Here is a 138,654-nt window from a genome sequence, read left to right as displayed (position 1 = left end):
AATTAGAGGCAATCTTTTGTTTAAGTGAATGCTATCTGCCTGCTTCGGTAAGAAATTAAGACTGATAATGACTCAATTAATTTGATACTTTTAATAGTTGCAATGGCATATTGCTATCAAGTATAAGAAGAGACATGGAAGTAAGATAATTCAATGCAGCATATTCAAACAGTCCAAGTGCATTTCATTAGATGATTATTATAAACTTATTATGTTGGCTAGCTTTGGCAACAAGATTTGTCATGCTGTTTATTCAGTAACATCTCCTTTGGAAAATACACTTCTAATCCTGCTCTTTTACTCCTCTTGGGGAAAAACAAGAGATAAATGTAAGTGGATCTGTAATTAATTTAAAGCTTTTTAATTCTACTAGTAACAAGCTAGATGTAACTCCTAACAAAGAAATTTCAATTTCAATACGGTATAATCTTTACTGCAAAGTACTTCACACTTAAAATGTATTTCTATGCAACTGATGAAACAGCTTCAGTAATAGTGTAACGAGTTTCAGCCTTGATAGGTATTAATAAGCTAGTTTCAATTATATATGAATGGCAGAGAGGGTTTTTGGTCTGAGTCTGAGCTATTTCCCTGCCAATGTGTAACTTTTCATTTAGAGGACACTTTGCCTGCATATTCTCAAAAGTTTCAAGTATCTTAACTCTCCCCTACAGAAGTGAAAATATCTCACATATGTTCACTAATAAGTTGTCCTGAGCATGGGTAACATGGCTGGTTCAAAACTACTGGAGTGCTTCAGTTATCAAAACAATGAGACACTAAAACAACATGATACAATTAACAAAGTTTTCTGTGTTTAACTAGAACTGCCAAACCACTGATTTGTTTGGATTGAAATAAAAACCAGAAAGACACTGATCCTAAATTCTAGGTCATCCATCCATTTATAGTGCATAGCATGCAGCAAGACTCTCCCGACCTCAACCCTTCCCCAACTGCCTCTTCAAAACAATGGATTTGCAGCATTGCCTGCATGTGATCAAATTCTTCTTGCTGTGAAACAGCCCCTGTGAATTCTAAAGTCACAGACTGCTCCATGTCAGGGAGGAGTCCCCCCCCCCCCCCCTTAGCAATTCCCTGATCTTGAAGGTGTCAGTGCTGTTACTATGCTCATACATGGCACAGAGAGGGAGCGGTCTTTCAGGTAAGCAGGTTCCAAGACATTTAAGGAACTTTTAAGAACAATTTTTTTAAAAATAAAACCCACTTATTTTTTCAGATGAAATGAACAGCTCTACACTATAATGCTAACTCTCCTCTTTGATAAGTGTCAAACATCTAGTGAAACATATCTCCTACTTTTAATTTATAACCCCGTACAAGATCATATGACAGCTTCAATCCCAAATAACTTAAGGTGTTAGTCTAGATGTTGCTTGTGTTTTAACTTCAGATGACAGAGCATAATAAGTGGGTGTATAGGGATTTGGTTTGGTCAGAAAAGCGTGTGAAGTAGCTAGCTCACATAATACAAATTTATTTACATGCATAAGATCTAATGTAAGCATTAAATGAGCCCTGGTTTCTACAAATGGATGCACTCTTTCCTGATGTGGATGAGACACGGTGTTTTTTTAAAACAAATCTGTCTGTTGAAACAACATAATATAGACTGGCATCTTGGGATCGGTGTAGGTATTTGATAGCTCCTGTTTCCATCAAAATTTCTTATTTTAAGGGAACCTGCACTCTTTACCTTAGTCTTATAAAATTTTTGCTGCTAGAAAAACTGATCATTGTAGAAAGACATCACAGCAGTACAATTTATGTGATAATGGTTGTAAAATACGTTTTGGTTTGTTTTTAGCAGAAATAATCTACAGTTCCTATTCTAAAAGTTACACTATTGGTACAGATGCCTCTATAAACCAACATGACATTTTTTTCAACGACCAAGCTATACTTCAGTTTTAACCACAGCTCAGACTAGGTTAAAGATGGACCATGGGCAATTTGGATATATAATCCAGTAAAAAGGGGCAATACATGTATTTTTTAAAAAATACATAACTTAAGCATCCCCCAATACATGTACATCTCTACCAAGCAGGAAATTATCTGAGGGCTTGTCTCTACACACATGCACCAATTTAGCTGAACTGTTTTCCAAAAACCTATTTTGGTGCAAGCTTGGGAGGACACTATTTTGGAATAAAAGTGACTCCTATTCCAAAGCAAGTGTCCATTCACAGGCTAACACTGAAATAGTCATTTTTAAATTCACACTTTGGTGCAAGTTTGTGGAGAGTAGCCATTGCTAAGCAGTTTCACTCTTCTGATATACAAGGAATTAGCCTAAACTAAATTTAAGTAAATTCAATAGCATCATAAAGAAAACTCTTAAACCCACCCAGTGCAAGATCCTCCTTTAGTAATAATGAGGTGGTTAATGTTGAAAAAGATGGGGAGCAGACTTAAAGTCCACTTTTTCATTGTAAGTAAGTCAGACATGAAAACCCAGCACAATCTGACTCATGTGATATCAGGGCTTTATTCTGCCATTGAGGTTGTACTGGTAAACTGTTTAAAATGCTCTTTTGTTACTACAGAAGCCAGGTTGCTCTATAAACGGAGTCGATTTAAAAAAAAGCCTCAACTTCTCACTGCACTTAAAATTAAATGTTTGCTTTTGTTATTAACGTAAGTTGCACAGAGATATCACCTTTGTAGAAACTAAGCACTGTAGCCTACAATTCTGTGCCATTTTAAATAAGGAAGGAGGTAGATCTAGACTGCAAGTTAAAAGTACAAAAATGACCAGCACTAGCTGTACTAACAGAATTTTTTTTACAATATTCACATAGTGAGATGGAAAAACACTCGCTACTGCGCATACTTTTTTAAACAAAATTTTAATCAGTTCCAAACCATTACAGTTGGAATAGTGTACACTGCTGCTCTTAAATGACATAGCAGAAAACAGCTCTTCTCTGGTAGTGAAATCTCTCCCTTTTCACGTCTATCTTATCACACAAGATGTTATCGTATTCTATCACAAATTTTCACACTGTATTTTCAAATAAAAAGACAACATAGGGTCAGTTTTATTTTATGCATGCAAGAGTCAGAATTTAGAGCAGTTAACTGTCCTTTTTTGAAAAAAATAAATATCAACCATTTAATAAATGGGAGAATAAAGATCATGTGTTACCAATTATTTGAATAGAGGTGTATTACATTAGTTATCCAATTAAGTTTCAACCACTACTGAATATCCACTCTATTCAACTTTTTAACCTCATTCTGCAGAGACAACTCACCAGTGTTGACAGTGACCAACTTGATAGTTTCTTTGAGGAACTGGTTAAGTCAAACTGGATGCTATGTATAATTTCATCCAGCAGACTACTTGATTAGATGTCCTCTCTAAGAACTGCCTCTCTCCCACAAATTGGTTCACCGGGTGTTTTATTCTGCAGACTCCAACAATAGGTTTCACCAGCTATAGTCTGGTAGTCATAGAATCAGTCAGGTATTGAATAGCCCCCCAACTACAAGATATCTTGTTTCTAAAACAACTATTGTGATATTGAAATAGTGGACATTCTTTCAGCTCTCACAGGGCCTGGCTGTTTGCAACTTAAGATGCTTTTATTGCCCTCCAAGACCTCTCATTGTAGCAGCAACTTACAGAGTGGCAAGTGGTGATAGCATAAGCTTACATGCTGAGTGGGAAAAAGGAAAGTTCATGCTAAGGAAGTGGGGGGGGGGGGGGAAATCCATACCACACAGGCCTCTTTGTAAGACTACAAAAAGTTAAGCATAAAAATTCCTTCTCAAATTTTATTTTACAGAATATGAGTTCATTTATTTATTGATCTTTATCAGAAAATGTATGCAGAAAGCAAATACATGTAAATGTTTTGTCAGAACTTTCATTTTGCCTACACAGTATGTTTTCTTTGCCTTTTTCCAGGCAGTTTGGCAGACAATCTTACAGTAGCATTTAATCCTCCTCCTCCTCTTCATCAGAATCCAGTACTTTTCTTCTGTTGAACTGGAAACAAACATTTATAAAGAACACAGTAAATTCAATGTACAGCAACTCCTTCCAACTTCAAAGTTAATCATTAAAGGCAGAATTCTCAATGCTTGTCCAAGTTAGTAGTCCACATGGGTGCCATGGGGATGGAATCTAGAATCCTCCCTCCATGGCAATATGGAGAAAAGGCAGTGAGCAGCCAGTCTATAATAACTTATACAATGTAGCCGCTACACCCAATGCTCCCTGTAAAAAAATTTGTGACCAGTGGACCTACGTGGTTCGCAGGTCCTACAATCCCTGCCCGCAGACTTTACACCTGAAACACAGCTCCAAGACTGAGGGCTGCAGTCCCCAATACAATATTGATAGGGCCTGAATTTCCTATGCTATAGAATTATTATAGTTCTGCTGGGTTTCAGCCTTGCTACACATTCAGAGGAGGAAAAAGATTAAGGTGTTTAAATAACCTGTTGCAACTTTCCAGAACCTCTTATTACTGCAGAAGTAATGCAAATCACAAAGGGGGTAGACAATAGGAAAAACAGCTAGCACTAATATATTTTCCACTTTCTGTGGCCAAAAGCTACTTTCATAGTTGAGTATTCTGTTGGTTAATTTAGTACTACTCAGCGTGGATAAAAATCTGATATAAATCAAAATTAGACTTTTAATTTAATATCCTAAAAAAATCCTAGTAAAATCAAATTTGAAATGAACCTACATTAAGGGCGAAACTTACTATAACGTATTAATAATTACAAATATAATTCAAGCCAGTATGTTTGCTGCCAAAGATTTAAAGAAAGTCAGTCATCTGAACTGGTGAATGGCACTAGCTAAGCACATGGAACCAGAATTGAAATACAGAACCAGCTTTTAACAGCAGTAGCCTCTTCTGCAGGTGTAGAGAGAATATTTTCTTTCAGTTTATTCCACCAGTTCAATTCAATATCTAGCTAATTCAAAGCTGAGAAACCGATCGGGAGATGAAAATGGAGGAAAGCTGTTTTTTCTCTTCCACTCTATGAAGTCTGAGGAGGAGATCTACTAATTCTAAAATCTTGAAGGCATGGTGACCAGCTACAAACTACAAACAAACTTCTTTGTTTAAAGAATTAGTTTTATATGCAAAACATGTTTTAATCAACTTACATAATGCTGTGCATTTAAGGTAGTTTTATTTAACTAAATATAAATCTGAAAATGCTTTTTGTGCAATTAATTGAATTACAATTGTAATCCAAATGCAACCTGACAAATCATGAATAAAAAAATGAAATAGTAAATAAATTCTTGCACCATTTTTTTAACAAAAATGTAAAATTAAGACTCTAAAATGTATTTAAGAGTTACATAGCTTAAAACAGTGTATCCTTCTGAAATAGTATTAAATGTGTGCAACAACTATTGTCTGCTCTAGATTTCTACTTTTCTGTATTGTCTGAAAACAGGTTTAGTTTACACTGCCTTTGGAAAAAAAAAAAAAAAAAAAAAAAAACTTACCTTCACTGTTGTTTTCTTTTCTGTTTGCTGGCTCACTTTTTCAAGTATTTCTATCAACCCTTGTTCTGATACCTAGAAAGGCAGAATAAAAGCCACACACAACTCATTTGGAGAAGTGGCTTAGGCTCAAGTAATTGAATCTAGTAAAGTTGTTCTCTTGCTTTCCCCCTTCCCAGCTTGTGTGCTTGCAAAGATGTTCAATTGGCTATTTGGACTGTACCAAACTGTTTAGTGGCTCACATGCCAAAGAGACTGATTATCAATGATGATAGTATTGCTGCTAGAAGATATTCCTGTAACAAGTTACAATATAATTAACAGAAAATTGCAGCATTTCCATACCAATGACATTTTTAAGAGTTACTTATCCACAGTAACTTGTTCTCAGAACGTATTGTCTCAAAAAGGTCTTCTTAGGAGTCATGGGCTGGACAGTTACAGATTAAGTGCAATTCCCTCAAGCCCTGTGTTTCATAAACAAGGGGGGTAAATGTCTGGTGTCCTCTTAGTTCCCATCCACCCCCAGAAGCCTCAATTAAAGCTGGTTTCTGGAGTGGGGAGAGGCCTCTCTCAGCAGTATCTCCCAAAAATCAGCATTTGGTCTTGCTGCGCTATTGAAACAACAGCAGTTTGTGAATGCGTGAACTGAATTCCAAGCAACAACCGTAAACGTTTTAGATAAGAACACGCTGTAGATGCATGAGTCTGCCATCCCCCAAAAAGAGTGAACCCTGATGGTGAGACACAAGAATGTCTCCTAGTTCATAATATGACTAGTTGCATGATTTTATTCACTTAGACTTACAGCCAAGCTGGCTTGAATTTTAGATTTGTATTACTTATAGTACTTAACCAATAGCTATTAACATCCAGGGTATATAAACTCCCCTTCCCCGGGATGCTTATGGGGAACTTTGGGAAACCACCCAGATAGCAAAACTGATTAAGATGAAAATCAATACAATTTTATCAAATTCAGGGTGAAGCCTAAGGTAGCCTGTGTCTTTGTGGATGCTGGTATAAAGTGGGTTAGCTGTCAGTACCTGCAACTCTGGAACCCCCTGGCTGAGCTAGTGGCCTCTGTAGAGGCAATGTCACAAAGAAGAACAAACACTTTCTATTACAAGATTGACAGTCTTCCTATGCACTAAACTGTAATTCCCCACTTCAGAAAAGCACTAGTTTAAGACAGCTAAAACATAAATATATTTAAAATAAGCATGGACACAGTATTTACACATAAATGTGTACACACACACACATCCACCCCCCTTAAGGGTTTGAGAATCATTCATATACATGCTGTAGCTCACCTTAACATGTAACACAAAATTTTGTACACTTCAGTATTAAATTTCTCAGTTTGTTTCATTAGGAACACTTGGTTTGAAAGTGATCAGGCAAACAAGCGCTAAAGGAACATAAGAAATTTAACTTACCTTCCCACCTAGCTGTCCAAATCTTGCCATCTGTATAAGATAATTCTCTACAGCTTTTGCCTTTTCTGGCTTCACAAGTGCTAAATTACTTACTGCAACAAAAACAGGTACTGTTCATTTTTATATTTTACCACCTTCATCTGCACTACAACAGAAGTGAATGAAGTACTGTACAATTTAGTCCTAAATTCATGCTAGGGTATGAAAGAACCATGAATTGAAGGGAATAGTTTTAATGTATAAAAAACTGTAAGACTCTACAAATCTACTCCTTCTAAGGATTTGTTAGGGGTTCAAATCTCTTATTACCTACAACAAGACAACTCTATACACATGCTGGTGTTTCTCCTTGCTAATACATTGAATGCTGCAGATCACTAGCAAGACCACATTCATCTACCCACCACCACCACCTCCATTTTTAATACATACAAATAAAAAGCTCAAAATCAGATTATGGGAAATTGGCAATGGACAAGGATGCCTTTCACCCCTACGTTTTACTAGTTCAAATCTAAATTAGATCAGGTGTGACCAATTTGTTACCACTCTATACAGATGGTCTCTGGCATACAAATAAGTTGGTTGTCACAGTCAGTTTTCTAATGAACAAACATTTGTATCACAAAAACTCATCATGACAACTCTCATCCTTGCATGCAGTCTTGGCAGAGGCCCTGATTTATTCTTTCACTCCTAGAGCTGAGCCCCTCTAAGTAACGATTAAGATGACCTAATGGGGCAGCGTAGGGATGTTACCACTGCTGCTTACTATGCTTGTCAGATGTTCTCCCCATAAACAGAGAAATTCAGTCTAAGGCTATCAATTTCACAAGCACCAAATTCACTAATTTCTGCTCTTACTAAAATAAACCACAACCTCTGAGAATTTGCTTTTCGGCATACATGTATCCATGATCAGTTTTTAAAAATTATTACTGATTTCAAATCTACAGCATTAGTCTTATTATTTTTCCATCATCACATCAGAGATAAATGCATTCTTTTATTTCATCTCCTATGCATTCTATTTAAGGTCTTGATTTAGGGAGACAATACGCTGCAAATAAGATTTTTTTATGTAATGGAAGAATACATGGATGCTTACATCTGGCACGGGCTGCTTGATCCAGAACTTGTGCTAAAATGCTATTTCTCATCTCTGCCTCCCTGTAATGAAAATTAAATTACACAATAGAACTAAAGTTTCAAGCATCAGACAAGGCATTTTGCAAGATAATACAAAGTATTCAGCAGACTTGGTTATCAGAACAAAACCCAAATATTTTTAAGGACTAAAAGTCATTTCATTCAAGTAGGTACCGATGTTAAGTATGACAGATTAACATACACACACAAATGAAGAAAATGTAATGTTTATCTGATGTGTAAGAATACAGATAGGATCCAGCCACCTCATACAGGCTTGAATTAACATCAAATCTTGATGATATCAAGTATCCAGAACCAGCATTTAATTTGATTTGCTAATCCCATGCAGACTTATTTTTAAATTCCAGAATTTTGATAATGTAAAACATGCAGCCAACAACATTTCTTTAGCAGCACTGTTTTCTCCATGAAGTAACTTTCCTTTAATATACTTGGAATTATGAAGATGACAGTATCACCACGCAAGAAAGAAACCAAAATGGAATGTACTATTTATATAGTATTCTAGTAAGATGTAACAATAGCTTTAAAGGCATGAACATATGCCAGGAGAACTATTTAGAATGGTAAGCAGGTAGCCTTTAAAACTAGTCATTCAATTTAGAAATTTTGCAATCAGATCCATAGAGACAAGAGAGCCTTGTTCCTGCGCTAAGCATTACTTAAGGCAATAGGGCTCGGTGCAGGCATGAGGATTTGTCCATGCAGATCGGTCTGCAGAACTGGGGCCACAGTTCTTAATGTATGTGCTTAACTTGTCAATGAGTCTAGTCATATGCCTAAAGTTAAGCATGCATATAAGTGTTTGCAAGACTGGAACCCTAGTTTATATATTTCAGCTGATACCAGTATACTCTGTAATCATTCAAACATTGCATGGAAGCCCTTACCTTACAAGGGCTTGGCTTTGTTTTAATAGGTTAGCATTTATTGTCTCCATATAAAACACTTAATACATTTGTGTTAAAACAAAATAATGCTTTTAGAAATTGTAAAAAACAAACACCACCCCGCCCCATGACACCCTACAAAGTCAAACTAAAGTTTTGATCCACTAACAGGTTCAGGTTCTAAATAATTTAGGGTCCAATTCCGATCATCTCAGGCAAAACTCCCAAGTTTTGCTTGAGTGAGAAGCCAAAGATAAAACCCTTTGATTTATTAGCAGTCAATTTAGTGGCTGTTCTATAACAAAAGAATACCCCCAATTTAGTGTTTCAAGAAACTGTAATTAATGTTTAAAAATATAAACCGATAGAAATTCAAAACCATTAGACTATGAATGCACTGCTAAAATCAACAGCTCACATTCATACCTCTGTTTGGCTTCCTGTTGTGTTGGATCACCAGAAGGGTCCTGAAAGACAAGAATTACATACAATGCTTTAGCAATCCCTTTAGAAAACACTCAGTGCAAGATGTCAGATCTTATTATTTCACTGAATTTTAAAATGAGATGGCTATAGTCAAATTACATGCCTGACTATGGTTGAGAAGGGGTATGGTGGGAGAGGGAAAATCTTTTACTGGACCTGCTTGTTGATGAGAGACAAACTTTTGAGCTATACAGAGCTCTTTCCCAGGCCTTGTCTAACATCCTGGGACCCACACACCTACAACAACGCTGCATGACCATAGTTTAGATATTGAGAACATAAAGTAGCTGCCTTAACAAATGAGTGATCCATGGTTGTTTGCCCTGGAAATCTGTAACAGATTCTACCACGGTGGAGCAAATTAGTGCTCTGATCCTGCAACTGGGTTTGCCCAGGTTAAGGCAGTTGCAGGTTTGAGGCATAAGGCTGGCTCTGTGACTTTGAAGGCAGAAGGGTGAACTTTTCAACAACCTGTCCTAGATCATAGCCAAAGACATCAGACCACCTAAATTAAGCTTGAAAGTAAAGTTGAAAACTTCCAACCTAAGAGCTACATGGTGGAGTGGCTACAAACAGTAGCAACAGTGGTAACCAGTCTAAAAGGGCTTTGAAAGTGTTGCTTTCCAAACAATTTGTAAAAGTGCATCTTCTCTCCTATTTAACAATTTTGTTTGTAATTTAAAAACAAAACTATGTACACAATACAGGAACCCTGTTCTATTTTAACTTACTGTTTTATTCAAGGAAAGTGATTTCACAGGTTACATCTCTTCAAATTCTATTCCCACCCTTGTTAATTTCTTAGAAGAAAAGTATTAAACTGTTTAATGGGGGGTAAGAAGAGTCCCATCCCTAATCAGTTCATATCAGATGTGTGATTAATGTACAAAGCAGATGTCAGATTTATTATACTGTACATTAATCCCATCCCATTACCCCATCTGGTATTTATATTTCCTTGCCAAGTATTTCAAAGACAACAATATACAATTTATTATGTAAAGCAACAGTTTCTTAATGCTATAGGAAAATCCTTCTAGCCATTCAGGTTTGCTTCCCTTTATTCCTTTAATTCATCAGTTCTGAAAAACAATCACTGGCTTTCAGAAAACTAAGGGAACCCCACAGTATGTCTGTTGGCGGTGAGAAAGGAGACAGGTGCTTCTTGGGCACTGGGTGGAGGACCAAGGGGACAGGGGTTGAGATAGGGTGGGGAAACTACCCATAGGAGGAGCTCCTCAGACCCTGAAGAGGGGAATGAGGGTTGCTGGTGTTTGTTGGAGGTGATGAGAGCTGCATGGGCCCTGAAGGGCACAGGGGGAATGGGGGAGGCTGGCAAAGAGCCATCTGGGGGGGACAAGAACTGGGCACGGGGTGTCTGAAGAAGCTGTCTGGTCCCTGGGGAGGCAGGTAAGGTGCAAAGGAAGGGAGTGGTCTAGGACCAGGATGTATGGGAGGGTGCTGTTTAAGTTGTGGTGGAAATCTATGAGGAAGTTTAAGTCATTTGTCCAGAGGATGAAAATATTCTCAATGTATCTCAAGTATATTGTACTATTTGTAACCTGGGAACTGTGCCCACCCACTGCTAAAGGCCCCTCCCCCAGCCTAAGAGGAGGAGTCACTGAGCACAGGATACAACTGATTACAGGGGACAATTAATGAAAAAAAACCAGGAAAGGGCGTGGGGGGGTCACAGGTTTAAACAAAGGGAACCAGAAAGGGACACTGAGCAGAGAACCCCGGCCAGTGCCCACTGCCCCTGGAAAGTGTCAGGGGAGCCAGCGGATGCTGCCCAGAGGAACTCTGCCCAGGTGTGTGAGTGCACGAGGGAACAGAAGTAGACCCCACAGTGGCAGAGCACCCCCCCCCGCCCCCCCAAACCAACCTCTTCTCCCTGGTCTTGTAGCTGGCCATTTTGGCCAGGGTGAGGAGGAGGTTGACGAGGAGGTCCCGCGACTTTGTGGGGCCACGGATGGGAGGTGCTGCCTGGACTAAAGGGACCGCCTTTGGTGGATGAAGCTAAGGGACACAGGCTTTATTTTAAGGGAGGTTTCAGGGAAACGCCCTTTCCCTTGGCCTGTCAGGGATTTTTCCTCCCTCATGTACATTTCTACTGCCCTCGTCTACACGACGAAATCATCATAAGCCTCAATTCAACGTTTCAAATGGTCAAGGGCCCTCCCCCCAAATAAGGAGGTCAGCCTAGTCTGGGCCCTGAGCAGAGGGGCCGAGGGGTGCATGGGGCACAGCGGAGGAGTGGGGGGCTGTCGGGGCCCGGAAGGGTGCCCACGGGGATGGGGAGGCTGTCGGGGGAGCTGTCAGGGCCCGGGGTGCAGGAAGGGCTGAAGGCGCTGTCGGGTCCGGGGGAGGCGGGGCCTGGCCGGGGGCGGCGGGAAGCTGCCGGGGTGGGATGGGCACGAGCGATGTCAGCCCCTTACCCCATGCTTCGCCTGCAGCTCAGCCAGGCGCTGCTTGCGGAGCGCCTCCAGCTTCTCGTCCTCCATGGTCGGGGGTGGGGTGGGGGAGGGGAAGGAGACAGCGCGCGAGATAACCGGCAGGGCCGCGCGCCTGCGCCCCTCTCCCTCCTCCGACATCGCCAATCCATCGCCGAGACAGAGCCCGGCCAGGCTGCCCCGCCGAGAGCCGATGAGGGGCGGGGATGATTGGGGCGTTGGGCGTGGAATAGGCGCTGACTGACGGCGGGAGGGTGATGGGGCGAGATGCCCCGGCGTGAGCGGGCGGAGCCAGCGTCCCACATCTTGAGCCTCGGGCCGGGGACCCGCTGCCTGGGGAATTTCTCACCCCTCGGTGCGCTCGAGCGTTACCGTTACCGGGCCTGGCCGCTCGCGGGCAAAGAGCTGGTCAGCATGCCCCCCCCGCCAAACTGCTCCCCACCACGCCTCGGAAGCCCCGCACGGCTCGGCCCCTCGCCCTGGCGCCTCCTAGGGCAGTGGTGCCTAACCTTTTTGGCTAAAGGGCCACGGGTACCATTTTTATGACCCTGCAGGGCCACTAGTCTCCACCAGCAGCCCCTCTCCCTGCAGCCAGACGGAAGGAGTTGAGCCAGGCTGATCTGTCCCCCTGGCTGCGGCAGGGAAACTGCATGGGTCCTGTAATCCCCTGTGCTCCACCTGGGTCCCTAGGCAGTGGCTCCCTTCTGCAGCCAGGGGATGGGAGGTCAGTGCTTCCCTCCCTCTGGCTCCAGCAGGGATCCCAGCACCTAGGGACCCCCGGGGAGCACTTTGCCATGCTCCCTGCTACAGCCAGGGTTTGGCGAGCGCTAATCTCCCATGCCGTTGGCTGCAGCAAGCATCCTGCAAGGGTCTTGTAGCCCCAGGGCAACGCACTCTGCCTGGGTTCTTAGGCAGTGGTTCCCTTCCGCAGCCAGCGGGTGGGGAGTGGCAGGCCACTTTGAAAGCCCCCATGGTCCACGGTGTAAGGGTTTCCTGGCCATGCTCAAACTCTCTCCGCCATGCTGGCTGGGCTTTGGGCTGGCTGGGGACACCTGCTGCACTGCGCCATCCTCCCAGGGCCGGAAGAGTGGGTGGTGTTGATAGATTTCACCCAGGGCCCAAGGCATAGTGACCAGGCCATACCAGAGGAACCAGCCCTCTCAATGTCATATTGGTTCAGACGGCACTAGCTGGTTACTTAAATCCATTTTTCTGACCAATATACACTGAATTTGGTATGTCTACACTAGGTAAATCATCCCGACTGAAATGCACCTGGTATCCACTTGCAAAAGTGCTTTTGTGGATTGATAGGGAGATCCCAAATGATTGAAGTTACTCCTATAATTTGTAGGAGTAAAGCCTCAAAGTCACAATCAATCTCCATCCTAAGAACTGTCATCTGTGACTGCTGACAGCTCACTCAGCTGATAAACTTCCTTATTTTGCTGACTGAGTCACCCCTCCCTTCCCACCAGGCCATGGTCCCTGCAGCATTGGCCACCTTAGTTTCCCACACCAGTTCAGAAATGCCCTCCAGTCTCACTTTCCCAACTGTGGATCACTGTCTGAGACTGCAATCTCTGTCTCCAATGCCATTTACACCCCTGTCCCGACATACTCCTCTCCAGCTCTGCTTTACACAGGACATGATCCACCTCACATACACACACACACCCCGTTATGCCCACTCTGGCCATGCCACTCCACATCCATCTTTGGACTGCTGTGGATACTACATCTCATCACCCAGTGGAAGGTAGGAAGAACTGAATTGGAGGTGTCCTTCCCTCCAGATCAAATGGGGCATGGAAAGCTGATAAATATACCAGCCCTCACCTGAAATGGTGTAAGGTTAGTGCTTATACCAATACAGAGTGGCTATTATGGACACTCTCACCTGGTAGTGCTTTAATTAGTGTTATACAAGTGATGCATGACTCTCCAATTTGGCAAGGGCACAGAAACTAATTGAGTAGTTATCACAGGCCAAATACAGGCTGCATTTGGCCATAGATGTTATCCCATCTGAGATACCAGTTATCAAAGAGGCAGCTCTTCTGGGACAGAAAGTGACACAAGTTTTAAAGATTAATATTTCTATAGAAATTCAGGGGGTAATAACAAAAATCAGTGATAAAAGGCATGAAATTGCTTGCTTTTTGGTGCTTTGAACTAAAAATTCCTGCAGTGGGTGGAGACTAATGGAGAATTTTTTGGGTTTTTTTGTTCCATTTCTTTGTAACTGTTACAGCAGCAGGGGCAATTCAGTAGCTCATTATGACTAGCTGCAAAGGAGGAGAGAGGAAAAGGGAGAAAAAGCTTTTATTTTCCTTTCGTGGCGCTGGAGTCACTCATTTTCACATTCCTAACTTGCACAAGACCTGAAGTCCTGTGTCCATCCTCAAAGTCACCTCAGTATGTACTGCTGAGCTCCTATTGGGTCTGCTGTCACTTCTCTGAATATAAAACAAAAGTGTTATCAGGAGTGCACGTTTCTGCTGATGATTCTGAGGAAGCTTTATTATCATCATATTAACAGCAGAGGGAGCCCTAGCTCTACCAAAGCTTCTTTGTTGATCATTACAATACAAAGCAACAAACACAATAATTGTTGTTTTTTGCTGTGCAGTATGTCCTCGCAGATGAAGCTTTAATCTATATCGTATATCTCAGTTGCTGTAAATTCATGCTCCATTATACCACCATATGCTTTGATTCACTCAGAGGAAGCTGCGGCAGTCCTATCATTTTGTTTTGGCTTCATAGCTGTTTATACTGCATGTTTGATTGCATATTGTTTTCTCACACACTTAAAGGTTATGTCTTAATAAGTTGTTTTAAATGAGTTTATTAGCTATGAGCCTGCATTTGATGAGTTTTTATGTCATGAGAAGGTATTACTGACAATTACACTATGAGTTTCAAGAGACAGGAGAGTTTAGCCCATTAAAAGAAATATGGAGGCATGAAGCACAATGTTTTGTTTTTTATCTTGTTGTCTAGTCAGCTGTCTATTTGCTTTTTTCATGTATTTGTAGGTAATAGGTATTGATGCTTCTTTGATGCAATCTGGACTATTTCATAGCTAAAAATGTAAAGGTACAGAAATAGGTTTTACGGAATGATTCACAGACTGGTTGTTTGAACATCTCCATGATATCTGAATATTTTAATGGGGGATTTAAAGTATTATTAAGTAAAATTCATTCTTGAATCTTTTTACACACAGTAATAGGTCCACAGGGTCTTAAGTACCATTTTTGTGGATGAACAAAGGTGCAGTATTCCTGCTAAAGAAAAATACTTTTTTTTTTTTTTCAAATTGCTCAAAGGTCTGATTCTAAATCTTTCAGTCTATTTTTTGATTAACTATGTTTCTTATCAAATAGTCTCTAATATAAATAGACTAAAGTTTCAAAAGTGGCTAATGATTATGAGTGCCTCAGTTTTTGTGTGTTCAACCTGAGGGATCTTAAAAAGCCTAGTTTTCAGAGGCTGGCTGCTCAGCACTTTCTGGAAACCAGGCCCTCTAAAACTGAGTGAATTTCAAACATTTAAACCTACTTGCCTGGGAACAGGGATCAATAGAAAGAATAATGAATGCGTCATAGTTGTTAGAGATATGAAACATTTTATGGATGTTGTTGCATGCTAAACTAAACATAAAGTCAGATTTCACACTCAGGTATATGCGTGCAACTGTCAGTGAAGTCAGTGAGAGTTGCACCTGTGTAACTCTGGATGTAATTTGGGTCACAAAGCGCATACATGCGTAATGCTTACAGACCCCAATCGTCATCCATTAGGATCAAACCTTTGATCTCTGGAGCTTAGTGCATGAACTTTTACAGGATGAACTAAAAGGCAGATGTCTCTTAGCCAAGGCAGCAGCAGATTCTTCAATCTCTAGCTGGTCTTGATGCCACTGGAGGCAGACGGAGAGTGCCACACCAAGAAGGCATGGGTTATATACTTCCCTTAGCTGAAGAAGTGCATCCCAAGCTTCAGAGACTTTCCAGTTGATATCCCGGACGAGCCCCCACTTGTAATGCCAACAGATCCTGGTCATTGGTGTCACACCTGGGATCTTTGGAGCGTAATACATGAGCCTCTATTGCATGAGCTAAAAGACTCATCTCTTTTAGCCAAGGCTGTAGCAGACTCATCAGTCTCTAGATTAGTGGTTCCCAACCTGTGCTCCGGGGACCAAAAGTGGCCAGCAGGGTCATTCAAAGTGGTCTGCCACTCCCCTCCCACTGGCTGCAGAAGGGAGCCGCTGCCTAAGGACTCAGGCAAAGCGCGTTGCCGCAGGGCTACAAAACCAGTGCAGCCTCCTTGCTGCAGCCAAGGGGACGGAAGATCAGTGCTCCCCTCCCACTGGCTGTTGCAGGGAGCACAGCAAAGCGCTCCTCCTAGGTCCATAGGCGCTGGGGTCCTTGCTGAGCCAGAGGGAGGGGAGCACTGATCTCTCATCCCCCTGGCTGCAGAAGAGAGCCACTGCTGAGGGACCCAGTTGGAGCGCATGGGGCTACATGAAGCATGCAGTTTCCCTGCTGCAGCCAGGGGGACAGGAGATCAACAAGGAGGCAGCCTCCTCGCTGATCTCCTTCCATCTGGCTGGGGGAGAGGGGTGCTGCTGGTGGAGCAGCCAAGACATACCATGCCTGAGGAGGGGCAGGAGTCTAAAAATCAGTGCTTTATGGTTTGGCCTTCACTTAGCAGACCACCCACCATGACTTAGCTGCCAGGCCAAGTGCTTCAGTGTGTAGTGACAGTCACTCGTCTATACTAGTGCTTGATCTATGAGTGTGTGACATACTGTGAGTAACTTGTAGGTGTAAAATAATAAATGTAAAAATGAGAGCAGTAGCATCAAAATGTTTATTTTAAATATGTAGTGATTTGTAGTCCTTAATGGTGTGTACATGAATACATTTTTTAGAAGTTGAGAGACTAGTGGCCCTTCAGGGTTGTAAAAATGATATTTGTGGCCCTTGAGTCAAAAAGGTTGGGAACCACTGCTCTAGATGGTCTAGGTGCCACTAGCGGTGGACACAGTGCCATAACATTTGTGACTATTTGACTCAGAAACAAATCTAATTTGGTAACTACATACAGTATTTTTGTATCATCCTTAAGATTTCTAAGCACCTTCAACATTTAAGAGTCTTAGGTGTTTACAAACTTTATATGTAACATCTTAAACATATTGGGCCTGATTCACCAGTGCTTTATCCCAGTTTCATATCAGTATTTCCATCAGTGGTTACGCTGATGTAAAACTGGAGTAACAGATTGGTGAATTGAGCCCAATATCACTTACACTATGCCTCATTCAATAACATGGGCCTGATTGTGATCTCATGGTTTTAGATTGGTGTAACTAAATTAACTTAAATGGAATTATTCCTGTAAGATCAGACCGCATTTGTCTAACTGTGGTCTTCATATGTCAAGTATCTTTCACTATATACCAAATAGCTTTTGCATTAGCGCCCATTGTTTGAACTTGGTGCAAAGACTGCTGGAGTTTATAAGCAAGTAAATATTCTAGGAATGTGATGAACTCGCAAGGGATGGAGAGTGGAGGAGCCAAGCACTAGAGAGAAAACAGTGAATGTGGTGTCTTGAATGGCGTGGGATCCTTTGGTCAGACTAGGTCTAAAACAGCAGTGATATTCTCCCCTTTTATCCCACAAGTGCATCCCTGCCATTGTTTGACCCTAGCTATTATCAGTTATTTACACCAGGACACTGACAAATATTTCATATTGCTGATGTTTAGATATTATTTAGGCATAATCTATTTGAAAGTTTCCAGGTACTTTTGAACATGTTAGGACTCTGTGATGTTCTAAAAAACTAGGCCGTTGCCTAAGAGAATTCTGAAATTCCTGCATATAGGCTGTTTGTCATTGTTACTTTTTTTTAAATCAGTAGCTCTGTATTGTTCCTGAAATGCTGATTCACCCAATAATTAATCCCTAAAGTCTTCTAAGGAAATCTAATTACTTAATTAATAATGAAAGATGGTTGCTACTGTTACTAAAATAATAACATGTTGTTAAATGAGCATTTTGAAATATCTGTGAAACATTTGAGAAAAATCACCAAGTTGGAATAGTGTACTCTTTAAAATTGTGGTTGTTTAGCTTAGAAAGATGATCAACATCAATAGGATTGGCTATGCACTGAAGATATATTATCATTCCAGTATAGTGACAGAAGAAGAGGACTTAACTGTGTATTTTCAAGACTCGTCTAACTACAGGAAATAACTTTTGCTAATCAAAAAACTTAATTTCCAAGCACTGCGAGGTTTAATTTCAAACAGTAGATGGCTCACAAAGTTTTTTTCCCTTCTTTTCCTGAGCTATTAAGTATCACTAGAAATACAGTCCCTCTTACACAAGCATTCTCATTACCCTTAGCCAGAAAACTGCAGTAGCTCAACTGCAGGCTCCCGGGTTATGGCCCGTTTATGGCTGCATCCTATAGTACTTTACTGATGGGGCATATAGAAGAATTCCTTGTTTCTTAATGAGACACTGCCAGTCATATATGACCCAAAATAATGATTTTCGAAAAACAATATTTTACAGAATTTAAAATAAATAGAAATAAATTCATCGTTTTCTCCTAAATTCCAATAGAAACATTTTTTAAAACAAATAAACATCCCTTGCTGTGTTTTCAATCCAAACATTGCGGAATTTTGCCATTTCATGAAAACCTACATATGAAATGCTCTAGAAACCAATTATAAACAAAAGTAAAATTAGCAGGTGCATTAAGCATTCAGAGAGAAATTAAATTTCATAAGTCACATAAACAATGAAAAGTAAATTAGATTGTTAAAATTCCTCCAGTTTTAATAATATATGGGGATATTTGCAACATAGGTAAGGAAATGAGTATTATTTAAAAAAAATTATTAACCTGTCAAACTTTGGTTGCAGTTACTCATATCAGGCCTGATCCAAAGCCCATTGAAGTAAATGGAAAAACTCCCATTTTACTACATTTACTGGAAATTCCATTGAAGTCAATGGGATTATTTGCAAAGTAAGGTTCTACTCAACCTGAATAAGGGCATCAGAATTGGACCTTTAATGAACATAATCTGGAAACATTAAAAATTAAATGGATTTGATATGTAATCAATTCAATTTTTAATAACAAATGCAAAAGAAGGTATTAGAAACATTAAAAAATACTTTATTTTAAAAATATTAAGGAACAAACTGCTTGAGGGTGTAAGGGATGAAATGCAAGGGGGATGCAAGAGGGGAGTGATTTTCCAAGCTGGAGTAGAGAGGAGTGAGAAATGGAAAATCTTTCTAAACCTAATTCTTTGTACCACCCTGAAAAAATAATGAAAATTCTCAGATGCTTAACCTATATGATACCATCAGATCAGCACAGCATGTTTCAACACTTCTGTACTAGTTATACATTTAAGGCCTGACACAGGTCCCCTTGAAGTCAATGAAAAGGTCCTATTGATTTCCGTGAAGCCTGGATCAGGACCTTAGGCCTCAAGTCAGCAAAGCACTGAATGAATAAATATAAATAATTTTCAGCACATGAAAAATCCCATTAAAATCACCATTAAAATTTCCTACTGTTGTACTATCACTTGTAAAACTCCACCATTATGGGCAAGATGCCAATAGTTGCCAGTATTTTTACCATGGTATCATCTAAAATTCCCTTGAACAGTATTTTAGATAAGAGACTGGTATCATTTCATCTCTCCATCCTTTGACTGGTACCTGATTTTCTGATAAATATCTGCAATAAAACTGCTTATCTTGTGCACAGTTAAACAAAATTACAGTTTTAGAGCACCCACTACTCTTTACTGTGGCTCATTCTCTGTCTGTATAGCTTGGTCCTGTATTTGTGCTCATCAAGAGCAGCTGTGGTTAATGAGCTGGCACACAACAGGGTCAATAAACATATGTAGTGTGCATTGTTAGCACATGTATAAAAGTGATTAGAACCTATAGATTATAACAGAAATGGCTTCTTTTTAATTTTTGGATTTTAATGCTATCTATAGTAACTCATCAGTCTTCTATAATAATATTGATCACAGACTTCTGTAATAATATTGAGTATATCTGTAAAATTTCTACAAGCTGGATTTCAGTCATTCATTGTGTTAATAAATTTAAAATATAGAATGAATTATCTTGTGTTCCTTTTCTATGAACTTTTATTCTTATTTTTTTTTCAGATTCAAACTGGAATTTAATTTGAACAGAACATTATAACTATGTTAACACAGTCAATTATCATCATTTTTAGACCAGCTGAACAGGTTAAGCTGCTCTGTGATAATAGAGGTGAGGGTTACCCTTGTTCATTATCCCTGTTTGCAGCTGAACATTACATGTTCTGTTCTCAAGAACAGACATTCCTAAACTCCCATGTAAATCACTGAACCATTCATAATATGGGGTAGAGAAGCTAGGAATTTCTTACTGAGCCAAAGCAAAGCAAAAGAGAAATTTGTAGTCACTAGAAGTGTTTTTTAAGTAATAAAATTAGATTTTCTCATTTACACTAAAGCTGTTAATTTAAGGGTTTCAGCTCTTCTTCTCATTGAGATACAGTAGTTTATTTTTGATTTCCACACAACCGAATTGCTGATTTAAAAAAAAAAACTTAGATTCTACTTCTTTGGAATTTGACAAGAGAGATGTTGAAGTGTGTATCTACTAAAATATGATCTGTAAAAATGGAACATTCTTACTCAACCGATCTCCCTATACTGAATCATATCTGCCTAGGTTAGTGACAAAAATAAGTTATTTATTCTTTTACTCCTCTTCAGAACTATCAGTTATGGGAGAGTGAACTAGATTCTATACCTTCTTTTGCCTCTTTAACTGACTTATAAGATTTACATACTTATTGGAACTGCATTGGGTCTCGTTCTCCTTTCACTTAGACCTGTTCACACTCAGATAAAAGCTGCATTTAAAAAAAGTGTTACCTAACATATTTTAACTATGTGACGTTCCCCTCTGTAATCTGGGCTGGTGTATCACTGTGTCACCCCAAACCCCCCCACTCCTGGACCCCATCTTGCACTTGCCCTGCTGTGTGAACCCCTACTCCTGGGTCAGTTCACTCACAGTCTCTTGCAGATAAACGGCTCCTATTTTAATGAGTGAGCGCTTCTGGCCGGTCACTCATGGCATTATGCAATGGTGTGACCCCCAATTAACATCCCCAGTCCCAGATGCAACCCTAGGAACTGCCGTCTTACAGAGCTCAATGCTGCCCACTGGGCTCTGCAAGCTCATGATAGGCATCAGCTCTGTCACTCTAAATGAAGTCTCTACACACACCCAAACCACATGCACTGCTTTAGATAAAACAAACAAATACGTTTATTAAGTACAGGAAGATTTTAAGTAATCATAAGCCAGAATAATATGAATCAGATTGATCAGGAAGAAATAAAACAAATCACATACTAAACTAAACACTTTAGTAGCCTTACGGTCTTTGATGGTTAATCTTACCACACAGGCTGGCTGACTCCCACTGCCAGACACTACCTCCAACCCTCCCACCCTCCCCAGTGGGCAGTCTGTTAGTTAATTGTTGTTCGTAGATGGATTCCAAGGGAGAGCTCAAGAGACAAAAATGCCTCTGCCTTTAACATGTTTCCTCATCATCCCCTGGGGTCGGGTGATTGGCCATGTCTGGCAATGGGCATGATTTCCTCCACTTGAGTCAAATGAGCGTTGCCTTATCAAGTGCTCAGGCCAGTCCATTGTTCCTGTATGCATGCCTCAGCAAGGAGTGAACCCTCACTTTGCTTTGTGTTTGCCTTGATCTATTCAAGCCACGTGAGACACACATTTGGGAATATTACATAACAGAGTTTCACATCTATACATATGTGACATTGCAGGAAACCTACTACTATAACAATAATGTTCAGTATGTCATGAGCATTCCAAAAACACCTTACATGACATACTTTGCATTAGACAATACACAGTTACACTATAATTGTGAACATGAATGATACACAAATCACACCAAACGGGTGTACATGGGGTACAGGGTGTCACAAACTAACGTGTTTAAAACCCTTGCATAGAAAGTGCAACTTTTATTGTAACATGCTAGGTGGTGTAAGTGAACCCCAACCTTCAACTCAGCCAGCTAGTATATGCTAAAATGCAACTTGTCTACATTAGGATTTTAGAATTTAGAATTTTAGCTGGAACACAATAGAGATGAGGAATTCAGTTTTATTAGAAAAGAGGACATAATGTGTGTAACGAGGAATGGAATATTCAGACCCAATCTGTAGCAACCAGCGCTCATCTGCTGCACGTCTGCTGCTATGGCATATGGACAGAAGTAGTGAACATAAGATGCTATTCCCCACCACCATACACATGTTTGTAGGTCAAGAGATCTACAATTTGTGGACCTACCAGCCACATCCTGCCCCACCGTGCTTTTTCATGATATATAAAGGTCTGCAGAATCTTCTTTGCTGCACCACTGCTTCTTGTTCTTCCTGCCAGTGCAGCAGAACCACAATAATTCTATTGGGTTAGGGGCTTTTTCTGTAATCCCTCCGGCCCCAGGATTTCAGCCATAGAATTCAGTTCCTAAATTACTGGAGATTATTATAAAGGCTTCCACTAAATAATTATATATAGTAATTTGAGTTCTTTTGGCATTTCCATTCCAATTACATGAATCCAGCTTTTATATTTCAGCTGAATAACTTGCTTCAAAATGAAATTTAGCATATAATTTTTGATCTCAAGAACAAAGAGTTGCTGAATATGTAGGTACTCTATATGGGTAACTTCATGCATTCCTCACTCAAGCAAAACTTCCATTGAAGTCAATGGAAATTTTGACTAAGACTACAGTATTTGGCCCAGTGTGTGTGTGTGTGTGTGTGTGTATATATATGTGTGTTCAAAATGTTTGAGGATTTTTAACTTCTAAGAGCTTTAAAAATGATAGTTAGCTAAGTTAAGATATGAATATATGTTTGTATTATTCAAAAGCTGCTTTGATTTAAAACATGCAAATGAGCTAATTACTGTAAACCTGACATTTTCTGGCTGTGTATATGGGATTTTATTCTTTTTTATTCACTAAACTTGGATATTTGCAATGATAATTGTTGTGTCATTCAGTATGACACACATGCTAATTCAGATATACAGTACAAAGCACCTTCCCAAAAAAGCACACACACCAATGTTCAGTACTGTCACATTCTTCAGAGTTATTTAAACAACCATTAAGTTCAAGAGAGAGTTGAAATAAATCTGTACTAATTACTGTTTTGTTTCCTTCTCTGAAAATTCAGGAAAACTAATGCTTTACAGCTGTTTGGAGGAAATATTGAGCAGAACTTTTTCTCATGGAATCATGCAGGACAGGGTGTCTCAACCTTTTGACCTGTTCAGCACAAATGTTCTCCTGCAGAACCCTACGTGGTCACACCAAGCATTTTTTTCCCATTTTGAATTTCAATCTAGGACACTGCTTGAGTTGTGTTAGTAATTATATTCCATTAACCATCAGCATGGAAGCTTAAAAGGAGAGCCCTATTAAACTTGGAATAATTCATCATGCATGTGACGCTCACACATAGTGTACATTTTTACCCATCTGTTAGAATGTCTACAGATGAGGTAGTTGCCAGTTTTGAAAGGACAGAGTTTCCAAGCATCATTGGGCAGTCTGTGTAAAAGCTCCATTTTCCATTTTTTTTTCTGCTGGGTAGCCCTTACCACTTGCTATGTCACAGTATTGTCACATGCTTCCATAGGCTTCATTTCAAACAACTGTATATGAACACATTAAACAAAGACTATTTCTTGGCTTCCTCCTTTCATTCTGTATCACTGGTGAGCTATCTGCCTGTGGCAGTGGGAAGGTATAGGCACCTTTTTAGCCAAAAAGAGTCACAACAATCTATTGATAGTGTTGGTTGTTGAGAAACTACCTTATTGTAACTGAAATTTTATGAAGTTTGATCTGTTTCACATGTGCGCCTTTTTCATGCTAAGAATAAATCAAGTTTTTCTGGACAGAGAAGTCATGCATTAAGATTTTGAGAGTGTTTTTCTTAATTTAAAATATTAGGGGAAGTCCTCTCTTAGAGCCTCTGAATTGGCTATATTCTCATCACATTTGTAATCTCTTGTGAGAGTTTTTTGCAGGGGAAAGTGACAAGTTACCCTCCCAAATGGAGTTCCTCAGCAGAGAATTTTTACAGAGATCAAGGATGCTGTATGCTGAAACTTAGATCTCTAGATACTAGAGTGATGGGAACAATACAAATGGCATAGATAACTTTGACAGAAATTTTGGTTAAGTTACTTGTCTATACTAACCCACTTTGTATTTTCTAAACACAGTTGCAGAGATAGAGGAAGTCTGCAATGGAATCTTTGCAACTTCTGGTGGTCCCAGAGTGCTAGGAGCAGTAGATTAGGCACATAATCATCATGAAGATGAGGAAATGTATAAGAATTACAAAGTATGCCACAACAGATGATCTGCTGTCATAGGCATATCATCGCATATGGCTGCCACATACAGTATACTGCATTCTGTGACTATACACACATTATGCATAAGAGCCAATTGTTTTCTTTCTGAGCAGCTACCAGCAGTTACCAAGTTATGCTTTGAGTACTTGTAGTGACCCATCAGGCATGAATAGGAAGGGGAGAGTGAGATCTGTGAAAGGTTTATTTGTTGCTGCAAGTTTCACAATATTGTAGTCAAGAAATCACTTTCTCTTGGGAAGGAAATTAATAAGCAGACTTGGTTTGGAGCCTGCATTGACTATGCTTCTCTAAAAGGTGGATATCAGAGGAGATTGCAAAGCATAGTGAGTGACTTCTAAAATAAAGGACACTATTCTGTTATAGTAATCCCTCACCAACTTCTTTCCCTCTATCTTTCAAAAGTATTAATGGGATGGGTTGCATCTATGACTATGAAAATCACCAAGTTAGTAAAGTACTTCTCTCTATATAATGTGCCAGTCAATGAATATCTAAGTATAGGTGCCACTAAATGATCAAACAATACAGCCACAAAAACTGGTTGCCTGTAACCTTTGCCCAGAAATCTTGCCCAATAAACCTGATAAATAAAAGCCAGATTTAACAGTTGTGTCCTGCACATCATTCTAAATATTTTCAGTATTTTTATTTATAAGCACTAGTTATGTCTCCAATGACCAGTACCTGGAAGCAGGTGCTAGTTTGCTCAAGTTAGCTCATCTGTGAAAGTGGATTCAGAGGACTATCCATGGTTGGGTTATTTATTGTTTAACACTTTTTCATGATAAAGTAACTCTACTGACCCTGGCTCTTATCACTGCCCCTTAGAAATTTGATTTTGATCTGGACCAAAACAACACATGACCACCTAAGAAAAGAGACCTGCTATGACATTCCTGGACATAGACTACTGAGGGTTTGGGGGTGGGACGGCTTTAGGGATTGTAATAATAAATAAAAGAAACACTATATTTGGAATAGAAACTTGTTTATTAAAAGTGGACACATTTAGTTATGGTACAAAACTACTCATTACAGTGATATTCAACAACTATTATTTTATTATTTTTTTAACTTTCACTCCCACAAATAAAAACATTTGCCTATGTTGCTTCAATAGGAACTTTTGTGATAGATCTGATCGATCAGTGTCTTTTACAACTCCCTTAGGTCACTTTTGTTGTCTTTCTTATGTTCATAGGTTTTAAGGCCACAAGGGACCACTATGATCAGCTGTCCGACTTCCTGTATAACAGAGGACATAGAATTTTACTCATTCTCTTCTGCAATGGAGGAAATTATTCTTACCCACTATGTAAACTATCAAGACGAGTAATTAGTAATTGAACTAAAACTAATAACTACAGGATAGCGAATAGGTCTGTGTTCTTAGTCCTCTCTTGCTGCATTTCCAGCTTCTGTTGATTTCTCTGCTGCTAGTGCCCTCACAGGCTATAGTGAAAAGACAGAAATTCTCTTTCCATATTCTTTTTCTGAGTTCTCTGCTTTAAGTACAGCTAGTTCTTTAGGTCACTGCTGGGGCTGTGGCTTTATCATCCTCATAAGAGTGAGAAGAGGCTAAATACTGATCTTCATTATCTTCCCTGTTGGATTGAGTCAATCTATAGATCAGTGTTTCTCAACCTGGGGGTTGTGACAGTTTTAGAGGGGTCGCAAGTGCAGAGCTGGTATTGGGGGGGCAAGAAAGGCAATTGCCTGGAGCCACAGGGGCGCCATGAAACTAAGTTACATGCCTCAGCCCCGTGGGGGTGGGACTCAGGCTTCAGGGGTACAGTAGTTTGGAAAGGTTAAGAACCACTGCTATAGATCATTCGACTACCTTCTGAACTGAACCCAAAGAGGTCATGCCCATTTCTCATTAGTCCCCTGACTGCCCAGCTCCTACTTTTGCTTTATATGTTATGTTCCAGGACAAAACGTATTGTGATTCTCTTCATATCCTTAGGATTCCAGGCAATACATTACGAACCAAATTCTGCTGTCGTTACTTGTGCAAGTCTTCTGTTGAAGTCACCAGGGCCCAGATTCTCAAAGATATTTAAGAGCCTACCTTCCATTGAAATCACCTAAATAATGCTAAGTATCTAGGCGTAGGAGTCTTGCTTGAGCAATGTGTGCAGAATTTAGCTGTTTTCTCAGAAGATTCCTAAATTATTTACTCTCATTTTGGCCTTTATCTTCTTCTTTTTAGATATGTCACAACATGACCTTAATGCACCAATGAAGGGAAATTCATGGCCTGCCTAAGCATTAATGCACTGGTTTCTAAATGTACAAAATATTACATAATGGAGTTGTCTTGATTTCATTTCAGAGAACACAGATGCATCTCAATTTAAATCCATTAGTCTCATTTCATTCCTATTTAGAACTTTTGTTCTTTTTCCTCTTTGGTCTCCATTAGCCCTGTTAATCTCATCATCCCTGCTTCTTCTCAATAAACATTTTTCAGTAGAATCAGACATTGCTCATTGCACTAAAAGAAATACTAATGGGATTTTATCATGTTTGTCAAGGTTGGTACAGGAATTACAGTGAAATAGTTTTTTCAAAAGACAAAGGAGAAACACTTTTTAAAAGACTAGTGCCCCATAGTTCAAAACAATATATGCAGTGTTGAGTCAAACAAAATGAGGCTGACTTTGCAAGTAATTTTGTCCATTTGCTGTGCCCGAGGTAGGACATATTGTTCTGAATTAAGTGGTGAGTCTTGGGCTAGCTTTCTGTGCAGGGCTGAATTTCATCCATTAGTAAATTAATCCTCACAATATCCTGGTGAGTTAGGTCCATATTATTATCCCCATTTTTCAGATGGGGAAATTGATGCACAGGCAGCTTAAATGACTTGTCCAAACTCACACAGCAAGTTGGTGACAGAATAAACTAGGAATAAACCTCAGATCTTCTGCCTCTGAGTCTTTTGCTTTAAACGCTGGACCAGGCTCTCTCCCTATAAATATTTTATTGTTTCCTGTAACTTTACTCCCTGACTTGCTTTTGGGGAGCTCATGCAATGTCTCTACTAGAATATCAGCTTGGTCCATGCATCCTGTCTCAGGAGAAAAGACTAGCACTTCTTGACATGGTTGACTTGACATATAGTGCATATTCTGATGTTTTCCTCTGTCCTCCAGGGTCCTCATAATTAAAGAGAGTCAAGCAGCCCATCAGCCAAAAAATATAAGATTGTCCGAAACATACATCTGCTGCTATAGCAACAGATGCTTTTGTGATTTGCCTTCTTGTGACTGTGAATCATATTATGACTAGCGAACCAGCAGGTGACACCTGGGAACAAATTACAAACAATGGAAATGTGGGCTGCATCAAACAAGGAAAAGCTGAAGTGCAATTTAAAAAGCCAGGAAATCAAATGGGCAGAGATAGATAGCAACTTTAGCACGGGGTTAACAGTTGTTAGATGTAGGGAGTGAAATCCTAGGTCTGTTGAAGTGAATGGCAAAAATCCCATTGATTTTGGGGTCAGGATTTTATCCCATAAGCAGGTCACAAAGAAAACAATCAACTGTTGGCAGAGACATATTTTTTCATATTTCTGTTAAAAGTGTATTGTCAGTCAGTTCTTAGAACCCTCTCCAATCTTTCAGTATCACCACCTGCTCAGTGAATTCTCAGTTCCCTCAATAGCCTCATTGATAAGCAATCTCTTTCATGAAGAGTTTGTCTTCATGTTCTGCAAAAGAAGGCCAGAGTTAAGTGTAATATGGGTGAGCCAGAATTTTGGGATAAACATTAATTTACAACTCTAATAGTATTTCTACTTTTCTATTAAACCTTTTCTATTAAAGTCCTGGTGAGTAGTCAGACCAAGGCAGTTTGTGGGTGAGATGGAGAGCTGGGTAGAGAAAGATAATTCCATTTCATGAAGGATTTTGAAATTTGGTTTCATTCGGATTAGGAACAAAAACCGAAAAAATAGAAAATCTCCACCAAAAGGAATGAAGCCACAGCTCTGAGGCAGTCCACCTGCCAGGCTGCCCTGGAGCCTGAAAGGTTGGCATCCCAGCAGCCCACTACATGGGCTGCTGAGGAGTTGGGTGGATGAGCTGGCAGGGAACTAGGTATACCTATTTTGCTGGAATTTTTCTGACCAGCTCCAGTGAGATGGAGAGAATTTAGGATCCTCAATCATGCTTAAGTTCCAGAGAAGCTTCATGGGCAAAACAACAAGTATCAGAACTCTTGGAGTTTTATGCTTATAAATAAGAACAGTACTAAGGAGGCATTCCATCTTATCGGATTTTGGCATGTGTATGAACAACTGAATAGCACCACATTAATGAGGTATTCTGACAGACTTATGATTCATTATATTTTGGGTACTGAATACAGAACAGGCAGCCTAACTCTCACAAAACATTTGTTAAGGCAGTTACAGGAATGGAACATATTTTCCAATAAATCAGATTTTTAGAGGGTAATAGGAAGTTGTCTGTTGAAATCTTTATTTTGAGAGAAGTTAAATTAAATCTTGTTCCCATCAGTCACATATAAGCCAAAATTCTTATTGATATAAAACACTGAACAGTAAGAAACCTTTTTTGATTTAAAACCTTTTATTGAAAAATCTTCAAACTATCCATTGAGAATAATTAATGTTATAATGGAAAGGTGATGCACTATTACAATGAATCCAATAAATAACAATGTACTAGCCATATAGAGGAAATAGAACACACCATTAACATATTATTCAAAGAGTATTCATTACTAATGTCTCCTCTAAATACAATACACCTGATTCTGATCTCACACCATTTTTATACCTATGTAACTCCACTGTCCCAGTGGCATTACTCCTGATTAACACTGATGTAAGAACAAGATCAATGAGAAGTATATTCATTTATCCAGACTATTTTGCATCTAATATTTGTTCTTCTTGCTACCTTCTCAGACTTGCATACAAAGCAGATGAAATTATGCCATGTTCCCATATTTAAAAGCAGAAAAATCTTTCTAGTCACTTATAATGAACTTGAGTATAATTTTTACAAAGAGTCTTAAAGCTTTTTAAATTCTTTCAATTCCTTAACTTGAGAAGAAGTGTTCAATTCCTAGCAAAGGTTTGGCAGAAGATTTTTTTTAAACTATTTTCACCACTAGATTCCAAGAAAAAATTGTAAAATGTACCAAGAAAGCTGCATAAAGAGATGGCAAGGATTAGACAACAGCAGCTGTACTTCTGAATAATTAAAGTTCAGTTTGCAAAATTATACAGGCAAAGATTATCACTTGTACTTGCATTTGAGCACATGGAGGTACAAGCATTATAAAAAAATGACAATGTACTAAATATCTAAAATAGCACAGGGAATATATTGTCACTTCGAACAAGATTTTGCCATGCAAAGTGCCAGTTTGTTTGTGCGGTATGGAGTGAGAAAGAGGATATATCACTGCATGCAGCAGGGCAGAACTTCTCCCTACAGTTTAACATAGCGCTAACTGTAATATCTGGATGGTGCACCAGATTGTGAACCACCATCTCAAGGGGGCATGCTGTGCTGGCTACAGCACGTCATAGGCAAAGGTCCTCTAGGAGATTGTCCAGGCTCTCCCACTCCACCCTGCTGCAGCCAGCTAGTGCATATGCTGTAATATGTAATACACTAGCTGTAGGCACTTGCTCCTCCTGATCAAAGAAGAAGCAAACTGTCTGGTAATGCATTGTGTCTGTTTGTCTTAAGCCATCCTGCTCTTCAACTGCAGAGTGTGTGTTGTGGAGGATGTGTGATTGACATCCTTCCCCTTTCCTGTTCCAGTACACACAAATAAGGTGCAGGCAGGATTTTTTCTCCTTTGTGATTACTGTTCATAATTTAAAGAAAGTATAATTTTTAACAAACAAATGCTATGTCAGTTAAGTTATATGTGATTAATGGTTAACACTTTTCTTAATATTATAAATCAAATAAGTCACCCATGAAGAATAAAGATTCAATAACTTTCAGGTGTGAATTAATCATTCATGACAAGAGCTATGACTTTGTCCTGATGAGTGTCTGAAAATCTCTGTGGAGGGATGGTGAAAAGAGCAAAAGTAATAGAAAAATGCTATAAAAAATTTCAAAATACACAGCATTGTTTGATGCCCAAAATACATTTCCAATTTTAGCTGCAGCAACAGTGAAACTGCTATACCCTCCACATTTATAAAGGAAGAGGTTTAGAGGGAAGGAAGCAGAGAATTTCATAACTATGTGGGGAATTAAAAGGGTCACTGAAAGTTCTCTGCTTTGGTCTGGGTATCATCACTGTGTTGTTGCTGAGCTTCTTCTCTCTATCAGCTTCATTTCCCCTCACCCATCCATTCACTTTCTAGCAATGGCTTTTGTTTATTCTTTTTTTGATTTTCATGGCAGCAAAATATTTTCTTGTATAGATTGACCTGCATCAGTCAGTATCTGTAACTTCAAAGTCATGAGAGACTCATAAGGTCGCAAATATGATGCACTTGATTGAGCCGTCAAGAAGTGCATGTATATAAATTAAGACCCACATTTTCAAAAGTGACCTTTGATTTTGGGTGCCCAAATTTGGACACCTGAGGCACAATTTTCAGAGGTGCTAATGCTACAATGCTGGTTGAAATCCATGGCTTCCACAGATGCTCAGCAACTCTGATAATTATGTCTTAAGTGTCTGTAGTTTGGCACCACATTTAAACTCACTTTGAAAATTGCCTGTAGGGATGGTTGTTCAATATGTTTCTCTTCTAGATGATATGCTTTGACGTTATATCTGACAATTTGGGAAATCTGTCTATGTACAATTTATGAATTCTGTTTGAGATTATAAACTCTTGGTATGTTTATGCCCTATATTGTATTCTTCCATCCTTATTCCTGTGTTAAGGAGAAGAGGAATGGTGCCTGAGTGTTTGCCTGTGAAGTGGATGGCCATTAAGGATAATCAACAATTGAATACAGGTTGCTCTAGCGGAACTGTGATGGGGTCTAGAAACCATGCACCAGGCAAGCTTTGTGCTCAGGGAGCCTGGCCTTGCTGTGTCTTTGAGGCAACCCAATGTTGGAGGAGGAGCCTTGAAATGGAGAAATTCAGTTCAGAAGGGCCTAGTCCTATGAGGTGGATAGACATCTCTCCACTAGCTACCAGATGGGAGACACCAGCAAGAGAGGGCTGACTTGCAGAACTGTCTAAACCAGGGGACTAATTAGGCAAAAGGGGCTAGTTGAAGGAGAAGATGAATGAGGCCCTACAGTTGACCCAACCTGTAAATCCAGCTCTATGGAGAAGGGGAGAGACTGAGGGACTGCCTGAACACAACTTCAGCTCCAGGAGGAGTACTGAGGGGGGACCAGAAGGATTGTTTGAAATACCCCCTAGCTACTGAGGGAGAGGCTGAGAGCAGCTTACAGAAGTTCCTCAGTAGTCATCTGGAAAGAAACTGTGAAATCCACAGCAGAGTTCACAGAGCAGGGAATATGCTGACAAGCAGGAAAGATAGGAGCAATCCAGGGAAGTGGTGAGGGATTGAAGAAACAATCCTTAGCCACCTAAAACAGGGACCCTGGGCTGGAACCCAGAGGAGAAGGCAGGCCCAGGTTTCCTTACTTTTCCCGCAGATCAATGGGAGAAAGGAAGACTGAAAGAGGTCAATTATGATGAGCCCAAGGGCCTGGCTTAGTGGCTACTAGACTGGTTTTTTCGTGTTATTTGACCTGGACTCTGAATTGCCCCAAAAGGAGCAAGACTCATAGCCATAGGGTCAGGTCCCAAGGCAAATGGGACTACTGGTGGACCTGGAGGTCTGTTGGGAGAACTGTGGTAGAAAAAATACTTCAATGCCAGACCTAGCCACAAGGGGCCACCGCAGCTGATGAGTCACTTTGTCACTGGAACAATGAGGTGGCTGTAATTTAGGTAAAACCAGTTATTTCCAGATTGTCTACAGAGGATAGGAACAAAGTGAGTGAGGTACTAGTGCCGGTTCTTAAAAAAGACAAAAAGGACATGCTCAGGGAAAGGAAGAGAGGTCACTGACTGTCACACTGGTTGGCACACAAAGGGAGTTTGGGGTAGGAGTGAAAGAAGACTCCATGACCATGAAGAGAAGGCTGAGCTGGAAGAGTGAAGTTCAGGAGAGGGGACCTCAAACACTGAGAAGATACTGATCAAATCCCAAAGAACACTCAAGTGATGAGGAGACTGAGGCAGGGTATTACGTGCAGGTGTATCTTATTTTGCATGGATCTGTATATCTTGTGCTGTCTAAAAGCAATGAGTGATTGTTCGAGAAATCCCTGTACAATGTTCTGTTTCATGGGCTTCAACTATAGCTTGTTCCTGAAGTGTTTAAAATATAAACCAGAGTGTTCATGAAGGTGGAACTCTGCGGGAGTGTGTCCCTAAGTCTCCTGGCGGGAAGGGTCAGCATTGGTCTTGGGGTCTAGGGTAGCTGGGCTGCATGGTCCCAGCTCTGAGAAAGGGTACAAGACAGCAGCATCTATACCCAGGGAATAAGCCTAGCAGCCAAAGAAAGAGAGTGTGGGAACCTACCCAGATCTGAGGGAGTTCAGAAATGCATGAATCCGGTGGTGGGAGCCAAACACATCAGCTTGTTGAGTGTCCAACAAGGGACGCTTAGCCAGGACTGTGATATTATTAAGAATTTTCTTCTTTGTTATCTGTACGATAGAATGACAGGAATCCCTGTATATGTGTATATATATGAGACAGAATTATATTAGTGAAAGACTTCAGTAATATTTTATGTAAAATCATCTTTGTGATTTATTAATAGCTGTACCTGACAATGTCTTGCTTACTATTAGAGTTATGTAAGCAGTTTGAACAAGACTAAAAGGGAAAGAAGGGTAGAAGAATATGATGCCATTTTAACGGGAGGCTATGAGAAGACTTTAAGACATTAAGGGCCTGACTCTGCTTCCGTTCGAGTCAATAGCAAAACCTGAATTGACTTCAATAGGAGCAGGCTGTAATATAGCATAAAAGTACCTTGGAATTCTTCTGATCTTTTAAAACTAAAGCAAAAATATCTACAAAAATATATCAAGAAAGGTTTCTGAATATTTCTATAAAAATTCAAAACAAACTAAACCTGGAACTATTAGCACAAATAGAGACAATCTTCTTCTCTGAAATAGGCATAAGAAAAATATATTTCAGGAAGACAAATATAATTCTGAAATTTAGGTAAATTAAAAAACAAAACACCAGAACTGCCATACCAGAACTGGCCAATGGCCCTTCTGTGCAGGCATATGTTTCAGGAGGTGATCTATCATGGTTTTGGTTTTATACTGCACTGGTCACCACAGTTTGTGAGCGCCTCAAGATACTTCAGAAAAATGGGTAATACCCTCAAAATATGCTTAATCATTCAATACTGTACTCTTCCCGACTTCAGGGACAATCAGCTTATGCCCTAAAGCATGAGAACTGACAGCACTTGTAATATTGTTTTATCTAGAACAGGGGATGTTTTCAAAGGCAGACAGGAGAATTAGGCACCCAACTCTCCTTTGTGTCTTTGAAACTAAAACTATGTTTCTCAGTTACATGCCCCTGCAATTCCAATGAAATCAATGGGGTTGTATTGTTGTGACTGAAAGAAGAACTGGATTTAAGACTGATTCTATAATGAACTGCAGGAGGGCAATTGAAATCAATGGGGGATCTGTGTGAGTTCAAAGGTTAACCAACATGGAGACCCCTGACTTCAATTACATGGATGGAATTCACTGTATGATTTCCTTTCCTTCTTGGAAAACTACTAAACTAATTGCCTAAATATTATAATGAGGCATGAGTTACACGTATTCAGAAAATTTTTATTGAGGGAAACTATTACATTTTATCTCATTTTTTATCTTTCTTTCTCTACTACAAGTTTTATAAAAATGTTTGTCCCTTTCATTTGTGTAACTGATAAATACTAAAGGTTGAATTGTGTTCTTGGATCCATGGATGGGGCTCATATTAAAGTCAGTGGAAGCCATTTACTTACATCTGAGAGCTGAAATTTGCCCTAAATTTCTAAAATTAATGCTGAATTTTAATGCAGCAGTGTTTGTTTTCTTTTGGATTTTTTAAAACAAATGCCAGAATGTTGTTCTTTTTTTTCTTTTTCTTTTTCTTTTTTTTTTAAGGATATTTTTGTGGTGTTCCCACAGGGTGAAATCCTGGACAACATAAAAACATGGAACCAGCGTGGTCCCACAACATGAAAAACTAGGCCTACATGCAACAGAATTGACCTCTGGGGATGACCCACTCCATTGGAGCATGGGGGAGATGTTGCCAGAGAGACTGAACTGCACAGTTTTGTTGGCATACAAACACATAGATGGGTGAGCAGTGGCCAGCTACTCCTGTCCATACTCTGCAGCACTGACTATGTGCTGACTATTATAGGCTGAAGTTGAGTATTGTGTTTCTTATTGTATGTGGCACAGATCACAGTGCACAGCTGAGTTACACAGGCTATATGCTATTTTTTAGCCTTTTACCTTTTAGAGAGAAAATTTTTTAAATTATAAAACAGATCTCCCTTCAAGCAATTCTTTCCTCACTTTCAGAGTATTGGACCTATCTAAAATCCATTTTAATTTTCTGATTGCATTTTCTCTTTCTTTGATGGTGTTTTTTGTTTCCGATTTATAATCATAAATACATAACTAGGTTCAGAATAAATTCAGCATGGCAACCGAATCTTGGCAGTCCCAGCATGTTTTACATATTTGGGTTACATATATTACATACATACATTATATACATATATTACATATAGGGATTGGGTAAAAAGGACTAGAGCTTTCAAATGTCCTCTGGGTCCAGAAATCTTTTGGTAACTTTGATTATAAACATGGTTTTAGTGAATAAAGATTTATGGCAGTCCATAAATATCTAGACATTTTAAAGATTACTAGAAATCTCAAATATTCTTAAAGGATGAGAAATGTTTGGAGAAAATAACACTTAATATAATGCTTCTGTGAATTGTCTCTGTGGTGAGAACTCAAACATTACAATGCAATATTTATCTCAATTTGCTTTAACTTATAAGATGTTCTTTATTTTTTCAGGATTTGGAGAGGTCAGGAATTTGCAAAATAGATCCTTGGCATGTTTTGCATTTTTAAATGTATGGCTGTACAGTTTATTGGCTTAGTCCTACGCTATTGCCTTTGACCTCAAAACTAGAAGAATTGGTCCCTATGTAACAATTTATCAAATAAATCTGAATAATTAAGATTGTAACTAAATATCTTCAAGTTGTCAGACATCATACTTTTCCTGATTTTTTTAATAAAATCTCAACCAAATAAGATCACATTTCTTTAATTAAAACGTCCAATTTGCAGTGTATTACAAATAAAATGAGTGATAAATAAAAGATAACTTTAAAAATGGAAGATGAGACTTAAAAGGTTAAGATATCTGATACATAAACAGTCAATTAAAAAATTGTAGGGCTAATGTTTTTCTCTCTTCCACAAGTTGGGGTGAGCTAAACATCATGGATTTGGATGGGGGAGACAATACAGGGGAAGGGCCATGTGACAGGGCACTATTAATAGCACCATAGTCACAGATGTTGCTACAGCATGAAGAAGGCTGTGGGCTCAGCTATGAGCAATTAAACACTTTCTGTTGGGGGATTTTGAGCACCTGGATGGTAATCAGTATATAATTGGGAGGATATAAATGGAAGGAACAGGAAGCAAGGGGGATAGTTCAGAAGGTGAGCTAGAGCTGTGGATTGAAGGCTATGTGGAAGCCTTCTCTTGCAAGCCTGTTATGCTTTATAAGGAAAGAATATATAAATATGGTGAAAAGGTAACACCTGGGTGTGTGTTTGTGACTGTGAGGCTATTTGAGTTGGCCAGGCAGTAAAATACACAGATTAGCAGCAGGTGTGCTATGGCAAGCTAGTTCTACAACTTACTCCTATTTTCCCTTCAACCCCCCAACCCCACCCCACCTTGCCAAGAAACTCTTCTATGGGGCTCTAGATCCATTGGTGGGGAGGTTCCAGGGTGGAGGGTCTGGTCACTGAGGGATTTATACCTATCCAAATTTGTGGGGTTAATGCAAATTATTACAGAGGAGTTGATGTTAATTTGTGCACCTTCTATCTTTACACATGGGCAACCTTTGAATGGGTCTCCAGGAACAGCTACCATGAGGAAATCTCTGGTGGTAAAACTCCTGTACACTTAAGCAGTCCAAGGAAGGCAGGCAGCAGTGCAGAGGTGAAGACGCTTTATGCAGATTGCTTTTGCCTCTGATTCATCCCTAAAGATCCATACAGATCTAGATCTTTAGTTGTGAAAAAATAATTGTGATGTGACAATGAATTTTGGTTGATATGAAGTTATATTATTGTCATAGTAGGGAATGATTCTATGTGAATGTGGAATTTAACATTTTGAGTGGGGCAGAAGCATGTGCCTATCAGATAATAGACAAAAGAGGGTTGTGAACTTTAATTACTGTGCTCTGGACTGAATAATGGATACGCTAAGGAGGTTGGCTGAACAGAAGCTGCTTCCTCTAACTTGTCTGGAAGGAGGAGGAAATGGATAGAGTGGAAAATCCCCAAACAGGTCAAAGCAGGATTTTAAAAAATGATCCTAGGAGGAACAAAGAGGGAAGGCTTTTGAAGGGACAGGAAGCTGGGGGCAGGAGAGGGAAGAGAGGGATATACTATTATGGCGCGGGGGGGGACCCAATTTAATTATGGAACAACCAAGGTTTGAGAAAGCTACTTGGGTAGGAAAGGCTCCATTTTTCGGAGGGAGAAGTCATGGGCTGCAGGGTAAAGAATTCTGGATAGCCAAGAAGATTCTGTCCTAGAGCAAGGAAGTTTTCTCTTAAGTAAAGAGCAATGTGCAAAGTCTGTTAGTTTTCATTATTGTATAGTGCTGTAGAGGTAACTTTTAAACTGGAAGGCTCATGTCAGCAGTGAGATTCTGGGTAGTGTGCAAGAGCTGCTGGGGAAGCTTTGGGAGTTGTTGGTAGTTTCAGGATCTAGGCAATTGGACTGGGAAGTTTTCACTGTGAATTGGGGTATCATACTTGAGGCCTACACCTAGAATGTAAGCCTAGAGGTCCAATTAGTCAGGAACAATGTCTAAACTGTGCCTAGCCCCAGCAAGCTGAGGGCATGTGGGATTCAGTGTTTGGATATCTGCACAACAGTCTGGTGAGCAACAAAGGGAGCTCAACTAGATCTGACGTGATTATGCATGATTTTTCCTGAGACCTGATGTGTTTCAGGGATAATTTTTTCTACAAAAATAATTCACAAATAAAAATGTTGACTAGGTAGCTACAGTTTGTTGTAGGTTTTGATATTTTCAGTGGATCTGAAATTACTGAACAGTAACCATGGATTAAGCTGCCCGCTCCTTTCACATATTGAGTGAATTTATTACTAATGAAAGTGAAGGATGAAGGCTTGAGCCAAACATATCATAGATGGGTATTGTACAAGCTGTTCTCAAATTTTTGCCAGTGCAACTCAAACCATGATGTGGAACACCTTTACTGTTTTCATAAAATTACTTGTGTGTAAATCTCAAGATCTAAGCAGCAAACTGTGAAGCAAAGTTATGGAGATTGTTTGTTTGAATAATTATCTAAATATTCAGGTTCTTTTCTGAATCACATCTATCTATACTTTTCTGCTCTGGAAATCAGGCAGGAATTTTTAATAGTTATCTGTATAAATATATAACATTTCTTATGAAATTTCTGGTAGTTCCTGGTTGTGGCTAGATGGTGAATACTATGGCTCAGATCATCCTCTTCCCCTGGGAAAAGCTGTGAAAGGAGATTTATTGCAAGGAAAATTGTGAGAGCTTCCTTAGCAATTCTCCTGTATTGTCCTGTCAGGGGTGGGGCATTCCTTCCACAGAAAAGCTGCCCTCGAATATGCCATATCCCAGGAGATTTGTGGGAGGCCAGGGCCGTCTGTGTACTCCTGAAGTGTCTTCGGTCTCCACTAGCTCTCTACCAGTGTGGCTCCAATGGAGCTGGGCTAGCAGAGACTTTCCACTTGGTGCAACTTCCCTCTGGTTTCCTAGTGTTGGAGGGGATTAGTGGAAAAGTTAATTATATTTTGGGGTTGTATTAATTTATCTGGCAAAGTTCTGCATCCCTCTGCCCCAGCCCACTCTCTCCTATCCTAGCCTACTGTAGTTCAACCCCTTGCTCTGCACAGACTCTGGACCTCACAAAGATCCTTCCATAGCATCAAGGGAGGGAGGAGATGTGCTGCAAAGGTACCCAACCCCATTTTCCAAACAGGGAGATTACTATCCTCTTGTGGAAGACACCCCCTATGCACGGACTTTGAGCATGATCTGGCCATCAGAGAATAATCGCTTGTGGTATTGTTAGTTAAGCTTTCTATCTCAGATATAACTTGGAAGTGCAGAGGTATATGTAAATATTTTCTAAAAAGAGAACTGACACTTTTGTTAACTTCATCAAGGATTTAAATTTGATTTAAGGAAGGGAGGAAAGTTTGGGCTATTCTTTATTTTATCGTAAATAAGTAGCTCATCCCTTCATCAGAACCCAGATGCACTTATACATTGCATTAGCCTCCCTACCCTTCACAATTTCAATGTATTTTTTAAAATGATTTTGATCCCTCCTTGTGATCTTCCAAAAGATCTCATGAAGGGACTAAGAGATTTGTCCCTGTAATCTGAGACCAATTCTTGCAGTAATGATTGTGCTAGATTTGTGATCCCTGGTATCACTGTGGTTATGCTCCACCACCACCATCTGGAAGCTTTCTCTATTGACAAATGAATGGAGTAGAAAAAACTTAAAGATTTCACATTCTCCTAGTTATCAGGCACTGCTGCTTTGAACTCCATTGACATGAACTGAGTGCAAAAGGCCTCCAGATGGCGTTGTGGGGGGTGTGACCCAAGGCAATACTAGGATATGAGTAAAATCACTATTATTGTTGCTGGAACCTGAAAGTGTTACTGATTACGTTTATTCTTTTTTTTTTTTTTTTTTTTTTTTTTGGGGGGGGGAGGGGGTTAAACTCTGATCAGAAGAGGCAGAATCTGGCAAGGATGTGTGCTGCTACTTGGAGTGCTCCTCTGTCTACAGCAGTGCAGCTTTGTTATGCAGTAGTTACTCAGTCACTTAGTAACCTCCTATAGTCACATGACTTATAGTCTCCCTGCCCCCCCCCGACTGCCCCTAAAGTTAGATTAGTGCATATTTCAATAGTGAAAGAAACTAAAGTCTTGATATAGATGTGGGAAATACCACTTTATACACCACTTAGCCAAAATGAATATTTAAACTAAACATTCAGCAACTTGTTCTCAGAGATTCAAGCTCACAAATTCACTGCTGTTCAGCTGTTAGTCTTGAACAGACTGAAAACTACCTCTGTAAATACATGTATGTTGAAAGCCAGAGTTATGTTAGGTGATAGTGATACCAACCAGAAGAGCTTTTTGAGCTTGGTGCTTAATTTCTTTTTTGCTTAGAGATTTCTCCACTAATTTAATTAGTCCATCTCCAGGCTGGCAAGCACAGAAATCTTGAAAAACAAAAGCGGAAAGAAAGCTTTTTCATCAAGTGGGATTCTTTTGAGGTTCCTCTCTAAGTCCTGCTCTACACTAAAATAATAGCCTGTCACTGACAATGGGTTCAGCTGAACCTGATGTAGCTGCCGCTGTAAACGAAGAGAAACTGCATTCAGCACCATTTCTGTACCCTTCGTTTTTGATCTCCATTTAAACTAAATCACTTTGAACACCAGTTCAGCTGTAGTGATGTGATTGCTTAGTGTGGACCAGGTTGTAGGAACTAAAAAAGGCAGCGGACATGGTGAAGCTCTTTAAAGGTGTGCTAGCCATGGACAGCCTGTGCAGGGACAATCCATTCAACTTTTATATTGCAAAGCACTTATCCTAAAAGGCTAATCCTTATCCAGTCCCATTTTACAGGCATTTCTTTAGATGTGTGAAAAAGTCCATATGATTCAAAGATGTCCCTGGTGCCTCAAACATTTGGCCCAGGGATCTCTGTCTAAATACCCAAATCCTTGTCAGGTGGGGAATTCAGAATCAGGGTTGGGAGAGGAGTCCAAGGTCCTAGCCCCACAGGTGGGATGGGGATGTGGCCTGTAGATCTCTGTGAAGATCCTCTCTATCCAGCCATGTCTTTTCTCTCTTTTCCCCACTCACTTTCTAGTCCCTGGTTCTCTATGTCCTGGCCTCAAAAAGGGCAGCTGGTCGAGTTCTGCTCCTCCAAACTTCCTTTGTTTTTCTGAAGAGTTTTTCTCTGGACCACAGGAAGTTAATTGTATCCAGTGGCTTCATCAGTATCAGTTAGGCTTCATGTGAGACTTGGCCAGCCAGTTTTCCCTCTCCCTGCCCCCTGCTGCTGTTATGGGGAGAGGTGGGAGAGAAGGGAAGAGTGCTGAGCTGTTATACTGGCAGCCTATGTGGGTCTGACTTGACTTTCCATGGCTTGCCAGAAGAGTAAGTCTGCTGCAACAAACCGAGGGAAGTTTGTCACTGTCTGTCAATGGCAATCATTGTGAGACCATTTGGTACATGGTGCATTCATGAAAAAGGATGTAGAGGGAGACATTTATAGAGAAATATATTAATACATAAAGCTAATTACTGTTCAATATCTGTTACACACGCTGGGCTCAGTACTGCTGTCATTTACACCATCGTAAATGCAGAATAAGTCAAACTTCAGACCCTGCATTTACAACTGTGTAACTGGGATCATTAACTGGCCCTCTGACTTACTTATAAAGAGAGATTTTTTTTTAATGTTTGGGTTAAAACTGGAAAAAAAATCTTCCCAAATTAACCATGCAAAATGAAATTAGGAAGAACTTCTTGGTGTGATTATAGCATAGGATTGGGAGTCAGGAATCATGACTTCTATTCCTGATCTGTCACAGGTTTACTGTTTGATCTTAGACTCCAGTTTCCTATAATGGTACGTATCCACCATAAAGTGTTTGGAAGCTGTGGGTGGAAGGTGCTATGAAACTAAAATATTACAGAAGTAGGTAACACTGACATTTAAAATTGTGAATAAAGTGAGTAACACCAATGCTTTTCTTTCATCTTGAAAAATTAAATGAGATTTAAGGTGAAATAAATGATTTAAACTTTGAATAAAATTTGTTAAACTTCTAAAACTTTTAAATTGTCTGAATTTATTAACAGAAGTGCTGTTCTGCTTGCCAAAATTACTCTGTAATATGACCTTATTTAACAGATCTTCTTTATTTGTGTATTCAGTCATAGCAGCTGATTTAAATGACAGTTAGGTTTTTACATTTTATTCCTCTTCATGCTGCAATGTCACCAGAGCGGGTGCTGGATTTTATTCCTCCTTTTGCATCAGCAGTATGATTGTTCCTTAAATTGCCAGTTATACCTTTAAAAAAACATTGGAGAGGAAGGCGTTGCACACTTATCAGGAAGTGCATAACGGGAGGACAATCCTCTTGTAGAGCTGTACCAGGAGGGCCAAATTTTACCCTGAGGTTACACAGTGGGGGGCAAGTGTGTGACTCTAGCAGTTGTAGCTGTAAGACAAACTGAGACAGTCCTTGGAGTGAGTGCGCGGATGTGAGATAGTAGAGAGCTCTGTAAGAGAGAGTGACTGAGAAGCAGAGGGAGAAAATCTTTAACACTGTGTTTGTGACTACCGTCTGCATCGGCTGGAGGTGGTAAAGAAAGAGGAGACGGGAAGGGGAGAAGCGTCTTCCTGCGCCGGGGGCTAGGCAGCGGGGCGGACCCAGGCGCAATACTGACGGAAGCGAGGAGACCCCCCAGTTTAGGGTCCCGCTGTGTCTCACGCTTCAGCAAAACTTTTGTGTGTCGTGCCACTAGGGCAGTACGGCGCGGCGAGAGCGTCTCCCGCGCGCGCGTGTGGTTGTGACAGACACGCGAAGAGGGAGTGGGGGAGACACAGACTGCGCGGGGAGGGGCCAGCAAATCCCTGGGGATCGTCGGCACTAATCCCCCTCCACGCCCCCTGGCCCCTCCCTGACCCTTCAGCTCCTCGGAAGCTACCCGGCGAACGTCTGGGCACTGCACAGCCGGCAGCTGAGGGAGCGGAGCCTGTTCGGTGCCCGGCAGCAGCGGCGGCCGCTCTGGGAGCCCCAAGAAGGCGAGACCCGCGCCCTCGGAGGCGCCATGGGCTGCCCTGGCCGGCTGCGGTTCCCCTGCTGGGTGCTGGTGTGTGGGGTTCTGGCCGCCTCTGGGGCCACCCCGAGGCGGAGACCCTCGTTCCGCGGCCACGTGCCGGAGAACTGGCCGGCGGGCACGCGGGTGAGCGGGCTGAGCATCCCCCTGACCCGGCTGGGGCCGGAGCCCTGGTGCGCCAAGGTGCAGGGGCGCCGCTGGCACCTGCAGCTGCTGGGCGAGGACCACGCGCACTTCCACGTGTCGCTGCACGCGCGCTCGGGCCGGGTGTGGCTGCGCACCAGCCGCCCGCTGGACCGCGAGGCGCGGGCGCTCTACGCCTTCCGCCTAGGCTTGTGCTGCAAGCACTGCCCGCCGCGCGGCGCCCCGCCCGCCGAGCTGGCCACCCTCAGCGTGCTGGTGCTGGACGCCAACGACAACGCACCGCGCTTGGCCGGCCCCGGCCCGCCCGGCGGCGTCACCCGGCTCCGCGTGGAGGAGACGCTGGCGCTCAGGTCCCAGGTGTGGCAGATGCGCGCCGAGGACCCGGACGCGGGCCCCAACGCCGAGCTGCGCTACTTCGCCCGGCCGGGCAGCGCGCACTTCTTCGTGGTGCCGCGCAGCGGCCGCGTGCTGCTGGTGCAGTCCCTGCTCCACGTGCGGGCGCCCATCCCGCTGCGCCTCTTCGCTCGGGACCGCGGGCAGCCGCCCCTGCTCAGCGCCCCTCTGGACATCGAGGTGCTGCCGCAGGTGAAGCAGCTGCCGCCGCCTCAGCGCAGCCGCCGGACCCTGCCGCAGCCCGACTCCCCGCTGGCGCTGTCCCTGCCCCTGCCCGAGGATGCTCGGCCTGGGACCCTGGTGACCACGCTGGTCCCGGCCAGGTTCGCCTCAGCCTGGTTCGAGCTGGTGTCTCCTCCGGCCGAGGAGTCCCCGCTGCGTGTGGACCGGGAGAGCGGGGACGTGACTCTCGCCAGGACCCTGGACAGGGAAGAGTCTGCCCGCTGGGAGTTCATACTCCGCGTCCAGGAGAGGCAAGGTACCGTCGGGGGCAGGGCTAGCTGCCCCACGGGGCGCTGGAGAGTTGCAGGCGCAGACATGTGCGCACGCAGTGCACATGAGCGCGCACTGAGTGTGCAGACACATACCTACATGGATGTGCACAGGCTAGCACAGACCATGTACACGCACGTTCATGCCTACACAGACACTTAAATGTGTGCACACGAGCATGCGCTCTCTTGCAAACATTTACGCATACACCGGCACCTGTACATACCAAAGTGCATACATATTACCTTACACAGATAAAAAGTGTATATACATAAGTGGAATGGAAAAGTAAATGTGCATGATTTCAAGTCCATATACATACTTTCATATGTGCACTTATACACAGATGCAAACATCAAGGCTGTTACAAATATACAGCTGTCTGTCTGTCAAGGTAACAAAAAAGTTGTTGGTATAACAATTTCCTTTTTATATAGCTTTTATGAACTTTTTATATAGCTTTTATGAGGGTGGAAATTTTCTATGTCACAAATTTAAATACGTACCCTGACTCAGTTTTAGCAAGGAAAATTTGAGATCTGATTGCCTTTTGTTTTTAAGAAATAGCGTGTTCCAAAATAATGATGATGACTCTGAAGATGTAAAAAATTGTAAGGATACCATTTTGGCTGAATATTTAAAAACAATTAGAAATGTTCAGAAAGGTCAATAATATCCATATTCAGCATGCTAAATTTATAGTTGATCACAAAAATTATATTATGGAATTAAGTGATGTAGTTTGTGTCTGCAATTTAAGCAAAGTATTTTGGGTGTACTGAGTTATTTTTACACTAAAGTAAAATTCTCTCCTGGCCCTGATTCTGCATATGCTTAACTTTAAACAGGTGAGTAGTCCTATTGAAGTAAATTAGATTTGGCATGTGGTATGCTTCAATTTAAGCATGTGCATGTTTGCAAGATTGATAACATGGTTGATATATTATATGGCTGAATTTTTATCTGAGGATTCTAATGATTCATGGATCCTCATGCAGTTTATACTATCACCAGAAACCCACAAAAGAAAGTCTTATTCAAGTGAATATCACTTATTACAGCATGTGTAATATTTTATTCTATTTTAGTCACCTTTTTTGACTGATTTCATCTATGATTTTTTAAATTCTTATTTCAAATTTGAAGTCATAAACAACACTATTCTTTCTTTACTTGGTTTCTGATTTGGAGCTGTGAAAGTGTAACTTCATTTAAGCAGATTTCTAATTCAGAATATAGTGCCTACTCCTGGACATTAGAAAGTGGGCTTTTACATTTTTCATCTTTTTTCCACACTGTGTTGTAGGTTTGACATAAATATTTTAATCTTAGCTTGATACAGTAGCTGGACATTTGGGAAACAACTTTCAGGTGAATTGAGTTGTTTGATTTCTGTGGAAAGCTCTAGGGTGGCCTTTTTTCTTTATTGCTAAGGAATGGTCTACATTACAGAATTTTATTGACAAAAGTTAGCTTTTATTGACAAAACAGTGGAGGTGTATACACTGAAATGCTCCTCCCACTGATGTAGATCCCTTGCTATGCCGACATAATAAAACCACCTCAATGAGAAGGATAGGGCTTATGTTGGTGTAGTTAGGGTGAGATAGGGTCAGTATAGATACTGCATTCCGTATATCTGCTGTTGGCTGTCATTCTTTTCAAGAAAGCCGGGCAGCTAGAGCCCTGCTGCCCCCCACTCTCCTGGAGAGCTGAGTGGCTGGATCCCGCTCATGGCTGGAGCAGCGTGAAAAATAGGGTGACCAGATAGCAAGTGTGAAAAATTAGGATGAAGTGGAGGGTAATAGTTACCTATATAATAAAAGCTCTGAATATTGTCCCTGTAAAATCGGGACATCTTGTCATGCTATCGAGAAGCCCAGGCAGCTGGACCCTGCTCCCGGCATGGAATGGTGAGTATGAGGGAGCGCAACCTGCCAGGAGACTGTGGGGCAGCCGGGCTGCCAGCGAAGTTGAGGGGTCGGACTGCCAGCGGAGCTAAGGGGCGAGGCTGCCAGCTCTCCACGCTGCCCCTCATAGCTCGGTGGAAGTGCTCCTGGTGAGGATGGACACCACCAACCCAAGGAGGGTAGTGTGGACATCAGCCACCACAGTAATTAGGTCAACTTATCTTGTAGTGTAGACAAGGCCAAAGTGAATTTAATGCTAGTGAAAATTACCAGGTGGTCCATAGTGACTTCCTCTGGCCACAGAACAGGTATAGCAAAGATGGGAGTAGTTAGAAACACTTCCCATACTTCCCCTTCCCTTATTTTTTCTAAGTCCTGACCTGAGGGACCACTTATAGGAGTGAGAAACTAGTTTATTTTCTATTTCTGTTAATTCCTTGCTGAGAGTGTCAATATGGGTTCTAATTAATATTAGTAGTTTTGATTATGTGGGAGCTTGTCCCCTGGCAACTGGACTGAGATCACAAACTCATTTCATGTAGGTCACTGAACTTAGGTCTCTCTCTTTTTCTCCATTGGATTCTGCTGAGCCTGTTATTGTGGGTGCTGGCCGTATTGTTATGATTTTTGGGCAGTGTGCTGGGCTGAGTTTGAACCACTAATCTAGAGGTGAAAGATTAAATTCCAAAGCAGAAGCTTTCCCTGTGTACTGTCCTCAGTACCCAATCCTGTACATGGCTATAGGCCAGGTAGGCTCTTATTAACCAGAGACAGTGACAGAAACTATTGGGTCAATCAGAGTGAATTTCTGGGATTTTCACCCACTCTATCATGTAGCCCAAATCTCATCCCTTTGTTGTTGTCACAGTTCTTTCTATCAGTATCAAAGAGATGCTGTTAGAGAAGTGGTAGCTAACTTGCCCCTGGTGACTAAAAGCCTCACCTCTGTGATATCTGTGTTATCTGGTCTGAGTAGAGAGGATTCTGAAATTGCTCTTGAATAAAAGTCTCTTGCATGACAGAATGACATACTATATTCTAGGCAATTTTCATTAGCCCAGTTGAAATGTCTAACCAAACATCTTGTCCAGCTTACGTTTTTCAATCTATGCTGTACTTTCAACAGTTAGCCTGATGTGTTTTTCAGTTGCATCACTGAACTGATAATAGGTTTCAAGGAACTAGAGTCTGACTGAAAAAGACCTGAGCTGACAGTAATTAATGGTGTTCTGTGCAGATAGTGTTGCTTTGGTGCTACTGATTTCAAGTTTCTCTGCTGTTAAGCTGCAGCCTAAGTTTAAAAGTAGAGCTTTTAAACAGTAGTTTCTTTTAGTCAGACAATGATTAATACTGAACTGACATTTTCAAGACTGGTAAACTGGACAAATAATTCAATTATTATTTCATGGCACCAAAAAAATGTGCTAGATGCTTCACAGAAGATATGTCACATTCCTCCCTCGAATTGCTTATATTTCAAACTTCAGAGGTGACAGGCGGGAAAGGGAGGCAAACAGGAGGGGAGAGGATGGGACAAGGGAAGAGATTATGTAGGTAATCAATTGAAACCATGCATATCGGGATAGTTTTGTGTTTTAATGAATTTTAAATAAGGAAGATAAGGATTACTATAGATAAAGAATATTGATTCCCTTTCCATAGGTTTGGCAGAAATGAATTTTCAGGATTAAAATATGTAGAGAGGTATGTGTTTTACTGAGAATGCAAATACCAATTTGCATTATTTCTCCAATTTATTTGTTTTGCTCTCAGCTTTCATATTGTGTTATCTAAATCATTGCACATGTCAAAAATACCCTGGTATTGAAAGCTTTTTGGTACTAGAGTTCTTACAGTTTCAGATGTTGATCAATGCTCAGGTGGTATACAGTTGCATTAATTCCTTTAGTTTACTTTTCATTTTCTGCCTCCTAATTGCTGTTGCTTGCAGGCTAAGATTTTAAAACTAACCAATAATTAATTCTGGCATTAGTCTCCTCCACACCCAAGAAACAATGTCAATGATAAGGCTCTTAGATGCTTTAGAATCTAAATTCTGTTCTCTTCATGTTTGTTCTGTCTCTTTTTTTACAATTCATTTCTAATCTACAGTTTATTATCTAAATTAGCAAACAATGATAAAACACAGTAAGATCAGATTGTTCCCAAGTATATGGATAATTATATGTACAGAATACATTGCAATAATGTAAAGGGTCTAACTAAAAACAGACAAAATCAAGGAGATTCTGCTTTGTGGCTGATGCTATAGTGTTTAGGTAATCCACTAAGTATGGTATGGTAAAGCATACTCAGTATTTATATATAAGGAGACTGAGCAGGGATGTAAGAATATTGATGTGCATTATAGATCCATTGATAACTTTCAAAATCCTATTGAAATGTAATTGATTTGATTTTTACATATTAATATACGTTACCATTAAAAAGTAGTATAAGAAATAATTTTAAATGTTAAATGGAGTCACTGCACATAGTTCTACATTTCCAATTTAAATTATTTTCCAAAACCTACTAGTTCACATTTTAAAAATGTTTTATTTATTTATTTATTGATTGATCTGGCTATAAATAACCATTCAGTATACATGAAACAGGAAAAGTGAAATAAAATGTGAATGTCCTTCAGATATCACTTTTGCCACATAAAGAAAAGCATAGCCTCAGCCTACAGCTTTCCATTTCTTCTTGAGATTATCAAATACCCTCATTGTCTTTAAGACAGTCAAAGTATAAAATAAATAAAATAAGATTGTCCTTGATAACTACTATGCATCATTTCCTTGACAATCACCAGATCTTCTAAAAGTCTGTTGTGCAGAAAGTATCCAGAATTGTTTTAGTTGTTGCCTCATGTTTTATTCATAGGCATCACTTGGCAGGATAAACATATGCTGCCAGTCATGCACAAAACTTCTCAAAATTGCACAGTCCGAAGTCTTGGACTATTTACAAGTCTAATAGTAATGTGGACTCTATTTTCATCTTTGTCCATCTGATTACTTAATTTTATTTAATAAATTGCAAGGGGCAAATCCTAATGCCTTACTTATTTCTTAGTTTTCATGGGAGTTCTCTATGAGGAAGGACTTCAGTGTATAGCTCCACAGTTGGAAATATTCTTTCCATTGTGCCTCACCACTTGCTTTCCCATACCACACAGCACTGTCCCAAATGTGCCAAACTTTATCCAAAAAATGCAATTTAGCTTCCTGAAGTGTATCTAGTTTATCTTTTCTGCAGACCAGTCTATTTTAGCTAAGCTGGGCTGTCAAGCTACAGCACCCATGATAGCACTAATTGGTGAAAAGCTGGCACATAAGAGAAGTAAACTGCTGGTATGAGACACAACTGCTTCTAAATTGGATGACTTCTCATGGCAGTTTGGTAGCTCATAAACTTAGATTTAATATAGTTTGCATCTTCTTTTCTACTCCACTTTTGTTTCTCCAATGTGTCTAGAAGTAAGTAAGAACATCCAATTAAATATAGTTTAAAATACATTTATCATTGATCATGGAAACAATTTTCTTTAGAATAATGGATTGAAGTATTATTTCCATTGTTATACTACTATCCCAGTTTTTGAATGTATGCAACTTAATTAGTGTAGCCAGTTCTTTCTGGGAGTTCAGAAGTGCACTTGTGCATTTAAATCATGTATTTGGGAACCTAAATACCAGGTTTTCTTTTGTTTATTAATTTTCACAAACTAATTAAATATTCTTAATAAACATAAGGAAAAAAGTGAAAAATACAATAGAAGAAAATAATTAAATATGTATCTGAATTCTAAAACATTCTTCCTACAGCTCGTGTATTAGAAGACATACATCATAAACATCTTTGTGATAAAGAATGAAAGTAGTACTTTCTCCTGTAAGTTATTTCACACAACATGTATATGGATTGATTTTTAAAGTCCTACCTAACTTTTTGTGCCTGCAGTTTTCTCTCATGTTAATTGTGGATGCAGCCTTGTGGGCACAATTATTTGTGTATGCAAATGGGGGCATATAGATGTCCATCTACTTTATCGCACTCACAGATCAGGTAGATTATCCCCATTTACTTCCACAAAACCCCTAAGTTTGAATTCCATGGATTAGGCTCTTTGGATTTAGATGGGGTTGATTTGAATGAAGGGGTGGAGGACAGTCTGTTTCCCATGTTATCTGCAGGCATCTAGTGGAAATCTATAGGTATTAATGCCTGTGCTGCTCCTTCTCCATAAAGAGGGAGTAAGGTGCAGACGTGGCAGGCCATGGGACTGGGCTCAATTGAAGCACCACTCCTTAGGTAAACTTCCCGCTGAGGAGCACGGCAGTCAAGTAGCACACATGGCTGCCCTTCCTCTCTTTTCAGCAGCCTAAATTCCCATTAATCTCTTTTAAGGTGAAACTTCAGCCATTTGGTGACTCTTCCTATTAAAGGAGAACAATGAGCAACCCTTGATTACCCCAAGACTTTAAAATATCCGCGGGACAATATTGGGGAAATCCAGAGATGCCCATGTTGGTGTGGAGAATATGCGTGAGTTCTACTATGCTGGCAAAGGGGTAGAATTTGCAGAGCCCACACAGTATGGTGATGCTGTCGTCTTGCACAGCTTAGCTCCACAAAGGCTTCCTTGGTGTGGTCATGAAAGAAAGGTTTGAGGATAGGTGAAAATGGGGCCTTGGGCATGTCAACTATGGTAGCAGGGTTGAGGATAGGCAAGAGATGGTGGGTCAAACAGCTACTGTTCTTCATTTGCTTAGCCTCTCCCAAATGCATAATACCTGGCTCCTTCCAGCTCAGTCAAACAATAAGTGGCTTTTCGTAGATGCCCTTTGCTACATATAGTTTGATCTTTAAATATGTCTCCTGCTTTTGTATATAACAGCCTCATCTGACCCAAATCTTCGCAGAGTTATAGATTTCTTCATTTTGTGCAAGACAGCCCTGTTGTGAAAGTGTTCAGAGTAAGGAGGGACCAACTGGTGTATTTCCTGTTTCTCTCCAGTCCTGTGTTAACCCATTTCGTGCCCATCTGTATGTAAAGTTTTATATGCTCCATCTATGTTTCTGTGTAAATTAAGCTTTGTATACTTGGACACATAGGTGCCAATGTTTTAAACTTGGGGTTTAGTTTTAACTCTTTAGTATTTTATATATCTTTCAGCCACACACCGAATACATAGATTCTTTTTCTTGCTCCTTAATTGTATTAACATTTGACCAATATATTTCATGGCTTTCCAATGTCTGTATACATTTAATACCCATATCTGTATTGTTCAGTGGTAATGTCACTGTTTTTGATTAACACTATTATAAATATTTATCCATTGGAGGAATTTAGAAGATCGTAAACTGCTATGCACATTAATATTTTAGCACAGTTTTAACATTTAATATAAGAAGGAGTCAGATTCCATTAATGTTTGGGTGGAAGGCTTGAAAGATCCTGTCTCGGTAATCCTATGTCATCTGAAGATTCTATGACCTTACTTCATCCCTGGGCATTAGCTGTGTAATCTCCTCTCGTTCACTTTTTTTCTTATCAGAGGATTTACTTAGGGTGATGTTTGGCAGGCCCTCCAAGTAGTTAACATCACTCTGTTATATTTGATGTGTATTTGTATTATTTAAACCAATATAATGTGGCAAGATCACCAGTTTTATAGTATTTGCCTATTTTAAGCACTGAAGGTTGTAATTAAAGAAATCTAAGGATCATCTGTTTTAATTTTATCCAAGGCCTTAGTCACTTACTAGCTGTATTGATTCTATGAGAATCATCCCTAAGAATTAAGATCAGTAGCTTTTGGTTGATGTTTTGTCTTTTAAAATGTTTATTATCCTTACTAGGGTCACTTTGCCAGTTGTCTTAAAAGAAAATGAACCTAGGTTAAAATTGGATTTATGATATATTACCCTGCTATGAAAACGTAATTATTTTATGATCATTTTTATGCTATTATGTTTAAAGAAAAATGTACCTTTACTGTATGCATGTCTTAACTGTAAGAGTTATTTATAATTCTGGAATTTGTAAACAGCATGGAAAGGAATGTAATACGGGAAACTTTTAAAACACCATCTTAATGTTTATATAGAAAGGAGATTTAGATGCTACATGTTTTCTGTTGCAAGCAGTCTGATTAAAAATATCTTTGTGAAACTACTGGGACTTGAGCACCAACGCTGTTTAGATCTACTGGCTGTTCTTTATCTCAAACACTTAATTTCTTCAAAGAAGTCATCATTTTTAAAGATCTAACTGAATTTCAGCACAAATCTGTTAATCTGGTAGAAGTAGTAAATTGTAGAACATATGGGTAGAATCTTTCTTTATTAAAGCTTGTTATAACATTTCAAATTAGAGATCAGTTCTGACTGATCAACTATGTTGCACTTCAGTTGATTATTAAATAGTTTGAATTCAGTTCATCCTGATTTCATTTTCTTACAAGTTAACTTAGCCTCTCACAATCGTAAATCTGTCATCTAAAAGTAAGTGGAACCCCTTCAAACACTTTAATGCATTTGAGGCATTCTAGATTTCATAATGAAATAAAAGTAATTGTTGAAACTTTTTCTCACAGTAAATCAACATTTTGACTTGATACCACACTCCATTACTTAATTCAGTAATTGTTACTCCAAGACAAGTCTTTTAAGGTAGTATTTATGAGTTTTATTCATTTGCTAGTTTCTTTTTTCAGTGGATAATATATTTAAGCGTCAACCCAATCTAATTTTTATTTTGTTCTTGTTTAAAAAACCCCAAAATAGAAAAAACAAAAAACCAACCATCACAATGATTTTTTTTTTTTAAAGAACCAGTCCACAAAGATTTATGCACATGCTTAATTTTAAGCACATGAATAGTTCAGTGGACTTCAGGAGTTGCACAGGGCAGAACTGAGTTCAGCAAGCTGCTGAGTAATTTTAATGGAGTAATTTCCAAGCAAGGCTAAGTGTGTTTCTAGCTTGATATCCCTTAAGATCACTGTATACAATTCCTGGCATACGGGACGTCTTGCGGTCATGTAGTAATTTCCACTTTTACACCAACATACTTTAAAGCAGTGATACTAAGACTGAGGCTCAGAAGCTGCAAATGGCTCTTTAATGTGTGTCCTGTGGCTCTTTGCAGCACATGATATTAAAATACTGTGTTATTTATTTATTAACCAATCTAGGTTATTAACCAATCAGGATGCTTTTGCTGTGATAATAATATATATATTTATATAGTAAATGAAACAATTTAATTTACACTGCTGTGTCCCTTTTGGGTAATGTTGATTGCTAATTTGACTCCTGCACCACTGAGGTCTGAGTATCACTGGTTTAAAGGTAGTACAGGCCAGCTGAACCTGTCTTTTTGGTTTAATAGCTACGGAATGAAGGGTTTCCATATGTCCTGTAGATAGGAAGTTTTTTTATAATAATCCAACCAAATTCCACTATTTTTAGTTTATTTTTTTCAGTCGGATCTTTCTGTCTTTCATGAATTTTAATAGCAAATGGATCTGACTCTTCAGTAGGTTCTTACACTGTAGCAAAGTCAGACTTTCGTAGGCTGCACTAGCAGCTGCAAAAACTGTTCTGTCTTTATAATGACCCCTAGATAGACTCTGCACCATTCATATGGTGACTGACCTGAAAATCCTGATAATGAGGTAGTTTAGTAACTTTTTCTGCTGCTTGATCAACTATGAGATATGTTGGGCCTATTCCTAAAGTTATTCTTATTTATGCAAAGGCTCCCTTTTGTATCATATCTTTTGACTTTTAGACTTTCTTCTTTAACCACAAGACCAATCACTCCCCATTTATATAAAATCTAAGGGCCAGACTCTGTCTCACTCAACTCTTTTTTTATGCTGTCCCATGACACAAAGGGAGCAGAGATTGAGTGTCTTTATTTAGGTTGGATTCCTCCAAAGTCCCTAGCAGGTATAGAGCCAGCATAGCATTATGAGCTAGATGAAAACTTAAGGGTTGAGTTAAAACCTCATTCAAATAGATAAGCGAATGAGCCCTTCATTTAAGATAGTTGTAAGAGACAGTTAAAGGGCCATAGCTAAAACAAAGCCTAATAGTTTGGCCAGAAACTAGTATCATAAGGACGGAGGGTTCCATTGAATATGGTGATCAGGGATGTGTGTTTGTATGTGTATGTGAAATTGAGAAAAGAACAAGAACTGAGAGGGAGAGGCAAAAAGCAAGAGAGCCAAGCAGGAGACTGCAAACGCAGCATGATGCTAGAAAAAGCTAGAGAAAGAGCTTTTGGGTCTGGTGTTGACTAAAGAGGCTTGGGCACTTTTGTTCTTGGTTCCTCCTGCGTTCGGAGAAGCAGGACTTTGTTCATTCCTTATAAGTAAACAAAAAGGAACAGAAGAAAATACCGGACTCCATCAGTTTCTGCTTTCAACTGTAATATCCTGAGGTCCCAAAATCTGACTATTTGCTCAAGTCGAAAAGGGGGAACAATAGCTTTCTCTTATGCCACCGTTTTTGCGAGCTTTCTAGAGAGGGCGTAGGGCTGTTGGCCTGTCTTCTCATACCAGGAAGGATTAACACCATACCCAAAGTCATTTCAAGCCCTTCCTTATAGGCACACTTTTTTCTTCAGTCACAATAAAACAGTTCAATGTAAGTTCCACATATAACACAGTCTCTTCCCTGACCCAGGGCCTTCTTCAGGGATCTAAAGGCCTTTCCCCTTGTATCTTTCGCCCTTGTTCCAGGGCCTGCCCTAGGAGCCAACCTCCCTCCTGCTGCTCACCTCCCCACTGAGTAATTTGCTGACTTTTATAATCATTTGATCCCTTCCCAGCTGGGCCTGATAATCCAACTGCTGGGTTTCTCCTGACCTCCTATTCCTTAAAGGGGCAGAACACCCTGTTACAGAGGGCATATCAGAGCATATAAGAGTGTGCCAAACTCTGGCTGTCTTCAGCTGGCATGCTGTCCATTGGCATTACCAACTGATATAGTTTAGAGTACTCAATAGATTGCCCTAAAATCGCCCAGGACTGGTGCAAAACTGAACTCAGAATCAGGGAACCATTAATGACAGTTGTGTCCCTCCCTCCATACTTCTGTGTGCATGCTGAAAAAAATTGTGAGGACATATTTGTGGATGCAAAATTTGGCATGGTTTTGAAGCCATCTGATAACTTGGACTCCAGAGGGGCTTATATTGGTATCTTGTGAAAGGCCATCATTAATTGCCCAAACCATCCAGTCCTCCTTGCAACTCAATTTCAAGAAATATCAAATTCAGTAAATAAGATGTGATCAAAGTTTTGACATGGGAGGAAAAGAGCTAATGTTGATATAGAAAATATACATTGGAGCAAAGAAAGACAAGATTCTACCACAGATTATTGTAGATACATCATGAAGATAATGTGCGGTGACTCTTGTAGAGGAGTCCCATCTGTGGTTAATTCATGAAGTCGCAGTATGTATATCTTAGGAGGATGTAAATATTATGTTGTCAGTGGAGTAATGGTAGCTTGCTAATAGGCATAAAAACTGATGATGAAATCCCACTGTGAATCTTTATAACAGCAAGAAGTAAAGTCCAAGTTTGGAGACTTATTCAACCCTTCTGTATAAGAATTTCATCTACATCTTCCTCTCTCTTACTCCAATTGAATTGGAGTAAAAGTAACTACATGTTTAAAACATCATTCAAATTATATTTTATTTCACATAAGAATGGTTTAAATAGATGAGATGACATTGAAAATTCCTCTAATAAGCTTTAAATCAATTCTTCATATTTCAATTAGAAAAGGTGGTTACAAAGAAGATTAATTTGCTGTTTTTTTAAAATGAGACAAAGCAGGATTGCAATAAATATTTAATTGTTTTGGTTTGTTGAAAATGTGGAAGCCAATAGAACACTTGTTTTGGCTGACTTAATCCTTTTCACAGGTATATAATATGTTAATATTATTTGAATTATATTGAGAATCAGTAAAATATAATATGAAGGTTTAAGGGTAAACTCTATTCTCTGATCTATCACTTTAAGATTTGTCTGTTCTCCCCGCACATATAAGACCTTCTGCTGAAGTCAGTAGGTGTTGTGTGAACATTGGGCAAACTGAATAGGTTTGAAACAGTCCAATATGTGGTTCAGAGAGGAAAATTCAAGCTCTGCAAATTTAATTTTTGTATCCAGTTTTGCAAGGATATATACTGAAAAGTATCTGAATGTATTTGATTAATTATAGAAATGATTAAGTAGATTCTGCAAAAGAGTTCTCCAGGATAAATTTTCATCTCAGACTTCTAATTTTGCAACTGCTAAATAGCATAGGTATATGTACATAAATGAAAATCCACATTTACACAGATAAATTGTGTAGACTTGCAAATACCTGATTTGTGCATTCAAATGCAGGTTTTGTATGTGCAAATGGAAATTTATGCATTGCATATTTAGAGACAAGTTTTGAGACCAGCTGAAAACCTGGCTCTCCATGTCCCCTAAAGATATCTGTGCTATACAGGTGGAGAAAGAATTGAAAAGTACCATTCTGGGCTAATATGTAGAAAAACAAATGCAAGTTTAATCACTGAATTCCTGATGTTTATTCATAATGACATAGATTAAATATATTATACATAACATACCTATTTTATTATTTGTCCCCGTGGGAGCATTAATGCCTACTGAAACACCCACTGGAATATGGCTGTCTTCCAGGGCACTGTAATCATGTTTGACAGCTGCTTCAGTGACATGTGCCAAAACAAATTGTAGTTATTTTTTCTTCCTTTCTCCAATAAACAACTTATCCCAAGAATGACTCACCTTAATGAGAAATAGTGTGAAAACCTTTTGCTATCACTTTTGTAATTCTTGGTTGAAGGGTACCATCAATCTGGTGATTATTCATATGTCAGAAGTGAGGAAGGATGGTGCAGTTGCTAGGATGCTAGCCTGGGACACAGGAGACCTAGATTCAATTCTCTACAACACGTTTCCTGTTTGTCCTTGGGCACTTCCCTTAAGACTCTGTGCTTCAGCTTCCCATCTGTAACAGGAGGCTAATAGTACTGCCCTACCTCACAGAAGCACTCAGCCACAATGACAATGGGCATCATATAAAATATCTAAAATAACTCTTTGAAATATGTTTAGTTATATTTGACCCTTCTGCCAAGTGCATGATTGACAAAATTAGAACCTAAGGCCTCTACTTCTTCCAGTAAGAGAGAAGAAGAGAGAACTAAAGTTAAATCATACTACCTGATGACATGATATTCCTCGGTAACATACCACTGTCATAGCAATGAGCATAGTATAGCTGTCTACTTAGCTTTCTATATATAAGAAAAAACAACGAGAGTTCTGTGGCACTTTAATATTTAATATTTAAAATTTGTTAGTCTTTAAAGTGTCACAGAACTCTCGTTGTTTTTGCTGTATACAGACTAACACGGCTACCCCTTTGGAACTATATATAAGAAGTTTAATGAAAGATTCCAAGTAATATGCTAGTGTGCACATGCTAATGTGCCTAAACACCTGTTCTTGACTGAGCAGTTGTATTCTAGGCAAGGCTGGTTGTTATAAAGGTTGCTCAACACTTCCCATTATTATAAGACCTTGTTTTCAGTTGCTTTTTTGCCAGATTTTAACCATTTGGGTTGAGATTTTCCATGCTGGGTGTTTGCCTCAGGATGAATTTTAATGGTTTTTTTTTTTAATGTTTGGCGTGTGTGTGTGTAATAAAAGAGAGAGGTTGTTGAGAGTGCCAGTTTTGAGGGTAGTACATTTTTGTCATTTGGATATTGAACTATTTAGAATTGGACAGAGGCTCCCAGTTCATTTCAAGTTGATTAACTAGTCTAAATTCCATTTAACAGTCCCCTGACTCAGTCTCCTCACTTTTATTATTTTATACTTTTATCATCTGACCATAACATGTTCTAGATACCAGTTCTCCCATCCATTGGAACAGCACTATATATATGTTAAAATAAAAAAAAAATCTGACAAAACGAATATCACTGAAGGAATAAAATAAGACTTGTAGCAGTATATTTTTAAAGATGATTTCAGAATAGTTCATTGTAAAAATGCAAATAGCAAATGGTACTTGCTTAGCTGATAAAAGTTAGCCCTCAGCAATGATAACGTACTTTGGCAATTATTCATCACTTACTTAGAGACATGATTTGTTGTTTTAAGGTGCTGCTGTGATCATTAATATACACTTCTTCATTTTATGCTCAGGCCTGGTTGATTTTGATGCCTATCAGTCAGTGTCAGCAGATTGATGCCATACTGAGGTGTGTCTGATAGCATGAATATCTCTCCACTGTCTTTTAATTGATTATTTATAGTAAGATCCATCCTGCCATGATCATTCAGCTTCTATAACGTTTTCTTTACTTTTAGCTTTTGGTTCATTTTAAGTGCTTTAACTTTTACTTTAAAAGCTAGCTGAGGGTAAAGAACAGAGAGACATGACAGACTGACATTGTTTTAGCTACAAGCAAGGTAAGGTGTATTAGAAGAGAATATGGGCTGTCCACATCTCGATCCCATCAAAGTTATCTTTTTAGAAGGCTTATGTTTTATGAATGAGCAAAATACTGTGCTTAAGAATAAAGTCCATCATATATTGCATGAGTTTCCAGAACTGACAGTGGAGAAATGTTTGTGCATGATTGTTCTACTTTTTAGATAGGTATATGTTCAGACTAGGTGCAATTCATCTCAGTTGTATTATTAAAATGGAAATGGAGATTTCTCCTGGCTAGTGTGGGAATTTAGGGCAAATGAGAGCTTTTCCAGAAATATATCTTACTCAGCTTGAAGTCAATAGAAGTTTTGCATGCACAAACATTGTTGTTTTGGCCTTATATAAGAAGAGTTCAGTATTTTTAAACCATTTTGTAGAAAATGAGATTAAGCAGTTATATAAAAAATTAGCAAGAAAATAGAAAAAGAAAGTACAAGGGCTTCTTAGGTCTAAAACTGAACAATTAATGGAACTTTATATTTTCAAAAACTTCTGTGTAATGGGGGCAAGTGTAAGTCTGATCAACTTCAAAAAGTAATATCATCTTTAACACTTCATTTGCTGATAGATTACACTTTTTGATGCAGATTGGAATGTAATAGCAATATTGACCTGAAGTCTTGCCAGGCTTTTAATGCTCTCATAATCTTCTTTTTTCAATAAATTGAAATGACCTAAAAATGCCAAGAGAAACCTAACTTCTCATCCATTATTGTTTAATCATAATAATACAATACCTCTTCCCTCAGTAAAATCAAGGAATGTAGAGTATCTGTCCATAATTGTGGAGACATACTCGCTCAAGTATATATTCTATATTGTCAGATTTTTTTATCAGAATCACTGGCACTGTCAGTTTTATCAATTATATTGATGCAGAGAAGCCTACATTTTTTAATGAATATGAGTATTTTTGTTTTCAAGCCAAATCTTACAGAAGTAGCCATTGGATTTTAGAGAGAGAAGATAAAGTCAGACAACACTAATGAAATCAGAAGTCTGAAAATATGTTGTATTTTACAGATTGACAGCATCTTTTATGACTTGACATGTGAAAGGAAACAGGTTTAGAGGCAAACCCCGGCCTATAGTATCTAAAATCACAACTAAACCTATTTCATCACAGCTGATTTCCAGGTTTGGTTTACACTTAGAATGAGTTAAGTAGTGATTTTTAAAATATTGACCAAAAACTCCACTCTTTTTCCCTTTGCCTAATAATATGTTCAGAAGGGGGGTTTGGATTTACAAATACTGTATCAAATGAAAATCATGATAGTATATATAATTATTTTGAGTTATCTCTATTTTCCCAGAATGCTAGAAATAGCAATGTATGATCAGAGTAGGTCTTTGGAGGCTGGAAATTACTAGCAGGCTTTTTAATATTTAAACATTATTTACATTTCGCATAATGCAATAGACTTTGTGCAGAGTCCATAAAATATCATTTTCATGCATTTTTTCTAGATGGTAATTTCAGATGTGCAACAAATGCATATTATTTCAAGAATTGTATGCAAGATGTATAACACCAGATTGGCTCTAGCCTTAAACTGTCTGTAAGAATAGGAAGGGGGAAAGTGTGAGACGATGGAAGGGGAAAAAGGTGCAAGGAGCCTCATGCAAGGACCAGGGACAGTCACAAACCTAAAGGGAAAGTGAGAGACTTAACCATTATATAAGAGCAGAACCATTATATAAGTGGCTCTGAACTTATTTACCATTGTGGGCCACATATGCAGCTCTCTATGTGTTACGTGAGGTGCATCCACACAATATATATGCTACCCGTACATCTCCCCCCCACCAAAAGGCTTTAGTATTTGTTATCTGACAGCAGTGCGATTCAAATCGATATAGTACCTTTCATTTCAACATTGGCAAATATCTACTAAGAGCATTTTCAGTTAGCAAAATTATGTCAAAACATTAACGGTTAAAATTAATTTGGTCTAAATAAAAGTTCCTGCACTTGGTAGGGCAGCGCTTAAAGTGCACCCCTCAGTGACCTGACTCCATTTTTAATTCTTTTTTCCCCACAGCTGGGACTCTGTGACTCTGCCCACTTGAAGCCTTGCCTTAGCTGGGCTCAAAAAACAGCTGCAGTGTCAGCAGTGTGCATACCGTGTGTCACACAGCAGCTCTGTGCCCTGGCCGCCTCTCACCTAGAGCTCATGTGAGGCGGGGGCAGAGCCCTGCTGGAGGCTGCCCAACTGCAGTCTCTGTGGGGGGTGAGCAGGCACTGACCTTTGGCTAGTGGTCGTGACTATGGAGGGAGTGCAGCTGGGATAAAGGGGGCTGCTTTGAGCCCCGCTCAGTTCAGCAGGCACCAGGAGCGTGCACTCAGCCCCATGTGGGGCTCAACACATGGCCAGCAGGGGACAGGCAGGTGGACACTATCTGCTTCAGGCAGCCTAGGGCTGAGCCAGTACAGGGAGCGTTGTAGCCCGAAGCATTCTCATCCCTCAGCAGGGCAGGGAGCCCTCCAGCAGGGCTCCATGGCAATGCCTCTCCCTCAGCTGGCTGCAGCATTGGTCCTGCTAGGATCCGAGAGTGAGGCAGGTCACATGGCAATCTTTAATTTTTTTTAGTTGGATGTCACATGGGCCACAGCGCTGTGTGCTGATTGGGCCGCAAGCAGCCCACAGGTTGAGAACCACTGCATGGTGTTATCTGGACATGATTTTAAAAAATTACTAGTGATTTTGGGTGCCTCACTTTTCAGGTGCCCAATTTGAGATCCCATAGAGGGACATGACTTATAGAAAGGACTGAGCATCCCCACTCTGGAAATCAGGCTTTAAGATGTTTCAAGTTGGGCACCCAAAATCGCTAATCTTGGCCCTCTGTCCTGATTCATTTATTACTAACTCTTCCTAACTCCCAAGATTAAGTGCCTAGCTGGTTTTGGCACTGTAAGAATAATAAATAATGATTCCCATGCTTTACTCTGAACAATCAAGTTTATTATACTAATTCTGTTTGTATCACAACAAAGTACCACAAATCTCTAGCCTTCAACAGCAGGAATGGAAAGTTAAACTGCTCCTTAAGTATTTCACTTTCTTTTTAACATCTCACAACAAACTTCAGGAAATACACTCCACGGGGCCTGTTCTGCCCTTAGAACTACATAGATGATCTTGGAGATTTGGAATAAGTTATGTGGCTGAGGGGCTGACAGTAGAAGCACTGTTTGATGAGCTATTATGCTGCCACTCTCCAAAAAGCATTTATTTGCAGAGCTCCATGTTTTCTGTTTGTGTAGAAGGCATCATCCCAAAGGGGTGGGTTTTTCCCCAAAGTGGGCAGATTTAGGAAAATGCATAAATCCTTCCTATACTGCCATTGAAACTAGTGGATCTGGAGTCAAATTATTGAGCATAAATTACTTCCGATCTTAACTGAAGTAACTTGCAGTCTCAAGCTTCCCTGGATTGTAGCCAAGAGGGAGCTTTCTGGCTATGTGTCTTGCACATCTAAATGAAAGAGTCAAAGGTAAAGTCTAGCACTCGGGGACATCATGTGAATACATTGTGACACTCCTTGGAGCATTTTGGGTCTGTAAACCAACGGCTGGATTATATTGGTACATGTACAGTATGTATTTTTCATGTGTGATTGGTAATCACTGTTACTGTGAAAGACCTGTGTTATGTTCAGTATGTATGTATGTATGTATATATCCTCGGAAGCTTGCTAAGGAGCCTCAAATGAGGCAAATGTTAGTTACCAATACTTTTACATAGAGACGCAAAGTGTGACATGGGCAATGTATACAGAATGTGTTGGTGAAAAACCGACTTTATTTACCAGAAGTGCAGGGCTGGAAACCTTCATATATGCAGATCGAGGCAGGTGAAAGACTTTGGCAAAAATTCATCTGCCCTTAGAGGGCCAATTCCTGCAGTGCTTTCTTGTAATGCTTCCAGAGAAGTCTTTTTTTGTTTTTTTGTTTGGTTTGGTTTAAAGACCATTTTCTTCAAAAGATGAGAAGCTGACTCTTTGCATGTAATATATTTCCAGAGACCACAAATTCATGCAAGGCAATACATTACATGATCCAACATAGCGTGAATTCAGCGTATATAGGAAAGGATATAAAATCCCTTTGTGTGATGATTAGAGTTTTGAGCCGCAAACCTAGACATGAAACAAGAGTGATTATAGATGTGTCTGATGGGGTTTCTGCACTAGATCAGAGAGGTTAATGGCCTATTCTGGAGACTGTGGCTGAACTACAGTACTGCAACTTCTGCCAGCAATATCAAGTGTAGAGGGAGAGCACTCCAGCTGAAGGGAGTGAAAGGGAGAAAGTAGGCTTCAGTGTAAGCATTTCCCTAACAGAGGGATTTTGGATCTGAGGCAGAGAGAACCTCAAGAGTGAACTGTGCAGCCCTGAACTAGGAGCCCTAGGAGTAGCTAATCTGGGGAGAAAGCTTGGATTGGATTTTGTCATTATATTGTTCATTAGTTAATAAAATTAATCCCCCAGAAAAGGGTGATTTTTGATCTTGCACAGGGCCTGTGGACACTGTTCATGAGCAGGTGGGAAAGTCACATGCCCACAGCATTTATTTTTGAATAATTTAAATGGAGAAGAAAAATATAAATAATGAAGAAAAACTATTTGTGGTCAAATGAAAAAAAATTAGGACAATTATGTCATTTTGGCTAGGAAGTGTTAAAATAATGTTGCTTTTTAAATAAGTGTATTCATTTTTTTATTTAGGTTCCAATGTAATGTTGTTATCAATACACCTCTGTGCAATGATGTTACTCCTTGGTTTTTTTTCTTTAACTGTACGGAATCTGGGGCAAATTAGCTGTTTATTCTGCTCTGTTTTCTGGTGTTGGGTTTTCCCCTTCATGTGATTTTTTTTTTTAAGCTTCTACAGTAGAAATCGGTGAAATGAACAATCTAGGTGTATGTAAACTATTTAGTTATATGTTCTTTCGTTAGACAATTTTTGGGGATGTGGGTGTTACTGTATTAGATGTTTGCAAATCTTCTACTTTAGAAGTCTGTATGCTACCGCTATGTAAGGATTACTTAATATTGAGATAATTTCTACTCTGTCAATATTTTGTAGAATGGTTTGAACATTGTTTTGGGTGGAAGTCAACCCCATTCAGATTGCTTGCATAGGATCTCTGTAGAGGAATGATTTTCACTCTTTGAGCACAGTTCACGTGTGTGTGTGTGTGTGTGTGTAAATAACTATTATAAAGCTCCAATCCAGTAAATACACTTGTTTCATTTTAAGTGAAGCATATATATATTTGCATGATTGGACATGAATAAACAAATTGCCAGTTACTAAACATGTGAGTAGATAGTCTTGAGTTGATGATTTTTTAATATATTTTTTCTGCAAACTAGCAGACATATTGGACATGTAAGCTGATTGCTTTACTTTCTCATGATGGTGGAATCTGCTTGGCACAACAAGTGGTCAACGATGACAGTCATTAATCACTCTTGTCACTGACCCAACATCTGTCCCAGGTTTTGATTTGCTAAGGTACCTGTAGTTATCTCTGAACAGGTTTCAAACGGGAAAGGTCTGCTGTGCGGCCAATTTCTCTAAATGGGATTTTTCTAACGACCCATGATGCTGCTGCAGTCAACTTCAGACTATGTCACATATCGTTGTCAAGTGCCCACTGACTTAATTTGATGGTGGACTACTGGCTCTTCACCTGGCTGAGAATGATGTCATTAAATAGTTGGGCATATTGTGCATACACTGATATTCTCTCTTTCTCTCTCTCTCACACACACACACAAAACACTGAAACGTGAAATTCACTTAATTTCTTTTCACTGTCTTTGAGTAGAGATCCGTTTTGTAAATGATATTGTATTCTCAAGCACTGGGTAAGAAAATGAATGTTTGATTTCTTCCATTTTGTTTAAAATCAGGTAAAGGCATGTCAGTTACAGCATAAGTTGTGATCTTCAGGAAAACAACAAAGATATGTGAATGTAAACTTGTGTTAGTAAAAATTAAAATATTAAGGCATCTGTCTTGTATTTTTCAGACCTATCCAAGTTAGGACAATTGCAATAAACAACATTTAAACTAGTTGTAAATAGTCACTGGACTCACTAGATTCTATGTGCAGACATGCTTTTTACAGTCCCATTCATGCATGTATGCTTAGAAATTTCTTAATGTGTTGTCTTGCCACACATACATACATTACACATTTATTGTCCATGTCAGTCTTTTCATCACTTTCAGTACCTCTGGCAAGTCTTTGTCTGACTATGCTTCACTGGATATTGTGAAATTGTTTCTACAATGTCAAGTCATATTTGTAGGTCTCAGTGTAGAAAAGTGCAATCCTGTACAGTATCTTTGCTTCAGTTCTTGCTACAATGGGTGGTGCATGATCAAGGCAAAACTTCCATGGTGGTAGTATTCTCATTATCTTGATTGTCTGACACCAACATTCATTTCAAAGTCAAATCATGTCAAATTATGAGGGCATATTAGGTGTGTTTTTCATGCTGAACCAGTCTGTCCTGGGTTGATATAGGGTTTAAGTTCATCAAAGGGTCTTACAGGGTCATATGTAGCTGATACACTGGTCAAGAGAGACATTTTATGTCAGTGCACAGACATGTCTCTTGATTTGCCTTCATTGTAGTTTATACTGATTATCCCATCAAAGTTCCTGAGGTATTCAAATACTTCAAAGTTTGCCACAATATCGTTGAAAGCTTTGGTCTTGTGAAAATGTTAAATGACAATATGGCCTCTGAGCTATTGAAAACACAAGCACCTGGAGGAACATTTCCAAGGCTTCTGAGTTTCTGATTAATAGAATTTGCTAGGGCTGATGTCAGTTCTGATCTAGATTTCCACAGCTTCTTTTGATGCCGCAATGTATTTCTCTGCAGAAAATATATACCAAATACTGTACAGCAGTACTCACAAAGCTGATAATCAATGTAATTTGGGCCGAGGGTGAGGGGGTAATTGACGAGCATGTGTGGTTAGAACCAGAAGTTCATCTGTCCTGAGAAGAACTTGGAATATATAGGGTTAACAAGCCCCAATAGGGTATTGTTTTCCAGAGCCCAGAGAGAGACTGATGATAAACCAATTACCCGTGCTCTCTGGGCAGGGTTAACAAGATGGCAATCAAATCTAAACTACATCTTGCCAGTGCAGATCCAGATTTTCGAAGGGTCTTAACCCAGACTCTATTTTAGTGACTGCTATTTTGAACCTGCAATCTGCCTGAGCAACCTAAGCTGACCGTGGAGTACTTACAAACTTGTGAGAGCTTTCAGGAGGTGGGAAAGACTTCTGACCTGTTCTGACAGGCAGGTGATTCCAACTGCCAGATGGAGTATGTGGATGAAGTCTGATGCTGGATCTTCCCAAACATGGATGGTGGTGATTCTGAGCAGGCAACCTCTTGGCGAGAGTTTTTGAGCTACACAAGCACACACTAATCCTATTTTATCACCCCTTACTCAGCACTGTTCCACCACTGAATCCCCTGAGTATCATGGGCCCCCATTAACTCTTTGCCACAGCTCAACACACAAGCTGCAACTTCCCCTTTTTTCCAATGTCACTCTGACTGGCTGTCTAGGAACTTTTGGACTCTATCACCCTGTGCAACATCTTCTCAAATATCCTCCCTTTTATAATTCATCAGGTTCCATTTAACCACCAGAGGCATGGGAAATAATATTATCCACGCTTATTGCCCTTTTACTTCCTCCTCGCTGAACACTTTCCCTTGTACTCCTTCTGGATGGTTCTTGTGGTATGTGCCTTAACATGGGCTCCAAGCAAAAAGAGGAAGGGAATATGATTCTCTCCATGGAATTTTCCTCAGCTATGAACAAGAATCCATCCTGGCTCTCAGCTAGGATTGTTATGGTTAGGCTATAGTATTCTCTTCTGAATTTGAGTTTCACATTTTTTGTGTGTATCCTTAACTGATATAATTTGGGATACGTCTTGTATACTTGGGAGTTTTGGCTAATTAAATATCAGTTTAATATATGATAAATGGGATAATTTATTTTTCAGCTAAAATGTGAATATAGATGCATGATATAGACAATAAAAGAGACAATTCGGGTTTCTTTCAGGAATCTGAACCCTTCTGTCATCTGCCTTTCTAAATACAGAGGATGACAATAAAGAACTGTGCACAGAGTTTACAAGTTTTCTTCGCTTCAGTTTTCATTGCTCTTTGGAAAGAAAACACTTTTTGTCCTCAGTTACTCTTGTACAACCCTGTTGACATCAGTTTGGTTTTCCAGGTTTAACTGAGAGAATAACTTGTCCACTGTGTTCTGTGAGACCCAGCAACAGGTCACTTATTTTTATGTGGAGGGAGTTCTCCTGGAAAGCACAGAAAGTACTCAAAGGTCATAGTCGGTTAAGACTCTGGAGGCTATTACTAAGAAACTTAAATTTGACATTGTTAATCACAGCAGCAAGGAATTTTCTTTCCTACAATCTACTTACTGGTTGTTTATAGATTGCAGATTATGATAGGGTGTGCTAAATATGTCACTTGCCATCAGACAGAGTTTACTAATTGTGAAAAGCTCCGAAAATTTTGCAGCAGGCTTTAATATATGATGTGCAAGATGTATTAGTACTGCTGAGTAAATGAAGGGATAATATCAATAACATGCATAATTCAGACACAAGCCATTTATTATAGAGTCAGAAACTCCATGCTTTTTGGAGTGGGATGTAACATTGCAGCCTATGGGGGGAATGGGAGAAGGGGGAGAGAGAGAGAGAGAGAATGAATGAATGAATGCATGCATGCTGTTGTCCTAACTGAAGTGGCAGACTTTGCTGGGATAATATTCTGTCTCAGTGAGATAACACTGTTTACAAGATTAGAGAATTTGGCAGTACTTTATATTTAGTGCACTAAATACTTAGTTTAGACTTGATTGATGGTTATTTTAGGTACAAAGTAAAATACTTTTATAGGTGTCCCTAAATGTTTATGGGAATGTTGATCCATTTCTTACACAACTTTTATCTCTGAGGTATAGTCTCTCATTACTAGGAGTTACATGCATGTATTGTGAGAGAAAACAGCCCATATACCTGATTTTCCTTTCATTTACACCTATGGAGTCCCAATAACTTCAGTGAAATTACTCCAGATTTGTACCAGTGTAAGTGAGAGGGAAATTTGGACCCATACCTTTTTTTCCTTTTGTTGGATGATTTACATGCAGTTCATCCATACTGCATCTCATGTCTGAGTTAGATATGTGTAGAGGTCAATGTGAAGAGATCACAGCAGCCACAGCATTCCTACAAAGTCACATACCTATCTGTAAAGCAACCTGGATTCCTTGCTGGAATCCAAACAAAACGTGGTAGTAGTTTGCAGCCAATGAGAGTAATTGACATTTAATTTAATAACAATACCCAGGTTAAAATAACCTGAGTTGGTTATGCATGGTGTTTTGACAACATAAACTTCCTCCTGTATTACTTCACTGGAGTGATTCTATTAGACACTTCACCCCAATCCAAAGTCATGGGATTTCCATGACTGTGGGGGGGGGCTTTTGATTGGGCCCATAGCTTCTCTGTTTATTAGCATCTGAGAATTCAGAAAAGAACTGGAAGGTAGGCTCTGGAATTAGATTGAAAACTCAAAGTTAATCTCTTGCAAAACTGAGCTAAAGAATAGTTTTATAGTTTAGCTGTAGGTAATACTCCTATTAATACATATATATGGCTGTAAAAATATTTATTATTTGATAAAAGCAGGGTTTGTATCTACCCACGCAGGACAAGTAGGAATAATTTCTGGGCAAGTTCTATCAACTTCTATTTCTAACCATCCTGATTGTGAAGATAACCTTCCAAATGTGAACTATGTGTGAACTGATGCAGTGAGCAGTGATATCTTAATGAGTGTACCATAAGCAGTGTTGGAAGAGTATGTCATAGAGTTTAAGGCCAGAAGAGACCAGTAGATCATCATCTTTTCTGACCTCCTGTATATCACAGGCCACCAACACCACCAGCAATCCAGCAACTGAAATAAGACCAAAGTAAATAAGACCCAGAGGAAACTAGACTGTTATGGGCCTTAAGCAGAGAATAGGAGGGACCGAGGTGCACCAGTGCTCAAGGCCCGTGCAATGGCAGGGAAATTTTTAAGTGTGATATACTCAGACAACCCTGGAAAGTCACCCACACTCACACGCTGAAGAGGAAGGTGAAAACCCCCCAGTGTCACTGTCAATCTGATCAGGGGAGGGAATTCCTTCTCAACCCCATGTGTGGTGATCAGTTAGACCCTTAGCATGGGAGCAAGAACCATCCAGCCACGCATCTGAGAAAGAATGCTTGGTGCCACCTCAGACTCTTGTTCCTCCATGTCCACTGTCCCATCTCCAGCTGTGGCCATCCTTGATGCTTTAGAGGAAGGAGATAAAAAATCACCCCAGAATGCACTGGCAGAAAAAAAATCTCTTCCTGACACCTGCCTGTTGGTGGCGGTCTGAAGCATGAGCTCTTGAAAGATAGATATAAACCAGAAGTGAGCCTCAGGGTTGTTGAGCCCTGCTTCCTACGATCACGAGCAACCTCCTCATACTCTGGTACTCATAAATCTGTCCAGCTCTCTCTCAAAACTAATTAAGCTATTTGCTCCCACAACTCCGACTGGGAGACTGTTCTAGAACCTCACTCCTCTGATGGTTAGAAACCTTCTTCTAATTTCAAGCCTGAATTTGTTCATGGCCGCTATGTATCTGTTTGTTCTGATGCCAGCATTGTCCTTTATCTTAAACACCTTTTTACCCTCCCTGATATTTATCCCCTAATGTATTTATAGAGAGCAATCATATCCCCTCACAGCCTTCTTTTTGCAAGATTAAACAAGCCACACTCTTCCAGTTTCCTCTCCTGAGAAAGGCCCTCCATTCCGCTGATCATCCTAGTAGGGTAAGAGCAGTTGCTGCCACTGTAGAGTGGTGGTCAGGGAGAGGAGGATGGGGGTACTGGCCACTGCTGTTGTGGTGGCTGCCATTCTTGTACAGAGCCATGGGAGAGGAGCTACTTCCTTCATCCCTTTAGATCAGGAGGCCCTTGGATGGGAGCAGGGCGGCCAGCCTTGCTGAGATTTGTCTGTGTGTGTAGAAGTCCCCATTGATGCTGCTGAGTCACATCAGCAGAGAGAGCTGTTAATCCAATCCATTTTATGGACTCTTATGGGATGAGGTGGCAAAGGCCCTCGAACACAAAGCTTTCTGCTGGGGTCAAGTGGGACCACACACACAGGGCTTTTCGCAGCAGGTGGCAGAAGGATTTCCAACTTCTCTGGAGCCCTCTGTTTAGATGGATGGTGTCGTCTGGGAGCCTCCCCCACCCTCCCATTTGCTAGGATGGCAGGCATAGGGATAACTGCTGATAGTCTTCAGGCTGGTTGGGACCTCCTTGCTCCTTAGTCCATTGCTCCATTTCTTGGTAGGTTCAGGACTGTCCCTGGAGGAGGGAAATCTCAGATCCAGCCACACCTGAATAGGACTGTTTGTGTGGAATCAGACAAATCTATAGGATTTAGGTGGCTTCCCACCATTAATTCACTGTGGAGAGAGGGTCCTACATAAATTATTTTATATAGGGGTGGGTGGCCCACCATTAATATACTGTGGGGGAGAGAGAATTATTTCTTTGGTGAGGTGAAGACTCATCATTCATTGATTTATTAGGGGCAGCATTTACTGGGGCACAAAGTTCAGCTACTGCGAGACCAAGGACTTTAGGCCCAAACAGTGAGGGTCCCCAGACAAAAGGAGACAGAATAGGACGGAGAGGGAGCTAGAGAGTGGCATTGCACTGGGTGCTGGTGTATTTTGACCTGGCAAGTAGTCTTAGTCTTCAGGCTGGTAGGTGCTGGCTATATTTTTTCAAGGTCTGGGTACATCTAGCCATCAGTCAGTCCAAGAAGTGGATTTATAATTTCCTGAGAAGAAAGTAGCTCTATTTAACACTGGTTCATGTAAACTTTGAATCACTGCAGATGATTAAGAATTGTAATGTATATTATTAGTTCAATAAGTATGTTTCTATACAGAGCTGGTTGCTGTTGTTAACAATAATAAGGAATAACTAGAGGAGGAGCTGTGCTCTGTTTTCCTTAAAGCTGGGATTCTAGCGGTTCCTCTTAGTTCTGTATTCAAAAGAAATTTTCACAAAGAGTATTTTCCCATTTTGTCATCTTTAACCTTTACTTTGAGCCCTTACCCCAGGTTCAGGCACTGAAGAGTTAAGAACAGTTTCTTATATCTGAAAATATTTTTTGTCACTTTTTTCTGACAATCTCAGCGCTGGTGTGCATTACTATTTCAAGAGCGCTAACACTTTCATTTAAAACAAAAACAAAAACAAAAAAACAAAAAAAAAACAATGAAAGTTCTGTGGCACTTTAAAGACTAACAAATTTAATTTCAGCAGGCATAAGCTTTCGTGAGCCTCAGCTCACTTCCTCAGATGCAGTAGGTAGAAATGATACAGTAAATGGGTAACACATAGGAGGCATCATATACATATACAAGCGCATAGAGAAAAATAGGGTAGGTGGATAAAAGCCGGGTACTTGAGATCTTTTATCCACCTACCCCATTTTTCTCTATGCGCTTGTATATGTATATGATGCCTCCTATGTGTTACCCATTTACTGTATCATTTCTACCTACTGCATCTGAGGATGTGAGCTGAGGCTCACGAAAGCTTATGCGTGCTGAAATTAAATTTGTTAGTCTTTAAAGTGCCACAGAACTCTGGTTGTTTTTGCTGTATACAGACTAACATGGCTACCCCTCTGGAATGCTTTCATTGGCTGGTTAAATGGTGATAGAGGTATAGCTAGTGCGTGCCCTCCATTAGTTAATTATCTATCTTCTCTTTATCGATTTTAGGAGAATTAAAGGATTCCATTTCTGTTTTTGAAACAATCAATTTGATGGTCATGCAAGGTAAAAATCTGAAGCTGTAAATTTGTAAAATCAGTAAGTATAGTAGAGCTGGTCAAAAAATGCAGAGAAATTTTTGTAGAAATTTCAAATTTTTGAAAATTTCCAATCTGTCTGTAAACGAAAAAGGCAGAAAATGTTTCTTGAAAATTTTAGTAGAAATTTTTCTTAGAAAGTTCTTGAAAAGTCAGATATTTTTGACCAGCTCTAATAAGTAGCATTGACAGAATATAATGAACCTGATCCTGCAGTTGATAGCATTTGGGCTGACTGTTGTGTCCTGATGGAGTCCTATTGAAGTCAGTGGCTCTCCTCTCAGGTACAGGACTCCATCTGCATGTTATCAGTTGCAGATTGGGGCTTATAAAAGTAATTTTTTCTATTAAACTGGATCCCATAGGAATGATATTTAGGAATAATCCTGAAATTTTCAGTGCTTCTAGTTCACATGCTAAGTATTCCTTTGTTTTTCTCTTAACCATCAGGAAAGGAATGGTACTTGCTGCATTTAGAACTGACTGTGACCGATGTGAATGACAATGCACCTGAATGGGCCATGGATCCTTTCCCGTTCCTGGCCGTGGTATCTCCTAAAGCTGCAGCAGGGACTAAGGTGTATAAACTTCTTGCTGTGGATGGAGATGAAGGGGTCCACGGAGCTGTAGAATATTTTCTCTTGGAAGGTAAATAAAAAGCATATGTACACATACGTGTGGACACACACACACAGATACAATCACTACCTTGGTTTCTTCCCCTCCATCCCCAGGTCCTTCTGACAGAACTCATCCTGTGGGTCTCCTGTAGTAGAAAGTCAGCTTGAAGTGGGTATACAGACTCACTGGTAACCCCTCATCTACTGGAGCGGCTCCAGCAATAGTTTAAAACTGGCCACCTTTGACAGAGGGCTGTGGCAACACTGCCCATCCCCAGTGATGAATTGGTTTCTGTGGGATAGTCATGGATATTTTTCTGTGTTGGAGTTTTTACTGGGAGTTATTCTTGTGTAAGTAGTAAAGGAACAGGTCCTAAATCTCCTTTATCTGAATAACAGTTTATTCATTTCCTTTAGGACTATAATACTAAAGTAATTAGTGGAGGATAAGGACACACAAAGTGTGATAGCCGCAGAATGTATAACTTAGAAATATAATTATGAAAGTAAGTAACTGCTTGTAGTTGGGTTTTGATTATTTTTGGATGCACATGAACTCCAGATCAACAAAAATCAGAGATGACCCTCCCATCCCAATTTTATTCCAGTAAAAAATTTCCTGACAACAGTCTCTGGGTTTATATTTCTTTTTAGGTGGAGAAGACAGATTTGAGGTCGAGAAGGACAGTGGCTGGATTAAAACAACAGGTTTGCCATTAGTGAAGGACAGGGAATACCTAATCACTGTGATAGCAGCGGATAAACTTGGTACTAAAGGGGTTCCTGCCTCTGTTTCTGTGATTGCGGGGCTTCGACCACCACAGTTTACCAACATATCATATATTGTTTATGTTCCTGAAAACACGCTCCAGGGAAAACCGTAAGTACTAGTTAACCATGGTACTAGTACCAGTTAATAGCAGGGGTTATTGCATAGGCTACTAGTTTAACCTGATATTACCAACCAGAAGCCTTCACATTATTTGCAGTTTGCAAACAGATATGATGATTGGCATTTAGATGTCCTGGTGAAAGGACTATCTAAGAATAAAGGATGCCTATATTTTAAAAAATGACCTTGAAGACAAATTAGAAGCATTAAACAAGAAAGAAAAATATCCTTTATGTGTTCTTCCAGTTCAGGATCTGTGTTGATGTTTGGAAAAGTGACAAATTCCTCATGTGAAAACCAGAAAAAGTAAAAGGCTGTGAGTGCTGCTTTCATTACTGAGAAAAAATGAAGATGCTGCAGAGCTTGGTCATTTGATTTTCCATTCTGTTGGAAAATTTTCCATTCTGTTATCATGCCAGTGTACATATCACCAAAAATTATGACATAATAATTTGGCAGGATAAAACAATCTTTTACTGGACTAGCAAATTCAGTTTAATATACTGGGACAAATTTTGCCTTCAGTTGTACCCATGCAACCTTACTGACTTGCTCTAATTTGTAGTGTAAAAGGTTCCTTTTGCAACTAAATCATGAAACCTTTTGACTTGAAAGCTCATGGTCTGTATTTGTAACATGTTTATTAATCCAGTCATATTATCTACCATATTTAGTCTACTTTTTTCAGTATCAATATAGCTACAGTCTTCCCGGATATAGTAATTTAGTATGTATGAGATCAGATGATAATGTGCTTTTGCTTTAAAAGTGTGATGTGTATATATGTATCTTCTTTTGGTCCCTGTGTTAAGAATTGTGGAATCCCACTAGATATTTAATCACTGCCTTCTTGGATCCAGACAAGGCTAAATCTAAAAAATAATATGATTCTTTGTAACTACTTTTTATCAGCATTTAAAAAAAACACCTAAGAGTCGTTGATAGCTAGCCAGCCAGCCAGTATTTCAGGTCAAGTTCCCCAGCAATATCCCAAGGGAATGAAATATTAATCTTGAGTGTAATCAGATTATAATATGACACAGAGGCCATGGCCATAAATAATGCCATCCAGTGGAAGCAAATTATTATTCTACATGAACAGGAAATGCTAAAAGATTGTGGTAGAATCCTGCAGTACTAATATTAAATTGGATCAGTTAGTCAATGATCTAGCACAGTGAGGTCCTGCTAGGTGCTATGGTAATACAAATAATAAATAAAAGAAACAAGATATGAGCTATTACAACCTTTGGCAATACCTCAAAATTTCAACCATACGATCAGATCCTCTGAAAGAAGTCATTGCCAGCAATATGAAACTATTCAGAAAGAAAGTACTTATATAAACTGAGATGTACCAGTCTCTGCAAATCCTCATGGGAAGATTTCTGTGCAATGAATGGTACAAAAATCCAAACAGGAAAATATTGTATAAATCTTGCTCACGGAGACTGATTATGAAACTCATAAGGACCAACGTGCCTGTGTCTTAAAGGAATATAAGGAGTAGGTTCGCAAAATATCTTTGCAGGAAGCCCATTTGTTTCAGAACAGAAAACACTGTGCCTATGTTGCATAGGCAATATTGGCAAATACACAAATAACTGGGCATTAATTGCACTTGCACACCAACATTTGATGTATATAAAAGCATTAAAACCATTGCGTGCTGAAATGAGAACACTGAAAACAAGGTGTACCTGAGCATTACAAAGAGCATTTGTCCTAATCTAAGAAAGCAATTGCACTTTCTATAGGATCAGAACCAAACCACATCCACCACATTAGTAATATATTTGCAATATAATCATTTATGATTTATTGAAAGGTATAATGTTTTCATTCTTCATTTCATGCAAATCAAAAACCTGATAGTGCCCTTCCTTGGAGCTTGGGGGAATCTTCTTTCACACGGCTCTTAGCACCTTGCAGTATCAGGCAACAAATGGCTAAAGGATCTATTTTCTATTTGAAATACTCAAAATGTTTCTTTTGTGATTTAAAAAAAAAAAAATTTGTATTAAGTATCTACAAAGTTAAAGATGGTAACAAACGTCAACACAATCACCGCAGACAATATGCACCAACAAAAAAGATCAAATGAAGAATAAACAAATATTGAAAATGTTGTAGGACAACATTACCTAGTTTTGCAGATCAAGAGGCTTTCATAATACTAACAAAGTTCACAGCCGCAGTTTTGGACGCTTATTTTAAAGGAATTGAACTTTGGAGGTTCTCCCATATAAAAGTATTGGCCCCTATTAAAAATATGATATGGGCCACAAATAGCTCTCTATGAGTGAATGAAGAGGTGTATTACTTTGACTCAGTCCCTTTCCCAGTGAAGTTAGTACAAGACCTCCACTGATTTCAGTGGAAACAGGATTGTGTCATACTAGATTTAAAGAATCTCGCTTTTATCTTTTAAGGCCATTCATCTTAAATATTAGATCTTAAATATACTGTATTGCTGACCTACTTTTTCCTTTTGTAGCTAGCTCTTCAAATATTAAGATCATCTGGTCAGGGCAGGAAATTAACTATTCCCTTATTAGACTAAATCCCTTGGCTCTTGATTTACCTTTAGTCCCCTATCTGAAAATCATTGCAGCATGTTGTCAGGAAGGCAGACTAAGCAAATTCAGTTAAAACTAAAATAAAATCCTCCCTTTCTAGCCTGGCTGGATTTTTAATCCTTACTATGTCCTATACCCAAGGTTCCTATCTTTTACCTGTTTTGCCTCAAGATAGCAGGTTTGAGGAGCATTTTATAAAAATAGGGTCCAGTCTCATCATCTTTAGATACAATCCTCATTGACTTCAGTGACTTTTGCATGCATTAGCATGCAGGATTGGGTTTGCAGTTTATTGCTTTTTGCCATATTCTGGTATTTCAGAATGCTAATACTCAGCATCACAATATTAGGAAAACAAATATAAGAAGTTTATTCTTGTGGATAAGAATTTCAGAGAGGAAAGTGATAATTTTGTGTTGATGTCTTTTCTCTTTGCTTTTTTGATTTTCATTTTTATCCAGGTTTCTTACAGTCTCTGCTTTGTCATATCAAAACAAATCCTTGAGCTACAATTTGCTAACAAATCCTAGTGGCCTGTTCAGCATCCATCAGGCAACAGGAGAGATCAGCTTGACTCGGAGTGTGGATTATGAGAGTGTCCAACATCAGTACCTGCTTCTGGTCAGAGCAACAGAAAGACAAGAGCAGTTTAGCAGTGTAGTTGAGGTAACTCTATGTCATTCTGCTTTGATTAGGACAGCCCTGATTTTCCTGCACTTTATGAAGAATCTGGAAGAACCTGGATAGCTTTAATTCCCATTCTCTCCTTTCTACCTCATGTTCTATCCCAAGCTATTCCTAGTCTTTGTGTTGTGTCCTTATCTCTGGTTGAGGAGGACCGGTACAGCTCCCCTAGAGCCCATTAATGCTGCTCCTGAAATGACCTGTTCATGTAAGATGCTTCTTTCCTCTTCAGGGGCTGAGTTTACTGCCTCTCCACAATTCCCAGCGTCGACTGCTCAGATGGAAAGAAATATCACCAGTCTAAACCTGATGCCAGTACCCTTGTTCTAAACTAACGTAAATAGCATGACATACATTCTAGACCATTTCCATTTAAAAAGCAGAGAATATGAACAAAGAAAGATTTTTAGCTTAAAGAAAGGGGACCAAACCTATAAGAAAGGAAACCACAGTAAATTTTTAATGGATATATTGTATCTAAAAGACATAATTTCAGGGTCCTTTTAAAACCTATTTGAAAAAATAATTGAAATACAGATATAGCGGATGTGTACATATATTTATTTATTAGAGATCAGGGACTTGTACTAAGTACTGTACAGTCATATGACAAAGGCTGTGTCTACATTGACGGCGGCAAAGTAGCCGCCGTCAGGTCGACTTATCTGGATCAACTGAGCCGTCAGTGAAGACCCACTCAATCGATCCAGAAGTCGACGCTATTCATCCACTCCCGCAAGTGGCATAGCCCTGCATCAACGGGAACACAGTTCCCGTCGGTGCAGTGCAGTGAAGACGGCATGCAGTAGAGAAGCACAGCAGTCGATGGGAGTTACTCCCGTCGACTGCCGCCAAATCACCGGTGTAAATGTAGACCAAGCCAAAGAGACATTCCCTGCCCTCAAAGAGTTTATAATGTAAGTATAAAATGAGACAACAGGTGGATACAATGAAAAAAGATAGGGGGAAACAATGAGATGATATTGGCTAGCTTGATAAGCAGAGGTCTCAGCACTCCGTCTGCTGCCAATGTGTGTTGATCGTTTTGTAGGCATCTCAGCAGAGAAGAGTTTTAAGATAGGATTTGAAGGAGGACAATGAGGTGGCTTTGCGAATACATAAGGTCTGATTCTAATTATACGTATAATCTCGTTCCACTGGCTTTTGTGGAGTTACTCCTGATTTGCACTGGTCTAAGTGAGAGGAGATTTAAACCTGTAGTATTTATTTTAGGGGAATGAAAACATTTTATAATACCGTTAGGAGTCAGAATTTGACCTCCACTCCATATTTCTAGTTCCTGATTTACACCAAATCAAATATAATTGAGTTCAAAATCTGGTCTCAGCGAACTTATACAGTTAAAAGCGTAATACACTTGCAGAAGAATCAGCTACATTAGTATTTTCAGTGGTAGAAATAATAAAAAGGTATTGCAAGATAGATTAGTGAAAAAGATTACTAAGAAAATGAAGAATCCATTTGCCCTGCAATTAAATAGGAAAATAACAGACAATGTTCGTGAGGAAAAAATGGAAAAACCTTGCAGTAGAATTTTTAGATATGACAGTTGCCATTACTTAGGAATTTCTGTCTAACATAAAAACTGTTCTCAGCAGGAAATGAACAATCTAACAAAAATGGCTTTTCCTATGGGCTATGGCTTCTGAAATCCTCTAAGAGGATTATTTTTGGAAAGTTCTTGTATCAAGTATATCTATACAAGTGAAGACACTGCTCTGATCCACTTTGATACTACTTAACGCTGTCATCTCTTCCATTCAGGTTTTGGTTGTAATCACAGATGTGAATGATTGTGCCCCAGAATTCCAGCAGTCAATCTACAGCAAAGACAATGTTCCTGAAACAGTTCCCATGACAACTGCACTTCTGCAAGGTTAACGCTTTTAAAACTGTTTATTGCAGTCAGTAGGAGAATTACTTTCTGCTGCTAATTAGAATTTTCCCTCAGAAGCACAAGGTGTCAATTCCAGGGTGGGATGCTCAACAACTCTGAGGAGGTATTTGGCATCTTGCAGAACTGGGTCACGAGCATAAACTGCTTTACTAGTGCACAGCTGTAAGGAGCTGGGGGAGGGAGAGAAAAGGAAGGAAACAAATCTTTTCTGTAGGATTATGAAGTGGCAGTACATATTCTGTGGCTGCTACTACAGCCTCAGGGTTGCAGTAGCCCAGCAGCTACTGTGTCCCTCTTTCTGAGGAACGGCGATGGTGTTTGTCCAGTAGTTGTGGGTCCATCAACCATCTCTTCTGTCCACTTTGTGCTCTGGGACAGAAGGAATCCTCATGGAACAGGTGCATAGAACCTCTGTGTGGGCTGTCCACATGCTACTTCCTCCCCATCCCATTCCACTGAACTACTGCAATTCTGTTGCATTCAGGGCCTGTTTTGTGTATGCATATGTGAGTGAGGTGAGCAAAATTTGGCCTCTACTGAATTTATAACTAAATAACTCAATTTTAAATTATGCAATTCTATGTAGTGCATAAATGGTTAAAGAAAAATCAGAGTATTTATGGAAATATGGGCAGATTCTAGAAGAAAAGCAGATTTATGTAAAAAATAAACAATTGTTTACGCATTTAAGACTTTGCAATAGTATACACAAAGATTAAAATAGCAAATTACTAGATCATTGAAAAGTAATCTCTTGAATGGGAAATGACATTTTATAATCTAGTAATGTGTTCTTTTAGATTGTGCATTTAAGCATATGCTTAATTTTATACATGAGTAGTCTAATTGAACTCTGTGCGACCACTTTCATATGTGAAGTTAATCATGTGTTTGCAGAAGGAGAGCCTGTTGGGGACAAAGTAAATTTGGGGTGAGTGGTGCAAATCAGGTGGGCATGAAAATATAAGTACCTACATGGGGAGACGATTTCTGGTAGTGGAGGGCTCTTTAGCAGACAAAGGCATAACAATGGCTGGAAGTAGCCAGGGAATTGAATGCTTTACTTGTTGATATAAATATTGAGACTTGAAGTGAAATATATGCTTTTCTTTACAGCTCGCTTTCAAAACATTGTTAATCAGCATAAAAATATGCTACATCCTGTACTACTTAGAAAGTTACTTCAAGCACTACATGTTAAAATAAATGTTATTACTGTTCTTTTGATGCCATTCATTAATTCTTTTGTTAACATTTTTATTATTTTAATCCTTAGACCTTGATCTAGGAAGTGTCCTTTTCTTCTGTTTTAATAGTGACAGCCAACGATTGTGATTCAGAAGAAAATGCTGAAATATTATATTATACTTTGAGTCCAGATTTTAGCATTTCTTCACATGGTACTCTCTTCCCAGCAACACACTTGGACTATGAGCGGCCCAACCATCTTTATGAATTTATAATTATGGCTGTAGATAAAGGAGAAGAGCCAAAGACTGGGACAGCAACTGTCAGAATTCGTGTTTCAAATGTGAATGATGAAGCACCCGAGTTTTCTCAGGCAATGTAAATATATAAGATGTTTTTAAAACTCTGAAAATATTGCTTTTATCTTTTTACTACTGCCTCTTATCTTGACATCCAGAGTAACAGACACAAAATTATAGAATAGCAGTACTAGAGGGAACCTCAAAAGGTCTTCTAGTCCAATCCCCTGCACTCAAAGCAGGGCCAAGCATTGTCTAGACCATCTCTGACAGGTGTCTGTCCAACCTATTCCTAAAAATCTCCAATGATGGGGATTCCACAACCTCCCTAGGCAATTTGTTCCATGCATAGAGGGCCAGATCTTCATTTGGTTTAAATTGGCATAGCTTCATTGAAATAAGAGAAGTTATGCTGATTTGCACTACAAAAAGATTTGGCCCAGAAATTTCATACTCCCAATAAAATGAGTCCTTAAGTTTGGTTCCTATCCATAGAATTTAGAGCTGGTTTCAAGAGATTGTGGGAAACATTCTTCATTGGTGAATGTGAACAGTCCAAGTTAGTCTTGCACCTTCTTCTTGTTCTTCCAGCATATATGTTCTACCACCTTAGACTTCCATAGGTTGATTTGAGTTTTAGTGAGCATGTGTAAATCTATTTAGACTATACTCACCCTTACATATCACCTCAGAATTTGGTCCAGTAAGTCTAACATGGTGTAACTCACACATCAAGGGGATGGAAGAGACAAATGAAGCAAGAAAAGGAACCATGAGTAGCATTTAAAAGCATGTATGCTAAAGTAAGCTACCCCTTATATCTTCTTCCAGTTCCTCACCATACATAGAATCTTTTACATTCACTCACACATTGGCAAATGGAATAAAGTAAGAGTAATGGGGTCTGAGTCAAACGGATACATCCTTTAACATTCCTTCAGAATTTGGCACTGTGGGTCATCTCTCCTTCTAAGATGGCTACTTCAAATGGTAGCAACAAAAGTAGACTTTTAAAAATAGAGATGGACCTGAAATGGAGCCTCACATCCAACATCTCCCTCCCTTAATATTTGAATTCCTGCATCCAAATGCTCTTCAGGAGTCCTGGGTTTGTGTCGGATCCAAAAGTAGAAGAAGTCTTTTTTCTGGATGCATCCCACAATATCAGAAATTTCTTCAGATAAGCTGCTGACAAAACTTCAATTGATATAAACAGGAACAAGAATGAGCCCTTAATTTGTAGGGCAAAAAGTTCAAGCTTGTAAATTTTACCAAAAAAAAGTTTTATTTCCTAAAAATTCCTATTGGGAAGCTTTTTGTGGTCTTCATGGATTTGAAGTGGTTTGTGTAGAAATGTAAATATGATCCAGCTTATATCTTGACCAAAGTGATTGACAAGTACCTCATTCTCCAGTCGCTCACTGGATCTAAATTAATGGAATCTTTGATTGCAGGATTTCATCATCAGTCTGAAAGAGATAGCAGGACATCATATCCTTTCCAAGACTGGTGGAACTACTGCTTCAGACTAAATACTCCAGGAGACCCTAGGAGAAAATCAGCCAGAACTGCTGGGAGCCCAAGCAGCAATGCTGTCCCTCCATATCCCAGCACAGCTCCAGAGTACATGGCAGAATCTTGCCCTTAATTAGACAATTTAGACTTTGGAAATAGTCAACGTCTTCCATCACTATTTTACTGAATTGTTAAAACAAAATGCTTAGTAGATGATAGAGTCCTAACTGACTACTGCATTATGGAAGAAGTCCCAGATAAATGTCAATAATAAATAAGTGGAATGCACTTTATCTCACCTGGTCTCTTCTCCCATCAACACAGGGTACATTTTCCAGGCTTCAGTAAGCACAGTCCTCTTCAAAGCTTGAGTCTTAGAAGTGTCTGAGTCTGTGTCAAAGCACTATAAGCTTACATGCAAGTTCCAGACTCTGCAGTAGAATTCCCAGTTTACCACTGTCAAATCCTGACTTTTATGCATCAGCTTAAAAGTAGAATGTGCTCAGAGCAAAGATCAGGACGGGATTTTGATGGTGCCCAGCTTGTGGTTTGTCTGAACACAACATCAAGGCTTCTTGACAGCCCTTATAATATCTAAAGGTAATATGTGTCTTCACAGTTTCCTACCTTCCTTCCTTCTAGTAAACTGACAGCTGAGGCAGAACTAAACATCCCTCAGATAGTTTTGGCAGGAAAAGAGCTGTCCTTTGTAACACAGAATTCTCAATGGTGCTCTGTGCATGTCCAAATGGTGTTAATCCAGAATCTAAAGTCAGTGGTTCTTCAGAACATGCCTTTTTTAAAAAAATTCCAGGCTGTTAAAAGGCCACTGCCAAGACTGATAGGCACACTAATCTGTTATCCTCTTATTTCTTGTATCTATTTGCAGAGTCCGCATAATTTGATTTTATGTGTGGTTATTTCTTTAAAAACAAATGCTTCATAGTAGTACCTGTTTTTCTTATAAAATGAGTGCCAGCACTCGTGATGTTGTGAGTGGCTCTTCATCAAACCAGAGCATATATGTAGAAAAAGTACAACAGACTTCCTCTTTGAGTTTACCAGAGGATAAGTGAGCATTATTTTTAATTACAGTTTTTTTCTTTTACATCTGCAGTCTGTGTAGCCATTGCATACATAATGAGATGAACATAAAGCCAAATTCTGCCCTCAGGTGAATATATGCAATTTTCATTTAAGTCAATGGGACTGAATGGGTGTAACTGAGAACAGAAGTTGACCCAATCGTTCATGATCATTCCACACTTTATAGACACAGTCCAAAGGCCTGAGTCTGAGGTGCCGAGCACTTTCCAGGTGTTGCTCAGGACCCCAAGAGGAAAAGGCCCCAAATTCCTTAGCTTCCTTTCAAAAGCTGTTCTTTTGATCTCTACATTCCAGGTGAAAGCTTTCATTTTGGTTTATCTTGCCTTTGCTGATGTGTTCCGGAATCTAAGGATGAACTTCAAGCAGGTCTTATCTGAAGTTTTCGTGATCATCTATAACTTAGTTCCTCTAAAGACACTAATCTGCAGTTAATTTTATGCTCTATCATGGACCAATGCAGAGATACAAATCAAGATGATGATGTTGTCCTCTTAGTGCTTTGTTTAACTAGATTTACAATCCAGTATAAACTCATAATTCTTAGCTTGGAGCTCTCTTTCCCCATAATTATGCTATTCCTCGATTATGAGTTGCTTAAGGCTACCACTCTGTTTCATTTTGTCAGTTTTCTCCTTCTGCTTCTTCAGAGACCTTTCTTGACGATTTGAACTTTCTTTCCCTATAGTTAATGCTTAAAGTTGTCAGAGTTATAGTTCATTTGGTTTTCTGATGCAGAGCTAAGACAGTGGCCCGGGGGTTTTGAATGGCTGAGCTAAACCAAAATCATTTATCTCTCTTATTTTGTTGCATATTAAATGCTAAAAAAATCCACAACCCTATGTTAATGCACCAATGAAAACACACAAGTCAGTAAATGCAAAATATAAGGGAAGTTTTTTCTTGAATTAAGACTTTTTGAATAGGGATATTTATGGCCCTCATTGTCATAGTATCTGAGAGTGGTTGATTTCATCTTGCAAGTCTAGCCATGCTGGGACTGATTCTGAGCTCAGTGAGCTCAGTGAACTGAGTGAAGTTACTCTGGGTTTACACCAGTGTACTTTTTGTTCATTCATATTTTAGTATTTTTTTTTTTTTTGTATTTTGAACGAATATCCTGGGGTACTCTAAATCAAGTTGAGAGCTCAGATCGGAAAAACTGGCGATAATATGACCAAGTGGAAGTTGATGGATGACCCCAAATGTGAATGTGGAGAGCCTAGACAAACATTTGGACACAGCCTGATTCAGTTCCCTTTGTCAACTTCTTGCATTTCCGAGGAGCCATTTGAGATAAGTGATAATACCAGGTCTTGGTTGTGGTTTTGGAGCGATAAGCTATGATGATGACCCATGTACGCTGGCCCCATGTATCATGTGTGATGCAGTATATTCTGACATTTATATGGCCATTCTCCATTTGTTGTGTGTATAGATAAAACAGTGAGCCCCACATTTCACTCAAATCCTCGGTGAAGGTAAACTTACGTTTTCCTAGAAGTTTGCAGGAGAAATCTGCTAAAGGGAAGAACAGAAAGAGTCTGTTAGTTGATTGATTTGATGTCCAACTTTTATTGTTTCACTGGTTAACAAGGTAGACTATCTCATCCTCTTAATTGCACGATTCATTAAACTATAAACTTCCACATTACATTTAAACAGTCAACAAATGCTTCTCTAAAACATGCATTCAGTTGTGTATATATATTTTAATTTGACTTTTTCATCATATATTTTAATTTGTCGTTACCATTCTTTTTAACAGCTACAGGAGTTTTGTGTCTGAAGATGCAGGCCCAAATACGTTGATTGCTACAGTCAATGCTATAGATCCTGATGGTGATGGTGTGACTTATGACATTCTAGCAGGGAATCAAAAGGGAAACTTTGTTATTGACCCTCAGAAAGGTAATGATAAATTTGCCATTTCTATTCTGTCTGCAGTGTTGAAAATTTTCAGTTTATTTGTGTGTTGAATTCAGCCTTTAATAGTTAGCAACTGCAACATTTATTTGGTAGAATACCTGCTGTTGCTGAGCTGATACAATATCAATAAGAGTATGCAGTTAAAAAATAGTTTAATATTCCCTCGTGACTTCTTTACCACCACCATGCTGATTACCAGGCTATATTGGCCTCTGCAGACTTTTCAGCTCCTTGTGCACTGGGATTACGTAGTGCCACTGGAATTTTCCTTTGTGGTAAGTACAGATGCCACTACGGGACCTACTTCCAATTGCAGCTTTCCTTGAAGTCACTTGTCACCTTTGAAAGCATCCCCACATGCTTCTAAAATAGTCTCTGTTGTCCATGAAACTCCTTTTGCTTCTTGCACTGTTACTCAGTTATTGTGCTTGCAATCAGTGAGCACATTATATGGTTTTACAGGACACACAGTAATGTGCACCTGTTCATCTGAGGATAAGATCAGGCCCCTTACCTCATGTTTTCATGCAGTTAAAAGTACATTAAAATTTGCAACCATCCCAGATAAACTAATTGAGTATCTCTCTGGGGTTAGAGCAAAATCCTGCAAGCTCTTTCTCACATGAGTAGTGTCATTTAATTCAATAAGATTATTTGTATGAATAAAGACTACTTGTGTGTGGAAGGGTTTACAAGATTAGGCCCTCGCTCTCCAGTAGTATTTTATTTCATCCCTTTAGTATTGTCACTTACTTTTAACATCCCAAACAAAGAAAAACATTGGTAACCTCATTTAAAAGACCCACACATTGAGATAGCTGGCATATCCATTTAAATTAATGGGATTGGTTTGACTTTCCCCTTGTGAGAAAACAGAAAGGGATATTTTGAGTCAAAAAGATAAGACCAAACTCAGACCTCAGTGACACCACTTTAAAACTGGAGTAACTCCATTGGCTTCAGTGGAGCTACTCTATATTTTACCTGGTTTAACTGCTCTCAGAATGTGACCCTGAGTCTCTGCAAACTGTGAGCTCTGGCAGCTGAGCACAGGGAAGTGAACTGCCACAGATCCTTCCTTCTGTTCACTTCACCGTCATAGGTTTTCACTTATCATGAAAGTTTAATTTCAATGCAAATAGTGTTTTTGCAATATTAATGTTACAGTTCTGAATGTATTTCAAATTTAATAGAAATGTTCCAAAGAGCTATGCCATGTTGTGTGCTGCAGGAAACTGCTGTAGATCTGGGGATTGATCCTGAATGTGCTGAGTTCCTGTAACCCTTCCTAACTTCACATGGGAGTTGCAGGCTCTTAGGAATGGAGTTTTAAAGGTATTTAGGTGCCTGAAAATGCAGATGGGCATCTAGTGAGACTTTCAAAAACCCTTAACTCCCACTGATTTCATTTGGAGTTAGGCACCCAGGTGTGTTTGAAAATCCCAGTACATGCCTATCTGCATCTTTATGTGCCTAAATACCTTCAAAAATCTGTCCCTTAGCACTTCAGGCCCAGTAGATACATGTGAGCATATGTAGTGAATGCTTCCAGTTTAGTGTTTTTTGCTGTCTCTGGAAGTTAATCTAGGTGCAGCAGCTTTCTTCAATAATATATTTTGGTTTTGGTTAATTTGATGGAATCAAAAATATTTATGTGTTAGCCTACAGTGATTTAATTTAAGAGATAATGTGAAAGAAATAGTCATACCCTATTGTCACAGGAGCGCCAAGGTGAAGCTGAGCTGTGTCAAAAATAAATGCTGCAGCAAAGACAAGGCATTTGCAGGCAAAGTGAGTGACACTGATCCTGTAACAATTTCTATTATGCCAGATAAATAATAGACATGATTGATGGATGTTGGTTCGAAAGAGTGGCAGCTGCTCACTGTACTTTCTCAGATTGCTGCAGTCTGATGGGTTTATATAATGGACCCTTGTGTCTGACTCTGGCGGAGCCTTTGTGCCCTGCTTGGCAGGTGATGCTATTGGGGGATATAGGAAGGGGAAAGGAGTAAAGGCTTCTCACAGGAGCCGGCCATTTTGGTGTTTTTATTTAACATGAGAATGCAGTAAATACACAATAATGACATTCATTGAAAAAAATCCATATGAAAATAAGCAGTGTTATGGTATATAAATTAGCATATATTGTATTATATGTATAGTAATAGGTTGTATTATCCACTTATGGACACATCCTGCCCCAGCCTCCACAGCTGCAGTGCAATCAGTGCAGTGCAGACTTGACGATAGGCTATTTGTGTGCCAGAGTATGGAGGGCAGCTCCTCTGGTCCTCCCTGTCTTGTTTGTGAGGGCTACATAAGGACTAACAGAGGTTATTCTAGACATTCTAGTGGAGTAGCCTCGACACAGAGGCTCCACACCTGCTCTGTGACCTTTCGGGGTCAGGATTCCTCTCTCCACTGCACATCTACCTAATGCCTGGCTTAGCTACTTGGATGTGGATTTAGAATTTGCCCTAAGATATAGTAATGTTACCTGACTGTATAACGAATACAGACCTAGCCTGTGGATGTTTGCAGCCAGCCCTTAGAGAACACAGCAGTGAGTTATTCTATTATTGATTGGGGGATTTGAATTTGGAAGATGGCTTTTGGGTTTCACTGACAGAAATCATTTCACTCTAGGGGAAAAAAAAGCTTCACTGTCCTTCTAGCCAGAGTTAGGAGACTTGCAATTACAGCTTAAAGTTTAAAATTACAGTTTAAAAACTGATTTAGGTAAATCAGTATAACACCTCACTCCCACCCAGCAGCTCTAGTGCTCCAAATCCATCTAAGTCGAGAGATTCTTTCTGTTGATGTGGATGGGTTTGGATCAAGCCCCTTGCATGGACAATATTCAATTAGGTTAAGAATGTGTGCACACAGAGTTCCACCTGTTCAAATTGGTTTAAAATCATACCTTTATTTAAATTAGTGCAACTTTGTGTATAAACCAGGCCTAAGTGGTTGTTGGTGGTGCTAGTGGTGGGTGAATAATAATAATCAAAACACTGAAAAACAAGAAAGAAAAACAAAATCTATTGTCACTGTTCTTCCAGGATTAATTCGACTTCGCTCAAGCCCACTTCCTAAGCTTCGGGGGACAGAGTATGTACTTAATGTCACAGCTACTGATGATAATGCCTCTGGTGGGCCTCACTCTCTCACTAGTACAGCACTGGTCATCGTGGGAATTGATGATGTCAACAATAACAAACCTATATTTCAGAAGGTAAATACATTAGGTCATGTGTGTTATAGCTTCAGATGACAAGGTTTGTGAATAAGGGTTTAGCGGGTTCAGTGTGTCAGATGTGAAGAGCTGCAAGCACAGCTCCTAACCTTTTTCTAAACAAAAATTGTTCTGTACATAAAATTAATAGTTGTTCCCATCTACCACAACCCTTATCTCCAGTTGAAATAGGTAATGTCTTCTGTACAGTAGACTTGCTTTAATGATAAAATATGCTTCTATAAAGTATGCAGACTTCTTCCTTAATTGATTGGGAATTTGGGACTAGATTTATTGTGGGGGACAGAGATTGAAAAGATAATATCTAAAACTGTGTTTTTAATTGAGTATGTATTTATTTTATTTATTACAGTATTTATGTGATACATCTATCGTTGCATCCTTTAATACCTCTGTTAAATACAGAATGTAAAGAATTCAATGTAGACAACTTTGTTTGTATGAGAGACTGTAATATAAATTGACATTGCTTTTTCAGCAATGCTGATTAACTTTATAGTTTTCTTTGCTAAAACATGAGGTTGGTACTGCCTCCAGGTATATGAGTGGACATCATTGCATATTTTACATTGTCATCTACTTTTCCTATGGTCATTAGGGATCAGGTGCAGTTATTTTTCACCTATTCTTGACAAAGCAATCTTGTATTGAAAGCTTTTTTTTTTTTTTTTTAAATTGACACTGCATTGCATTAAAATTGCAGCAGTGCTTGCGATATTTTGCGTGCTTGCAAGAAATAGGGCTACTAAGCATTTCCATATTGCTTAAAATCACAAAGTAATAAGTGAAGTTATGGATTATTCAAGATATATTCAGAAACAATAAACATGCATATCTCAGAGTATCTGAATAGTTTCTTTATGTTAATTTAAGTAAAATGGCAGGTAAAATGTTTGAAATTTTTTCCTAGTGTCAATATTATCGGGAACATGCTTCTGTGTTGGAGAACCAGCCTTCAGGAACATTTGTACTGCAGGTTAAGGCAACTGATGCTGATGAAGGAGTTAATGGTAGAGTGAAATATGGCATGATGCACAGAGATGGTGCCTTACCAGCATTTAGCATTCACCCTGATACAGGTAAAATCTCAGAACCTTTTGGGCTACAGTCTGATTTTATTTACACCAGTGTAAATCAATAGTAACTCTGTTGAAGTCAGTATAGTTATACTGGTGTAATAATGGTTTAAGTGACATGAAACTCAAGCCATTTGTGGTATTCAAACAAAATATAAACAGAGGCTAATAACATGAACAAATCTTCCTCTACTTTTACTTCCATAACTCTTCTGAACTTAACTAGGATTTATATTTTCTTCAAAGTATAGAAGTATTTTGTCTGTGTGATATGTTTATTTTTTATTTGTAAATAGATTTAAAAAATTTTTAAAAGTGTGCATTATCTGAAGATCATTTTATAAAATAAGAATGACATATCTGAGGGATGGTTTCAAAGGTCTCTTTCAAAGAACAAAGAAATACTGAAAATTTTTAGAGTTTTTATTTCTAGAGTTTTAAAGCAGAAAACAATTGGCAAATTCACATTTTCCATCATGTAAATCCAAGTTGGAATTCCAGTGGTGCAAAACATACAAAGCATGTATCAGACTATGCAACACTTAAAAATTGGATTCCTTTTGCACAGCCTATTAATATAAGTTTCTACCATTCAGAATTGCCTTAGTGCTTGCATCCATAAATTAGGGGTCTGTAATCCAACATGCAATTTATACCACTGCTTACATCACTGATGAATTTTTAGCCCATTACATTGTAGCTCAAGATGTTCTTTTCCACCACTTGTCAGTCAAAAAGAAAAGAAAAAAATCCAAATGGCTTCACAGAAAAATTGTCTTTAGTGAAATACATAGTATTTAAACTCTTTAATCTGTTTTCAGGGGTCTTGACAACTGTTCAGAGATTTGATCGAGAAAAACAAAGGGAATATCCTATCACTGTGACTGCGACAGATCAGGCTGCAGAACCTCTCATTGGGATCTGTCAGATAAATGTTGTCATCCTGGACCAAAATGACAATGATCCCAGATTTGAAAACACCCACTATGAATGTAATTGAGAGTCATTGGATAGAGTTTCAGTACCCTGAGTGTGAGCTTACCTGTTGTCTAAGATTTTTGTTTTGGTTCCGTCTTCCCTCCCACCCCCGTGCAGCTAATCCTGGCAAAATTACTGTGCAACCACAGTCAGACCAGTGCATTTAACATCATACAGTGCACGTGGTGGTGTCAGATGCAATCTTGACCAAAGTCCTTTTTGAGTATTGTTATGTGACAAAATCCTGCAAATGTATTCATGTATCAGTAACTTTACTCAGCTGTGTAGTCCAAGTGTGTATGGGACTAAGGACTGTAAAGTTAGTAATGCACATATGTGTTTGCAAGCTTAGACCCTTCCTATTACTTCATGTTATTTTCCAGTTAACATAGTTTGGTTTTGGTAGCATGCTTCATTTTTACCATTTAAGTTTCATCTATTTAAATTTCCTTTGGGTTTTTAATTTTTGTTGTTGTTGTTGTTGTTTATTTTGTTCGTGGTTCTAAATTTGTTGTTAAAAATTAAGTTTTTTAAGGGAAAAATACATTTTACAGCTAATTAGTCAATACAGATATTGTCAATTTCAGTTTGAAAACTGGCTACTGTATATGTGTAGGCGCATTTTCAATAACTTTTTAAAAATTCATATTCTATTTAGCATAAAGATTGGCATCAGAATTTACAAGATATAAAGTAAAAAATCTATGTAATTATGCATACATAGTTGTCAATGGCATAAAAGGGATACTATGCACCTAAGCAGAAGATCTCCCAAATATTGCTTATATTTTAGTCTACTGAATCAATAGATCATAATGTTGTGATCTATTGAATAAATACTGCATATTTTAAAAATAATTTAAAGCCATAATTAATGATAGAATGGATTATCTATCACCCTGGCATTGGCCACTGTCAGAAGACAGGATATTGGGCTAGATGGACCATTGGTCTGACCCAGTATGGCCATTCTAATGTTGTTATGTTTTCATGTCTGCTTCAGTTTATCAGATTTAAGCATTGTGAAATTATTACATATTAAATATTGAATTAAATCCACAAAGCAAAGACATTTGGAGCAAAATCTGAAACTAAATCTCTGATATACCAAAGTGTGGTGAGTGTTGCAGGCATTTCCAGCAGTGTTTGATTTTACCCACTGTATTATATTATTGGGGTCTTTTCTCAACAACTGGCATATATAATTCTCATTAAGATTAATGGGAATTATGTGGTACTTCCCTGAAAGCTAGAGTCCTGTTTATGCTGGAAAATAAAGACGCAATAGGTTTTAGACTCAACTCTGGATTTTCATGGATTTTAAGTTTGGCAGATCCTCTTTTGCTCATAGGGTTTCACCCCTTTTGAGTTAATTGTCTTTCTGCCTGATTGACAATTCAAAGGCAGTTTTTGTTTGCAAATTTACGAAGCCACTTTTGAAAATTTAGTCCATAATGTTTTTTTTTCTGGTTTCATAGAATAAATTACAATACCATTTAAAACATCTACAGTATCATTCATTCATAGTATGTATTCAATCACAACAAAAAAGTTTAGGAAAATTTAAAGAAAAGTGACTCAGTAACTTAGAAGAATAGAGTTTGAGCCATATTTGGTGGTGCAAGTTAAAATGTGATCCATAGCACTTCATTGTGTGGGGAAACAAGAGGATTCTCAGTGCCAGGTAATCTTAAAACTGTTAAAAGAAAACAAACCAAGTTTTAAAAGTTGATAACTGGGATAAAGAACAGTTAAGTAGATGGAATTGTTAACTAATTGTTCTCCTGAGTCTAGTCTCATGAAAAGCAATTATCAATAGTTCTATCTTTTGATTTAGTATTCTCTTAACTGTTGTATGAGAGACAATTAGTTAATAATGAAGTACATGAAATTGTTGTTTCTCCCCATTATCAATTCTGATAATTTGATTTGTTTTTAGTAATTTTAGGATAAAATTACTTTGTGCTTAGAACCCCTGTATTTCCCCATAATTGATAGGAGCTCTTCAGAACACCCAGTTTGATTCCTGTGGTATAGCTACAGAGTGGATAAAGTGTAACTCACATTTGTTTTTTCTAAAGTATTTTTTCATGTTTCTTAAAGAATTGCTCATATTGCTCCAATGAGTTAATGATTAGCTTGAAATCTACTTTCCTTCTGCCAGATTTCCTGAGAGAAGACACAAAAGTTGGGACTAGCTTTCTTCGTGTTGCAGCACATGATCATGATTATGGTTCAAATGCTGCCATAATGTTCTCCATAGCAAATGAAGAACCAACATATTTTCAAGTGAATCCTAGTACAGGCTGGGTGTATGTCAACCAACCCATATCTCAGGTACAATGTGAACTTCCCTCTGAGCCTGGCTAGCTTTGTAAACTGGTGGGAATAGGCAGAGTCGAGGTCATGTCCCCACCTCCATCCTGACGCTCCCAATTTAGAGAACAGTAATGATAAAATTGTACCTGCCTTCTATACTGCATTACACATTTGGGGGAGAGATGCCTTGTGCCTTCCCTCTTATGCATGACCATGCAAGGAGTTGGAAGTTCTCTCGTTACTGTTGTGAACCCCCTACTGGAATGTGCCTTATATGCTCTGGGGTACTTCTGTCTTTCATGGATATTCCATCTGGAAGATGAAAGCACTCTGGACAACCTAAACCTGAGTGCCTAAAATTTTGTACTTTATCCCTCGTTTAAGCACCTGAACAAACAGCCCCAACTCCTGTCGAAGTAAAAAAATGTGGGTTTAGATGCCTAACTTTAGGTGTCAAATTTTGAAAATATTGGCTATTTCTTTTAAACGTAATGGTTGTGAGGATGGCACACAGAATTTGGATGCTGGTACATTTCATTTATTTTTATTTTCTGATTGTTTCTAAGTGCCCCAGAGATCTCAATAGATCTCAATCTCATGCCTCTAACTAGTTTTGTTTTTTAAAATGTAAATTGCTGTAATAGTCTGACATCTTTTGTAGTTTTTGAAAATATCTAAGATAGTTAGAAAAGCTAGAAATGAATTTTTACTTTCCAGGTGATGTAGTTCAGGTCTATAATTTATAGTCACAGCAGAAATCCAAGGAGGAAAAGGTAGTGGTATGATGAAGACTCCAGAAGACCAAATCCTCACAGGATGTAAATCAGCATAGCTACACTGATTTACAACAGCTGAGGATTTGGCCTTCCGAATGAATTGGTTCTGGTAAGCATAGAGCTATTGCTGTTGTGGTTATGTCAGAAGAGGACTTTTGTTCTGCATCAGTGAAAGATGAAAGAAATGGGGAATTACACTAGTGTGTTATGCCTCAGTGTGATGTCTGGTGCATTGTAGATGTGCAAAGATGTGGATAATAGCTTTGCAAATATTCATATACACACGTGTGTGTGTGTGCATGTGTGTGTGATGATGTACACACACATATATATATAAAAGTATAAACACAGCATGTACAGTTGTGTACATGTACACATATGCTACAGTGCATAACTACAGCTGCTATGTGCCTACCATGTACTTGTATGGTGTTTTTCTGCAAAGAAACAATTTTTTTAAAAGATAAATTCTTCAATGAGTCTTATACTGTCAGATTAAGATTTCTAAGGCTCACATATTTGCAGGAGAAATAACTAACAAACCAAAACCCTGAGCAGAAAACCCAGTAATGAAATAATGATTTTTTTTTCCACTCAGAGGTCATTTATAACTCAAGAGATTATTGCCATGGATGGAGGAAATAGGAGCAGTAAGGTTGAGCTAGCAGTAACAGTTACTAATGCAAAAAATCAGCCCCCCCAGTGGGAAAGAGACAGTTATGAAGTTGTCATTCCAGAGAATACCACACGAGATACATCCATTGTGGTAAGTTGTTTTTATAGATTGTGCAATATCTGGAAATGCATGTTTGGTTAAAAATCATTAGCAGTTTTTATAATCCTAAAGAGTGAAATGTCTACTGGTCTGCTATTACTTTTCTTTCTGAGAATGTTTAAAATAATGGGCCAGTCCTTGCTCTCATTTATATCTATGGAACCTCCACTTGATTTCCATAGATTTGGACAGATGTGAGAACAGAATTTAGTTTAGTATTTTTTAGATAAAAAACTCTTATTTAAATGTTTCTTTACATATGGGATTCTGTCCCATCATGACTTTCTTAATTACTCTTTTTTGAGTTTTGTAATCTTATCTAGTAAAATTATAGGGCCCACAGTAGATATTCTTATATTGACAGACTCATTTTGCACAGAACTGGAAACTAACACAACTTTGTCAAATAATTTTCAAATATATTAGCATAATCTGTAGTGAGTAGTAATCCTTGATTGAAACTGACCTGACTGATAATATAGAGATACATTGAACAAGATTAGATTTTTATAGAGTTTTGAAGAATTTTGGGGGATGCACATAAATAACTTAAATTTAAAAAAGTTTCTGTCCCTACAAAACTGATTATTTGAATTTTTTCAACTGCACAGACAATTAAAGCAACCTCTCCCCTTGGTGACCCTCGTGTGACCTATAATCTAGAAGATGGACTTGTTCCAGAGACCAACATGCCAATTCGTTTCTATCTGACTCCAAACAGAGAGGATGGTTCTGCTTCAATCCTTGTAGCTGAGCCATTAGATTATGAAACAACAAAGAGCTTTGTGCTGAAGGTTCGGGCACAGAATGTTGCTGCAGTGCCTTTGGCAGCGTTCACTACTGTCCATATTAATGTCACAGGTATGAAACATGGTAACAATAACACTGTAGTACATTAGCCAAAAGACTTATTAAAAGTTTTATGATTCTCACATACATTTAATTATATATAATGATCTCTTCTTTTGCATATTTTAGATGTCAACGACAATGTCCCTTTCTTTACTTCATCAATATATGAAGCCTCAGTAACAGAGGGAGCTGATATAGGGACATTTGTTCTTCAGGTCTCTGCCACTGACCTAGACCTGGGTCAGAATGGTGAGGTAAGCAAAGAGTTGAGTCCTAGATTATGCAACAATAGAACATCATTTGTTTTCCTACTAGGTATTAAGAAAGCTGTCAATGGCCAAGATTTTCAAAAGTCCCTAATAATTTTGGGCACCCCTGATTTTTACATGCCCAGTGTGAGACGCCTGAAAGGCACCTGATTTTCAGAAAGTGCTGAGCATTCACTCTGTGAAAATCAGGCACCTCTATATTGTCTCAAATTGAGCATCCCAAGAAATTAAGCATCCAAAAATCAGTAGACACTTTTGAAAATCTTGTCTGTAAGGAAAAGCCAGTGGATGCACACCAGTCAGTCAGAACCACCCATGCGTATAATGCAGATTAGAATTTGGCCCATAATTTTTAACATGTTCTTAAAGAACAAATTTGCTTTTGATGATGATGAGGATTGATTATTTATTTGTATTACAGTAGTATCTACAGGTGCCAGCTGAAATTGGGGCTCATTGTACTAAGCACTTTACAAATGTGTAGTAAGAGACAATGCCTGCGCCAAAGAACTTCCACTCTAAATAGACAAAACAATTAAATGGTGTGAGAAAATATTCTGGTTATCTCCATTTCACTTATGGGCATAAGGAAGTTAAGTGACTTGCTCAAAATTACACAGGGAGTCTGTCGCAGAATTGGGAATTGTACCCAGATCTCCTGAGTCCTGGCTTTATCCACAAGACCATTTGTTCTTTATTGAATAATTATTCACTTGTGAGCTATCCAACAGAATGGAAGTATGGCATAATCCTCTTCTCTTTAACTTTTCAGATCACTTACTTTCTGTTACATGACCGTAATCGGGACTATACATGTTTTCGCTTGGACTCACAGACAGGCTACATATACAGTACCTCAGTATTTGATAGAGAGAAGAAGGGATCATATCTCTTGGAAGTAAAGTCGATAGATGGCTCTGAATCTGCTCGACCTGGAAAACATGGGCTGCCAAACTCTGGTAAGAAATGAACCAGGGTATTAAGCGTGATTTTAGCTCTCTGCTTAAAAAAGAAAACCTTTTAATTCAGTTTTAAATTGTAATTTATTTTTATCCAAGCTCATTTGTAAAAAGTGATTTTTTTTGCTGTTTGTCTCTGTGTCAGTTGTCTCAGAATTGGAAGAAACATTTAATATGATGACCAGGCAAGTTTTCGGTTCTAAAACAAAAAGAAAATTATCACCTTTTAATAAAGTTGATGGATTTTAGAGAATAATTCCTGACTAGCAAAACCACACTTACTATTTTAACATAGGATGCAAACCTACTTTGGATAATGGAGGGATTTTCAAAGCATTGCATGCTGCACTGCACTCTGCACTGCACTGCACTCTGTTAGGGGCAGTAATAAAACGCTGAACAGAAAAGCTAAAGACTTTAAAAGAAATCACATTGGTTGTGTTTAAACAAAGAGTTAAAACTGGGCATTTGTAGCTTCAGGACAGAAAGTTATGACTTAAAACTGTACAATTGCCATATTAGGCATCAATTATTCACATGTTATCTGTTTAAACAAATTGGATTTGACATTCATTTGATATCCAAGTGCTTTTGAGTAATGTTGGTATATAAATTGTCCACAACCCTAAGGGTTTGTTTCTGTATTGTCTGCATATTCGTCTTCATTTAATGTGTAGCTAGACAGTTTAAGGAATTGTAGCTGACAGAAGTGGCACAGCTGAGTATTTTAATCTCTTGTTTCTTGTCTCTCTAGACACAGCCTACGTGCGCATTTTTATCAGCGATGTGAATGATAACAAGCCTGTCTTCACTCAGAGTGTCTATGAAGTTAATGTGGATGAAGACCAGGATGTGGGTTCTACTGTCATTACAGTCAGTGCTAATGATGAAGATGAAGGTAAAGTATTGGAATTCCCCATAGCTATGTCTAAAATATTAATGAGTTAATTTCAGCACACTAAGACATATTTAGTGGTGTTAGGAGGGAAAATGTCTTTATGTCTCTACATTTTAAAACTTCTTTATGTCTAAACTGACAGGGCATGAACATTACTTCATAATGGGACTGTAAGGCATAAGCCTAATAACTCTATTATGTGAGGCAATATGTTAGCATGGGATGATGGTGAATAACTTCTATGCCAGCACATACAAATTTGGTATAGATCATACTCTTTTATTAAAAAAAGGAGGTGATAAAAATGTTTTCCCAGTTAACTAGAATGATTCAGATTGAATCTCAATTAAATTAACTTATTTTCTTTGTATTGACAGTACATTTATTGTATTGTGCCTTGTTTGGCAAACTGAGGCATAGTATTGTCATACGTGAAATTGGATTTTATAAATGGTTTGGAGACAAAGCATCATGAGCAGTGAGGAGTTTAGAAACAATTGTTGTAGATACAAGCAAATTTATCACATAATCAGATCATTTTCATGTATATACTTTGTTTGTGTATTGCCCTGTGTTAGGAAATCCATGGAAAGGTATTGATGTGAGGCCAGATCTTCAGGACTGGCCATTTGGTACTCAGTCCAAATCCGAAGAGAGTAGCAAAAGTGGCTTGCAACTCCCTTTTTGGATCCCTGATCTTTATGCTGCTGGGCACTGTTTCTGCTCTTCATCTCAATTTCAGAAAAGTATTCCTATTCAGGAATGTATTTAAGTATGTACTCAAATCCCATGGAAGAAACTGCCTGAAGTTGAGCAAGTGCTCTCCTGAACAAAGATGAATTTTAGCACACGCTTAAGTGTTTTCTAAAATTGGAGCCCTAAGGAGCAACTGAGAGCAGTTTCAGGCTAATCCAAGTTGTGCTAGCTGCAACAGGAGGTCTCTGAAGTGCAAGGACACTCTGGCTACATTCACCTATACTAGGGATTTCAAGGGAGTAGTGGGAAAGCTAGCAGCACTGTACCTATGCCACTGGAGGATTCCCTGACACAAGGGAAGCTCCTTAGCTGGCCATTTATGTTGTCTTTACATCTGCTTTGTGGTGGTGGAGCAGCTGATTCAAGGGGTCTACAGATTTGGCTCATGTCTCTTGCCTCTCAGTCAAATTAAGTAATTGAAATTGCAGGTGTGAAAGTGGGGAGGGAGAAGAGCGACAGTAACATTGGGGGGGAGAAGGGTGGGGGGACTAGAATCGAAAGGTATAAATCTTTATTTGGACTAATCCAAGAGCCCCTATTACATCTGAAATTTTATAGCCTGTGTTATGGAGGAGGTCAGATTAAATGATCACAGTCATTCCTTCTGGCCTTAAAATCTGTGGATCTGTGAACCGGAGTTTGGAATAACTACTTCACAAGGTGTTTCTACAACTTTATAAAGCTAACATATTGTTATAGTAAATGGTAACCTGTTTATAGTTGCCATGAGTTGGACACTTGATCAGTCCTACTGTCCTTCCTATAGCCAAATGGGGTTCTAAGTGAGGGCAGAATTTAGTCCACTGGCATTAGTTTCAGAGATATTTTGTACCATGGAAACTTACTATAAATATTAGACTTATTGGGATCTGAAATAGAAAAATGCTTGTAAATATTTTTACTTGGCTATTCATTTTAAAAGACCACTTAACTACAGTACTACATACCAATATATATACCTGGGGGTATGCAGAAGTTTTCCTGGAGATACATCAACTCATCTAGATATTTGCCTAATTTTACAACAGACTACATAAAAAGTACTAGCAAAGTCAGTACAAACTAAAATTTCATGCAGACAATGACTTGTCTGTACTGCTCTATATAGTATACACTGAAATGTAAGTACAGTATTAATATTCCAGTTGATTTATTTTATAATTATATGGTAAAATGAGAAAGTAAGCAGTTTTTCAGTAATAGTGTGCTGTGACACTTTTGTATTTTTATGTCTGATTTTGTAAGCAAGTATTTTTTAAGTGAGGTGAAACTTGAGGGTAGGCTAGACAAATCAGACTCTTGAAAGTGGTACAATATTCTGGAAAGGTTGAGAGCCATTGCTATATGCTGACTTTCCTGTAATAGTTAAGCACTAGAAACTTCTGACAATGAGCTAGGACTTTATGGGTGGATTTTAATGCAGATAAGATTTGATTGGTGTGATTAATATAGAACATGATGATTAATAGTGATCAAACCTCTTCTAGTAGAAGAGCTACAAAGTAAATGCATATTTCAATGCACTCAAATGATACATATCTTATTTAACACTCTTTGGGAATTGGCAGGAGCAAATGCTAAATTAAGGTACCAGATCACAGCTGGAAACACTGGTGGAGTACTTGATGTTGAACCAGAAACAGGAGCCATCTTTATTGCTCAACCATTGGATTATGAAGAAACAAAAACGTACGAACTTCACTTGTTGGCCTCTGATGGTAAATGGGAAGATTATACAATTATCATCATCAATGTTGTGAATAAAAATGATGAGGCTCCAGTTTTCTCTATCAATGAATACTATGGAAGTGTGATTGAAGAACTGGATGGGTTACCCATCTTTATACTTCAGGTACTATCAGGCGTTCCAAATGTTACTGATATTTCAAGAAGAATATGGGTTACACCAGTATTGTTGTTATTATATATCACTGAAATACAGTTTTGCAAAGAAAACGTATTTTATCAGTGGAGAGAGAGGCATGCAGTTTTTTGAAGAAATTGATTGTGGCACTAATATTGAACAAGCAGGGCTGATCATTTGTAACCCTAAGAACTATAGCTTGTGCCAAATAATTAGCATTGTAATCTACCAGCTTTTTTATATTCTGTAGTTCAATTATTACTGTAAAAGTAAGAAAGAAAATATAGATAATTATACTGGTATAGTGTGAACTGTCTCTATCTATTCATCTATGATAGGATGTAGTAGCAAATAGGATATAATTCAGGATATTATTCTGTCATTATGATATATGTCTTTGCAAAACCTTTGTAGGTTGCAGCAAATGATCCTGATAGCAGAATGGATGAAGGAGATTTGAGATATTCTCTGCATGGACATGGTGCAACTGATGTCTTCACAATAGATGAGAACACAGGCAGCATTTACTCACAGAAGATGCTGGATCGGGAAGAGCGAGCACTTTGGAGATTTGTTGTTTTGGCTACTGATGAGGAAGGAGAAGGACTTACTGGATTTGCTGATGTAATTATTAATGTGTGGGATATAAATGACAATGCCCCCATGTTTACCTGCATGCCTGATGACTGCAATGGAAGTGTCTTTGAAAATTCTCCTGCAGACACTTCGGTCATGGAAATGACAGCTGTGGATTTAGATGACCTGAATGTAGGTCTTAATGCAATTTTGACATATAGGATAATTGAGAATGTAAAAACTGGGTTTGATACAGACTTATTTAATATTAACCCCAATACTGGCACAATATATGTAGCAGGGGGAGTGCTGGATAGAGAGAAGACTGATAAACATTTCCTTACTATTGAGGCAAGAGACGGGGGAGGGTTGACAGGAACTGGCACTGCCACTATCTGGATTGCAGATGTCAATGATCATATACCAGAATTTGCTCAGAAGGTCTGGCAGGCAGTGATTCCGGAAGACCGTGCAGTCAACTCAGAAGTTCTGGAAGTGTCCGCTACAGATGTGGACACTGAGGAAAATGCTTACTTAACATTCAGTATTATTGGGGGAGATCCAGATCAGAAGTTTTACACAGAAAGCAACAAAGAAAGTCAGCGTGCAACTATCAAATTGAAAAAGAAACTGGATTATGAGAAACCTCAGGAAAGATGGTTTAATCTCACGCTTAAAGTGGAAGATCTTGATTTTTTCAGTGTTGCAACCTGCTTGATTGAAGTTGAAGATTGTAATGACCACAGCCCAGTTTTCAGTTCCCAGTTTATCCAAACTAATCCTTTCTTTGAGAACATACCTGTGGGTACTACAGTCATCACAGTAAGAGCCACAGATGAAGATTCTGGTTTGAATGGGGACATTATCTATTTTATTAAGTCAGATTCAGATCCTAACAGACAGTTTGCAATTGACCCAGATGGTCATGTGACTGTTGCAAGCACACTGGATCGTGAAGTCATTCAGCAATACAATTTAATCATACAGGCTTCAGATCAAGGGACTCCTGCGCAAACTGGAAGTGTTACAGTCCTGATTAACTTGCTAGATATTAATGACAATGAGCCACGGTTTGAGGCATCATACATGCCTGTGGTTTGGGAAAATGTGTTGGGACCTCAGGTGGTGTATATGAACCATACATCAAAGCTGCTGTATGCTGTAGATCCAGACATTGATGAAAATGGGCCACCTTTTACATTTTTTCTGCCACCTGATTATCAGAATTCTTTGGATTTTTCTCTTACTGACAACAGAAATAACACAGCAACCATTATAGCACTGAGGTCCTTTGACAGAGAAAAGCAGAAGGTGTTTCATCTACCAGTAATTATAACAGATAATGGGAATCCATCTCTGAGTGCTACACACACCTTGACCATAACAATTGGTGATGAAAATGATAACAGCCATGAAGCTGGCCATAAGGAAATCTTTGTCTATACCCACAGAGGTAGGTGCTGAACAGAGAGTAAGCCAGACGCATAGAAAAGTTAAAATTTTACTTGCTATTAATTTTTACTTTAAGTTGTTATTGATATTGAATGTTTTATATTTTGTATATTTATAGATTAAGCATCCAATTCTGCAAACAGATATGTAGAGTCAGTGGGATTATGCATAGCTGTATGGGCTTATACAGCTACATCTGTTTGCAAGGTCTGGGTCATAATGTGGAAAGCATCATCCAATGAGGAATCATTACAAACACAAATCTTTTGGTTTTTTTGAACATATCTGTATTTGTCTATATAAAACAATAATATTTAATGAATAAAAACATATTTTTTGCTCTCTGTTTTCATTTCATTTCTCCCCTTGGGCAGAGAGTGGAAAAAAATGGGATATTTAGCAAGTGACTGAAAATAGGGGCTTAGAATGAAAACATTGGGAAGCTTTCACAATAGCTATTGCTATGCATTCCAGCAATTTCCTTGTTATTATGTAGTAAAAAATATAATTGTAATGTATAATATAAGTATATTTTTTTGCTTTCGTATTAATATAATGAAGAATAGATACATCCCATAAAAAAGAAAAGAAGTGAAGATCCCAGGGTAGCGCTGTGTCCATAATTAATTGCTTGTTTTGTGCAGGATGGATCATCATCCTAAAAGCATTTGAAATGAAGGCACAATTTAATTGAATATGTACGTTAGAGTTACAATGCCAGCATGCCTGATCAGTATTTGTAGTATGAGGTCCAGTATCTAAAGAAAATAATTTTGCATTTAATTAAGCATTAACCTAATTTTATTGAATTAGGTGCACTTAAACCAAAAGCAGGCGTAAGCAAGTTCTGTAGTAGAGCAAGCTAGGTGAAGTAAGGCTTTCCAGGACATTCTGAATTTAAAAATAGTCTATTCAATTTCTGTTGTGTTCTGCGCAGGTTCTTATACTGCGCTCATCTGAGCACCGATACTTTTGCTAGATCTTGGCTATAGCTGAACTGCACAGAGAATGGTGTGCAAAGGAGTCTTAAAACTCACTCTCTACTCTCCTGATCACACTGCTGCTCTCCTCAGGCTCTTCCTCTTGCTGTGTTTGAGCAGCTGTTCTACTTTACACTAGGGCTACAACAGCCACAGGGGGCTGAAAACCTAGCCAAGAATTGGCATGGAATAAAACAGCAGGTCTCAAACTTCATTGCACCGCAACCCCCTACTGACAAGAAAAATGACTACTCCATCCCAGTGCACCATGTTACTCAGAATAGTTAGTATTGTAAATAAAAGATGAATTACAAACCGTATCTACAAAAAGTAGCCCTAAATATTTTAACTCACAATACAATCACAAGATGAACTTTGTATCTAGCAGTAAAAAATGAAAATATATGAAAAATAAAAAAAATGAAAACCCTAATAGGAGGTTGAGCTTGTAGTGATCAACACAAATCAGCCCCACCACCGCTCGCAAAGCTGCTGGCTGGAGGTTTCTGTCCTGGCGACCCCAGGGGTGACAATCCCACACTTTAAGAACCACTGGCATAAAGGCATCCTGCCAGTGCCCCCTTTTTCCAGTCATGCCGTCTTTTCCTTGCTTAGAGAGAACTGCTATTCTGGTTCTGCACCACAAGAGAATACTCCTTATTGGGGTGGCTGTAGTGGCTTTATATGCAGATTATGCTGGTGATGCAGCATAAAGTGGCTTCCCCATATTGGAGCGACTGGGTCTTCAGCTTCTGGTTTAGTAACTTTTTGTCTAAAAAAGTCAGTTTATATAATTTTATGTTCTTATTTCCTTTTACTAATTGTTTGTTTGTTTGTTTTCTCTCCTTCATGCAATGTCTGTGGTCTTTGTCCAGCTTCCCAGGTGCACATGGAGGAGAGCTCAGACATAGACTATGCATTGTTTCAGGAGTCTTGGATCATAACCTTCACCAAAATCAAACAGGAATATGAAAATAATACATGTAGTGATGCGTGCAGTGGAATTTAAAAGCCATTGAAAAACAAAAAATAAATGCAGATTTATTATAATTTATCTCAACAGGGAAATGGTCAACAACAGTGCTTGGGGAAGTGTTTGCACCAGATCAGGATGACTGGGACAATAAAACATTTCTCTCTGAAGGAAAAATGCTCAAGTGAGGATTGTATTTATGTCAAACTGAGTAATATTTAATGTTTATGTTTCTGTAATTATTTTACTCACCGTGAGAATTCTCTGTGTACAATATATATATAAAGCCATTATTATCCCATGCAACAAGGATGTACCTCCTGAATATTCTTTTTCATTTAACTTAAATAACTAGGTTTCAAGGAACTGGTGTACGCAATATTTATCTTCATCTCAAATAATGTACAGCTACATGGTACCGTTGATTTTTAAGTAGAGCTCTCCATTAATTTTCCTAGGCATTAAGGATGTGCTTTGCATTAGACCCAAAATAAATATAGGCTCCAGTTTAATTGCCTATCCCCCAAATGTTAGTCTATTTGTATTTGATCACATAAAGGAATTCAATATGAGTAAAGAGTAGAATAATGCAAGATATAACAAGTGAAAGTGAATTTGGATGATCTCTTTCTAGAGCTAAATTCACCACTGAATAAGCAGGCATAACTCCTTTTAACTCTTTGTAGTTGTGTCTGTTCATGCCTGTGTTGAACTGCAGGCCATGAATTAGGCCATGCTAATTCATCTGCCATGTCACAAAATATGTGGTGTAATTTGCAAAAATATAGTTCTGAAGTGGCTTTGTCTCTGTTTCGCAAAATAAAAACAAAAATAAGCTTTCTTTTCCCTAGAAAATGAAGATGTTAAGGCCTTAGTGAGCCCAAAGTTGCAGCTAGAGCTTCTGTCTGTCAGGAGCCATTGACTGTACTAAGCCATAAGTAGTCTGCAGTAGTGACCTGGCCATAGAATACATGCAGAGCCACTCAATGCTACTCCCTTCATCATAGCTAATGGGCATGACACAAGAGGTCTCCCTTGGAACTTCTATTTGACAGGTACCAATGTGGGACTAGGTTTGCTTCCCCCTCTTATCACTCCTCCCTACTCACCACTATAGCCTATGTAGGGAAATTCCCGTTTTTGAGCTGTAGGGCTATACTAATTCCTGTAGACTGCATGCTCTGGGTCAGAAGTGGGAAGGCCCATGGTTTCGAACTGCAGAAAAGCTACTCATTTTCATAAACTCTCCCAAAGCTTCTCCACAACTTCCCAGTGCAAAGTTGAGAGTTATTTTTAGTGCCTTTCTGAGATTGGTCCCCAGTACCCATAAAATAGGTCAGTTGACCACGGATCCTCCATAACAATTTTCTAGGGCTTGTGGATCCTACAGGGCCACATACCTGTGTTGTTCAGTCAGGCCCTCATATGGTAGAACACGTATGTTGAAAAAGACCAATTCAACTATGAGTAGAGGATGTTTCTGATTTGACTTATAAGGTTTTTCATGATTTGGGGTTTGCTTCTAGGTCCTTCCGATTGAATCAAAGGACTGGCTCTCTCGTAATGGTAGATAATGCTCCACAGGGAACATACAACTTAAGAATCAGAGTTTCAGATGGAGTCTGGCCTGATGTAATATCTACAGTACAGATCCATGTCATAGAGTTGGAAAATGAAGCCATACGCAATTCGGCAACTGTATGTCTGGCAGGTCAGTTTCATTTGCTGTTTGAGCTTGGTTGTTGCTCAACCAAAAGCTGTTACTTAGATGTAGTTGTAGGACAGATAAACTAGCAGCGTGTTTCTAGTGCTCTTGGGCTGGGGTGAATTGAGAGATTAACCGGAGATCTGCAGGCATTTCATTTTGGTATACTGTACTTATGAATCCCCAATTCAGATGTTACAGCAGAAGAGTTTATAAGGAAAGATGAACATGGGAAAAGCAGACATGACAAGTTTAAGAAGTTACTGGCAGAAATCTTCTCAGCTCGTCCTAGCGATATCACTATCTTCAGTCTGATGAATATCGATGGAAGACAAACAAACTTAAGATTTGCAGTTCATGGTGGCTCTTCATATTACAGACCGGAGAAATTGCATGGTGAAATGGCAGCATTTAAAAACAAGGTATGTGCCCCAGTTTTAATTCAGTGAACTCAATATTAGGGAGGTTTGCATGGATATAAACAAACTATGCTAGCATCATTAATGCAAACACAACCACACTATGGAAGAGAATACCATTACCATGTAAAAAATTTTACTTTGCTCCATTTGAAATTTGTTATAAACATTTTTATTTTACTTTTGACTGTAATTTTCTTCCTCTCATCGGTCCCTTTCATACAAAACTCCATTTCAATATGTTTGGCCACTTTTTAGTTAGGAGAGGACAGTCCCCTCCTCCGAATCATAGCACTTTGGTCAGTTTTGTATAATTATTTTTATTTTTTTAAATTTTGTGTGTGTGTGTGTATAAAAAACATTATTATTATTACTTAACATATACTTTGCATTATTGCCCAGAGGCCAACCAAAATATTTTAAAATGTTAATATTTAAAATGGGTAAATGGGAGACCCATGTAGCTATAGCCCTGTCACTCTGACAATCCCAGGCAAGATAATGGAGCAGCTGATATGGGACTTGATGGATCAAGAATTAAAAGGAAGGTAATATAATTGATGCCAATCAAGATGTATTTATGGAAAATAGATCCTGTCGAGCTAATTTGATATTTTTTACGAGATTACAAGTTTGGTTGATAATATCGTTGATGTAAAATACTTAGGCTTTTGTAAGGCATTTGACTTGGTACTGCATGACATTTTGATTACAAAACTAGAATGATATAAAATTAAAAGTAACATGGAGCACATGACAAGGATTAAAATGGGTAACTGATCGGTCTCAAAATGTAATTGTAAATGGGGAATCATCATAGAATGTGTGTGTTTCTAGTGTAGTCCCACAGGAATTGGTTCTTGGCCCTACGCTATTTAACATTTTTATCAATTACCTTGAAGAAAACATGAAATCATCACTGATAAAGTTTGCAGATGGAAGAAGATGGACCACTAATACTGAGCCATCTGGATTGCTTGGTAACATGGGCGTAAGCAAACAATATGCGTTTTAATGTAGCTAAATGAATACACCTAAGAACAAAGAATATAGTCCATACTTACAAGATGGGGGGCTCTACTATGGAAAACAATGTCTCTGGAAAAGATTTGGGGCTTATGGTGGATAATCAGCTGAACATGAGCTCTCAGTACAATGCCAATGAACAAAAGAACTAATGCAGTCTTTGGATGCATACACGAGGGGGTGGGAGATGGGCTTAAAGTAGAAGTAGAGATGTTATTTTGCCTTTGTATTTTACACTGGTATTACTGCAGCTGGAATATTGTTTTGAGTTCCGGTGTCCACAATTTCAGAAGGATGTTGAAAAAGTTAGAGAAGGTCCAGAGAAGAGCTGTGAGAATGATTAAAGGCTTAGAAACCTGTGATAGATTCAAGGAGCTCAATCTATTTAACTTAACAAAGAGAAGGTTAAGGGGTGACCTGATCACAATATACAAGTACCTACATGGGGAACACGTATTTGATTATGGGCTCTTCAATCTAGCAGAGAAAGGTATAACATGATGCAATGGCTGGAAGTTGAAGCTAGAGAAAAGTAATAATTTTGAACAGTGAGGGTAATTAACCGTTGGAACAATTTAGCAAGAGATGTGGTTGATTCTCATCACTGTCAATTTTTAAAACAAGATTGGATGTTTTTTCTAAAAGTTTTGCTGTAGGAATTATTTTGGGGAAGTAAATTCTATGGTATGTGTTATACAGGGCGGTGTCTGACTGGATGATCACAGTGGTCCCTTCTTGCTTTGATGCGTAAGAAGCCCCAGTGTGCCAGGTGCCTTATGAGCATGTAGTAAATAACAGCCCCTGCTACAAGAAGCTTATGGTCTAAAAGACAAGACATAACAGGGAGATGAGACAAATGAGAAGGGAAGGGGAGACGGAGACATGAGGTATCAGTGATAATAGGTTGTGTGTAATTCTTGGCCATTCAGGAGCAGTAATCAGAACTCTCCACCTGCCCAACTTTTCTTGGACTGCAATGTATGTAATTTTATTGTCTGTTAAACAATAGAGTATTAGAATCCTCCACATGGCCAAGGTCATTGAATTGGAGAGGCAGATACTATTCATGCAAAATAACTGCTGCTTCTCTTGCATATTTATAGAGCAATTACAATGATAATATGGAAAGTTACATTGATTTCAAATAGACTCTGCTTCATAATACACAGTGGGACAATTCATCATAGTGATAACAAGAGGATAATTTTTGCTTCATATATTTTACTGAAGAAATGGCATTTCTATTAATTATTTATCACCTTTCAGAGTTTAATGAATAGCTCTAATGAATAATCACCAATTTCTATACTTACAGAACCAAAACATAAATATAGAGTTCCTCCATTATCTTTTGTAGATATGTTTCAGTTAACTATAAACATAGAAAATTGGTAATTTGCGCTAGAATTATTCATTTAAAATTTTAAATAAATAAATAAATAAATAATGAAATGTATTTATTTGTTACACTCCTTTGGATATGGTTTTATGATAACTGTTGTTAGTGAACAACAAGACATCATTCCCAGTAGTTTAAGGGAACCAAGACTGTCTATATGCACCATGCTTTCCTATAATAGGAAAACTGTCTAAATCTTTTTAATACAGAATCCCCCTTAACAGCAACATAGGTTGACAGCATAATCCATAACTACATTGACAGGATACATCATGTCATTGTGTGGTATATTTCCACCTCTTTTTCCATATATGTCATGATAGTTATGAAGATTTATTTAAGATTAGTCATAAGGGTCAAAGTTCTTAAAAGAATGGTGGCTTGAAATGAAGGCACTAGTAAAATGGAAAGAGAACAAAAGAATGGAAGGTTTTTAAATTTGTTTTTGACCTTCATAGTTTATTTTTAAACATTTTTTTCATACATTGTACTACTAAAAGTAACAGCTTATTAATCATAAAATTACCAGGCCCTAAGTCTGCACTCACAGTACTTTTACATTGGTGAACTCTGTTGACTTCATGTAGTTACTTCTGATTTGCACCATTGTGAGTGTAGAGCAAAGCTCTTCGGGTCAAGGTTCTGACCCTGTGGTCCAACTGCCGAAACTTTTCAAGAATCTGTGGAAGGTCAAAACTCTAGTTCAGTATCAAAAGGCTTCTGGTCAGCTCATGACATCAGTCTACTTGTTAAATTTTCAGACAGACATCTTTGTGCTTTTTTCCATGCTACCCCTCGTGCCGGGGATAAACTCCCTGTAAACATCCACAGAATGATTTATCGTCCTTCAAAACCCTCCTTAAAATTCTTCTTTGCCATGAGGCCTACAAAATCATTGACAACTGTTGGGTTGCTGGTGTGCTAACACCACAGCCAACCATGCCGATCATATTATCTCTTTGTTTCTTTGTCCTTCCCCATCCATCTGTCATCTTTTGTCGTAGCTTGTAAACTCTTTGGGGTAGAGGTGGTTTTTTTTAATTCTGTGTCTGTAGAGTGCCTAGCACAATGGGATTCTGGTCCATGACTGGGGCTCTTAGATGCTACGATAATAAAAATAAATAATAATAATAATAGTAATTAATAATAATAATTATTATTTTGTTATTGGGAGACACATGATACAATGCATGGCATGCCTGGTTTGTCAATTTAGACTGTACATTCTTTAGGTCACAGCCTGTGTTGTACAGTGTCTAGTACAATAAAGCCCCAATCTCAGTTTTGGCCTCCAGGTGCTGCCTCTAAGAGGCAGCCTTTTGATACTGAATTAGAGGTTTTGACCTTTCTACAGGTCCATGAAAAGCTTCAGGAATTGGACCCTAGTGTCAGAACCTTGACATGAAGGGCTTTCTTCTACCCTCACAATGGTGCAAATCAGGACTAACTCCATGAAGTCATATAATCCAAATAATAAATGACAAATGAGATCCTGTGCAGAGAGACCCACAACACCCTGCACACTATGAAGATTACTGCATCTTATTGCAGAGATGGCTGGAGGTAAATGCAGGTGTGGTAGAGGTGTGTCAGCAAGTCTGCACACACTAGGATCCACATGTCCAAAAACTTGCCAATGGCCAGTGTAGCAAACCATGTCCACTACTTTGCTGGGTGCTCAAAAATCCTGAATGCAGCTCAGTTGTACATGTGCCCTGGCTAGGCCATGATTCTGGATTTGGGATAAGGATCTTATCCTTATGTGTGAGTGAACTTACGATTTTCAGCATGTCAGCATAACAGCATGAGTAGAAAACTTAATTTGAAATTTCCTGGATGGATGTGGCCAGATTATACATGGCCCTGTGTGGGTGTGCAAGGGTGGCGAGAAGAGTGCCTTACATTGTCCTGCAATTTTAGGCACAATCCAAGTCCCTGCACTCTGAGACTGCAACAAATCTCTGGTGCCATAGAAATATTAACACTCCAGAACAGCTCTAATAAATTGACTGTCAGTGATAGCAATTATTGAGAATAGGAAATACTGGAAATATTGCTGCTGTAAACTTTCACACACTGAATACATAATACAATTTCCTTTATTTAAATCACTTTGGTTGCTCACAAAGTCTAGGCTGCTAATGACCAACTTCTGTATAATTAAAGTATTCCATAAAGTTTATGATCGTGTGGATTTTCAGAACTGAAGGAACAAATGAAAATATTCCATTAGGGACAGACTGGTGATTTGTTAAACTGCATTTCCTCTTAGATCCAGTCAGCTTTAAAAGTGCACATTTCACAGATTGATGTAGATGAATGTGGGAAGATAGACTGTCGTGGTAGCAGCGGTTGTACAAACTACTTCACAGTGAGTGACATCCCAAAAGTGATTGATGCCGGGAATGTGTCATTTGTTTCTGTAACAACCACCATCAGCGCAGTCTGCACCTGTTCAGCTAGAGACCGAGTTCATCAGTCTTGTGCCTCTTACCTCCGAAGCCCTTGTCTCAATGGTGGGACATGTATTGACACTCTTAATGGTTACAGGTGAGGAAACTTGTACTGCAACTCTTCTTACTATCTCTTTTTTTTCTTTTTTAAAACGTCAAATGTTGTTAACAAGATACAGAACTAGAAAAATAATGACTGCACCTTCAGATCTGTATTAAACTGTACGTTTCGAACTGAGCTAAATCCAGAAAAGTGATACATGAGCAGAAGACCGTAAACTTTATAAAGAACTGTTTTTATTATTAAGGGCCTGATCTTGGTCTAGCAGTCTTGGAGCCATTGAAAGTATTGTCTGAGTAAGGACTGTTGAGTTAAGGCCCTAAATGGAAACCAATGAAAAAACACAAACACTTTTGTAGTATTAACTCCCCTCTCTGTGCTCTTTTTCACAGTTTGGTATGATCTTGTAAATGGTTGTTATGATGATTTCAGTTTCCAAAGCCTCATCCCATTTAACTGTTCCTTTCATGGTTTCAAGATTAATTCCCAATTAATATTTCAAAATTCCCATGATATTTTTATGGGATTTCCTTTGTGAGTAAGGTCACTGTGAAAAGAGTAGGAAATATTTGTGTTGAAAAGCTTTTCAGAAAGTGACTAGATGACTGATATTGGTTACTGGATACAGACCTTTTACCTTTTAGATCACTGATACATAAGCTGGTAGATTAACTGACAGTGAGTGTTTTAACTATAGCTTTTTATTTATCTATTCATTTATTTATTTTGCTTTAGCTTTCCTCTGATTTTCTCTTTCAGATGTCATTGTTCTACTTCATTTCATGGACCTGACTGCCAGCAGACTAAGCATAGTTTCCATGGAAATGGATATGCATGGTTTAGTCCCATCAGGCCTTGTTTTGAGAGCTTACTATCCCTAGAGTTTATTACTGAGGTTCCAGATGGGCTTTTACTATACAGTGGTCCTTTATCAGATCCAGAGCCTGGGAGTACAGAGAACTTCATGGCAATAGGTACTTATACTCTGTACATTGTACATAACTAAATGCTCTTTGTAGGGACTTGAAGTAAGAATTCTCTAGGAATTCATGTTGCATGGATAATATAGTAGTTATAGTTTAATTTTTACTTCAGTCTGTTGGATTAATATCAAGTTTGTCTCTTGAGTGCAAGACTCCAGAAAAATTAGGATAAAAGTCTCCTGAAATATACTCTAGAAGTACATTTTTCTTTGACACTGTGGGTATTTTTGTAGTTTACGCTAATGGTTCTTAGCCCATCATAGAGCTAAAGAAATCAAAGTGAAACAGAATAGATATATTTATCAACAACAACAAAAATCCCACAAGGAAACATCACATGCTTTAAAGGAGTTCAGATACTTTTGAGACAGGTATTACATGATTAATGCATTCTTAGTTGCATGTCATTTTATATGGTTTGGTGAAGACAGAAATCTACTTCTTAAAATTCTTTCAGTCTCAAGTTATTTTTGAAACATGTTTTCTTTAACAGATTATGACTTGATGGATGAATCCAGTCTCATAGCGCCATCATAGCCATATATGCAGTGGTTTAAAGTTCTCTATATATCCAATAGTGGTTTTTTTTAATTGTTGCTCAGTTATTTTCAGTGAGTTAGTGTACAAGATGTGTACAGTATTGTGTATATTTTAGATTGTCCTAAATATTGTGATATTAATCTATTATCAGACTATGTGTAACTGACCTGATTTTTTCTTTGCTTCTATGAGGTTGAATTTGTATTTACTTATGAACTTGGACGGGGTTGTGATATAATAAAACCTGTATGCATGCATGTAATTAATATTACTTTTTACTTTAGAACATAATATGCGATTGGTGCCATAGTAAGGAATACATTTCAATGCTTGGTTTAGGAGCCTGTTCATGAAAAAAATGTTTAGTGCAGCATATTTTCTCGGTACAGTTCAGGGAGCTTATCTCACATACAGTTAATTAACAGAGAGTTAACATACTCATTAATTCAACTATAAATAACAAGGCCAACAGGCAATAAGTTCTCGTGTATAACACAGGCATAGAATTTAACCCCAGAATTCCTTCACTGATCCCAGTAACTTGTGGTTGACAATAATTGTTAAACTAATCAAGTCAATATATAAGCCAAAGTAACAAAAGTGGAAAAATTACATTTGTAGCTTGATTTTTTTAAATGTAACTTTTTAATTTTTCTTGTTGGCCTTTTAGAACTTTCCAGTGGCATTCCTGTATTGAAAATTAACCATGGTGCGGGCACTGAGACACTGCACTTCCCAGGTCACCTAAACTTGACCGACAAAAGATGGCATCGGCTTGAAGTCAGAACTAATGGTCAGGTCAGTCGCTTGTTTTCCGCTTTATGGTTTTATTTCCAGTTAGCCCTTGCATATTCAGAGTTAGGAAGGTATAAGAAGAGAGACTGGTAAATTGTGTGTTCATTCCATACATAGCTATAGACCTGATGCACACTGAGGATATTGGGAGGATAGCAATATACATTTCATAATCTATCCTTCTGCAGCTCAGCGTCTCCCACAATTCCGTCACATCTGGATTATTCCCCTCCTGTCTGCAGTTTCCAGAGGCAGTTCAAAATTGTGGCATAGCCTGCGCTAGCCATGCTCCCTTCTCCAGCTTGCTGCCAGATCTTCTGCCTCTGCAGCATTGGTCGAGTTCCAGTTCATTTTGCTCCTGACTTTTCTTTACCAGCCTTATAGTTTGTTTTTTTGGGAAGTAGCAAGCAGCCTTTTCTCTCTCCTGGATTGGGTATTGAGCAGTGGGTTGGTTTCAGCCACCTGGCACCTCCCTGCCAGCCTCCTCTGCCTCCACCCCACAAGGTAAGGCATAGCTGTTGTGCAAATACTGAGCTAAATCCAAGTGGTGTCCTATTTGTGAGGCAGCTTTTACAGCTTTGGAGGGCAAATTGAGCCAAGACTACAACACAGAAAAGTCCAATCTGGAGATACAGAGCAGAGCAAGGAGAGACTTCAAAGAAAAAAAGGAGGACTTTATCCAACCAGTCCAAGGGGTAATTCCTGGGACAGAACAGGACTGGGGGGAAAAAAGTCCTTAAAGGGCTCTAGGTCCCTCCCCTGAGTGCTAAAATGGGTGCTAAGTTCCTTGGAGAGAGAAGTGGGGCTCATACTCCGGTCTCCTTCTTCTCAATTTGAATCAGGGAGCTCTGGCAATTGACCCCCAACCTCTGTGCAGGGGGAGTGGGACCTCTAGAGGGAGGACACTGAGGGAGACCCATCCAGAGGGCTCAAGGCTCTGCATAAAGCAAACTACAAACGCCTTGGCCATGGCTGTGTGGCAACACCTGCAAACTGGCCAAAAAGGCTAACATATCCAGAAAGCAAAAGGAAAAGAAAAGGTTTAAAAAGCCTAAGAGGTATTGATCCTCTGACTCTAACACCACCTCCTTTTCTACTGAGGAAGGGGAGATTTCAAATTCAGGCTCTTGAGCAGGACATTGAAAAATGCAACACAGGTTCTTCCCCCTTAAAATCTTTGAAACCATGTGCAAAAACGTTGCATTCACAATCCAGATCCAACCTGAGTAGGCCCTAGAAGACAAGCCTAAAGGCAAATACCTGCCTTCTAAATATTTGCTTGAGACCACAATCCCACTGAATCCATCCTTTGAGGAGTTGAGCAAAATGAAATGGGAAACCCCTTATAAGGGCAAACACACAAGCAGGCACGCACTTAAACATTACAAGAGCCAAAAAATGCCATTACAGATGTACCAAAAGTTGATGCTGCAGTGGTATCTCTAGCAAAAGGTGTGGTAATCCAGTCTGAAGAGGATTTCTTTCCCAAAGATCCAACTGATAGAAAGGTGGAAGCCATGCTCGGAAGGGACTTTAAGGCTTCATCAGCCACCCTTAAAGGATCCCTGGTAGCTAAATGATTTGCAAGAGCCACAATGTCCTGGCTTAAGACCATGAAGGACCAAGTCCATCCTGACTTCCAGCCTACCTGTAAGGAAATTTCCCTAGCAACAGCCTTTTTGGCAGATGCCACAAATGGATGCAATGAGATTTTTAAGCCAGGACTGTGGCATCCTTCTCAGAGATACCACATCTGGCTTTGCAGGTTGATGCTCACTCCAGACAAATTCTGTACTCATCTAAATTCACAGGTTCTCTCTTCGCTGGGGAAAAACAAGACAAAATCGTGGCAGAAAGTGCTGCCAAACTGAAACGGTCCCTCCCTTCCCCACTCAGTGCTCTGAGAAGATCTTACAAACCCAGAAAAAGACAAAAATGCCCCTTCTGTTCATCTTCCTCATGAAGGTAGCAGAGAAAAGACATCAGCTATGTCAGGGGAAAACCCTGGAACCGGGGATTGAGGAACAGGAAAAATCCAGAGGATGATTCACCACCTCTGAGAGAATGGTCCGCACAGCGTGACCTGACACGTACCATATGAGCAAGATCATGCTGCATGGAGGATGCATTTTGGACCACATAAGGCATGCAAGTGTGTTGTTGCATGCCTTACTAAAACTGTCACGACTTGCCACTATTCAATGCTAAAGGCCTACTACTCTGTCTGGACTAGGTTTAACTCATTTTATCGAATACAGCAAAAATCCCAAGGAGCCTGGTATTGCAGTTATCCCATAAATATCAGGATTGTGATAGATGCTGAGCTGTAGAATGTTCAATTTCTTACTTGATAATTACCTTTCTGCTAGCAGCATCTCACACAATTCTACCCTCCCTGGATGGCTTCCTAGCCAAGGGACAGTATTTAATTTTGATGGCTGTGCTTGTAGGCTATAGCTTGTTGTACATAGTTCACTGGCTGGCATTGATGTTATGGTTACTAGTCACATTCTGTGAGTTTTTACCCAGCTTTGGAATGAATCATCTGGCAGCAGGCTGGAGAAGGAGAGTGGCTAGCATGGGCTGTGCTACAGCTTTGAACTGCCGACAGGAGGGAATAGCCCATTCATATCAGAGGTGTGGGAGATTCTGCTAGTAGAAAGGAAATGATCAGGTAAGACGTTTACTGATCTTCTACATTTTCACAGTTTAGGGTGAGATTTTTTTTAAAAAATCAGGCACACAAGTGCATGCAATTTGTAAGTGCAATTTTGACTTTAATTTTCACAAATAATTTACATATTTGTACTTTCAAATCAGCTAATTGTGTGCACAGATGTGCCAAATTATCCACTTACAAATGCAATTATCTATTTTGTGAGTGTGGCCATTGTAATCAAATGCACAAATTAAATCCACAGTTGCATGCCCATTTTTTCCTTTTTTATATATTGTCCTTGCCTTTGGTTGCAATATAGAAAATGGTGCAGAAAATGGCCAAATCCCTTATTGATCAGGACATGTAGACAAATGAACAAAAGGGATAGAGCATGGATTTTAAACAGCAGGGCACAACTTTGTGTATTTAACACTAGGGAGAGGGACATTATGGGCCCCACCCCTGCTCTCTCATACCAGGAGTTTAGTTGGGTCCAGTGTGGCGTTCAGACATACAACCAGTAATTTGGGCTGTGCCCACCCCAGGACTCTGCTCACTTCTGAATCCTCTTCATCTTCTACTACATGTGGGGGGGAGAGATTACCAAGACCTCAGTCAGCAAAGACTTCAGCTCCCCCTTTTTTCCATAGGCAAAAGGACAACCAGTGCAATCCTGGGTCTCACTTACTTACTTCTGGAAGACTGGTTCTTTTTAGCCTTATCTATGCTGGCCACTGAGGGCACCAGCAATTAGGATCACATTTAGGGTTATATCCTGACCCCACTGCTTGGTAATTATTTCCTGCCTGATCCACTCCCTAAGGTCATGGAGCCAAATGTCTGTCCCCGCATCAAGAGAACTATTCTTTTATCCTTAAAATGCTTGGGCCCGGTGTACTGGATGCCTCTGTATGTGATCTCCGAACCAACTACTCCTAAAATTATCCTGTCCACTTCACAGTTAACATTTTTTCAGTCCCTGTTTGAGTGGGCTGGTTTGACAGTTCCCTGCCAAACTTGCCTTGCAAGCATTCCTGATCAAACCAGTCTTGTGTGTGGCCTCAACTCTCTAATCAACTCCACGTGCCTCTAGATGCTAATCCTTAAATTCAAGCTGGTGCAAGTCCCAAGATCATTTTGACCAAGGTAAAAAATCAGGACATTTGGTGGCTGCAGCTTGGACATCGTTAAGTGCAGAAGGAGCATGTGCTGATCCCATATTATGCTCCTTCTGCCGTATCATCACAGGTATACAGCTTCAACTTTGAAGCTCAGCTGTAATCCACCTGCCAACCTAGTTGCCATCTCGTTGGCTCAATGCGCAATAGAGGGCCTGCAGATCCAGACACTGACCCTCCTCACGATGTCTCCTGCAATCACAAATGACAAGGTTAGCACGGGCCCTTTGCATGGCCCAGTGACCTACTGGTAGGGTGGATATAGGTCCTGTCACACTCTGATTTCCAGTGCCCAGTTCCCCAGATCTGCCATTTTTATGGTGCAAGGGAGAGGAAAACAACTAAAACTTCAGTACAGCATTTGAATCAGTTCAATTCTTAGTTTTACGGTATGACAATGGCCTTCTATGTTTTGGTGCAGGACGTTCGATTCACTTTGGATCGTTGCAGTGCAGCAATTGTTTCAGAGATAGAGGGACAAGGTAAATGGTTATCAACTGAAGATCGCACAAACTGTGAGGTCATTGGGACTATTCCACAAAGACGAAGGTAATGGTACACTTCTGGAGGCTAATTGAAAAACAATGTAATATCTTTGAACATCTAATGTGTCAAGATGAAAGCAGGGTGATTAATGCTTCAGAAGTCTTTGCATTTCTACAGTGCCTTCTATCCAAGAATCTCAAAGCACTATACAAACATTAATGAACTAACCTACCTCAGAGGTTGTGATATAACCATGGTCCTAGATCAAGTCTGTAGTAGATCCAGGAACAGAATCCAGATTTCATGGGCCTCAGTTCTCTGCCTTTACAATAAGACTATTCTCCCTCCTGACAGACATGCCTTAATTATGCAGTTATTGAACCTTCTCCTGTAAACCTTGCTCAACAAATTTGTTCCATTGACTTTAATGGGAGCAGGGTTGGACCCCCAACTGGATCAGATTTTATTTGCTGAATACTATAAATCTTGTAAATTCTCAATTAAAACTAGTAACAAACATATATGTGTAAGGGCAAATTCAGCTGTCAGTTACGCGAGTGCAAATATGGACTAATTCTACACTTCAGTGATTTTATGACTTCAGTAGGGTTACCGTAATGGTGTCAATCTATATAATTGAGAGTAATTTGTAATCCTGACATCTGATTCCTAGATTGCAACACACGTTTGTTGCTTATTCACATAGATATCTAGAGTGGGATTTTTCAGAGGTGCTCAGCATCTTAAAACTCCCACCAACTGCAGTGCCAAACTTGAAAATTCCACCTGTAAATTCTTTGTTGGGTGGCTCCATTGTTTTCAGTGGAGTTACACCAACAGAGAATTTGGTTCTTATTTGATGTTGCCATTCCTCAGTTTATTCTTTGGAAATGCAGTGGTGGTGTTCTTTATCTTCCATTTACTGCAGTGTATGTATTTTAAGGTAAAACATTCCCATTCATTTCTAATATACATCTCACCATTCAAAGGTATTTGGATGTGACCCAAGTTCTTCAGTTGGGTGGTGTAAAAGAATCAATTCCATATTCATACCCTCAGTTACAGCACAAGCATTTTACTGGCTGCCTGCGCAATTTCATCTTGGATACTCAGGTAAGAGGATGTGTCATGATTTTTGCATTTGTAAAGATGAATCACTTTTGGGTCAGATTTTTAGAAATTTTTGTATGAGAAATGAGTTTTATATTCTGATTAGATAGGCACTTTTCTGGCTCTGATTAGTAATGGACTGATCCCATATGGGCTTAGCAGCTCCCGGCAGGATTGGCCCTGTAGCATCTCTTATTTTCAATGAGTTGCCTACATGCTTATTTTTTATCCTTTTTTCTGCAGTTGTTGAAATTTCCATTTATCAAATATGTCATTTACATTGAATAGCAAATAGAGAATTTAATGTTAAGGTCCTAGGCTGATGAGTTATTTCAAATAATGCTATATCATGGGAAAGTAGTTACCATTAGGCAGCTTGAGTAGGCCAAAACCTCCACGAAGTGCCATGAAGGTGATCATTTTGCTTAGCAATGCTGTGAAGATATGGAAGGTAGATACATTTGTTACCGTATCTAAAACTATGGAATGTACCAATTAAGATTTTAATTACAGAGATGCCAACTGTGTTCTCATTTGTGTTTCTCTGGCAATGTGGGAGTCCGTTGGAAACCAGCAAAAGCCAGCTTCCAGTCTGTTATAATGTTGGTTGAACAGTTAGAAGAAACTTTAGAGGCACACATTGTGACTCCAGATACACATGTGCAGCTCCCATTAAAGGAAACCACCATTGGGTTGTTTTTTTCTATTAAATGTCAAATTCATCTCCACTTGTATCAGGCACAATGGTATTGGGTGTTGTTTTTTTTTGTTTTTTTTTTGCATGGACAGTATAATTAACATAAAAAGCTCTCTCTTACCTGGAAGCAGATGTTTCTGTGAGACAGAAACTGTGCTGCTGTTTATCTCCTTCTGTCCTGTCTCCTATTGTTTATCCACTTGTCCTGTCAGGTAACATTCTCTAACTTCCCCACTCCCACTCAAGGAATTTCTGAGTGTTAATGAAATATATATAAACCTATGCCAGCTTTGTTTTAAATATTAGAGTTTTCCTTTACTGTCAGTGTGTGTTACTTGAGCATATCCAAATGCCAGATATAGCCCTTGATGTTTAATATTTAAAAATCAAACCTTTATTAAACATGTTGAAAACTGTTGCTATTTAAAACAAAACATGGCTTCAGCCCTACAAAATTTAGAGATTAGATCGAGTTAGGGAGACTGTACATACAATGTTGTGTAATATAGGTATTGATTTGGGGGATGAAGTTTAACTGCTTGTTTAAAACGAAGTCCCAATGTTCTATGATTTTCTCTTCAAGATGTATGACCTTGAGTCTCCTGCAGAGTCTCTGAATAGCTCCCCTGGCTGCGCATTGACAGATGGGAGCTGTGAGAGCACAAACTCCTCTTCCTGTGGCATTCATGGGAGATGTCTTGGCGAGTGGGCCTCATTCAGCTGTCACTGTTTGCCAGGTTACTATGGCTACAGATGTGATAAAGGTGAAGTCTCTTTTTGTCTGGTACTTGATTGATGACTGTGATGGTGCAATTTACGGGACATTATGCTTAAGATGTTCACAATTAATGACACTTCTGATAAGGCTTTGAATATACTGATTGCCCATGGCCATGTTCTAATTCTTTGGTTGGGCATTTTTGTTAATTCCACCCTTCATTTTAATTCCTCTGTGAAATATGTCTTCCTCATCACCAGATCAACTCTTCTACATTGATGGTGTCTATGCACTCACTGAGTAATTGGGATGGGACAGAATCAGAATTGCTCAGCTGGGTGTCATAAGCACTATACTGCTAACGTCGAAAGGGTATTATTTTCTAGACCCAAGTGCTCTGATCTGAGTTCCATCCCTGCTGCCATCAGGTGGCCAATGTGTGCAGCAAAGTGACAACTATAAAGTTCCAGGTGGCCACAGATTTGTTACACTAATTTAAATTTGTCCTAAGTCTCTTCCCTTTGTCTTGGTCAGAGACTTAGGGCAGACAGGAAAGATTGTGTTTGATCTGCATCCTGAAGCAGGAGTTCAAAAAGGCGTTCAGTCAATTGCTGGAGAAAAAGAAAAGTTAAATGAGCAAAAGTAAAAGGCAGTTCTATTCTGTTACTGAAAGGAGGCCTTTTCTACCTTGTCTTAATTTTTTCCTTATTGTTTCATAGTTCACTGTCTTGTTAGGAAAAGGAGTTGCTGTAAACATGCTTTCATAATAATTAAAATATTTATATCTAGTTATGGAGCTACATGGACTGGTCCTTGCTCACCAGGCTGGGAAAAGAGAAGGAGTGCCGGGGAGGCACCAGGCTCAGCCACTGGGGTGATCCCTGTGCAGAAAACATGCTCAGTCCCTGGGGGAAGGAGCAGTGCGAGGGAGCATCTCCTGTTACTTGTCATTTACCCCTTTCTGAGCATTTTATAGCAGCATTAAAAGGATCCAGATGGAGATGGGCCTAGCCCTACTCAAGGGAGGAATCTATCATATCTTTGAAAATGAAGGCAGGGGAAGAGCTACTGGGAGAGCAATGGCAAATTCTTGAAGGGCTTTCCAGAAAGGGCATGTGACGTCAGCACTTGGGACCATTTTACTGGGCTAAACACTAATTTCACTAATTGGGTGAAATTCTTTGTTTTATTTACATGGCTCTTTTCCCAGGGAGGGTAATTCTAAAAAGTTTTTCAATTTCTTAGTTGCCAAAGAATACTCCTTTGGGCCAGGGAGCCACATTAGATATCTGCTTCCTGTCACTGCACCTGCCCGCATGACGCGGTTAGAGGTGATGGTCAGGACACGACGACCCAACAGTGTCATCATGAGCATGTCTTCCCGAGCCAAGAATGAACACATCACTCTGCAGGTGAGTGAGTAGTTTTGGACAATCACAGCACAGAGTGAATTCAGTTCCAGTCCATGTGTAGCCTGGTGAAACAAGGATAAGATAATACTTTCGTGCTGTCTGCTACACTAGCAGGTAAAACAAAACTGGCCACTGAAAATCTGTACTGTACAGTTCTGTTCATTCATGCTCGTGAAGTGGACCTGATTGATTCTGCATTAGTTAAACTGACCATACACCCGTGTCATTCCATTCTCTAGAATGGGTCCATCTAGTCTAGTGACAGCTGACAGCCAGAGCTGTGCGAGTGTGGGCCTTGCCTATGCCACTCCTCCAGTGAGACTACATAATTCAAGTTCCACTATTCTTTGATGACACTGCCAGGAAAGATGCCTGAAGCAGTTTTTGTGACGCTGGTCCCTGCACTGAGAATGCCCAATTCATGTCACATAGGGCAACAAACAGCCATCGATGGTAACACGGTCACTGCTGAGCTGGGTGGGTTTGAACTGGCAGCGTAGATGTGACAGCATCACATTCCTAATCCCTGAGCTGGGATCCCGTTGTCTTTGCCTAAATTTAAGTAAATGTTTTTGTCAAGATTGCTCATTAGTTAAAAGAAGTTTGGTTGAAGTAACCTGACAAATCAAATACAGAAGGATTGATTGTGATTTTCTTCCCTAATACTCTGTTAATAATCCACAAGGTTGTTCACGGATTCTTAACGGTCTCATATAACTTGGGTGATGGAGACTATGCTGTAAACCTTCCCTCCTACAACATTGATAATGGTGAGTGGCATCATATCACCCTGGAGAGAATTGAAAATGAATTTACCCTTCGCCTTTTTGAAGGAGGTGGAAAGAGAGAAATCCTGAGAGCAGCAGGAGCATGCAAAGAGATTGTGATTGATCCCAGTAGTTTGGTCCTTGGAAACACTTACCCTGTCAATAAGAATCAAAGTTTTCAAGGTAAGGAATTATTGGTTTAACTATTGTAGAGCATGGGGCACAAGAGTGTATAAGGGCTATTGGTACAATGTGTGCATATTAAGTGAAATTTATTCTATTCACAGCTAATACTTTAGCACTGGGGTAAAACAGGGGCACCTATGCAGAGCTTTGTGGCAACAGCTTGTGTGTGTAACTGGACATCCATTGGTTGCAACCCTCTCCGGTCATACCACAAATCCCCCACTGAATGAGATATGCAAGCTTGGATCTGCCCTGTTCATCCACTTCCAGGCTTCCTACCCCAAAAAGTGGAACCATAGCAGTTCTCTGCATTTGGGACAACTGCTGCCCCCTCCATTGCTGGATGAATCACCTTCTTATGATAAGTTTGTTTATTGCACAGAACATTGCCAATCAGATCTTATTAACTTTAAACACTCTTAGGAAAATGGCAACAGGCTATTTGGATTTTGGATTACTGGGGCTCATGGTCTCTCATCTGAAGGATTATAATGGAGTCAACTGGAATTTCCACTAGGGCAGGGAATTTCCACTAAAATCTTTGTTAAACTAGAGTTAAGGTTTTAAATACGTATCAACAATGGAAAGGAAAAGGTCTTAATATAACGTTGTAGATTAAAAAGCAAACAACTGTCAGAAAAACAGGACATGCAAAGTTAAGGTTACAAAGTTAAGGTTACAAAAAGGGGAAGTAGGGAAACATGGAGCTAAGGGTACCACAATCAACCTTTACTGTGCCCTCATATCTCCACAGGCCTGTTACTATTTTGTCACAGGAGGATTAACTGAAGACCAAACTCTTGACATAAAGGTGGCAGATGAGTGATGGGAGAGTGATGCACAGATTATATATTTGTCTGGGTGGTATTGTGCTGTGTCCTGCCATACCACTCACATATCCCACTACACAGTACAATACCACCCAGACAAATATGTAATCTGTGCATCACTCTCCCATCACTCATCTGCCACCTTTATGTCAAGAGTTTGGTCTTCAGTTAATCCTCCTTGACAAGATAGTAACATCTCTGGAGAGAGGAGGGATGCTCTGGAGGGTGAGTCCCAAAGCTGATGTGACAGATAGACACCTGGGTCTTACATTCTGTTTACAAATGCTGTCACTGTAATTTTTGTAGTGGTAGTGCATCCCCAGCCGCCTCCATCATTGGTCTTTTTGCTCTTGATAAGAAAGAGAACCTTAATAAAATATAGTTCATTTCACCCTCACCCACCCTCTGAGACACAGGTAAACACTGGAGGATCACACACCTTCTCCTTATTTGAACCCTCCCTTAGAAATCATAGTGAAGTGGTGACTTGGTAACTGGCACAAGTGTCCCTCACCCAGTCAGATAGGGACCTGGATAAGAAGCAGCTCCAAAGTTTGGATATCTGGATCTGGCCCATATCTAATGGATTGGATCAAAACCATGGATCAAACTCCCCTAAAGTTTCGGTAAATAATCTTGCAGCTTTGGCCCATCTCTAAATATAACATACGGTCAGTCTGATAGTACCGACGGCTGTTTCAAATAGTTCTTCTTGCTGAATAGTTTTCAAAACCCAAGTCCCTTTTATTTTCTGCCTTAGGATGTATGAAGGATGTCAGATTTAATAACTACAGGCTGCCTCTGGATACTCACACTAAGGAGCTAGTGTCGGTATTAAGTACCCAAGGAGTGAAAGAAGGCTGCTCTTCAGAGGCTTGCAGGAACAACCCCTGTGGCCAGCAGTTTATTTGTATTGACTTGTGGATGATGCATGAATGCAGGTAATTGGGGGAAGTAAGAGCATAGCAAATGCCAGTGCAAAGTAGGAGGGTGGATCCTGAAAAGTGTATTAAGTTGAATCCTGCCCCTGGAAAGAGTCCTCTGCACAGTATCATCCAGTTAAACTACAGTGAAACACTGGGCCCAATTCCAGCCTTGTTATACCTCTGCAACCTCATTAGCTTCAGCTGAGTTTATTGATATAAATCAGAGCACAGTCCTTTTTCAACCAGATCCTCAGCTGGTATAAAACGGTGTATCTTCATTGACTGCAATGAAAGTAAGCAGATTGACACCAGCTGAGCATTTAGCTTTCTGCTCTATTAAAGCTGCTCATGGAATATAGCAAATGCAGAACAATTTGACCCACTTTCTGAAAACTGAAATTGGGAAGTAATATGGATTGATTGTGATAATACATTTCTAAAATGAGCAGCTCTGAAGATAGCCTGGATATTAACATTGTTTTTGTGTGTCATATGCCCTTTAAACAGCGTAAAATGTTAGGCATAAATCAGAGGATATGATCTATAGTGAATGCTGTATCTTGTTATGCTCAGTTCACGGAGGAGTGCTACAGTGAACATTCATTAGTACAGGATAATCCAAATTGTGACAATGCTTGAAGTGACTTTGTAAAAAACACAAAATCAAGATACTTAGTCACCTTCAGAATGTATTTTCCCGCAAAACCTAAAACAGCTTAACTCATATTCAAAGTTAACTCTTGAAGAATTTAATACCTTAAAACAAAGAAACAAACAAGACATCTGAAGTTAATGCAAAAATATATTTTTGGACCATGAGAAAACTGAAAACATTAAAATACTTGTGTTTAGGCTGACAGCCTGTATGACAAAGTACAGCTGGATGCAGTTTCAAAGAGCCACAGTGTTCCTAAAAATTATGGTTTGAGATGGAAACATCAGCTCATTCTTCTGTCTGTCTTCACTGCAAAATTAACTCCAGTTATCTCTACCAAGTAAATTCCTCTTGAGTTAGCCTAGCTCAAGTGAGAGTGGCCATACTGTGAAACAACAGTGATTATGTTACCAGTTGATGAGTTGTGCTAACTGGAGCTGTAGCTTGTACGCCCTGACGTGCCAGCTGACTCAAGTTAAAAGCATCATCGCTTTCAAGTAATGGGATTTCTTCTGTAGATGGAACTTCAGTTAGGGACAACACTTGAGTTATAACTAGAGTTAACTCTGCAGTAACAACAAATTCTAAGTGTACTACTGTACTAGCACTGTTCTTATAAGGACAATTGTAGAGGTATATTTTGTCCCAAATGCTATAAACATTTAGAGGTGTGGAGATGCACTGAGCTGAGGGTTAACATCATTTAATGCCACTTAGGTAGACCTGCAAATCCTGCCCTTGATCAACAATTGCTCATGCAGGTAGTCTCACCGGAGCCAATGGGACTGCTAGCATTCCCAAGGGCCATTCACATGAGTAAGGGTCTGGAGGAGTAGGCCTGATTGTTTTGTCTTTGTGTCACTGGTGTAGGATTTTCAGTGCTCTTTTTCATATCTGCTGTTATCAAGTATTGTTGTTTTACTCTGCTTTTGTCTTTCCAGTTGCCCCCCAGGACATATGATCACGGAGAATGCCACTGGCAGACACTGTGTCTATACTGTATGTGCTAAAAGACCCTGTAACTTTGGCACATGTATATCCATGTCTCCAACCAAGTTCCGATGTCACTGCCCTGATGGCTATACTGGCCGTAACTGTGAAATCACACTGGCAATCTTTCACAAGGATGCAGGCTTGAGCTTCAGTTCCATGTTCGCCATCTGCATTTGCTTTTTGGCACTTTTAGGTAGTTATGGCAACTACATTTTATACTACCTTTGGTGATTTAATTTATCCATCCCCTGTTGTCCTGAACACTCATCATGTTGTCTTCCTGTGAAGAATTTTTCCTTGTGGAGACTGGCCTCTACCTCTACTGCTTTGTCTTTCTCTCTATTCCATCAACCAACACTGTCACTTTTCATCCCGTCTGCAGAAATTGTTAATTGGCATTGATTCAGCTGAGGAAAGCCCTGGCAGTTTCCTGATTTTCTGGACCCTTGTTTTTCATTGCCAAGAAACTGTTCAGAAGGTACAAGTAGAAGCAAATTCAGTCAATAGCTAGAAAAAAGATTTCTAGGAGAAAGACATTATTTAAAATACAGCTAATCATGAAACAGATTTTTCAATCCATGAGAAATAAATTGTCACTGAGACCAGACTTTGGCCTCTGGATCCAGGCTAGGAGCACGTTTATTTTAAATATCTGGCCAATTGCAATCACATGTAAATAAAACAGATATTGGTTTGTTATAAGAATTTTTTTAATACTTGAGTCATATGTCACTTTCTGGAAAACTGCAGAATGCAAATTTAAACACAGAAATCTCAAAATAACTATGATCTATTTATAAAAATGCTCATTCACAGCAAATACATTTTAAATGTTATACAGTAAAAGCCTCATCCTGTTCTTACTGAAATTGCTGGGGAGTTTTGCCATCAACTGCAATGGGAGCAGGATTGGGCCTTAAGAAAGGATTTTATTGTGTGTTTTTTGCGGTGAAGATGGTATATACACTGTATACAAGTTTGTATTTACATAATGTTAACAAACATCTTTGTAGTGGAAGTTTTTACAATTTTCAGCATATACATTGCAACTAAACTCAATTTTCTAAATATTTAAATTTGCAGATGTTAAGGCATCAAAATGTGCCTGAATTATTTTTTCTAATAAAGTGTGTGATTCACAATATTCTTCCCTTTGTCTCATGTCTTCTTATGATTCATTTCTGTTCTTGTTCACAGAATTTTATCTGTTCCTCACAGAACTCATCTGCATCAATTTTTGTGCTACACGTTTGTATACATTTTCTGTTAAGCATCAAGTCTGTCCAAGTCAGTACGGTAAACAGATATTTTGGTCTCAAATAACCACTACTGCATGTCATTCAATTCTTCAGTTGTTAATAACTTTGTAATAAAAAAAGACCTCTTCTTCTCCCTTTAATATTTGTTTGTAGCTACATTTACCATTAATGGAAGTAATGCTCAAAGCAAAAGGAGAGCTGACCTCTACAGTTGCAGATGATTTATGGGCTTGCCTTTTAAAGTGCCTGAATCCACTCTCTTTACACTTGCTTTAAACCAATGTACACACTTAGGCCCAGATCCCTGAAGGTATTTTGGCATCTAACTCCCATTGAAACCAGTGGGAGTTAGGCATCTGAATACCTTTGACGATCTGCGCCATTGATTCAATGGAGTTACTCTTGGACAATGTGAGAGCAGACTCAAGCACATAGTGTGAAGACTGAAGCCTTCTGAGCTGCTGGGAGTTGTATCCATTTCAGTTCTGACTGCAGTCTGGCAGTGCAATACCCAGTGATAAACAGTTACTATCTTCACCACACTGCAGTATTTTTAAAACAGATGTCTTGTGCTTTGCTTTGTTTCTGAATGATCACTCTCTGCTTCACTCCCATGTGTGCACCCAGTTCTGTTCAGTGCTGCTTTCCTGTGGACTCGCTGGAAGAGTCACAAAGGTTTGAATGGAGGAGTTTACCATGTCTCTGCCTATCATGATGACTTGGAGGACATCAGAGAAAATATCCTCAACTATAATGAAGAAGGGGGTGGGGAACAGGATCAAGTAAGGATCATGCCATTAAATGAATATGGTAGTATGAATGAAATACAGGGAAGTCAGTTGTGCTTTACCCTTAACCTTGGTTCTGCTGGTTACATTACTGCAAATGACTGATGAACTTATTTGTAAGGTTGCATTTGTTTTTTTACAAATGGATACGTAATGGCTTATAAAAGTTTAATTTGCCTTACAGCAGAATACCTATGTGGGTGATTATAGATGCTTGTAAGATGAGTTTAGCAGTTAAAGAATTTATGGTTGATCCTTTTCTTGGCTTCATGCTCTGAAGGCTCTGCCGTTGTCAGTGGCAATTACTGCTGTAGCGATAAGGTTTTAGAAAACTCTAACATGAAATCTTCCTTATGGACCAGCTCTTTTGATGACTCTTCTCACCACATTTTGTGTAGTACTAGAATATAACTTATTACACCTTAATGTCACTCAGTTTTTATTCATTAAGGGATGCTGGTACTATCCTTGTTTTAGCTAAAGCTTTTTAGCTCTTGGAATAAAATACGAGGGCCCTTTCTGTTCCCCTCTCTCCTGTGAAGAGAAACATATTCCAGAGTATAAAACTGTTGTTGCACTTTTAATATACAACACTCCACACCAAACAGGTGATTCTCAAATTTTCATTTGTCCTGCACATGGATTACCACAGCTGTGGCTTATATTGCTATCCAGAAGAAATGTAATAGATAGATATTACAGATTTGTTAATTTTTTAAAAACAGGTAATTTTGCTGAGCCATTAATTTTATTATGTCAGAAACAGTAAGACACTATTGCCTGTTTTAAAACTCTTCATTTTATACAGTGGAAGCAACTGTATTTCTGATCTTGCGGTTGGCCTGCCATGAGTGTTAGAGAACAAAGAAAACAACTTTAAAATAGTTTTAAAATCTGAATCCTTAAACTTCTAAATAAATAGAGTTTCTATATATAAAAATGTATATTGAACATTTATGGAAGCCATCTGAAAAATAATCTTTCACATGCAAAATGTCCTCAAATGTTGATGTATTATTATGAACATGTTTTAAATACCTAGGAGGGATATTTTTCAAGTGGCATATGGAATTATGTTCACAAAGCCTGTTAATTTTAATAAGATTATCTCCTGTGCTACACTTGCACATTTGCCACACAGGATCCATATATTGAGAAAATAGTGTTTGTATGACAGGACTACAGGAGATCCCCCAAGAAGAATTAAAACATATTATTTTCATAAAGCAACAAAATCAAACACACTACCAGCCAAACGTCCCCTAATCAAAGGTGAGGAAACAAAGTTGGCCTCACTGAAATCATCTTGTTTACTGTAAGCCAGGGTTCCCCAAACTTTCAGCTGCAAGGGCCACGACTTAGTCTTAATCTGATGGTGAGCCAAAGTGGCTGGGCTCATGTCACGTGGGAGGAGGCGGGAGGGAAGGGACAGGGCCAGGATGGGGAGCAGCCACAATATGGCGCTGCTTGGGCCAGGAGCAGTGCAGCTCCAACTGGGGCATCACCAGGCCCATGTGGGAGAGAGGCGGGGCCGGGAAGGGGAAGTGGACGCGGTGCGACGCTGTCTGGGGCCAGGAGTAGCACGCTGGGCCCACCTGGGAGAGGGTGGGGGGAGTGGGCCGCTCAAAATGTGTGGGCAGACCAGATGCAGTCTGTGGGCCGTAGTTTGGAGACCCCTGCCATAGGCAGTTCCTGAAGTATTCAGGTTTTTTAATCAATGGAAACCTTGGCCAAAATCTTCATCAATGGCCATTGATTTTGGGTGCCTCATTCCAAAATTTCAAAAGTGAGCACCCCACAGCTTCCAAGGAATTAAATGGGTGTGGTCTAGTGTTATCTTAACAAATGAACGTAAGAGTTTATACACGGAAAAGAGACCATGTATGCATTTCACATTTGTTAGTTGAGGGCAGGATTGGAGAAACAAATGGCTATCAGTGCTGAATTTCTGTATTTGAAATAGAGAGGAATGTGTCATGGAGGAATAAGGATTTATAGAAAAAAGCATAGGTCAGTAGTGCACCACTGGGTAAAACACTTAATATGGTTTGGTGTTGAGTGGTGTTAACGCTGGCTGGGAAGCCAGAGGCAAGGATGATCTTTGGAATTGTAAATTACTTGCTAATTATGGTGTATAATTAGAAGAAATGGCATCTCTCATTTTATTTTAAGAAGGCCTGATCCTTAACGCTCTACTCAGGAACATCTACTTAAGTTTGGAAGTGCCAAAAACTGCAACTTTTCCATTAATTTCAATGGGAGCTTTGTCTGTATAAGAAATTCACATTTGGGTCAAGTAGTTATTAATAATTTGCACTTATTTAGTACCTTTCATCCTGAAGGGAAACATGCCATCTAGATATCACATCACCCATCATCAAACCACAACAACTTCTCTGGAATGGAAATAAGGCAGCTATTCTGTGTTACATTAAAGTGCAGCTCTTGCATGCACAAACGCATGATTTCTTGGGTGCAGGCTTGTGCTCTTACTTTTTACAACGGTCTCTCCCTGACTGAAACGTAGCATGCACACACTAAGGGCTAGTCTACAGTTGAAGTGCTACAGTGGCACAACTGAGAGCATGCTCAGACTAACTCTTGGACTGAAAAGATAACTGACATAACTGGGTTTTTGTCTATTTTCTGAAATTGACATCAAGGCTACCACCAATTAGTGTCTATTGTACGGGTTGTTTTAGAGACACAGACAGTTGTGCGCTGGGAAGTGGACTGAAACTACCAAATAACTGTCAGATGGTGATAGCACTTCAACCACTCCATGATGGTCAGCTTTAGAAACAAAAGATTCTTTCTCCTGTTGCCAGCCGCCTGCCTCACACATTCCTCCCACTTCCAAGGGCACTAACTAGCTCCACAGTCCAGATATATTTAACAGAAATCAAAGTGGGGAGTATCGCAGTCATGGATTTAGCCCAGGCTTTCGAACGATGCATGCAACATCTTTCCTCCAAAGCTACATAACCACGTCTCCCTCCCAGCCTTGTTGCAGTATTTGCTGAAAGGCCAAAATGCAGCCAAACTGGAAACATTTTATTCGTCTTAATTTAGCTACTAATAGAAAATTAAACTTGAGTTTGAACAGGCTGCCTATGAATCAGCACAGTTAGCAGTAATGGCAAGAAAAAGGGATGTATAAACAAATAAGCAACAAAGTTTGTTCACCCCCCCATAAAGATTTTACCCTGCTCAATAATAGAGAAAAATACCTTCTTTGTTTGTTTGTTTGTTTGTTTGTTTTTTAAAACAAATATAGTGAATATAAACCTAAGTGACTGTTACAATTACATTAAGGGACAGCTGCATGTGCTCATTGACACCTGTAAAGTGGTCTTCGGCATTCCTATAGCTCTCCCCAGGCAGTGCGATTAAATTAACAGGCCAATAAAGTGTAGCCCAGATTGGCTTCATGCTCTAGTGTGGTGTTCAGATCAAATTGTAGGTCTATTTGGGAATGTTTTCGTTCCACGACAACAATATGGTAGTCCGTTAAAGCATAAAAAATTGGGACTATACTGAATGTTCATTTAACAGGGATAATTTCTTCACTCCAGGATGCTTACAACATGGCAGAGCTCCAGATGTCCCTTCAAACCAGCCCAGCCTATTCGCTTTCTCTCTACAAGAAGAAAGAGAACCCATCAGAGCTGAACTGTCCCTTGAGTGGCGATGTAGCACCTAGTCCAAAGGAGCAGCTAAAAGCATCTGCAACTAGAAGGAGCTCAGCCTCTGCCAATGAAGACTTTGCTTGTTATCTGTCCGATGTTGTTAGGGGTGCTAACCAGCAGGCCAAGGCCTTGCCCCACGATTCCCTACAGGTATATTACACAGAGGGAGAGGGCTCAGTAGCCAGCAGTCTCAGTACCTTGGGTTCCGCTGGATTAGATGAGGAGCCTGTGTATGATAACATGAAAGAATGGGGACCAAAGTTTGAGAAATTAAGTGAACTGTATTCACACACAGAGACAGAGAACTTGTAGATCCCTATGTTTACTTTGCTTGAAATTTTGATAGCAGTCATGAAGGGCTGTTCAGTTTTTCATGCATTTGCTACTTGGATATATTTTATTCCACAATATGTAGAAAGTCCTCTTCTCTTTGATGGTTGTGGGATGCAGTCCAAATGCCCATTAAAGCGCCATTGTTGGTATCTACAAGGTAACTTTCCAAAATAAATTAGGAGTTAAAACTCCAGATCTGTTGGCTTTTTCCCTGTTATCCAGCAACTTAAATGGAAAGAATAAAGGAGAACTTGGGGCACTTTTTAAACAGTAGTAATTGGTGTATGAGGCTGAGAGATAAATGTCTCCTACACTAATGTTAATAAAGAAGTGTATTCTAGCAAGGTAACTAACTGCCAGAATGCAAGGAGAAGCTAGTGATAGATATACCGCATTCACATGACACGCTGGGAATTCTGTCAATTGTCTGGAAAACGTGTCCTTTGTTTTCCTCCTCCTGGCATGAAATGTAAATTGTACCCTATACAATCTTGTCCCCTGAATTAATTTAGCTTGAACAAAATGTTCACGTAAACATAGTGGCCCACACTCCAGCAGTGTTGCCTGGGTCTAGCTGATGACAGAACTGGATCTTATCTTTATACCTTTGTGAAATTCCTTTGTGCCCTGGTACAAAGAAAGAGGCTGAACTTGAGTCCAAAATATCAAGTCAGCTTCTTATAGCTGAATCTTTCACTTGGTGTTAGTTTTTTTTGGTTTTGTTTTTTTTAAACTATATAGGAGTTTTGGTGACAAATACCACAACCTGCTTAAAGCTTACAAAACAAGAACTAATTTTCTTTGTGTGATACCCAAGAACCAAGACTACGCATGAGCCTGAGCCACATAGCTTGAATCCAGATCCTTTTCCCCAAACTTGGGGCTGTAGATCCGCTGTTCTGTTAAAATTCCATCTTATAAAAATGTGGCCAAACTGCCAAGCATGGAGCCAGATTTGGATTTAAATGTCACCAGTTTGAGAGGCTTTGGATACACCAGTCCAGTTTGAAATCTTTGAACACACAAAGGTAAACTTGCTCCTCTAAACATGTCAGACCAAATCTTGACCTTGTTTGTGCCTATGCAACCTCACTGACTAAAATGTGACAGCATGGGTGTGAGCAAGCGCTGCATTTTGCACTTGCTCTCTGAAGCGAATTTGGAGCTGCAAACTCTTTTTGAGAAGAAAAAAAAATGCATTCAGTTAGAAGAAAAACTTTGTTTCCAGGTTCATTCCTTAATGGTGTTAGAAATTAGTGCCCCTCTTTAAAAGCCCAGCTGACTGAAGGCAGCTGTACCTAAAATGAACCTCCTACACCCACTAGAGTCCTAACGCTTAGAATCTTATAATAAACAAGACCCAGCTAGCAGGGTAATTTGAATAGAGGCTAATTTTCTAAAAACATAAACTGAGTAGCAGAATACCAGAACCCAAAATACTGGCTGACACCCTATCACAGCAAATAATGCAGTATTCAGACTTTGGCAGTGCTTCCAAGAAAATCATAATCATCGGGGGGGGGGGGAAGAACGCAATCACAATGGGCGGAAACCTTCAGTCAAGAGAGATGGTTTTATGATATGATCCAAACTGATCAATCCTTTTGAAACCAATTTCTTTGTCTAGCTAGGATGCTGGATGAGATTTTTGGCTAAATAATATTTGAAACTGACATGACTCTCTAACACTTTTCAATCTTCTTTCTTGGGTTTGCATTTGTATTGTAACGAATGTAACCTAAAGTCAAGTTTCACTTATTCAGCAATAGCACAGCTAGGAATATGTTATTTTGTTTCTTTGGCATTGAGAAAGTGAATGAAGTTTGAGTGCTGTTGAGATATTCATACTTTTTCAGTAAATGAAGCATAAGACAGTGTGATATGATGCAATAAGGAAAGCAAGACGAGATAGGAAATTAAGAAATGGCAGATCATTTGGGAAGGGGAAAGAAATGAACAAATTAACTAAAATATGGGCATTAATGTAAAAGGTCCTTGAAGCACCTTGAGAGAACTAAATAAAATTTTCAGGAGCACTTAAATTATTTAGGAGCCCAACTTCCATTTTCAAAAGTGATTTGGGGGCTTAGGAGCCTGTATCCCCTGGGAAGTCAATGGGACTTAAGCACCTATGTCAGTTAGGCATTTTTGAAAATGTTACCCCATCCCATTTTTAAAATCACTCACGGGCAGATGCCTAAAGACCTTTTAAAATCTGACCTTTAGCAGCTTAAGTCCCTGACTTACAATAAAATTTAGGCTCCTGAGTGCCTAAGTCCCAGTTTTTCAAAGGCATTTGGGCACCTCACTCTGCAATCAATGGGAGTTGGTTGTCTAAATACCTTTACCTTTAAAAGACTAGGCCTAAGTGACTTCTGAAAATTTAATTCTAATCATTATAAAGTGTCTGGGGACATATTTGCCTTTATGGAGGGAGCAGTAAAGAAAAATAACAAGCTCTCTTGTCCCACTTTGCAGTGATATTTATTGTGAAATCCCTTTCAATTAAGCTGTTGAAAATATTTTGAAAGATTCTGGCTTTTAGGACAAAAATGAAACTTCATAGCTGGACTCCTGTCTTGAGTGCAAAAGACCAGACTATTGGACTTCTAGAGGTCCCTTCCAGTCCTATGATTCTGATTCTATCAGAGTGCTGAAATTCAAAATAGTGTATCATAGAATCATAGATTAGGGTTGGAAGGGACCTCAAGAGGTCATCTAGCTCAAGCCCCTGCTCAAAGTAGGACCAACCCCCAACTAAATCATCTCAGCGAGGGTTTTGTCAAGCCAGACCTTAAAAACCTCTAAGGATGGAGATTCCACCACCTCCCTAGGTAACCCATTCCAATGCTTCACCACTCTCCTAGTGAAAAAGTTTTTCCTAATATCCAGCCTAGACCTCCCCCACTGCAACTTGAGACCATTCCTGCTTGTTCTGTCATCTGCCAGCACTTAGAACAATCTAGCTCCATCCTCTTTGGAACCCCCTTCAGCTAGTTAAAGGCTGCTATCAAATCCCCCCCTCACTCTTCTCTTCTGCAGACTAAATAACCTCTCCTCATAAATCATGTGCTCTAGCCCCCTAGTTCATTGCTCTCACTTGGACTCTCTCCAATTTGTCCACATCCTTTCTGTGGGGAGGGGGGGCAAAACTGTACACAATACTCCAGCTGTGGCCTCACCAGTGCCAAATAGAGGGGAATAATCACTTCCCTCGATCTGCTGGCAATACTCCTACTAACATAGCCCAATATGCCGTTAGCATTCTTGGCAACAAGGGCACACTGTTGACACATATCCATTCTTGTCCACTGTAACCCCAAAGTACTTTTCTGCAGAACTGCTGCTTAGCCAGTGGGTCACCAGCCTGTAGCTGGGCATCGGATTCTTCCATCCTAAGTGCCAGACTCCGCTCTTGTGCTGTTGAACCTCATCAGATTTCTTTTGGCCCAATCCTCCAATTTGTCTAGGTCACTCTGAATCCTGTCCTTACCCTCCAGCATATCTACCACTCCCCCCATCTTAGTGACATCCACAAACTTGCCGAGGCTGTATTCATCCCATCATTTAGATCATTAATGAAGATGTTGAACAAAATTGGCCCCAGCACCAACCTCTGGGACGCTCCGCTTGAGACCAACTGCCATCTAGACATTGTGCCGTTGATCCATTCATCCAACCCATACTTCTTTAATTTGCTGGCAAAAATACTGTAGGAGACTGTATCAAAAGCCTTGCTAAAGTCAAGGTATATCATTGTCCATTGCTTTCCCTACATCCACAGAGCCAATCAGGTTGGTCAGGCATGACTTGCCCTTGGTGAATCCATGTTGACTGTTCCTGATCAACTTCCTTTCCTCCAAGTGCTTCAAAATGGATTCCTTGAGGACTGGCTCCATAATTTTTCCAGTGACTGAGGTGAGGTTAAGTGGTCTGTAGTTCCCTGGATCCTCCTCCTTCCCTTTTTTAAAGATAGACATTATATTTGCCTTTTTCCAATTTCCTGGACCTCCCCCCAACACAACGAGTTTTCAAAGATAATGGCCAATGGCTTTGCAATCACATCAACCAACTCAGCACCCTCAGCTGCATTGCATCCTGACCCATGGACTTGTGCATGTTCAGCTTTTCTAAATAGTCCTTAACCTGTTCTTTCACCACTGAGGGCTGCTCCCAATACTCCTCCTCCCCATACTGTGCTGCCCAGTGCAGTAGTCTGGGAGCTGACCTTGTCTGTGAAGACTGAAGCAAAAAAAGCATTGAGTACTTCATTTTTTCCACATCATCTGTCACTATGTTGCCTGCCCCATTCAATAAGGGACCCACACTTTCCCTGACCACTTTCTTGTTGCTAACATACCTGTAGAAACCTTTCTTCTTACTCTTTATGTCCCTTGCTAGCTACAACTCCAATTGTGCTTTGGCCTTTCTGATTTCACCCCTGCATGCTCAAGCAATATTTTTATACTCCTCCCTAGTCATCTGTCCAAGCTTTCACTTCTTGTAAGCTTCCTTTTTGTGATTAAGCTCACCGAAGATTTCTCTGTTAAGCCAACCTGGTCACCTGCCATAATTGTTATTCTTTCTGCACGTTGGGGTGGTTTGTTCCGGTACCCTTAATAAGGTTTCTGTAAAATATAGCCAGCTCTCCTGGACTCCTTTCCCCCTCATCTTAGCCACCCAAGGGATCCTGCCTATCAGTTCCCTGAGGGAGTCAAAGTCTGCTTTTCTGAGGTCCAGGGTCCGTATTGTGCTTTGTAGGATGAATAGTGTAGCAATGGCCTTCCCCCAAATTCACTGAGAGTCTGTCATCACTCAGGAGTAAGGAACTTCATGTCCACATTTCTTTTGTGTGTATGACAGAGGGAAATGCGTCAAGCTTGGGTGACAGTGGACAGAATGTCTCTATTGTATTGCAGTACACAACATTTTTTTGCTAGCCATCTGAAAGAGGTTCATCAGTAGCTCGTTTTGGGGCACCAAACATTATTTCAGAATTTTGCTGCAACAAAACAAACAAAAAAACCAAAATCACCATGCTCCACCTGAACATGTTCCTGCACTCTGAGGTCAATACAGATCTGTCAGGCTGTACTGATTTGCACTTATTTCTCAGTTAAGTCAGAAACGCACATGCAATATCTTGCCCTCACACACATCCTGTGCATTTGTGACACTTGCTGAAGAATTTTGTGCCCAGAAACCAACAGATTACACTCTTTGTGGTCCTTTCATCTGGAAAGAATAAAACGGGAATACTTTACTCACCCCTAATATTTTTCATTTTCAAACAGTACTTGTATAATTTTACAATTTCACTGATACATATTTAAAATATTTTATTTAGGTGTTTCAGAAAACTGTGTGAAAGGAATGTTAGATTAAGTACATATGTTGCAATGTAAACAAGTAAAATACATTGGGTTCTATGTGTTATGACTGTACCAGTCACAAACAGGCTGTACAAATGGAGGTAGATATTCACAACAACCCTAATTCCCCTCCAAGAGCAGTAAATACCCCTCCCCCCAATGTTTACCACCCTCTCTGCCCCCAAATTCCTTTCCTCCACCACTATGATATGCTGTCATTTTGGTTGTGTTTTCAATCTGATTTAGCCTGTAAGCTCCTTTGGGCAAGAACGATGTCATTTTATTTGCCTGTAAAGTGCCATGCACATTGAAGGCACTGTATAAATAATTATTCCGTATTTATGTCCTAGTTATATATATTCTGTATTGGGTTAGATGCTTGGACCCAGTTTTAGATTATTATCTATCAAATAAATCCTGATCCTACATTCTTCAAAGACAAAACTTCCACTGTATAATTATTTCAGAATAGTGCTCATAATACTGGGCATATTCACCATGCTGGCTAATATTAATTACTCTCGCTAGTGGAAACTAATTTTGGCTTGATAAGCAAAAATGCAGCACAAGGTAGTTACAAACACACTTCAGCGGTGATGCATATGTAGGTCTACATACTGTAGGAGCTTAAATACAGTAATGACTGCAATCAGCGTGGCTTTGGTTAGCCTGCTCCCAATCCGATCCATACACACGAAGAACAATTTGGTATAAATGTTGCTTCCCTTACAATACATTGATTTGTTTCTGAAAACTGAGTCAAGCACGTTTTTCTTTGTAACGATAGAATTTTATCTACAGTGTTTTGCTATGGGACAAAGTGAATAAAGTAAAAGAGAAACTTCCTAGTTTAGAGAACGCAGTGGGAACAGATTGTAGCAAAGTAATTGAACTTTAGTGCTTGTTTTGACACTTAGGTGCAATTCCTAAATAGGGGGGGGCTAGGTACAGGGCAGATGCATGGGGGGAATATCCTCCCACCTAGGTCACAGAGCAGCTGCAGACTCCTTCCATTGAAGCTGCCTCAGCCCTGTGCCTGAAGTAGACTCTGTGGCCCTCCCCCCCCGCACGGGAGCAGATTTTCTCGCATTGCTCTACCATCACTCACCCTGTGTACTGCTATGAAAGAGCCTCAACAGAGCCTCAGGAAGAGGCAGGCTTAGTTTATGTCACTACATAGTTTACTTATACCCTACAATTTACAAATTAGTTTGTTTCCTTCCTGCCATTTTCACACATAAGAACACAAGGAAAATGTTAACCCTTTGAGGCTTCTGACGGCACACATACATGACTATTGCTCTAAACGCAGTTAGCTTGGAGGCTGGAAAATGCTAGTATTCTATAAGGACTAAGAGAAAGCTGAGTAAAGTTATATATTCATATCACTCATTTAAAATAATGCTCTAAATTTGGGATTGATTTTGATTTTGAAAAGGCCTGCAAGCTAATCTCCCAGTTTGCTTGTGCAATTCTGCAGGCACAAATAACTTCAGGTGCAATTGTCACTTAAAAGTGTAACTATCTGATTTTCAAGTGCAGTCAATGAACAGCAGTTGTGCCTGTGTATCCAAGCAAATGCAAAGTTGTAGGCATGAAATGGGAGGCTACTTCTAAAACGCAGACTCAAATTATCTATAGATATAATGTTGTTTGAAGATATAGAAATATGTCAAACATATAATTTAATCAAGATGAGAATTCTATCATTCAGTTTAATGCTATGCATACATGTTTCAAGGGTTTCTAACTTGGAAGCTATTTTCTATTTTAACTTATTTGGGGAAAATGTCAATTGGTGAAAGCTGATTTTTCCCTCTAATACTCTTTTTGTCTAAAAATGAACATACACACTGTAAGAAGGTGACTAGCAAATTTTCCTTGCTTCCCCCCCTTCAAATGCAGCTTCAGGTGCAATTCCTCTATTGCTCTCGCTCTCTCTCTATATATATAATACATATAGGTTCAATCTAGAGTGCATGCAGAATAATACAAAGGTCAGATAGTATGAAAACCATTAACTGAAATAAATGCTCAATGAACATAACATATACATACCCTTAATGGCAATAATAAAACAATTGTTTGCAGGTGTCATTCCTAATTTTAAAAAAATCCACCTTTCCTACTACTAGAGTTGCTAATAATTTAATTTAATTTATCCGTCTTAATATGCTGCTGTTCTAATTACCATGCAATCCCTGAAATCATGTTTCTTAGTTTGTTTCTCCTTCATACACACAAACATTTCCCTATTTCTTTACAAAACAAAGTTATCAGAGAGTGGCACGGACATCTCTCAACAACAGGGACAGCTGGTCTGATTACAAAAAGCCCTGCAACCGGAAAAGAGAAAAAAATTAAATCAACGGGTCCCTAGGTAGTTGGATT

At 39.3% G+C, this 138,654-nt stretch overlaps 2 protein-coding genes across 4 annotated transcripts; one reads left to right on the top strand and one right to left on the bottom strand.

The window, feature by feature from the left end:
• Positions 1-2,760: 2,760 nt before the first annotated feature.
• PDCD5 (programmed cell death 5) lies at positions 2,761-12,068 on the bottom strand. 3 transcript variants are annotated; one of them, XR_010918302.1, is made up of 7 exons: positions 11,936-12,063; positions 9,438-9,478; positions 8,057-8,118; positions 6,949-7,040; positions 5,510-5,581; positions 3,910-4,018; positions 2,761-3,028 (listed from the first exon to the last, which is right to left on the bottom strand). XR_010918302.1 is itself a non-coding variant. In XM_067540024.1 (7 exons), exons 1-6 carry the CDS (start codon positions 11,999-12,001, stop codon positions 3,968-3,970), a joined length of 384 nt encoding a protein of 127 aa, XP_067396125.1. In that variant the 5' UTR covers positions 12,002-12,068; the 3' UTR covers positions 2,761-3,028; positions 3,960-3,967. The 3 variants fall into 3 exon arrangements, 2 of the variants coding, with proteins under 2 accessions (XP_067396125.1, XP_067396123.1); XM_067540024.1 differs by having other exon boundaries at positions 3,960-4,018; positions 11,936-12,068; XM_067540022.1 differs by lacking the exon at positions 2,761-3,028 and having other exon boundaries at positions 3,803-4,018; positions 11,936-12,059.
• Positions 12,069-42,634: 30,566 nt separating this feature from the next.
• LOC137147628 (neural-cadherin-like) lies at positions 42,635-131,130 on the top strand. The gene is made up of 33 exons (XM_067539945.1): positions 42,635-43,803; positions 71,785-71,982; positions 72,609-72,834; positions 75,887-76,091; positions 77,895-78,006; positions 79,344-79,593; positions 83,902-84,044; positions 87,128-87,300; positions 88,232-88,400; positions 89,219-89,389; positions 91,540-91,712; positions 93,069-93,236; positions 93,857-94,106; positions 94,224-94,351; positions 95,139-95,325; positions 96,080-96,223; positions 98,548-98,831; positions 99,258-100,872; positions 102,915-103,008; positions 104,351-104,535; positions 104,722-104,951; positions 109,646-109,923; positions 110,647-110,861; positions 112,081-112,208; positions 116,464-116,591; positions 117,518-117,641; positions 118,919-119,099; positions 120,299-120,465; positions 121,151-121,415; positions 123,009-123,189; positions 124,771-125,015; positions 126,709-126,863; positions 130,445-131,130. Exons 1-33 carry the CDS (start codon positions 42,780-42,782, stop codon positions 130,868-130,870), a joined length of 8,622 nt encoding a protein of 2,873 aa, XP_067396046.1. The 5' UTR covers positions 42,635-42,779; the 3' UTR covers positions 130,871-131,130.
• The last annotated feature ends 7,524 nt before the right edge of the window (positions 131,131-138,654 follow it).

The sequence above is a fragment of the Emydura macquarii genome, unplaced genomic scaffold, assembly GCF_026122565.2.
Source record: "Emydura macquarii macquarii isolate MOO-44397 ecotype Brisbane River unplaced genomic scaffold, CSIRO-AGI_Emac_v2 contig_561, whole genome shotgun sequence".
Taxonomy (NCBI): domain Eukaryota; kingdom Metazoa; phylum Chordata; order Testudines; family Chelidae; genus Emydura; species Emydura macquarii.
The sequence above is the reverse complement of the archived record's forward strand: the minus strand, read 5'-3'. Positions and strand labels throughout refer to the sequence as shown.

Bases quoted from the DNA above. Each gene is read 5' to 3' on its own strand.
- PDCD5 (XM_067540024.1), bottom strand. From the start codon at position 12,001: ATGGAGGACGAGAAGCTGGAGGCGCTCCGCAAGCAGCGCCTGGCTGAG. The intron at 5,582-6,948 runs GTAAGTTAAATT...CTGCCTTTCTAG, and splicing joins TTGGACAGCTAGGTGGGAAG to GTATCAGAACAAGGGTTGAT. The intron at 4,019-5,509 runs GTAAGTTTTTTT...GTTTGTTTCCAG, and splicing joins AAAAGAAAACAACAGTGAAG to TTCAACAGAAGAAAAGTACT.
- LOC137147628 (XM_067539945.1), top strand. From the start codon at position 42,780: ATGGGCTGCCCTGGCCGGCTGCGGTTCCCCTGCTGGGTGCTGGTGTGT. The intron at 109,924-110,646 runs GTGAGGAAACTT...TTTCTCTTTCAG, and splicing joins GACACTCTTAATGGTTACAG to ATGTCATTGTTCTACTTCAT. The intron at 126,864-130,444 runs GTAAGGATCATG...TCTTCACTCCAG, and splicing joins GGGGTGGGGAACAGGATCAA to GATGCTTACAACATGGCAGA.